The sequence below is a fragment of the Eucyclogobius newberryi genome, unplaced genomic scaffold (genome assembly GCF_026437365.1).
Source record: "Eucyclogobius newberryi isolate DKJ021-1_F unplaced genomic scaffold, fEucNew1.0.hap1 SCAF_4, whole genome shotgun sequence".
NCBI lineage: Eukaryota > Metazoa > Chordata > Actinopteri > Gobiiformes > Gobiidae > Eucyclogobius > Eucyclogobius newberryi.
The window spans coordinates 16,913,933-17,058,111 of NW_027316056.1; the positions used below are offsets into that span (position 1 = coordinate 16,913,933).

General features: G+C 40.2%; 7 protein-coding genes across 8 annotated transcripts in view; 4 read left to right on the forward strand and 3 right to left on the reverse strand.

Moving 5' to 3' along the window:
• Nucleotides 1-9,048: 9,048 nt before the first annotated feature.
• chrna6 (cholinergic receptor, nicotinic, alpha 6) lies at nucleotides 9,049-35,211 on the reverse strand. Of its 2 annotated transcripts, XM_072463190.1 has the most exons (9): nucleotides 34,892-35,211; nucleotides 19,109-19,248; nucleotides 17,873-17,917; nucleotides 15,098-15,207; nucleotides 14,157-14,364; nucleotides 12,744-13,376; nucleotides 10,349-10,399; nucleotides 10,130-10,306; nucleotides 9,049-9,330 (listed from the first exon to the last, which is right to left on the reverse strand). In XM_072463190.1, the coding sequence occupies exons 1-9, from the start codon at nucleotides 35,130-35,132 to the stop codon at nucleotides 9,205-9,207; spliced, it is 1,731 nt and encodes a 576-aa protein (XP_072319291.1). In that variant the 5' UTR covers nucleotides 35,133-35,211; the 3' UTR covers nucleotides 9,049-9,204. The 2 variants fall into 2 exon arrangements, with proteins under 2 accessions (XP_072319291.1, XP_072319289.1); XM_072463188.1 differs by having other exon boundaries at nucleotides 10,130-10,399; nucleotides 34,892-35,209.
• Nucleotides 35,212-47,628: 12,417 nt separating this feature from the next.
• On the reverse strand, nucleotides 47,629-65,920 carry LOC140377683 (neuronal acetylcholine receptor subunit beta-2-like). Its single transcript, XM_072463192.1, has 8 exons — nucleotides 65,711-65,920; nucleotides 53,883-54,028; nucleotides 52,132-52,176; nucleotides 51,928-52,037; nucleotides 50,734-51,260; nucleotides 49,624-50,072; nucleotides 48,076-48,221; nucleotides 47,629-47,966 (listed from the first exon to the last, which is right to left on the reverse strand). Exons 1-8 carry the CDS (start codon nucleotides 65,814-65,816, stop codon nucleotides 47,951-47,953), a joined length of 1,545 nt encoding a protein of 514 aa, XP_072319293.1. The 5' UTR covers nucleotides 65,817-65,920; the 3' UTR covers nucleotides 47,629-47,950.
• Nucleotides 65,921-74,092: 8,172 nt separating this feature from the next.
• LOC140377010 (E3 ubiquitin-protein ligase RNF38-like) lies at nucleotides 74,093-93,321 on the reverse strand. The gene is made up of 12 exons (XM_072462258.1): nucleotides 92,641-93,321; nucleotides 82,432-82,493; nucleotides 77,828-78,030; nucleotides 77,397-77,751; nucleotides 77,119-77,283; nucleotides 76,689-76,859; nucleotides 76,421-76,600; nucleotides 76,226-76,329; nucleotides 76,046-76,130; nucleotides 75,536-75,657; nucleotides 75,364-75,463; nucleotides 74,093-74,702 (listed from the first exon to the last, which is right to left on the reverse strand). Exons 1-12 carry the CDS (start codon nucleotides 93,230-93,232, stop codon nucleotides 74,640-74,642), a joined length of 2,202 nt encoding a protein of 733 aa, XP_072318359.1. The 5' UTR covers nucleotides 93,233-93,321; the 3' UTR covers nucleotides 74,093-74,639.
• A 10,774-nt stretch (nucleotides 93,322-104,095) lies between these two features.
• LOC140377703 (cysteine-rich protein 1) lies at nucleotides 104,096-106,289 on the forward strand. Its single transcript, XM_072463239.1, has 4 exons — nucleotides 104,096-104,283; nucleotides 105,824-105,918; nucleotides 105,981-106,035; nucleotides 106,102-106,289. Exons 1-4 carry the CDS (start codon nucleotides 104,241-104,243, stop codon nucleotides 106,110-106,112), a joined length of 204 nt encoding a protein of 67 aa, XP_072319340.1. The 5' UTR covers nucleotides 104,096-104,240; the 3' UTR covers nucleotides 106,113-106,289.
• A 2,557-nt stretch (nucleotides 106,290-108,846) lies between these two features.
• On the forward strand, nucleotides 108,847-124,763 carry pi4k2b (phosphatidylinositol 4-kinase type 2 beta). The gene is made up of 11 exons (XM_072462522.1): nucleotides 108,847-109,371; nucleotides 118,260-118,411; nucleotides 118,500-118,580; nucleotides 118,656-118,775; nucleotides 118,853-118,984; nucleotides 119,570-119,723; nucleotides 120,511-120,572; nucleotides 121,035-121,137; nucleotides 122,416-122,549; nucleotides 123,516-123,575; nucleotides 123,653-124,763. The coding sequence occupies exons 1-11, from the start codon at nucleotides 109,035-109,037 to the stop codon at nucleotides 123,824-123,826; spliced, it is 1,509 nt and encodes a 502-aa protein (XP_072318623.1). The 5' UTR covers nucleotides 108,847-109,034; the 3' UTR covers nucleotides 123,827-124,763.
• A 3,849-nt stretch (nucleotides 124,764-128,612) lies between these two features.
• Nucleotides 128,613-133,202, forward strand: htra3a (HtrA serine peptidase 3a). The gene is made up of 10 exons (XM_072462794.1): nucleotides 128,613-129,162; nucleotides 129,298-129,406; nucleotides 129,502-129,724; nucleotides 130,201-130,395; nucleotides 130,477-130,509; nucleotides 132,397-132,541; nucleotides 132,613-132,666; nucleotides 132,727-132,778; nucleotides 132,867-132,962; nucleotides 133,026-133,202. The coding sequence occupies exons 1-10, from the start codon at nucleotides 128,700-128,702 to the stop codon at nucleotides 133,183-133,185; spliced, it is 1,530 nt and encodes a 509-aa protein (XP_072318895.1). The 5' UTR covers nucleotides 128,613-128,699; the 3' UTR covers nucleotides 133,186-133,202.
• A 10,116-nt stretch (nucleotides 133,203-143,318) lies between these two features.
• Nucleotides 143,319-144,179, forward strand: part of gpr78a (G protein-coupled receptor 78a) — a 4,126-nt gene continuing 3,265 nt past the window's right edge. Inside the window, exon 1 of the mRNA XM_072462890.1 lies at nucleotides 143,319-144,179. This exon is cut by the window's right edge and continues 222 nt beyond it. Coding sequence (XP_072318991.1) covers nucleotides 143,728-144,179 — 452 coding nt within the window. The 5' untranslated portion in view covers nucleotides 143,319-143,727.

Sequence of the window (144,179 nt, forward strand, 5' to 3'; positions counted from 1 at the left end):
TGACCTAATGGCAGCATGTAGAGGTTGAACAGAAGGGGACCCAGGACTGACCCTTGGGGCACTCCACAGGTCAGGGTCATGTGGTCTGAGACACAGCTACCAATTTCAACAAAGTACTTCCTGTCTTCCAGATAGGACCTTGACCAGTTTAGGGCAGTGCCATTGAAGCCCACCCAGTCCTCTAGTCTCTGTAAGAGGATCCCATGATCGACAGTGTCAAAAGCAGCACTCAGATCTAACAGAATTAAGACTGAGGCTTTGCCCGTGTCAGTGTTCAGGCGGATGTCACCTTGACAAGAGCAGTCTCAGTGCTGTGATGAGGTCTAAAACCTGACTGAAAAACATCAAATGAGTTGTTTATTAAGAGGAAATCTGTGAGCTGTTGGTAAACAACCTTTTCAAGGACTTTGCCCCAAAATGGCAGATTAGAGATGGGCCGGTAATTACTCAGTACTGCGGCATGAAGATTGCTCTTCTTTAGGAGAGGCTTTATCACCGCAGTTTTCAAAGACATTGGAAATGTTCCAGATTGAAGCGACATGTTAACTATGTGAGTAAGCGGTGCTAACAAACTGTTCATCACAGACTTTAGAAATCTGGTGGGTAACACATCGAGGCAGCATGTAGATGAACTCAGACTGGTGATGATCTCATGGACAGTTTTGTCAGTTACTGGTGCAAAGTGAGTGTCTTGGTGGTTTTAGGGTATTTTTTTGCATTGTGGGATTTATAGCATTTATAATGCCCTGAACTTTGTCATTAAAGAATAATGCAAACTCATTACACTTGGATGTGGAAACGAGTTCTAACGGCAGCTGAGCTGGAGGGTTTGTTCATCTGTTTACTGTGGCAAAAAGGACACGCGAGTTGTTACTTGCTTCCAATAATTTCATAGAAATATCTTTCCCTAGTTCTACATAAGATTAGGTTGTACATGTTCAGCTTCTGTAAATCTCTTTTTGAACCTGGAGCTTTGACTTGCGCCATTTCCGTTCGGCCCTTTTCTGTGCCCTGACCGAATCATCATTTCTCCATGGCGCCTTCTGCTTATTTTTAACCATTTTAGCCTTCATAGGGGCGATGGTGTCCAGAACGTTCAAAACACTAGATGTAACAGAGTTCAACAAATCATTTACTTTAGAACATGAGACATTTTCAAAGTTTATCATTTCCATAAACAGTGTACCTGTGCCATCACTATGTGTCTCCTCTGAACAACTGCAGGACCAACCGGTGGTTTGGGAGAAACAGACAGGTCAAAGAAGACACAGAAATGATCAGACAGAGCAACATCGATCACATTAACATTTGAAATATTTACCACATGCTGAGTAAGACTGAAGGTTTCAAGGACGGCATCAAGCTCTTTAGCGTTTCTGTCACAAATAATATCAACATGCACATTGAAATCACCTGTAATGACCAAACAATCAAAGTCTGTGCATACGACTGAAAGCATCTCAGTAAAATCATCAATAAAACTTTGGCAGTGCTGGGGAGGCTTGTATAAAACAATGAAGAGAATGGATGGAGACCGTTTTAGCTCCATTTTAAAGGATACATACTCAAATGATGAAAACACCCCAAAAGACAACCTGCGGGTAATTATTTCATCTCTAAAGACAGCACAGACTCCACCCCCTTTTTTGTTTTCTCGTGTTTCAGATTCAAACTTAAAGTTGGGTGGAGCAGATTCTATCAGAACTACATTTCCTGTGTTTTTGTCAAGCCATGTTTCAGTTGAAAACATAAAATCAAGATTATAAGAAGAAATACAATTATTAATTAAGAGTGATTTGTTACATAATGACCTGACATTTAGCACAGCAAGTTTCAGACTAGTTTCAGTTTCAGTGTTTCCTGTCAATGTTTGGAAGAGGTCCACTTATGAATGTTTTAATTTCCATTTTATCAAGCACGTCGAATAACTTCAAGAAGTCTTTTTTCAAAACTTCAGTCTGTTCCCGCCGCATGTCCACTGCACCCACGTGCACAATCAGCTATTTAGCTCCTCCATGCTTAGCCATAATATTTGGAAGGAGTGACGTTATCTCAGAAACAGTGGCGCTTGGAAAAGAGTGTGTGTTTATCTTTTCATGCGTCACGTGACTTATCGCCCTGTCTCCAATCAAAACAATCCGTGTGACCTTGGCTTTTGGCACAGTTCCTCCTTGCTGTATTTTTGCCACGTCATCTTTCCTTTTTTCATTTAATTCCATCTCTGAAAGTGGTAAAAATCTGTTGGTGAGCTGTATTTTAGGTGACTTCACGTTATCTTTGTATCGTTTAGGCTTTGCTCCAAGTTTGTTCCAAGAAACAGCCTGGTCTTTCTGGTTTTTAGACAGTTTTGGAAACGACACAGAGTCACTGCGGTTTAGGTTGAAAGTAGCAGTTTTTCTTGTAAAAGTGTGCTCTTCTTACCATCGGTTGACACAGGAATGGTATCGTGAAGAACTTTTTCAGATTCCAAAACAAATATCCGTGTTTTCAGCTCATTAATTTCTTGTTGATATTTCCGACAGCGTTCACAGTCTTTCTCCCTTCTTCTCCCGGACATGTCGCTGGCGTCAGATATGTCGTTAAAACTGGAAAAATGTTCTTACAATCCTTGGTTTACTTGAAAAGGTCTAAAGCAAAAATGTTTGGAAGACAAAAACTGATTAAAAAGCAAAATAAATAAGGAAAGCAGCGATAGCAAGCGGCGCGAGCGAAAAAGCATGTGCACTCTTCGGAAGCAGGAAGTTAAGTTTTTCACCCAAGTCACTCGAGAAATAGAGGTCTCTATCTCAGTGGTTTTTTTACCTGCTTAAAAATATGTGGATAAAAAATATATGAATATTTTTCAAAATATGAGAAAATATGTACGTGCTCATATATTAGTAATGGATAAATCATCCTCATGAATCAAAGGCTTAATGACAGCTTGTGGCTTTTAGTATACATATTTTATCCTTCACAATGAACGAGCGCTCGTAATTCACTTTAAGAAATGGTTACTTGTTCAAACCAAATCCTTGGTTTACATCATAAATCTATGACATCCATGGTGGCGTAGAGAAGTAATTGTATATATAAATATTACATTGATGCATGGGGTTGCTCCACATCATCTATTTTTACAAGTTGCCTTTTCATAAAGTCATATGATTTAATATGCCAACTCGGAGCAAAAAGGCAATTTTCCAGAGAGTCTCGGATGTAAATTTGTATTACGTATGATAATGTTTCTTATTAGGACCAGGAGAGCGCCATTTCTCTTTCCTTTCAAATCCAATGGGAGCGCAGAACATGAATTACTTCTCATTCAAAGTCATTGCAATTTACTTGAAATACCACTTTGATTTGACCTCCATCACAGACTCTCTTGATGTGGAAGCACCATCTTGTGTCGGTTTACTCATATTTCTTTTCACCTTCTTTCCTTCAAGGTATCAACTGAAAAACTTCTCATTTCAATTTAAAAGTGATCTCTCACAAAACTGTTGCAAATGCAAGGAGGTTATTTCCTGATACATCAATAAATCAGCCAAATGTGTGAAGGTTATTTTTCTTCACTTAAATGAATGAAAATTAGTAGATTGTGTACATGAAATACGTATTATCTATTTTAATGATGTTGATTATGACGTAAATTCTTATTCCCCATAAAGGTTAAGTCAGGCTACGTCTCAACTTGCAGAACTCAGTACGCCATTCCCATGTGTGGTTGCCGCCTTATTATGAACTATTTTGATTACACAGGCCTATTATAATATCCATGCAATGAACTCCAAGTCTTACTGTTAAAAAATGGCTTAACAAATGCCTTGTCTGAGTGTGTATATGCTTTTCCTTTATTCTCCCAAATGAAGCCATAAATCTCCCTCCACGACTCACACAACACTGCCATGAAAATGTATATACAGTACATTATAAAGATGTTTTCCAAAACAACTATATTGCAGAGTTAGGATAATAATGGGCCTCATGTTGTTCTTTATGTTGCTACTGTTAGAGATACATTTGTGTGATTTTACAGCTTGTAGCTTACCGTATTTTCGGCTTCAGTATCATTCTTCTTTATGCTTTATTCTGCAATATGCTTGTCCAAATATCAATCGTGTTCACTAAACAGGCTATGCTTCCCTTTTTCAACTAAACATTTGTCTATTGTCCCTTTTGCATAATTTATTTAATATATCAAGCTAAAACATGTCTCATATTTGCCTCTGAGTAAAATATAAACATCTGTTACTTTTTCAATTTTGCAAAAGTTTTATGTTTTAACTTGTTGCGTCAGTTTATAGTTTTTGCATCAGCTGTTTTTGCATCAGCTGATGCAAAAACTCATCATTGAGTCCATCCTCACATCCTCCATCACCTTGTAGTACGCTGGAGCCACAGCCAGGGACAAACAGAGACTACAGCGCATTGTGCATTCTGCTGAGAAGGTGATCGGCCGCAGACTTCCATCTCTGCAGGACCTGTACGTCTCCAGGACTCTGGGACGAGCAGGTCAGATCACAGCCGACCCTTCTCACCCTGGACACGGACTATCTGAGCCACTCCCCTCAGGCAGGAGGCCACTCCCCTCAGTCAGGAGGCCACTCCCCTCAGGCAAGAGACTACGGTCCATCCAGACCAGAACCTCCCGCCACAAGAAGAGTTTCTTCCCCTCTGCCGTTGGACTCATGAACACTTCTAAACACCGTCACTTTAACTAATTTGATCAATCACTCACTGTACTGCTCACTTTCTGCACTACATTTGTACATTTAACTCTTCATTTAGTGTACATAGTAAGCCTATTTTCATTTTTATCCTATAGTAGATTGAAATTGTTTTTCTTTAATGCATGTCCTTTTTGATTTTATATAGGTTGGTTTATCATTGTTCACTGTTTTAAGTTGCACCGAATCACCAAAGAAAGTTCCCATGTTTGTGAATTATTTTCATTGGCAATGGCAATAAACCTTTTCTGATTATTGTTCTAAAATACACTGGTCTTTATGCATATTGTTGGCTTTTTCTGGCCTGCAGTTTTTGCTGTTAGCTCTTCAGGGCTCCAATCACACGTTTCATGGTCGACTGGCACTGTCACTAACATATGAGAGCTTATCCAGTGACTCAAAGTGCTCTCTGATATCTAAACACTGCAGTCTGAATCACTCACTGCAGTTAACACGCCTCTCCGCATTATCAGTGCTCAGTGTTCAGTCTGCAGGTCAGACAGGGCGATACATGGCCTAAAAAAATCACAATATACATTTTTACATAGTTACATAGTTGTTGTTTTTTTAAATGTAGTTAATTTCATTGTATTTCTGTTTCTGTAATTTCTTTGTGATTTTAATGAATTTTTCCTGCTGTGTGAAGCACTTTGAATTGCCTTGTGTATGTGCTCTACAAATAAACTTGCCTTACATATGAAGAATTAAGGTTATTGTAACATAGTTCTTTGGCAGATTTTATAATGCAAGTTGCCCTTTTTTGTCGCATCCAAACACAAAGACTACTATAGTAACTCACTTTAGTGTTAGCCTGAGAGTTGTAAGAAGAGGCATGAGGCTGGACTTCAAAGTAGTAGTTTATTTATCGTCAGTATGGACGGGACCTGGAGAAACCTCAAGACCTTGTGACAGTATTGTGCCTTCAAGTCTTTTGAAGCTTTTGAAGCCTTTTCAAGTTTCTGTTGTAGGCAGTAATGCACTCTGTAACATAGGACAAGATAACAAGAACTGAGCTGGCATTGACTGGCACAGGACAGATATGCAATTTCTCATGCATTTACCAAGACTTTATATGCACTGTGTTATTCTATTTACATTTTTAAAAATACCTTATTTTATGCCTCTTCCTTTGCTTTAATATATTCTTACTAATAATATTCCATGTTAGAACTCCAACAACATTAATTTTGTCTTATTTTTGGATTCACACAAGATCCATCATCTTCTGCTTATCCTGGGCCGGGTTGCGGGGGCAGCAGTCTAAGCAGGGACTCACATACTTCCCCCTCCTCAGACACTTCCTCGGGGATCCCGAGGCGTTCCCTGGCCAACTGAGAAACATAGTCACTCATGCCTGAAACAACTCCCCGTTGGAGGCGCCCAGGAGGCATCCGGAACAAACGCCTGAGCCACCTCAGCTGGAGGAGCAGCGGCTCTACCCTGAGCTCCTGTGTCACTGATCTCCTCACCCTATCTCTAAAGCCCCAGTAGAGGAAACACTTTTCGACCGCTTGTATCCGTGATCTTGTTCTTTCGGTCACTACCCAAAGCTCATGACCATAGGTGAGGGTAGGAACGTAGACCGACCGGTAAATCGAGAGCTTTGCCTTTCGGCTCAGCTCCCTCTTTACCACAACGGTCCGATGCAGCGACTGCATCACTGCAGCTGCTGCACCGATCCGCCTGTCGATCTCACGCTCCATCCTTCCCTCACTCGTGAACAAGACCCCGAGATACTTGAACTCCTCCACTTGGGGGAAAGAACTCCCCACCCACCTGGAGAGGGCAAGCCACCTTTTTCCGGTTGAGAACCATGGCCTCGGATTTGGAGGTGCTGATTTTCATCCCAGCTGCCTCTCACTCGGCTGCAAACCGTCCCAGTGCATGTTGCAGGGTTTGATGGTGCCATCAGGACAATATCGTCTGCAAACAGCAGAGATGAGAACCTGTTCTCAAAGAACATCCTCCGACCCCTGACTGCGCCTAGAAATTCTGTCCATATAAAGAATTAACAGAACCGGTGACAAAAGGTGTTCCTGCCGGAGTCCAGCATGCACTGGGAACAGGTTTGACTTACTGGCGGCAATGCAAACGTATCCCTGTCCCTGTATGACCGGACAGCCCAGAGCAACGGGCCCTAAAGCCCGTACTCCCGAAGGCATAGGCGAGCGACCCTCTCGTTCACTGGGGTGAATCCCAACACTATAAGCAGGCCCACACCAGCCTGCCACCTCGTCCCGCGGGCAACATCAGAGTGGAGCATCCAGCCCCTCTCGAGGAGATGGGTTCCAGAGCCCGAAGTGTGCGTGGAGGTTAGGCCAACTATATCTAGTCCGATTACAAGGTAATCACTTCTCCTAATATTGACTTTAAAAAGTTAAGCCCATGTTGGTGAATGCTGTTCAGTATGCTTTGATTAAGCTTTGCTGAGTCTATGCAATACAATGGGGCATGGTGCAAACCCGGAAGGAATTGGTGTTCATTCAGAATTTTTCTATTCAACGATAAATATTTCTGCAACTACAGATACTGACTCTCACAATAATATCTCAGTAAAGAAATTGGACTGAGTTTGAAGAGTAGAAGACAATTTGCCTCAATCCAAAATACTTCTCCAGTTGATAAAGGGACCAGTTTTAAAGATTTCTGATGAGAAAGGAAAGTGCCTTTATCAGTTATTGTAGTGCTTTCAGAATCTGATTAATTGCACTTTATTTGCTTGTGTGCGTCCAATAGGTTGCTATTGTAATTGTAACACGTATTACACATTTTAATTGAACCAAGTGCAGTTTAATTAAGTCCCTGATATATTTACCCATGTCTGTTCTTTTAATTATACATCATTGGCTTATTTTTTTATTTATTTATGGAACAACAATTACCAAAAATACCACTGTAATCCCCCTGAGTCTTTTACAGACACGGTGCATAACTTGTTTCCTGTCCTTCACAAACCGTGAACTTGTAAACAACACTTTTTTTAAAGAAATATTGCATTTATTTTGAGCTCAAAGAAAAGTCAAAGATCATTTCACAAACAAGTTCAGCTCTGATACTAGAACTACATAATGTGCTTAAAGCAATCAAAATGTTCCCATGCGTTCTTACTGCTATAAATAAAAACAAAAGTGTCGGATAAATTAATAATAGAAAAAATGAATCCTTTCATTCATGTAGTGTTATTTCAGGAACATCCAATCAAGAGAGATGTTAATCCAATATTCAACGGGCCCAAAATCCATTGGAGTGTGAAAATTGATAAACACATGGGTTTCTAATTACAAATGATCAACTGCCTGCCCTTCAAAGTTTTTTAAATATAGTTTTATGAGAAAGCCCAGCCCAGAATATCTCTTCTCTAATTGAGATTGCATGAGAAGCGCTGCGTGTGATTGGCTGTGACAATGAGCCGCTTGATGAATTGTAACAAAAGGAAACCATGTCTCTGGGACCAGGGACAGGTCCTGTTTTATGGACTTCATCTGGATTTAGAATTTCAGGGTTCAAGTTATCTCCGGGTTATCAAAATCCCTTTTAAAACCTTTTAAAATTTGTTTGACCTTCAGGATGACCAAACCAAATACTAACCTCACTGACCAAGAAAGGGATGGGATTATCATTGTTATGTGGGTCAACAGAAGAAAATAATTTTCCCCCTGAACTAGATTCTTAGACATTGTATCTGTTTGAATTGCTGTGACCAATAATATGGACATAAACAGATTCCACTGAATTTGGTGCGTAACTTTTCAGAACAGCATTAAAAAAGCCACATAGTATGGGATAACTAATTATTATTTCACTAAAAGTCTAGATTAAAGGGTCTGTTTATCCATGAGTAAAGGACATGTTTCAGAGTGAAGTATCCACAGCCCACTTAAGGTGCGTTCACACTTGTTCTCGTTTGGTCGTGGCTTAAACCCAGTTTAGTCCTGATCTAGACTTAGTTCGGTCTTGTTCTAGCCCGGCTTTTGTTCCAGGATTAGTCGCAGTTCAGTCCCAATATTTGTGCAGCGTTTTTCCTCATGTAAGTGCGAACGCAGCACTTCCACATGGTTCTCATTGATGTATCTGAATGGACAGAATTGTATTTCCCTGGCAGTTGCTTCTTTATGGTTCACTGGCTTTTCAAAAATGTCATCACAATTTTTATCTTATTTTTTTTGCCCAAACTAGAACGGATACAGACGCTTTAACTTTTAAAATGTATAATTCATCCTTCTCTGCTTGTTATGTGAGAGTTAAACAGAAATACAGTGTTTGTTATAAGACAATCAGTTGATGTAATGCTGTAAAAAATAAATTACCGTAACAGCTCAGCGTTGTTTTACAGTGCGAGTTATTCTAAAATGTTCCCCAAATCTTTAATATCGGACCCTTTTGCCACTGACACTTGAAATTACATTTACAATTTACATGTAAAGATGAAATCCTGGCACGTCCAAATGTGCTGTAAGGTTTGAAAAGTCTGTCGTCCATTCTGATTGGTCTAAAGTTAGGAGACAAAGCCCAAGAGGGGCTTCATGAAGAGGCCCAGGGTCCCGAGAACGCACACGGTAACAAAGACCCACAAGAAGATCCGATCAATCACCATAGCAACATACTTCCAGTCATCTTCAACCTGTGAGCAAAAGGAGAGAGCAAAGTGGAAAATAGTTCAAAACGTTGGTGTATAAAGTCTAAGATAAGATGTTTTTTCGGTTGTCTCCAAAGATGGAAAGTTGGTGAGGTGGAGTGAAGGTTTGTATTTTAAAAAAAAGCGCTTGAAAACTTAAAGATTTCTTGCAAGCCTATGAGAATTTGATACATAATTTATAATGGAGTAAATTACTATGATTATGGGATTCCAAGGCACGACAGGCGTTTCTGACAAAGCTGATAGAAGAGTGTGTTTTACATATCAAAGCCGGCGAAAGCCTGTGGGGACTTTCTCCGACTGTATTTAGGACTGACACAGAGTGAGAGGGCCCGGCTCAAATCAGGAATAATCCACTTCAAATCTGCCCCCTTGTAGACACCGGGAGCAGGTTAGCGAGTTCTTTTCATTATTACATGAATGGAATACATCTGATACAGGCTGATTTGTTCGTTGGATTATTAAAAAGCAAAAAATGTGTCAAAACTAGTAAGATCTGTTTCCTCAGTTCATGTAAGGTTCATCAATCATACAATTACAATAGTTTTGAAACATGTGTCATTTCATCAGTTAGTGGAAAAGGACTCATAGTTAAAATGTATTTGTATAGTTATTGGCCTTTAAACTGTTTTAGAGCAACTTATTGATTTCCTCATCAGGATTTCCTACGGTGTTTAATTTGAACTAAGCCTTCACCACCACAATGCTGTTGCTTGGTTGCATGTTGCGTAAAAAGGACTTGACATTGATGTTAGTGGAATGTGGCAAGGCCTGTGCTGCTGACCTCTTTGGCCTTGTTGCGACTCCTCATGTTTTCGGCGATGTACTTGACGCTCTCGATGGCCTGCTTGACTTCGGGCGACACGACGGAGAAGGCCACCACTGTGTTGATACTCTGCATACTCAGCTGATGGCTCATCTTCCCTCCGTCCCCGTGCTCCGGGGTCTCCTTCCCGTGAGGGCAGGGGAACGTGCTCCTCTTCCCCGTGCAGGACTCGCTGCCGCAGAACTTGTCGCTGAAGTCCAGAGAGTTGAGAGAACCGACTCCGACCTGCTGCAAGACACAAAGAAAACAGAATGCAGGTGTAAAGGCTTATCATTTACAACACATATAATAATACTGTAAATTTAATTTTTAAAAAACCAGCAACATAATCCAAATGGTCACAGAAAATGCACTATATTTTGTGAACTTTTTGGAATCAATGTATTGGATTGATTGATTGATTGATTAGATATTTATTTTGTTAATTGTTTTAAATGTTTTTAAATGGTGGTGTAGTTGACGATAGTATAATAGTATATCACCAATTGTCAAATTGTTTTAAAAATATTTTCTTATTTATGTTGATGTTTTTTTTACTGAAACTGAGACCTGAGTTGTTCTGTATATTTTTATCACAACAAATTCTGAATCTACTTGATTTATAGTTAAATTGTGTGTCTAGAATTTGTATAGTAGCTAGTGTTCCTTGAATTAGCCACCATTTCCACTTTTGTATTTACTTTGTTACATCAACATCACCACTACTTCTGCTACTGCTAGATACTGTTACAATGACTGATAACAACTTGTATTGATATATAGTATACTACTATATTCAGTATTTGTATCTTACCATCATAACACAATTTAAAGCTATAATGTATCTTATTCATGCTGTAGTTATTACTCTTCCGTTTTCTGCCACCCCTAATGCTAACACAATTACAATATTTTTACTACTACTGTTTCCTCTTTACCCAACTTCTATGACTATATACTTAATAATGACTGCATTGTTTTATTATTCATTCTGGGGGTTATTCCATTAGATCCCACAATAATGCATGCACAGTTATAGAGCTTTAGATTAAGATGGATGCGAGCCCTGCGGTTTGTTATATGTGGGGTTGTGTGAGGCTTCCTCCCACTCCCGGTTTGGGGCTCACACTTCACACAGAGTTACAGTAACACTTGATTCTCTTCCCTTTAGCTGCTGCTCATGCGCTTACTGGAACTGCTGCTGCCGCGAGAGCTTCCCCGCAGCCAAAACTCTCTGCTCTTATTACATTTAGACCGTGTTGAGCTTGTCTTTAACTTTCTGTATTATACTTTCTATAGAAGAAAGGGCATTTGTTGTCAGGGGAATATTGGCATACTTTGTACTTTCTCGTTGCATGAATAGTTTGGTGAGCTTTACAGTTGCTCAGCCAAGCTCTTTATATCACTATTTCTTAAGTTGTCTATTTACTATTTGACATTGACAGGTCCAAACAGGGAATGTGACTGAATTGTCAAAATCTGGCTCAAAAGCGTGTCTCCATTTTAGTTCAACCAGACAAGAATCTGTTTTAACTCTGTTGATCAAAATCACTTCTGAAAGGCAGTCATAATGCGACAGTGTTATGACTGCCTTTGAAACCTTTTCTACCAAAGACCAATCCTGGACGAATGAAGAATTACACCGACTCCAACCAGATAACTAAACAATGCTTTAGCCTGAAACTGTTCTTTGCTTTTTAGAGAAAGGTTTTCAGGTCCAAGTGTCTAAATTTGCACCAACAGAGAGGTATAAATTCAACTAAACACTCATTCTTATAATATATATATATATATATATATATATATATATATATATATATATATATATATATATATATATATATATATATATATATATATATATATATATATATATATATATAATATATATGTATATATATGTATATATATATATATATATATATATAATAAATAATATTATGTAAATTTACTCAAGTTACTACACATTAGACAACTAGAATAACTTGTAGTGTAACATGTCTTTACCAGTTTTCAGGTAGTGACTATTTTTGGGTTAAACATCACGATTTTACATTTCCTCACAACTAGTAACACCACAATCAAACAGTGAAACCTTCAATAATAATTCACATTGTCAAATAGATAATTCTTCCAGCGTGTGATCAACTTTATGAAACTACATTTTCTGAATGATAATGTAAAGATAATGTGACATAAAAAAGAAAGCATTTCATTTTTCTTTATTTTTATATTCTGGAGTATAGTTTAAATTGAAATTATGCATTTTTGCTGCTAATTCCTCAAATGTATTGAGCTCGTGGCCCTATTGTGATCTGTATAATCTCATTTAGCTGATTCATCTTGACATCTTTAAGTATTTGCAAGTTCTGGTTTGTAGGACATGTTCAAAATGATGGTGAGTGTGTGGTCACCTAAATACACAGACGGTGGTACCAAAAGCGCATCTGTGTGGTTGTTCATAGGTGCACATTTGTTATGTCCCAGCTCTCTGTGGTGGAGCAGGTGGTGCTGTTTAAACCATCATTATTTCACTGATGGATCATCCCTCTCCCAGTACACCCAGCACCTCCCTGCTCTGGGCCCCACTCACCTGTATTAGGCTGTTCTTCCTCTTATGGGCTCCTCTGGCACCTCCTCCGCCTCCCCCTCCCCCTCCCCCTCCGGCTCCTCCTGCCTCCCCACTGCAGTCCAACCCCCCCACCTTGGCACTGTCATCGCCAGCCACGTCCGTCGGCCTGCGCATCAGCATGATCCGGGGCAGCATGGTCAGGAAGACGGAGCGCACCCAAGCCGGCATGGTGTGGGTCATGGGCGTGCGGTAGTGGACGTTCAACACAAAAACGGTGATGACGATGCTGAGGGTGACGAAGATCATGGTGAAGAGCAGGTACTCGCCGATGAGTGGAATGACCAGCGACGTGGAGGGGATGGTTTCCGTGATAACAAGGAGGAAGACAGTGAGGGAGAGCAGGACGGAGATACAGAGCGTGACCTTCTCTCCACAGTCGGACGGGAGATAGAAAACCAGCACTGTGAGGAAGGAGATGAGGAGGCAGGGAATGATCAGGTTGACGGTGTAGAAGAGCGGCAGGCGGCGGATGTAGAAGGAGTACGTGATGTCGGGGTATATCTCCTCGCAGCAGTTGTACTTGATGTCATGTTTGTAGCCGGGAGCGTCAATAATCTCCCACTCCCCGCTTTCCCAGAAGTCTTTGAGGTTCACCTGGTAACAGATGAACAACTTTAGCCGGGGTCATTTCAATTCAAACTGTTATGAAAGGTCAACTTACCAACTTACTACTGTAAATGAGGGACTACAGCATGTACAGTGTAAGGGCTCATTGTTTTGGGTTTTAACAAATAAATACATTAACAATGTTATTTAACCGACCCATATAAGATATTACCCCTGCAGTGATCATTTTAATAGTAAATGTTCTCTTACGATGAGCAGAGAAACAAAGAAAGCAAGCAGGAGCTTCTCTCTAAGCAAGCAGAGAACAAGAAAAGATTAAACATGCAAAGTTTAGATCACAGCACCAAACTATTGTCAGACAGCATCAGTACACGTCACGCAAACACACAGATTTCAACTGAGAACTTATTTTTCTCATGTAATCAGAAGTGATTGGCGTATAGTATAGTATATATAGTTGTATATATAAGCATTTTATACTTGCAAATTGCTACAAATTGAATTATACACTAAAAACCTTTGTCCCCCAACCAAAACATAAAGGAAAAAACTTGCAATAATATCATAATCATATCTATTTTTGTATATGGTAACCATTTAAGTTTCAACTTTATAACAGATGTGTATTCGGGAAATACATTTTAAATAATACTGAATATGCATGAAAGTATTTATCCTTGTAGATTGTAAAACCAAAACAATGAGCGGAAATGTTTCTGAAAGCCATGCAGAACAATAATGCCATGTTGCTTTTAGAGCTTATGGAGATTCATAAATGAGTCTGTTTGTTGACACATTTGAACTGACCTTTGACCCGATGAGAACCAGGTCGATCTTTGCCTTGTCGTACGTCCAGGAGCCAAACTTCATGGAGCAGTTCTGATAGTCAAATGGGAAGTATGTGATGTCCATGGGGCAGGAGGATTTGAAAATGGCCGGAGGGACCCACGTGATGGTGCCGTCATACTTCAGCAGCGCTTTGGTCTTATCTTCAACCAGGAAGTCACCTACAGCGCTGTGTGTGACGTGTATGTGTGTGTTCATGTATGAGGACGAGAGCCAAAGCGGGAACAGAGGGAAAATGTGGCGTACGAAAGGATTTGAATAAGAGGCAAATGTTAGAGAAATGTCAAATGATGAAGGAAAAGAAAGAAGGAAAATGGAAGCGAGGAACACAAGAGGAGAGAAGATGAAAGGTGAGGTTATATACAAGAGCTTTGGAATTAAATACAGAAGAGAATGAAGCCTGGAAATGGGTTCGCGCTGCTGCAAATCCTCTTTGATTAACATTATGAGTCAATACAATGCTTTATAAGATTATTGTTGATGAACCATGCAAGTGATATCAATGAGAAACAATAACCAATTTGCAAGTTATGTTTTCAATGGTTTAAAATGAGGTTTAAAATGCAGGTCTCATGAACCTTTTGAATATTCTAAATTAATTTATTTTGGGGTGTTTCTGCTTCAACAAAACTGAAAGTTTTTTTTTAGTTTTATTCAGCTATTTTGGTACAAATATCCTAATATAAATATGTAAGCTGTAATGGTGAAAATGGTATCTTTGGGTTTCATTCTATGCAACAATTTACTAACTACAAGTAGTGAATGTGAACCAGCTTTTCCACTTCCACCAACCGACAAGTTATCATGATTATAGAATTTCAAGTTTATAATGACTTATCCCAGTTATCAATGAATATGTTGAATTAAAACATTATGTTTCTAATGACACTGAAGTTCCTCACTTGTTGTACAGCACAATATCAGGTCTCCAGATCTTGTTTGATGGTACTCGGATGTACTCGATCCCATCAAACTCAACCGGCATCCATTTTAGTTTATAGTCGTTCCAGATCTGAAAAATACAGAACTTACTGTTAACACTGAATTTGACTTTTCTACAGTTTGATGTATTGCAGATATGAGCCACAAGAGACAGACACTGGAGACTTAGTCAGAGTTAGATATTTATACTGCAGGCAAACATTCCTTTGATGTAGCACAAATATGAATATCACCAAAAACATCTCTGGTTTTCTAGGGTTTTGTGCACAGTACACGTGCCGTTGTGTCGTGACAATGTACTGGATGTCCTCCCCTGTCTCTCATCCCCATTTCACGCTAAAAGCTGTCCTATCTAATGAAGGGCCAAATAGTGTTTCAATAAAAGATGAGTGCCATTTTGTTATCATAGCCACAGGTAACTGCTCACAAGCCGCAATGCCATTAGTCCTGGTTATTTGCATGTCATTCAAGATGAATTAATTCATTAGTAAAGAGGATTAATACCCTGTTACACCTGGGAGCTGTTTAATTAACCACTTCATGCTGCACTGGCTTTTCTATTAATCTTTCCACAGAGCTTACCTGCTGATTGGTGGGCAAAGCAATCATCTGTGATAGAAGCCAAAGTATAAATTATTATTTACTGACCGTAATGGACAATTATAACAAAAGAGAAATCTCAGGTTACAAATTGTGATTTTAATTACCTTGTCATTTTACATAATATTTTTTTGTGCTGGATATGTATTGAAATATAGCTTTAACTCTTTATGTTGTCAGTGCAAGCTATATACGTCACACAGGCAAGTGATTTATTTTTTGCATTCTGTTTTGGTTTTGGTACTGTTTTTTGTTGAATGACATTTCTGATCAATCCCTTTATCCATTAATAATAAAAATTGCTGCAAGTACTGTTTCGAGTGAAAAACGACCCTAAATTTGTAATTAGTTTTTATTTTAAACAAATATAGATATTTATTTATTGACCTTTAATTAACCAAGAAAGTCCCACTAGGATTCAGCGCGAATTTATTGAAGACATTTTTTTTTGTCTGTTTGTCTTATTGCTAATCATTCACTTGCAATGACCCGTTTACATTAGGAGCAAGCAAAATGAAAGTGTTAAGAAAACTAGTCTGTCCCAATAGGACCATATGGCATGTTGTTTTGCTTTCTCTGTTTGTCTTTCTAATGCAAATCCTTTCTTATAAAAAAAACAATGTGCGCCCTATTAGAAGCTAATTATCCAGTTCTGCAATTAACCTATGAAAGGGAAAGCCCATTGAAAACGTGGCATCATTCTAGCTTCTCTTTGTGATATGGAAAACAAATGGCAAAACTGACAGTGAAATATGCAGTGATATTTAAGCGTTAAAAATACACAAAAAACTCAATTGTGATCACCTTACACAATTACTGTATGGTAATGATGCAATTATGTCCCTAACATTCAATGTCTCTTTTACAAAAAACATTGCGAAAGGCCGGTTAATTTTACATTTTTTAGAGCTCTTGGCTGTATGTGTAATAAATACAAAGGTAAAATATATAAAAGCAAATCCACAAAGCAATGTGATCAAAAAGATTGAAGCTGCATGAAAAAGGATCACTCTTTTGATCTCAAATGTGCATTAACTGTACAAGACATTCACAGCAGGAATCCCACATATAGTGCTTTTGGTGGAGCAGATGTAATGACAAACATGGCAGTGCATATGCGGCGGCCGCTCTAAACCCACTGGATGCAATCCAACGTTTTTATGACTGAGTCTGGTGTTGACACAGTCTTTCATTATGGATGCCTTGGTACTTTCAACAGCAGAGCCACTACAAACAACCCTTACCATATCAGCAGTCGCAGGCCTTTCAATATGGTTTAATTGGAGTGGGCAGCAATCAGAACAAGCATCACAATCTGACAGTTTGTAGCAAGAGAGCAATGATTAGAGATTTAAAACTGCAAGGGTTTAATAAAACAAAAGAAAATCTATGGTATTAAGAAAAAACATTTGCATTAGGAGTTCAAGTAACTGTGCTCTTGCTGTGATTTAAACTATATATATATATATATATATATATATATATATATATATATATATATATATATATATATATATATATATCTTTTTTTTCTGAATAAGGTTAAAATCAAAGTCAAACCCAGGCCTATATGCTCAATCTCTATGACAGCTCTGCCAGTCTCTCATAATAAACACATAAATACAAACTAGGATGGTTAAACGACATACTAACAAACAAAAAATCCAATTGACCTAAATACTATTATTTTGAGTTATTGCAAATGTAGATTTAAAAGATGCACATTGTCAAGAGCATTATAAATTCAACCCACTTCATCCTGTGCTAAATGAAATATAAACAAACATTTCCCATATGTGTAGCCAGGTGGTTAGTAGGCCTATAGTGCGATGATTCACCAGAGAGCGCCTGTGAATGAACCTAGTAAACAACACTAAATCTGTGCAGGTCTCAGTCTCAGTCCAAGGCAGTTGGTTGGTGTTTGACATGTTACGGGAGCGTGCAACAATGAAGACTCCATACGTTTAACCCAAGTCATATTTGAGCATTTGTCAAGGTAAATATTTTCAGCTTACAATGTTATATACTTTTTGTATATGTTACTTACACTTGAGGGGTCACACATGGTTTTAAATGGGGACCTTACCTGTTTCAGCAATTCATAATTTATGTGATGTATTTGCATAAATACTTACATGCCTGAGCCACAGATTTGTCTCCATGATCTGGTTTACCTCATCCTGTGGACAGAGGAAAATAAAACTCAGCTACAAATACACATTATAAAAAGCATGATATTTTGATGGAATGCACTTGTATGTAACTGAAAAGGTCGAAGGAAAACCTCTTAATAATAGAATTACAAGTGCAGCAATTTCTCTTTTGACTTTGTGTTCACTAAAATCATTCCCAGCCCAAACACATATGTCTCAACCGAACATCCCACACACTTTCACCTTTAGATCAATCTCACCTTGGCGAGTGCACATATCAGTCTAGTCTCCTGCAGGCAATTTTCTCTTAATCTGAAGATTTCCGTTCACAGCTGAAAACCCTCTTTTCACAGGAGGTATGTACGTGCCCCCCTTATTCCCACAACCACCACCGCCCCCAAATTAGCAAAGCCGCAGACAAGAACATCTAGTGACATTGTACTGTGAAATGGAAGGAACTAAATCAAGCCTGTTTTCCTCTTTTCCACCATTCAACGGATTATCTTGGCTGGTTTTGAGGGAGCTAAAGTGAGCTACTGTTTTAAGGATTATGTCTCCTGGATTTCTTATCAAACTTAAATCAGCTTCGCCGACACAATCACTACATTTTACTGTCCCAGTTTATAATCATTACACCTTAATTTGAACAAAGATTTCACAAAATTCATAATGAAAAAATATTGATTATGAATGTTTCAGGCTTGGGGTTGGGATATTATTCAACTAAACTTGAAAAATTCTTAATGAACATTTTTTTTTTATGTATTAGGTATTTGTATGTGCTTGTTTAGTGTAGTTATTATAAGTTTAATTACTACCAAATTAAATGTATAATATTCAACAGTAACAATATAAAGGTTTTTCAAACAGTTATGAGGAGTCTGCCACCTGCTTGTCTCCATGGCGATGTCATTGCTTTGATTGGAATGTTCTACAGTTTAGTATCTATCTTGCATTTATTCAATTGCATTTTTTTATTGCTTAAAAGTAACGTTTAAAAACATTTGTACTGTGACCAGGATCGCCTCTCCACAGACCAGACCCAGCTTGCCTTCATGTAAAAAAGTTGACTCCACATGGCGGAAAATTCCAGATAAAGCAGCAATATCTCCATGGAAACAAGCAGGTGGCGGAACCTCGACTATAAAAGTTACATAGCATCTGCCCGTGATGCCGGACTGAGTTATGATGACTTGAGTGATGCTGTGTCTGTCTCACCACTTTGACCAGCTGTGATATGGACACCTCAAACTCCACGGTGACGGGGTCGGACACGTTCTCCACTGGTCTGATGAACTGGTTATATCTTCTGAAGAGCTTCCTGAACAAACGGTCCTCTGCCTTGGAGGAGAAGCACACTGAGGAGACAAGAGAGAGAAGAGAATGTGAAAAAGACATGAAGAGAGCCTTACAACTTCTATTGTTGGTTGAATGACATATTAAAGTCAAGTTAACGCAGCAAAGAGCCTTTGAGCAGCATATTAATGTTATTCAAAAGCCTTGGCTGAAGTCAATAAGAATTCCACACAGTCTCATTTGATAAGTGACTGAAATTCTGCTTTATTCTCTTTAGAGAATCACAGCACATCAAATCCCGTTCATGGTAAAACGAATCGTGTTTATCCAGGCAGGGCACTAGTACTGGCTTGAGACTGACTTGAGACTGAAATTCCAAACCTGATAGGCAAGTGCATCTTTGGTTACCCAGAATCCCTTTGCTAGCCTTTTCCATAAGCATTTATAAATTGTATGATTTATTGAAGGACCCATCACTTTTAGTGGGTCACTGACCTTGGCACTTGACATGAATGCATTTGAAAGCAGCTTCTGAAAGTGGATAAAATCTGTCCCTCCTCAATTCCACTTTCACACTCGACTTATCGGATTATACCACACAATAAACTCAACTATAAAACAGATTTCCGGCCTCTTATTCGACATTCATTATTTCTATAGCTCATTAATTTTGTCAGTGGAATTGTAAAATGCTGTATGCTTGTACTGTGGTTACAGTACAACTTTTCTATGGAAAACTGCATGATACGTGATGCTCACAACACAACTGGAGTCAATTGTACTACAATTTTTAATTTGAAAGCTTTGATCAACTTGTATTGGTGTTTGTCAACACATTTTAAAGTAGAAGTCTGAGAAAAACTTTCAAATTGATTTTATCCTATTAATAAAACCTCTTCGGGTTTGGGACATTACCATATATACATATATACATATATACATATATACATATATATATATATATATATATATATATATATACATATATACATGAAAACACCCAATTGGTGACAGTCAAAACCGTAAGTAGGAGTAGACAGCCGTGGGCTTGTTTATATCTCTATTGGGTGCCCGCATACACAAACCAAAATATGGGTGCACTTGTTTCCTAATTACCTGGGGGAAAACCTGGAAGGTATGAGGCAAAAATATCTCAAATATGCACAGTTGTAGGTTCGAATATAGTGCCACAAGATAAAGTGATGTTTTTTCTGCCCAGCTAAGGTCTCCTGCTTCCTCGTGTTGTGTAAAGTAGTGTTAAAGTAGGTCATGAGTCCATCAAATTCAATAATCCAGGTTTGTATCTAACTAAAACTGAAGATACAACGTTGATGTTGTTGGTGGAACAGTGGGAAGTGTTCAAAAGGGCCAACAATAAAAATAAATAGAAAAAGCAGCAGTACTGAGTCACAAAGGTGCAGAGCGTTTGAACATATTCCTCTGCTGCTCTGTCATGGAGGTCATGCTTTAACCTGCTCCTTATGCACCTGACTATTAATAACTACAGTGCAGAAAGGAAGCAATGCACTCAAAGGCTCTGTCCACACAAGAATGTCATCTTTGTGATGAAGGAACCTGTTTACTATTTTCTCTTAAGACAGTGACTAAAGTAAAGTAAAGAGAAATAAAATAAAGTAAAGTACAAGTTGTTTACTTCCTCTGCTTTAAGACTGTTTCTAGTACTTTTTATCGGTACTTTTACACTGATAAAAAAAACTGAAAACAGCTATTGATCTAGACTTGATAATAATGAATTGACAATAAAGTACTGCGATGACGGATCACGCTGAGAAAACCAACTGTTAGATCCTTAGACTGTATGTAGGGCTCAACATCATATTGGAATACAAATCTTCAGTGAATTCTTTATAGTGTCTATTGGTTTCACTGACCATTTGAGCGTTCCCTTATCCTTTAATAAATATTTTTTGTATAAAACACTTCACTACATCCAGAGCAGTCATTCCCAACCTTGTCAACCCTGTAAAATATTTCTATTGCAGTTTAATTTGTATCCAATTACTATTCAATTTCATCTCATTCCAAGTACTTGTCAGGTGTTCGTGTACCTCCAGGTCCCGTCTTTTTTCATTTTGATATTTTTTTTGTTTTGTTAGAAAATGTAATGGATGAAAAAGAGCAGACCCCATTACTTCAAGATGGCTTACTCAAAGCAGAGCTAGGACAATAAACGTCTTGATTAAAAAAAACACAGACTGACTGGTGCTGAACTCCTGGTGAGAAGCCTCCAGAGACGAGCCGAAAGCAATAAGAAACACCTAGGTCTGAGGAGAGAGCAGGAAGGAAAGGAGACAAGGGTAGAGGAGATGAGAGCGTAGGAGACAGACAGGAGCCAAAGCCTGCTTAAGATGTCAGTCTGGAGATTATGCGAATCAGAGCTCTTGCTATTTAGCATGACTCACGATGATGTTATGCTCCAATAAAAAAAAAAAAACAGTGTAGAAGAACACATTTTCTCATAGAATATGTATTTTTTCTGTTTCAAGGTTACAATTTACAGGTCTCATTTATGAAGGGTGCGTACATAGAAAAAAGGGTGACGTACGTGATTTTCCACGTTAAGTTTTGGATTGATAAAAAGACAACTTGATATGGGATTGTGTGGTTGTGTCCGGACCTTGTGTACGGAGATTTCCGAGACGAGGCAGAAAGTGATTTGAGCTCATTATTGGCTCACGTTGAGGAAAATATCATGCATAAACTAGAAAATCTGCAATGGCTGAAGCCATTGCTGGAGTGTCTGCGTCTCTCCCTCCCACTCCCTCACTCCCTCACTCTCTCCCCCTCTCCCTCCCCCCCCCCCCCCCCCCCCCCCACCTCTCTCTCTCTCTCTCTCTCTCTCTCTCTCTCTCTCTCTCTCTCTCTCTCTCTCTCTCTCTCTCTCTCTCTCGCTCGACTGGCTCTGTCCCAAAATTCTAAAGAATAAAGCCTGAAGAATTCCGCAGACACTCATAATGCCCAAATTTAATTTAAAATGGGGAAAAAGTACTAATACTTTTGAAAATTCTGCAAAAAGTACAAGTTGTTCAAATGTCAAAAGTAATAGCACACGTACTACTGTGAAAGCGATCGTAATGAGTTATAACATGTTGAAATCGGTTAAAGCGTTTTAAGGAGTTGAAACTGGCTAAATGGAAAATCGTGGAAAATATAATAACAAAAAATACGTACAAGAACATATAGTGCCTGCGTGACATCACGCAGACACTCTTAATTACTGCATTGTCCTTACAGAGTGACGGAGACGAAATCATCTGTGCAAATTTGTGCTCCAGGTGTGATCCGTGAGGAAGAAAGGACCTGCTGGAGTGCCTTTTTATAAATCTGAATATGTTTCTATGTATGTGAAGTGTGGGTTTTATCCTCACGTACTCTTTTAGTCAGAGTTCCAGACACTTTTTTTTGCAATAAAACATCTGTAACTAATTAAAGGAACGATGGATACGTTTAATGCCATGCTCTGTAACACTCCAGGCAAAGCATCAACATCTCCATGAAAGCGTACCCCCCACCAGAAAAGGTTGCGTAGTATATATACCCTTAAGTAGTTGGGACTTTTGCTTTGTGCATTGATTGGGCTGGTGATTAAAGCAGCCGATGTAACCTGCAGCTGCATCTCAGGTTTGTTACTCTTTGTGCACGATGCAGTCCAGCTGGATTCACTCTTCCCCACTAAGATGCACAATAATCCTACGACCTTTTTCTAGCTTGTCTCAGGTGTGTCCAAACTATGGCCCCGAGGGCCAAATGCGGCCCTCAGGCCTCCAGCTGAATTGGGTCGAATGATAGGCAGGACTTTTATTGCAATTATACGTAAAAAACATCCAATACAATGTGTGTCAGTTTCTCTCCCTCTGGACTCATGAACACCACTTCACTTTAATCACATTAACTAATTGAATCAGTCACTCACTGCACTGCTCACTTTCTGCATTGCATTTGTAAATTTAACTGTAAAAGTTGTGTACATAGTAAGGCTATTTTTATCTTATAGTCAAATTAAATTGTTTTCTTTGATGCATGCCATGTTTCATTTATTTATTATTCATGTATTTAGTTATTATGTTTGTTCATTGTTTTTTGTTGCACCGAATCACCAAAGCAAGTTCATATTTTTGTTCATTGACAATGACAATAAACCTGTAATGACCAGCGTCAAATACTGTATGTTTTGATATTCGGCCGTGGCTGGAGAACCGCGGCTCGGTCAAATGGCTGCGCAGTTTCAGGGACCGCGGCATTTCCCTTATAGCCCGTTATAGCCTAACCCTAACCCTAACCCTAACCCTAACCCTAACCTTAACCCTAACCTTAATCCTAACCCTAACCTTAATCCGAACCCTAACCTTAATCCTAACCCTAACCTTAATTCTGACCCTAACCCTAACCCTAACCTTAACCCTAACCCTAACCTTAACCCTAACCCTAACCCTAACCCTAACCCTAACCTTAACTCTAACCTTTACCCTAACCCTAACCCTAACCCTAACCTTAACCCTAACCCTAACCCTAACCTTAACCTTAACCTTAACCTTAACCTTAACCTTAACCTTAACCCTAACCCTAACCCAAACCTTAACCTTAACCTTAACCTTAACCTTAACCTTAACCTTAACCTTAACCCTAACCCTAACCCTAACCCTAACCCTAACCCTAACATTAACCTTAACCCTAACCTTAAAGGTGGTATGGACGATTTTTTGGCGATTTGAGAACGCAGGCGGAAGTGCCCATGCGCACTCCCCCGTGTGGACTGATACAACACACGCGTGCGGTTGTTTAGTAGCGCAACGGAGCGCATCACATCGCTCGTCTCCTGTAGATTTCTGTCCACTTCTGCGTCAGCTCGAACTGTCTTTCTCCGTCTTCATTTTGCCCGTACACTGAGGGAACTATATTATGATAGATCCATGCGCTTAGGCACGCGGAAACGTGGGGACGAGCCTGACGCGGCTGCAGGTGAGCGGTAGGTGCGTTTTATGATTGATACTTGGCAGGACAAATGATTTATCCACGACACGAGGAAATATGATAAAAAAATTGCTGAAAAAAATCGTCCATACCACCTTTAACCTTAACCCTAACCCTAACCCTAACCCTAACCCTAACCCTAACCTTAACCTTAACCTTAACCTTAACCCTAACCCTAACCCTAACCTTAACCCTAACCCTAACCTTAACTCTAACCTTTACCCTAACCCTAACCTTAACCCTAACCTTAACCCTAACCCTAACCCTAACCCTAACCTTAACCTTAACCTTAACCTTAACCTTAACCTTAACCTTAACCTTAACCTTAACCCTAACCCAAACCTTAACCTTAACCCTAACCCTAACCCTAACCTTAACCCTAACCCTAACCCTAACCCTAACCTTAACCTTAACCTTAACCTTAACCTTAACCTTAACCCTAACCCTAACCGTAATGCGCGGTCTAAAACGCGATCAAATAGCGGTGCAGTTTCAGGTGCCGCGGCGCGCGGCCGGCACAAAAATAACATGGCTTTTTCGGCCGCGCGCCGCGGCACTCCCTTGATATTCAGCTGTGGAAAAACTTCTCTGTCCAGGTTAAGACATCATCATTATTGACCAAAGCCAGTCCCTTGAGGAGATGGTTTAAAGTGTTTGAGTGTGAGCGTGACATAATATTTATATGTTCTCTGTGGCTCCATCTGAGCTCTGTCCAGGTGAGCTGGAGTCCCATAAGAAGGAAACAATGCTTGGTTTGTAACTTGAAATATTTACACATAAATATTGTACACGGTAGTGATGCGCCGATTGTCTTTTGAATCATCGGTCCACTGCGCCGCGGGTCTAATTAGGCTAATGTATCAGTGAATACGAGTTGAATTGTAATAAAATTTACACACTTGCAAATCTTACACACTATTGATTGAGGGCTGGTTGCATATTCTACAACAGAAGAAAAGCTAATCATTTATTTATTATGGACACCTTAAATTCATAATTTTCTTCAATTAGTTGAAGCAAATGTTCTGATTTTGGATGGTCCTAAAATAGTTTTTACAGCATTCTTCAACCTGAAAGTTGTTAATGAGTACATTTCACAATTAAATATATATTGTACTAAAATCTTCTGTTGGACTATAAAGCCAGAGAACCAAAAATATTAGTTTATATATCTAATGTATATTTTGTAGGTGACATCTTTTTAGTCACAAGTTACAGAATGAAGTTACTCTAGTTAAGAATTGCAAACTCAGATTTTGTGACGCCTCCTCAAGCTTGACACATCTGAATTGAAATCTAGAGTGAAGCACCATTAAACGAGCAGAAGGTTTGAAATGACGGAGTAAAACTGCCCGTGACGGTGCTTCATCACACACAAGAGTAATTACAAAGGCATTTCTCAATAGAGCCACTCTCTATGTGTCCTCCTACTGCACGAGCCCTTTGATCAAACCCAAGCCTACAATCAGTGACGGGCTCTACGCTGACGCACATTTAACACGGTCAGATGAATTTGAAATTGCAAATCATAAAAGAAGCAATTATGTCAGAAAATGAGCCACAGGTTTGAACCACTCTCATCTCACTCTCAGTGGAGTAATAAGTCGACCAATCCGACAAGGGTTTGGGTGATCAAAGGTGAAATGGCAGTATAGAAAAGCGTGATGGAACAATAGTGACGTGTTTAGGTTTTGTGAATTGCTTTTGGCAACGAAAAGTGAGGCAAATTTCATGTTTAGTTCCACGAGGTTCATTCTGTGAGCACAAAGCACCTGCTACAAGAGGATTTGAGCAGATTATGGACTGCATAGAGTTAGGTGACATTTGGGTGGGTAAATCTCAAACCGAATGCTAAAAACAGAAACAGGAATATCTTTTAAATAGTGATCCTTTAAATATGGTTCAGTCTGGCTGTATGGTCAACAATAGTTTTGTCATACAGACTGAGATTGTACAATCCTTTTTGCTCTGATTTGTGCTTAGCAGTGCATTTTTATCAAAAATTAGGAAATTGTCTAATTACGACTTCAAAAATAGTAGATAGGCCGAACGCAGGCCCTCTGACTTTGTCTTAATTCATCAAGCTGCAAGGCATGTTAAACATAAAAAGAACAGGTAGAAAGATAATATTTAGTACTCTTATAACACTATGTAACACTCTTATTTCCCGTCAAATCAACCATCTGGAATGAATCAGGGTCAATTTGTTCTTCAAACACACAAATAAATCTTAAAATTAATAGGCCATTTATATGGATTTCTCTCAGACTTTTTTATGTCCTTGAATCACATTTTTGGTGAAAAGAGCTTCAGCTTTTAAAGAAGTGTCAAAACCCAACAGGCTCATTTTAGTCCGGAGTTTTGGTCAAAATAGGCCCGACACCTATTGAGCATTTTATTTATTATGATAGATCAATGCGCGGAAATGTGGGACAAGCCGCACGCGGCTGCAGGTGAGCGGTAGGTGCGTTTTATGATTGATACGTGGCAGGACTAATCGGCAGTCCACGCCACGAGGAAATAAGACTCTGGGCCAAAAAAATCGTCCATTAAACCTTTAAGTGCTCACGCTCGACCAGATCAAATGATGGGTCAAACCTCAGAATCAGACTGGAATATATTGACTCAGAAGAACTCATTTTCCCCCAAAATACAGATTCTTCTTAAAGGGGAAATTGAATGGAAAAATAAATGTGATCTTGTAGTAAATGCTTGGGGGAAAAATGGGCCTAGTAGTCGATCCACAGAGAGTTTAAAGATTCCTTCAGCAATATTTACAATACGTCAATCAAATAAAACTGCAAAAGCCCTACACATTTAATACCACTAGATTATGTTAAAATGAGGGGGAAATTGGTCAGCATTGCAGACTCCAGCCTTATACCCAATATCTATAATTTACCTCAGTGAGCAGAATATGTCATAACTCACTTAGAAAACCAGTGGAGGGTCCCAGGAGCCGTCCCAGATCTTTGAGGGTCATAGGTCAGGTTAGGAGAGCTACTTGAGGCTTAATGTGGGCCAGTTATGAAGAAAGAATGAGGAGTCAGACCGGGGAAGGCGGTCAAGGCTTTGAAGGACAGACGGGTGTAAGTGATGGAGGAGAAGAGACGAGTGTTTGAGCGAATACTGTAAGAGCTGCAATCTAGCCTCCACCGTCCTCCCCTGAGCATGCAAAGGCTTTTAGACCAGAGAGAGTGCGTAGAGCCGGAGCATACCCACTTCTTCATCTTGCACAATGTTGTAAATATTGGGATGGAGCCACTATGTGATGAAGCAATTCCCCCTCAAATCAACAAAACTATTGTTGTTTTGTAGCAATAACGCTGAGTTAAAGGGAGGTGATTATGTGGGAACAGAAGATAGTGTTGCAAACTCGTGATAGAAACACAACTGGAGGGTTTAGAGAGAATGCAGAGACGACAGCTGCTAAAGAGGATTTTATCCCGAAACAGTGCGGGAAGAGGTCAAAAAACATCAAATTATACCTGATCAGGAGTCATCAGTGACCCTCCAGCTTGGTCCTTGAGGATATTTCTTTGTGGATAGCTCTATTCACGGGTTCAGCTTAGTGTTTATCCATGAATGATGAGAAATTGGGAAAGTTGCCATAGTAACAGAAAATATGATACAGTTTGTGTTCCATACAACAGTAAGTTGAAATGCATAAATAGACAACATTTGGGGACATTGGACCATTCAAAAGATGGGTCCTTTTTAATTGTTAATTGGTATGGCTAATTGCTATGGTAACAGCCCTTGTTTTATCACTCTGAAACCCAAGTATTTATGACCTGAACCATCAAAGTTATAATAAACAGAATACATGTTAAAGAGGCCTTGTTCATGTCTCCAGGTCTTATATTGATACTGAATAAACTTCTTCATCATTAGAGATCTGCATTCTTCACAACTCTGGGTTACTTGAATTATGTCTTCACAGTGTTGGGACGTATCTAAATACATATACAGAAAATACGCGTTCAGAATACAAACTGCAACTGTATCTCAGTACTGTTACTCTTTCATTTGGTCATTTTTATTTTATTTGCTTTCCTGAAATTGAAATAAATTCACGACAGTATTCGATACCACAATAATGGCTTCAAACTGCATGGCAGAAAAACAGAAAACTCAGCTCCTGCAGCGGCTGCAGCGGCTGCAGCGGCTGTATGTGGTATGTCCTTCTCTAAGGGAAGCATAGCAGCAGTGTTATAGCTGTGCTATATTGATCGGCGTGACCAAATGCATTACAACCTTGTAAATGGCTTTGCCTCCATGAACGTACAGTATTATGCATGTACTGGGATTTTTATATTCTAATTTGCCACATTAGTTGTTCTGACACTGCTCGTCTTCCTCACTGTGTCCGGTTCCTTTTTTTAGTCGCATCTTTGATTCTCTCTTTCTTCGCTCAGATGATGGTACTATAAATGGTCCAAAATAGCTCTATTAAAAGCTGTTTGACTTCAACAGAAAATTTGAAAATGAGCAGATCAAATAGAATGTGCACGTTTTCCCCTCAAGGCAGACTCCCCCAAAACTGGGTTGCATCAATTTGAATATGTTTTATCTTGGAAAGTCATTCAAGCTACTTAGAGCCATAATCCAACAAAAATAATAGTGATTTAAAAACTGCACAATTTGTCCTCATTAAATACGCTCTGAGGTCCCTGGGATCCAACACAACTCATGAGTGGATTACAGGTTGATTTAAACAATTACAGAAGGAAGAAATATCACACTTTATTTATCTTTGTTTAATTTTTCAAGACACTATAAATACATGTAATTGTGATAAAGTCATAGTTGTGATCTGGCTCCAGGAAAATTGTGATATACATTTTTTTATGTAAAGTCTTCTGCTACCATTCCACATAATCCTTCTTCTGGTTGTATTAGTTACCATAGGGCTGCCGAGCTCGAGAGAAAATAAGTTCTACACACACGCAAAGGTCGTTTTTTCAGGCCACCCAGGAAAGATTGCTGACTTGTTGGTCATTGGTTATTGGATATTTTACACAAATCAATCATCTTTAAAGGATATTTTAGCGGCAAGCATTTCCCTCGTTCTCCATTTAAACCAACAGAGTTTCTGCTGGACCGGAAGTGCGATTACAACCCGGAAGTGCGATCACAAAAGTGACGATACGTGGGAATTGGCCAGCATTGGTCTCCTCAAAAACACTTTAACATGCTTTTTCTGTTTGGGTTGGAATTTTAAACATTTGTACACTGACTTCTATTGATAACGTTCATGTGTCAAACACAACAATCAGTGGTACAGTGCCACCTATAGGTAAACACAAACATTACAATGGGGAGAAAAAGGGAGAAAAAAACTTACTGACTTTAATTTGTGAAACTACTTCCTTGATTGGTCTTGATCATAGAAGCCAATGAAAGCCATGCTCTATTTGTTTCTCTGCTGTACTCAACATCTGCCATTCAAAGTTAATGGCTCTCTGACTCAATCTACACAATGGAGAGGTAACGAGGGACTGAACACTGACAAACACGGCCCAAAGCTGGCAAACTCAACTAGGTTAATGAACATGTCAATCTCATAACAGTATTTTACATGCTGCTTACATAATAGCTGTACAGCTCCACCTTTAGAGTCAGGTCTATAGAAATTCAGACACATTTACTTTTTTTGTAGGTAAATTAAATTTGGCAGACTGAAAGTACCCAAGAAGACATCAGCATCAATTATAATTGGCAGACTAGTCTATAGTAGAAAAAGTTTCAGTTGTAGTCATCTGGACTCAGTTAGAAAAAATAGACGTTTCGACTCTCATCCAAGAGTCATTGTCAATAAAAGAATTTAGGTCGGGAACTCCGATATTAATACTGTTCAGTGGTAAGACCCACCCATTGGGAGGAGCCTTCCTGAAGTAGAAAGAGTTGTTTGTTTCAACAGAAACTCCCCCCTTGTATCTACCGAGCTAGCCTATTCAGAATTTTAATGGGCTATTAGAATCCTCTTTGTCTTTGTGAGACCCTGGCTCAACCACCCTGAGTACCTGATTAGCATCTAAATGACCTGGTCCTGGTCCTCTACCTTTCCAAGGGTTCAGTATACCATTATAGATACCAGGAAGATTGAATCTTAGCCCTCCATTCCTGTTTAAAGAAGGTCTTTCTTTTTTTAACAAAAATAGCTTCCTTGACTCCTCTTTCAAACCATCTTTTCTCCCTGCTTAAAACCTTCACCTCACCGTCTTCAAACGAGTGATTAGAGGCTTCAAGATGGAGATGCACGGCGCTCTGTGGTCCTGAACTAGTATTTCTTCTGTGCTGATAAAGCATCTTGTGTAGAGGCTGTTTTGTCTCACCTATGTAACGTTCTTTACAGCTTTCTTCACTGCATTGGATCGAATAAACTACATTGCTCTGTTTTTGAGTCGGCAACTTGTCCTTAGGATGAACCAGTTTTTGTCTTAAAGTGTTTCCTGGTTTAAAATAAACAGGGACTTTGTGTTGTCTAAAATGAAAAACATGTCCGAAATGCCCTCTCAGCCTGTGGTTACCCCGCTTGGGCTCTCAACAGAGTGAAGAGAACCAAGAAGCAGGACAAAAGGGAAACTGAACAGAGAAGGAAGGGTGTTTCTATCCCTTATGTGTCTGGCCTGTCGGAAAAACTGCAGAGAATTTTTAGACAACACAAAGTCCCTGTTTATTTTAAACCAGGAAACACTTTAAGACAAAAACTGGTTCATCCTAAGGACAAGTTGCCGACTCAAAAACAGAGCAATGTAGTTTACTCGATCCAATGCAGTGAAGAAAGCTGTAAAGAACGTTACATAGGTGAGACAAAACAGCCTCTACACAAGAGGCTTTATCAGCACAGAAGAAATACTAGTTCAGGACCTCAGAGCGCCGTGCATCTCCATCTTGAAGCCTCTAATCACTCGTTTGAAGACGGTGAGGTGAAGGTTTTAAGCAGGGAGAAAAGATGGTTTGAAAGAGGAGTCAAGGAAGCTATTTTTGTTAAAAAAGAAAGACCTTCTTTAAACAGGAATGGAGGGCTAAGATTCAATCTTCCTGGTATCTATAATGGTATACTGAACCCCTGGAAAGGTAGAGGACCAGGACCAGGACATTTAGATGCTAATCAGGTACTCAGGGTGGTTGAGCCAGGGTCTCACAAAGACAAAGAGGATTCTAATAGCCCATTAAAATTCTGAATAGGCTAGCTCGGTAGATACAAGGGGGGAGTTTCTGTTGAAACAAACAACTCTTTCTACTTCAGGAAGGCTCCGCCCAATGGGCGGGTCTTACCACAGAAGAGTATAAATATCGGAGTTCCCGACCTAAATTCTTTTATTGACAATGACTCTTGGATGAGAGTCGAAACGTCTATTTTTTCTAACTGAGTCCAGATGACTACAACTGAAGCTTTTTCTACTATGGAACACGCCTGAACGAATGAGGGATTACACCTACAGACTAGTCTATGTTACACAGGAAGTCAGCCATATTGGATCAAAACCTCGTTCACTTTCACTTGTGTATTTTAGAACTGAATAGTCCTACGTTTTTGCTCCAAATAACATTACATGCCACATTTAGAGACATTAAAAATTAAAAGTTATCAATTTCAATAAGATATTCCTTATGGTTTTTGCATAGTGCACCATCAAAATTTACTTTTTTCCTCAACGTGCCACCAAGCTCGCAGAGAGCAAGATGACTGTCCATTGGTCAATATGCTGAGCTCGCAAGCGGATGTCGCCAGTTTAGCCTTTAGCGGCTAGCTACATCCGGTGGCTGTGCAGTAGGACTCAGCCAAACACAAACAGTTTGCGGTCTACTGTTTTAAATGCTTTCTTAGCTGTAGAGGATTTTTTAGCTAGTCCAACGGTTTTAAGATAGCAATACCCTATTCAGTTAATTTAATAGATCCAAAAGCCACACACATCAACAAACAAAGCTCAAATTATATCCACATTGAAACATACACAGAATAGAGTAAACAGAACATGGCCAGGAACGACTTTAGCAGCCGCTACAGTTCACATGAAAGTTCCAAAATGTTACAATTGGCACACAATCTGATGAAATTATAGTTTTCATCAAAAGAAGCAAAACGTAAATTGGATCTATGAACTATTTTGGAAGCATGTATGTCTCACATTTAAATCTTAGTCTACTTTTCAAACCTATATAGATAGACAAAACTGAAAATCTACACACTCATTATTTAGGTGTAATTGATCCAAAAAAGAAATCGTAGCTGTCATAAGTACAAGGTTTCAAGCAGAAAAAGACAAAGTGGTTCTGGAGGCAGTTCTTTCACTTTATGTAGACCAGAACTCCACCTTTTTGATTCTAACCAATCCTAACATTATGTTGGGATGGGTTGTGCCATTATTTTATGCCACAACTAATACTCCATTGTCTGCCTGGGGGATTTTTTGTGACATTGTACACTGTGTCCTAAATATATTTAGAATTGACTGAAAGGTGATCAAAAGTGCCTACGTTAGCAGTCCACACTTCTAATCTAAAATGTGCCCCTCGTAAAACGCTTCAAACCAAATGAGCAGTTTTAGAGCTCATAAAAGCGCACAGACGGTGACAGTCATTGAGTGAGGCCTGTAAAAGCTGGTGCTGACAACACTTTGAATGTGAGACACAGTTGCCACGCCCCCTAGAGTCCACTCTGTTTTTTCTGCTCTATAAATGCTGGTGTGACATAAGCAGTGACCGGATCAGCGCTCATGCATTCTCTCACATTAGAGGAGCAGCCTGTATTTGAATACTGAGGATCCGCATGAACGTGTAGAGGCTAAAGTAACACGTCTGCTCTGGCCCACTTTTAAGACCTGCAGCAGACACTATATACAGTCTACTATTTATGAAAAAATGTGTAAGGGCGTGACAATTCTAGGTCATACAGTACAATATTAGCCATAATTTAGCCATGGTTAGCATGGTCAAGCAAGACAGTGGACCCAAATCACCAATAAGTAGAAATGTATTGAAAGTTTTACAATATGCATTCTAGTATTTGACTAACTACTACTATTTTTACTGATCAAAGTACAGTTTACTGTAATATTGGAGAGAGGGATGCTTTGTTTTAAATAAACATAAGTATAGGGATGAAGTATGTTACAGTAAAACAGCAGGACTGACAAGTGTAGGATAACTAAATCCACCAATCATGATTTTTCATTCAATTGTATTTTGACATAGTAAAAACAAATACAAATTGGTTTCAATTTCCTAAAAGAGACAGATATTAAATAATTGCCATTTCAAAATAAAAACTGGCACATTTCTAATTCTGCTCCAAACCACAAGCTTTTACTGACAGAGGAACCTTGCAATTAAAAAGACAAACGCATATAATTGACAATTAGAGTAAATTGAATCTTGATTAAAAATAGATTAATTGTACACCCCTAACGCTAACAATGTCCTTTCGATAACATATATAGTATTATGTTTCTTCAATAAAAGGTTGGTAGAATCAATAGGTCATATTTCATGGCTGCTATTGGTAACTTTTAAAAGTCATAGAAAGTTGCCCAAACTTGAATAATAATTTACCAGAAGAAGAGGAGTGAAGTTAGCATACAGAGTGAGTGCTGAATCCAAGTTCACTTCCAAGGACGCTTCCTCTGGCGTTTTAGATTAGGGTTTTTTCCTCTTTTTTTTTTTTTTTTTTTTTGGAGCATGTCTTTTTTCCCCAAACCTGTGTGAAATAACTTCACAAATCCACTCAGAAAGTGCGAAACACCTCAAAGCCATGAGGGTCACGCATGGAGCAGAGAGTGTGTAGAGCCTGATAACGCACAACACACGCTCTGCCACTATGCATATATCAGATCTATTTATGCCCTGCGAGCAAGTGTTTATGTTGACGCTTTGAAATGCCACAGCATAATTACAGAACGCAGGCATCTATTTCACGAACCACCTTAAGGTCAAGATCCCGCCCCTCCGCCAGTGCTGTGGTCAGTGATTAGGGCGCCGCCGAGTGCACTGCAATAAAATCAGATGCTCCTTCATTTCTCACTCAATCTCCCTAGTGCCTTTTCCCTCTCAGCCAATCAGTGACAGCCAGTCCTGTTTTTTGTTTTGTTTTTTTCTCAGTCTTTACGCATACATTTATTAAGTCACAGCATTGCGTTGCTTCTAAAAAAAAATCCAAATAAAAACATAAGGGCGTTAATTCAACTGCAACTCTCGCCTTTATTCACCAAACACTCATGCCCTCTATTTGAATACAAGTCGGATAAAACAACATTTGCACAAACTCTAACTAGGAGCAAACTCCGACTTCCCTCGCGGTGTTTCAAAACCAGAGAAGTGAATGGGTCCTGAAAACAAATCCTTATCTCGTCTGTGTTTCCTGACCATCCCGATTGTCAAGAGCAGCATTAGCATTCATAATCTCAACCACGGTGGCCTATTTTGTCATGTGAGGAGAGGAGAGAGAAACGCACAACTTTGGGCTTTCAAAGAGACATTTCAGTTTTATCTTGCAACAGACAAATTAAGTTCTATTTTATTCCAAACGTACAATGATAATTACATACGTCGCTTGTCATATTGTTTAAGACACATTTACGGACAAGAGGAAATGCGTGATGAATGACACAAACTATGAGCAAAGCAAGCAGACAACAATGCAGAGAAAACGTGTGAGGAAAAAGTGTTCACATTAAAATAAATAACTGCTTCTCCATCGGTATTTACCTTGCGTTGTCAGCGCCACAAGCAGAAGCAGGGAAGTCCATCCGTGCGCCGGCTGCATGTCTCCCCTGTGACGCGCGGGGGCTCCTGCTCCTGTCCCTTGCACAACTCTTCCCGCCAACTGAGGAAACGTACAGAGGAATTTCAGGGCAAAATAGCAGGAAAACCTACGCGCGTTTTGCTTGTTGCTGTCTGCGTAGTGCCCTCTTGGCGTCGTTCTGCCGGTGCGCTCCTCGTTCCTCATCTGATCCCAACTTGACTTGGTTCGTCCCTCCCCTATGAGCGCGCCGCACGGCTCCCCTCCGGCGCATCCACAGCAGACTCACGCACACAGAGCAGCGAAACCACCCGAGAGCATGTGAAGTGAATTGATTTCGGCAGTGGTTACAATGAAATAGGTGGTGAACAGAAAATCACAGGTGTTAGACGCACTTTACGCAAGTGTATTGTCGTTTTCTCTGAGGTTCACGGGAGCCGCACGGACCAAGGAAGCTTCCTGAACACGATACACGTACAAGTCACAGAAGTGTTTACAACCAAAAACGATGGAAATGTAACCGTGGATGTTTCAGCACCTTGGACAGTGCTCCGTTGTCCCGTAAAATTGAAACCGTTTAAAATAGTGGTTCTTAACAACTTAAATGAAATGTTACGCATTTAAACGTGACATATAAATATACTTAACATTAAAACTGACCACTTACACGTTGTTTTAATGTCATCAGTTGTTTTAATGTGATTTATAAATGCTTGTATGATCATTCAAGTGGGCGTTCTATAAGAGAGTGGTCTCTCTTTATAAAGTTTAGTTCATTAGTTATGGTGCGTTCACAGTTGTACGTACCCCGGATAAAAAGGTTTAATCGCACGCACTCTCCGCACCATGTTGCTCCTTCACCAGTCCTTTGTTTCTTGCAGCAGCAGCGCGCTTTGCTAAGAGAAGTTGCATTGACGCTCTCTCGATGGATTGTTTCTGCCTCATTGGAAAGTCACTCTCTCGCATGACACTCCCCCGGTGCCTGTTTACTACCAGCAGGATGGCGCTGATCAAGTTTAATTTTAGCCCCCGATTTTCCATGCTCCGCTTGACGTCATCAAACAAAGCAATTAGGGAAGTCATGCTTAACAGAGCCCAGCTAAAAGAGACAAAGGCAAGAAAACTGAAGTGCAGCTTTGTCACACATGTGCAGTGTATGTTGTATACATAAATGACATAAATGGCAGAAGGAAAACAATCAAAAATGGATCCAGAGACAGGTGATTGGTGCTGTTTAGCCTCAGGGTCTGCAGAATAGACCTACACACATGACTGTAGGCCACACTGCACCCTTTGAATGTTTTTTCATCTGTGCAAATGGAATTGAAGTTTGAAATGACACTGTGTTTCTGGAGATGGAAAGTCACCTTGGAAATGGAGAGTTAAAACCATACTTAACATTCTTCATGGAGATAGATATTTTTTTCATTTGCCTGGTACCACACACATCTTCATATCTTCACAAAGAGCGAGTCTGGCGAGTCATGCAGAAATCTGAAATGTTTCAGTCAATGTGATATTTTTGTATATTTTATATAATATATATATATATATATATATATATATATATATATATATATATATATATATATATATATATATATATATATATATATATATATATATATATATATATATATATATTGGGTTTTTTTTTTTTGTATTTTTGTATTTATTTATTTTTTTTGGTAAATGCTATTTCATTTGGAATTTGAAATATTTTCAGTTGTGTCACATCAGCTATACTTCTATAATGTCAAGTTAAACCATAAAATATTCCTCTCTCACATTGTGCCACCTGGATTAGTTTACTCTCTAATCCTCGCAGACAGATGCCAAGTAAAATGCGTGGAGAGAGAGAACATAAACACAACAGGAATTATGCATTTCAACAACCTGAGAGCACAGCACCACTACACGCTTGTCCTGCCTCAGTCTTATTTGTGTAATGTTTAAAGAGGGGGAACCAGGTGAGTCATTATGTTTCTGACAAGACTGTTTAGGGTGACGCACTATGGCCTGTCCCATTCTCTGCCCTGGATCATGTTTAATTCATGTTTTTGGTAAAAGCTGGATGCAGTGACTGGAAAAGCCATTAAGGTGTTGTTCTCTTCAACATCGTCTTTTCTTTTCTTTTTTTTATTCCATCATGTAATAAAATAACAAACCATTCTTGAGCGTCACTTCACAATATTTTAATGTAATTTACGCTTGAAGAGTATGTTATCCACGTTGCTACGTACACTGGTGCCATCTTTCTGCCTCAAGTGAATTGCAACACATAAAAATATCTTTCTATCCCCCTCGCTAGAACTTTTAGACCATCCTGAATTATTCACGTGCACATATCTGCCGCACATCCCTGACCCACAGAGGAGAAGTGCTTTTATTTTCATCTCAGAGTAAAGAAATGTGGATGGCCCCCTTTATTCTCCCTGGCATGATCCCCTCACTAAGGTGGGTTTAATGGAGCGAAGGTGATCACCAGCCTCTGGAAGGGTCTGCATGAGGTTGGATCTGATGTCTTCAATGACTACAGTCTTTAACGTGATATCAAAACTCAACAGCCATTATGTTAAAACACTGGGTTGGAGATTTTCCTTTCTCAAAATTCAGTAGTTATGGTATGGTATCTTGACTCCACTAATGACAGAAAAACATATGGAATGCACAAGAGTCTGGCAGTTGTGAAATATTATGTCCTCAAGTTATACCACTGCAGCTGAAAATTCTAGGGCGATCAGAGAATCAGGCTTATACCTGAAAAGCTTGGAATTTCCTTTGAGTTGCTGATATAGTAGCCCTTGTGCCCTTGTATGCTTATAATTACTGCGTGCTGGAGCATTAAGTGCACAGTCAGGTGAAATGGAATTGGCTGACAGCTCCAGCCAGTGAGTAAAGTTATAATAGAGGGAGTGAGAGGTTCAATCCAGTGTCTCTTACAAACTCCATGAAGGCGATCAATTTTCCTCCCTTATGCTTAAGGCTGACAAACAACAAGTGAAACTGTCGTGGAATTAGACATACACCGATGCTATTCCTTAACACATAGAGAACACAATTCAACTTAGAATATGAAACGACAGAGAAACATCAGACATTTGTCGCTGGGCTGTGTCAGCCAGGTTGTTGTAAGGAGCCTGGCTGACCCTCCTGCGTCTCACCCTGTTTTTTCCCATGCTGGTTGGTTTTATTAAATATTCTGGAATAGGCGGGTCACATTTCTCATTGGTCAGCCTCACATCAAGGCACTTGGTATTTTTCCGTAGAGATCAAGCCTTGGGTAAACATTACCCAAACTCCTCTGGGCTGTCACCCCCCCTAGGGTAAACATCTTTTGGCCCATCTTTACGACCCCTTCACAAATGCAGTTTGTCACACACCCGTTCTTCTCTTAGACGAATGATGCAGATAAAATATCACTATTATGCAGATAAAATACATCACAGAAATATAATCATATATTCACATTTTATCACAGAAACCACATATGTTCATTTCAGAATCAGAATCAGAAAAGGTGTATTGCCATTGTCAATGAACAGAATTCAAAAACATAGGAACGTGCTTTGGTGATTCGGTGCAAAATAAAACACTGAACAAAGATAAAACAACCTTCACCTTCACATGTGTTGTGTTTTGTATAGCAGTCATGTCGTTTAGTTTTAGCACCTCCAATCAGATACATTAATAGCAAAATACACTTATTATTACTTATTATGTCTTCTATTGCTTCTTATGCAACAGACACTACGTATTCTGAATCATTTACCAGAAATATGATCCTGTTGTCCAGTGCCTCATTATGTTGGATCAGACACGCCATAACTTCACCTCCTCTGTCCACGGTTCACTATTCCTCTCTTCTTTTGACACTGACCATGTGAGGAGCAGATCTCCAAATCCACTGATCCTCTTCATATAAGATATTATATATATATATATATATATATATATATATATATATATATATATATATATATATATATATATATATATATATATTCATCATAATTTGGCTCTTGTGGAATTCACCTTCACATTTTTTGGTGCATGTAGTGACAGTTGCTACCTGATCAATCTTAATAACAGATACCACAATAAAATCAGATCAATATATCATAATAATCTAAATAACGCTGTAGGTATGGCATAAACAAGCTTCTCTGTTTGGATGTTTTGCTATAAAGGTTTTCTGTTCCCGGATGGATTTACAGCCAACCTGCCGGCAAATCTTTTCATTTGCTTGATTGCTAAATGCAATATTATGATTGAGCAACAAAGAGTGTAATCCAATGCCACACTATAAACCTAGATGCCGTCAGAATGAGCCAGTGTCTGAAGCAGGTTCCATATTTAACAAGGTAAAATACACAGAAATGCTTGTTTTTGCCAAACTAATTTCCCATGGCATGCAAATGTAAGGTGGGTGGGTTAAGCTTTTCCTTTGCTCAATATCAATGTTTCCCAAATGGTGTTCTGAACAATCTAGTGTAGTTCAGTTTGGTTTGGATCTGGTTACATCTTCTTTAGTCCTGTTTAGCCTGAGTTTTTAGTGTGAACAGGTAAAGAATGTTTCTGTCCTCAAATTATCTCCTTTTCGGTGTGATGCATCATGGTTAATGGAGGCCCCACAAGTCTTGGTGTTTGGAGAATGAAAGCCACAGATGGTAAAGTGATGATGACAAATCTAAAGACTACATTAGCTCCGCAGTGTGGCATTACTTTGACTTTTACAACTTGTGATCGCATTCCAACACTCTCATGTACTTAACCACCAGCCAGAGGAATTCTTAAACCAACTAGAATTCGTCTTTCATAAGTGCTGTCTAAGAGCATCCCAATCACGGCTTTCTGCAGAGCGAGGACTTTTTATTCAGTACCGAGGAAGCAGATGGGAAAATTAAAGACTCCTTGCAATGGCACTTTACACAAGGGAAGTTCTACAATCAACTCTGCATAATGTATATCCCTGTTGAGTCAAGTAAGTTTATCGTGTCAATTTAAGAGGGAATTTAAGCAATATTCCCAATTTTCCTTTCATATTTTTTACTTCTACTTGATATGCACAGATAAATACAACTGTAATTGATCATTTATATTACTTATTATATATATTATTATTATAGTACTTTTTTTTAATTTATTTTTTTACTGGACTGAAAATAAAAAAGTGGTATCATATTGTCTGAGGGTTTATATTTTAGCACATTCACGGTGACATTCTGCACAAAGGTTTTGAGCCTTAGCTTTGAGTTAATCAGAAAAAAATCGGACACGTAAGGTTTAGCAAATTGTAGTCTAAAGTTAGGATAACAATACACGTAAAAAGTATTTATACAAACACATTCATCAATTAATCTTCATGAATACATATAAGTAAGCAGATTTAGTTGATTACTTGTGTTTGGAACCGTACTTCTACCATTCTGGCTGTTCCTATGGTCAGCAGAACTCTCTGGATTCACACACAAACACACACACACAAACACACACACAAACACACACACACACAAACAGGAGCTGACACAGACTGGTCAGTGCCCTGCCTGAAGAGTGTGATCCCATGAGACAAGTTGACTCTGACATCATACTAATAGGTGCTGTCTACAGAAGAGAAGACGACAATTCATATCCGAGAGGCCAGCAACTGTACCTTACTATAGACATGCAGAAAACCCCTCTTCACACACAAAGAGAACAACAGACTGCACATTTTTGCCTAAGAAACATGCCCACTCTACAATGATTGCGCTACTACTACTTGCGCATAACATTGTTTATAATGCCATATTTTATTAATATTTTTATATATTACATTCATTCTATGTTGCTCTTATCCAATTGTTAACCAAACAGACTGACATGTGAATATGCATAGTGATTCTATGTTGTTCTTATGCAATTGTTAACCAAACAGACATGTGAATATGCATAGTGAAGAGTATTACCTTTTAAACACAGTTGGAAGTGAAATTGCAGTTACTACTATCCATCAAAACTGGAACTAAACATGTGAACTACACCATGATCAAACCAGGACTAGAACAGGACCAGAACACAAAGGGCTAGACTAGACTAGGACTAGAAGTGTGAACTCTTGTTTTTCAACTATGTACACTGCCTGTACATACTTTTTACTATTCCTATGTGTTCTGTTAAAAACATACAAACTACAAATGAAATGATATGGCTGACCAGGCAAATACTATAATGCTCAATCAACTCGTTATTTTATATTTTGTCTCATCCCCTCCCTTCTCTCCCATCCCCCATTTCACTCTCATCTGTCCTGTCCAATAAAGCCTATGGGCCAAATATCCTTTAAAAAAAAGAAGAAAGCTGCAGCATTTTCGGAAAAAAGGACTGGGAGTTTACAGGGTCAAGCCAGACGGATCTTGCCCGGAGATCTCAGCTGTGCAATGGTTCATGAGGGACAGTAGTTCTGCTTTGTGACCAGCGGCAGACCATGAACTGCAGAGAGATCCAGAGATGGGTTACTGGAGATTTGATCCGGGTCGGTGCAAATACACTGCTTCAATCTAATTTCAGGGGGTCAACAGCCAGAGTATGAGCGACTTGAACAGTATATCCCATTCAAGTTCAAGGAAGACGGGGCACCTGGGGTAAAGTATTTTCGCATGTGTCCACAGTTTTGGTGTGTGTGAGGGAGAGAGCAGTCAAAGATGAGCCACAAACTCTTAAAAAGACTGATTTCAAACACTATTTTAAGAGGGAAGAAAATCGCAACCGTACAAACTTTTTTGTGAGTGTGTGGTTTTCTGAGGTGATTTCATCTTAAGAGTTCTGAAGGTTTTCTATCTCTGAACCAAAGCGCATCATCCCTGACTTGTGTTTGAAAGCATATTCAACACGAACAATACGGCATCCTTGATTTCCAGAAGCTACGAGCCTCATTCTTGACATTTTGAGTCACATAACTTCCTCAAATGTTGATAACTACACAGCGATGGCTGAGTCTGAGTCATATTTTTAAGGATGTACTGTAGGCAACTCTTTATAGGATGAACTTTTTTTCTTTTTCTTTTACTTACTAGTCATTCTTAACACTAGTTCCTGCTTTATAACTGTGATTCAATGCCATGTATGCATTATTTTGTAAGTGAAGGTGAAGTAAGGAAGGATATGTCGGTTGAAGGCACACTGTTCAGTCATTCAGTCATCCCCACAAACTTTATGGACATGTAAAGTGACAGAATATTGGGTTTATTTCCAGGATTTTTAGAAACACAATTTACAAAAGTTTTTTTTAAAAGGGTGGCGGAAACGATGACTGCATGCAGTTGGAAAGATGAAAAGAGAGGGGGAAAAGAGGACTGAAGTGCAGTGAAGAGAAGGGTGATTTTGTTCAGATTTGGTGGAGCTTGATCCTGGGGCCTGACACAAGCAGAGCCAAGAGAAACCCTGCAATGACCCAAGAGATGGATTTTTTTTCTTTGTGGGTTTTATACCACAGGCAAAAACACAGAATGTAGATGCTGCGTGGCTGTTTTGAGCCTGGAGGCAGCACACTGTACATCATGGAACAACAATGAACATTGTTGTTATAGAACAGTAATAGAACAAGTGCAGACATATTGGAGTGCACACATTTCCTTCAGCCCTGTATAATCCCTTTCACTTGTGGAAAATCTAAATCTGAACTTGAGGTTCTGTGATTATTTTTACTATAACTGTGGGTCTTACTGTGTAACAATAAAAATAAGAAAAAAATACAAACACAACATTATGATCTGCTGCTTGCAGTGGTTAGGAAAATACAGGCCCAGCCGTGGATATATAGTGGTTTTAAATAGAAAGTCAATGAACAAAGTCATTCTTGATCAATATTGCAGTTTACAATAAAGAAAGTGTAAAATCATGATCACCTATATACCAGAAAAATAAGCATAAGCATAGTTATTTGTCTGGTATAGATATCTTCCCTGGGAGTTTCATTAAACTGAATTGAAACAGTGGATATTGGAAGTGTCGGGTAAAATCCCCACGTATAACGTCATACTGATCTTTTTGTTTAGCCTGTACACCTAGTACCACATAGTTTATTTTTAGTAAGTGATACCTTTATTCAAATACCATTTTAGGAATGCAAATCAATTTAATTTCACATAATTTTAGAGCCCTGACTGTTTATATGCAGTATGACACATTTCAAGGGTGCAGCACCATCATCTGCCTCAACTGGTCTGGCCCTTGGGTGGTTGAGGAGGTGGTTCAATCCATCTGAAAAAAAAGAAAACAAACCTTATATCTTAATGAAACAAGTGATTATTCACTTCCGAATGATCACAGCAGCATTCGGGTATTGAACCGATTTGCAATATATTCCAAGAAGTGAATCCATTTCATCTTTTGAAGTTAATTAAACCCTTGGAGCCAAAAAAGTTCATTGTGCATGACTTCCGCAATTGCATTAGGCCAGCACATTATGTTTATATCAATAGGATATTCACTTTACCTTGATTTTTTGGTGCCATTAACACATCGGGCTGAATATAATGGCTGTGACGCTCGTAAAACTACTGGAGACAACCCCAGGTCCTCTCACAAATAAATGGACAAATGGCTGTGAGAGTGGGTGAAAAGTGCTGAGGGGTTGGATTCGCTCAAATGAAGGCTCCAGAGGGTCAGCTGAGGGCGGCCCGGACACAAAGTGGCACGAGCCCAGGCAAAAACCAGTTTGGAGGTAGTGTGCCGGAAAACTGCTGCTCTGGTCAAATCGGTAAAACCATTGAGTAAAGTCCACGGCTGCAACTCAACTTCGTGCAGCTCAATCAGGGGCAGACAGCAGCAACAGACAGAGAAGAATTAAATGTCATTGTGTTATACTGTTAACAGATCTCAGCAGTGAGCAGGGGACTCATCCAGGGTCCCGTTGGGGTTCAATTTTGGGTTTTGGCTCGTTCAGTCATTGATTGATTTTGTTGTTTATGTTCTTTGTCTTCACAGTTGGCTGCTTCTCATCCTAGAATCCATGGGCATTCACACCCAGGACAATGATCGAGGGGCTTCAGGAAACACACGCATAGTCATACAGGCAATGTGGAGTCATGTGTAGAAACATTTAGTCTTAAAAGTCACACAAAAAGTGATGTTTTATGTATATATCCTGGCTAGCTCGCCAACTTTCAGACTGCATGTATTATTGTGGCTTCTCTCTGAATCACATTGGACACTTTATTTTCCTAATATAATATGTATGTGTGAATTGAATAATCTTTATTGCCACATTCGGCCCTATACATTCAGTCCGATGCAACGGAAATAGCATTTGTTTTGAAGCATGTGCGTCACAATGAAATGAATCCAAATGAGCAGCTGAATGAGTGAAAACATAATGCTATATAATGACTATACAAGATGTAATTGGCTATTACAGATTAAATATTACAGTAATTGTGGTTACAACATGTTTTCCATATACATTATTGAATATAAATTTGTGAGTATGTTTCTCATTATTTATTTATTCGCCAGAGACATACTGGCAGCACATATTTTGTTAACATGGTGGAGTAAAGAGCTCTGTTGTATTTCAACATTATACATTACACAATTTAATGGTACAAATAGGGACAGCTGGCAGGCTCGGTGCTCCTCTGTCTTTCCCCAGACACAACACCACCACATCTGTCATCTTTATGCTTCACATAGCCTTATATTGATAGGCCTGGGAGGCAGTGGCATCACACACACACAGACAAACAAGAGTACCACAGTAAATATGGTCTTTGTCAATAGCTGTCCACAAGCCCACGGCCCTCCACATTTCTGCTGACACGCACAGTTTGGGAATCAGTGTTTGACTTTTGCTGAGATAAAGGATTTGGGCCAGTTAAATCTTATCATCTTCCATTACTTGTGCAGGCTGCCATACACGCCAGAGTGCTTCACAAGTAATGGTAAGGAGAAAGGGCCTGGTCTCGCAGCAGTGGGGAGGATGTTATTCTCACCCAGTGTTACCTCTGTGTCTGCAGATGGACTTCACAGGCTGAGTGCACGCACTTGAGAAGAAAGAGGAGGAATCTGGGCCACTTCTCTGGGACGGACACAAATAGGACTAAAAGGATGTGAGCACGTACGGGGAAGTATTGCAGTTCTTCTGTTGCTCTACGTCAACACACTATTGATGCCAAAGAGGTTGACAAAATGTTTGTTTGGTTGAACAAAAATTACATGTAGGGTTGTCAAAAGTATCAAAACCCTGATTCTAATCGATGCTTAAGCTAGTATCAAAAGTTGATATTTATTTGAACAAGTATCGATACTAAAACAGATCACAAAAAGAGGACCAAATGTCTTTCCTGAACAGTTTGAGAATGATCTTGAGCTTGAACTATAAGACCGCACAGTATAGTAAAGAAAGTACTATCAAGTGTTGAAATTGTCAGTCTATTGTCTAAAAAAGCATTTTTAATTATCATTGTGGTATCGAAATTGGTATCACGTATAGAGTTTATGCTGTCAATATTGAGTTTGGAATGTTAGTATAGTATAGGTGCAGTACATGTAAGCTTCTTTCAAATGCCTGTAAAAAAATAAAATGTAAATAGATTTTTTTTATACATAATTTTCCAATCAAGCTTTTTATAAATAGGTATAAGCAATGTACAGGAAAATGATACAATTACATTATGAGACAATAAATTAGAAGGATCATAATTCAAATCCAAAATATAAATATATATATATATATATATATATATATATATATATATATTTGGTTCCCATGAGTTGAGTCCCCTGTTCCATGTTATATTTTTGTTGTTGTCATTGTAGCATTGCTTTTTTTTTAACTACCGCTTGCCAAGAGATGTAACTTACCAACTCTAAAGCCAAATGTAAGCCCATGAGCAAAATATTTTGTCCCATCCCTAATATTTTATCACTAAATCATGGTGTGGCTAGTCCCTATAACAGACTTGAATTGGCGAGAAAACAAAAGAAAAAACGCACCCCACATCTTGAATACTATTGTCTTTTTGATCATCACAATCAAGAGGGTTGTGAACCATTCAAAATGTATTTAGGTCAGTACAATCAAACGCATGCCACTAGTGACACATTAACGCTAACTTTCCAGGAAAATAAATAAAATAAATTATTACTTTGACAGCGCCTTGTCTGAGGGTCGACCAGAATCAAGACCTCTCTTTACTGTGTGTTGTCAGCAGTCTTTTCCAAATGTCACTTATCCCATCCACAAAAGCAATAAAATGTTTTCTGCCTCACTAACACTTTCTCTCGCTCATATTGTGCGAGCGCTTAACTAAATTTACCCTGCAGCACAGATCTCCTGCTGTCAAACAACACCGCTCAAACAACAACGCTCTGCTCCACTTTCTCATGAGGAAACCAAAAAGTCAAACAGCAAACTTTGAGTGAGGTGACAATGCTATTGCCTGAGATTATTTTATATGAATGTTTGTTGAAGCAGAAATAAGAAAAACATTAAATGGTTATTCATATGCAAGGACAAACCACAAATGTATCAGGTAAATAATATCTGATTCTTAAACGTTGTGTAAAACAGAAGGGAATCCAATGTTTTTTAAAGGTACAATTTGTAACTTTTCCATGAGATATTATCCGTTTGCCTGGAGTATTAAGCAAGTGACACCACCAGGCGAAGTTACAGGTCAGATCTATTGAGAATCCTTGTTTTTTAGGTATTTTGAGCAATGAAAAAAACTTGAATGAAATGAATGCAAGATAGGTACTGTGGAACAAGGCAATCAAAGTAATAACATCTCCATTAGACAAGCAGGGGGCGGACTCTTCAACAGAAAATTCACATAATGCACCTTTAAGGACTAAAACAATGCAGGTATCTGTGCTCTCCAAGTGGTTCTAATATGGATTTGTATCTAAAAGTTCACTATAATGCATCTCTAAGTACTGACAAGGCAGATGTGAAGTGTAGTGTCATTTTATTTGAGTTTTGTATCAATATTATGTATTTGGTGTTGGTGTAGTGTAGTTTATGAGCTTCTGTAAGTGATCTTTAGAGAGCATATTTAACAGTTGTCAGAAGTTCATGGGCAGGAAAATACTGAGCCACTTACTTTTTTATAAAAAAATTGCTATTTTTAATCCAATATTTAAGGCAATTTATGACTGGTGAGTTACATACACAGTGTATATGATAACAGCAAAGACAACAATTCAATGTATATTTTGTGCTTGTTCAGTACAATGTGACATTAAACAGATTAATATAAATAATTTACCCTTAATGCAATTAGACAGAGAAGTGTTGTACCAAGGACTGTGCCACATGTCTTAAAGGTGCATTATGTAACTCTTCTGGTGAAGGCTTTGCCAGTTGCTTATCTCTGTGGAACTGTGATTGCTTTGCCTGGAATGTTCCACCATGTGGCATTAAACCTATATTTTTCTTCTCTATGACGCATGTCAGTTCTGTGGCAACAGTAAGAATGGATGTCAATACTAATATGTAAATCGAAACTGGATACTCATATACTCAAGTATCACGTATCGATACTAAAAAAAAAAAAAAAAAATTGCATTGAATATTGTAAAAAAAAAGTAAGCAACATTATAGTAAATGCAATGCAATATGTGTTCAATGCTGTAATGGAATTTTACAGGCAAAGCAATAACATCTCCATGGAGATAAGCATGGCGGCGTGCCAGCCACCAGAAGTGCACCTTTAATTCATTATCATTCATATGAATAATAACTGTTTGTAACATGTTTAGAAAATAGAATCCAAAGCAGAGTAAATGAGCTACATATCATCAGAAAAAGGGTTTTGCTTGTTGTTTGTAATGATAATTACTATGCTGCAGCTCTTGCTACATTAGACATAAGTGTTATTTATCAAAACCACAAAAAAAAGAGAATTAAAAGTTATCCACAGCTTCATGTCCAACTTGCTGTGCCCGTTAAACTCATACTCCACAATTATAGGTGGTCAGAGCAGTCCATATTTGTTCCAGTATTAAGAGTAAATGTCCTTTAATTCCACCTTCTGTAACTCCTAGAAGTCTCCATACCTGTTGGAGAGGAACAAAAAGAGACAGTTTGAATCACTTGGTCAAAAAAGCCTGGTTTGTGTGTTGCTAAGAGACGGTAGGTGTGCTTTTAACCATGCGTCTGACTCACTCTGTGTCATCGGCTGTGGGCGTGTTCCAGCTTTGAAACAGCGGCTGCATGAAGAGACCCAGGGTTCCCACCACACACACCAAGATGAAGATCCACAAGAACATTCGGTCAATCACCATGGCGACATACTTCCAGTCCTGAATGATCTGAAACCAGACACAGTTGGTGGTATGTACGTTAGGTTATGTGGGTCATAATCAAGAATGAGATAATGATGGAGTGCTGCCCGGTGGTGGAGTGGTTAAGACACAGCACACGTCTAATAGCACACGCGATAATGACGGCCGGGAGGCAAAGGTGGTATGGAATCTCAGTTGGTGTATTGTTTCTTTATTTGATGGCTTTTTATTTAGATGTATGAAGTCAAAGAAGTTTCCCATGTGGATAAAAGTCAAAGTCAAATGAAGCCATGAGAGTTGACTAAGGCAGTAAAAATAACACATTTAAAAAATCCACACAATACAGAAAATATTACGATAATATTGAAACTAATCTACTTTAGCACAAAACCCTAAAATTGGATAGTTACAGCAAACAATTTTCAAGCTTAAACAAAAACCCTTATGATGAGTGAAAAATCGAGGCCTGTTACATTGCCCAGAATGACAGGGGCCCCACCCTGGAGCCAGGCCTGGTATTTGCCCATGGGACCTGGCCAGACCCAGACCAAAAAGGCAACGTTCCCCTGGACCCACCATCCACAGGAAGGACCATAAAGGACAGGTGTGTTTTGGGCAGTGGTCAGTGGCAGGTGCACTGGGGACACGTCACCTTCCTGTCGGGGAAAGAGCTTCAACACTCTCGTGGGTAACATGATGACAAAACCCTGTATTTCAAAATAACAAAGAGGGTTTTTATTCTAAAGCTATGTTTTATTAACTGCTGCTGTGTGGAAATCAAATACATATTGGATTATATTTATACTCACAGTAGAGACAGTGAAAATGAAAGTGACACTGGCAGCTTTGAGAATCTGCCACGAGCAATTACAGCAATGCTACTTGTTTGTAATATTTATTAAATCAGGGAGTTTTTTAGGAGCAGAGGAGCTAAGAGCTATGAATCTGGGGTTAGACTTTTACTTTTAATATGTTGCACTTTTGGAGAAAGTTAAGAGAGCACAGAAAGGCAAAAAGGCCCCTAGAACAATATGTTTACTGCACAAACAATGCTGGGAAGAGTATTTTAAAAATTAATTTTGTAACATATTCCGTTACTTGGTCTAATCAAAGTACTGCATTCTGAATGCTTAGAACACGTTCACATTAAATTGTAATATAGTCTAGTGTGAAAACACAATGTTGCATTTATTTATAAGATAACACACTCATTTAGTGCAGTCCAATGCCTAAATATCATGATCAACTATGACATATAATATATATATGGCAACTATATTCTGAATATACCATTATACCATAAAAAGCAAGAGTAACCGTACCGGAATACAGTTACTCAAAATTAGTATATGTATTTCTGTGCACATATTATGTCATAAGTTGAACAACATACATCATAAAATATCGTAAAAAAACAAAATATCCTTACCCTTTCATCGTCGTCTTCAGTCTTCATGTGCTCAGCGATATACTTGACTCCCTCCACGGCCTCCTCCAGAGCAGGGTCCAGCGGGTGACCCAGAGGCCGACCAAAGTCCGAGAAGCCACCCCCGCCTCCTTCTGGCAGTTCAGTTCCTTTCCAGCAGTACTTCTGTGCATAGTCCTCCTGTGCAAAGAAGTCCCCTCCGAGTCTTATACTGGAGAGCTGCGGGTTGAACGTGGTGGTACTCTGGATCGGGAACTTGGCCTTGAGTTTGTCCCGGTTGTTGGACCTTGGGCGGGTCATGAAGAGGAAGTAAGGAAGGCGGACTAAGAAGATGCGTTTGACCCAGTCGGGCATGTAGTGAGTGGAGGGGGAGCGATGGTGGACATTCAGGACACAGGCACATGACACGGTGGAGAATGTGACCAAGACCATTGTGAACATCAAGTATTTACCTGAGGAAATAACAAGAAAAGGTATTAAGGAACTAAACATCACAATTGCCTTCTTGAGTCTTCTCTCAAATGTAAATACTCCTGTAGTTTGTAGTCGCAAAAATCATCAATCTTTTTTCTTTTTCCTCAAAATGGTGCAGCCCTAATTATAAATCAATAATTACGAAGACACCATAATTACCATGTTGACTTATAAATCAACACATGAGAGATGGACCAATATTTTTGATGCTCATAATGGACGTTTTGTCATTTTTTAACAGTGCAAAAAGAATGTGGCTGCAGATGGTTGAAATTGTTACTTCTATGATTCATATTAGATACAAACTAAATGATGTTTTATTCTGCTATTTATGTAATTCAGTTCATGTCTTTATACAATATTATTTTATTTATTGAGGTTTGGGTTTACTCAGTTTTGTCCTGCTTTTAGAGTTAATGTGTTAACAAAGTATTCTAGTTCTTCTAACTTGACAATACTGATTGAGTGTAAGAACTAATTATTTACTACCTATTGTTATATCGAACAATAGAGCAGGTTTTTACATAAAAGTTGATGTTTTTTTCATGTCGCCTGCCAAACTTCTCTTTGAGTCAGATTTGTTTTGTCTATATATTATTTAGGTGTTTCCAAAATATTCTTTAAACCCAGATGACAAACCTATGAGGGGCACTGCCAGTGAGGTGGGTGGTACTATCTTTGATATTAGCAACAGGAACACAGTTAGCGCCAGCAGCACAGAGATGCACAGCGTCATCTTCTCTCTACAGTCTGACGGAAGGTAGAAAACCAAGATGGCCAGTGACGTGATCAGAATACAAGGGATGATCATGTTAATGGTGTAGAACAGTGGCTTTCTCTGAATGATAAAGTCGTAGGTGATATCCAGGTAGGTAACGTCATCTGGGTCTTCGTTTTTGCGCGCTGGCAGCGACACGATGTCCCACTCTCCGCTGGGCGTGAAGTCGTCCCTGCTGGCGTAGTCGCTCGTCAGGACCACGTCGATCTCCGTGTGGTCGTAGGTCCAGGAGCGAAACTTGAGGGTGCAGTTCTGTTGGTCGAAAGGGAAGTACTGCACCTCGATGGGGCAGGCCGACTTGTAGATGGCCGGAGGGAGCCAGAAGATGTCCCCAGTGCTGGAGACCACAGCGTTGCAATAAAAGGAGACTTCATAAACACCGTCAGCACTAAGAGAATGTAGAGATATTTAAAAAATAATCACACGTGATTTCAAAACAGGTCCAAACTTAATTTAAAGTACTGTATGTAACAGAAACATATTTAACATGACATCATTTCTGGTTTATTCTTTGCGCTACTCTTTTTCCTTTTGTTTCTGTTTGTTCTGTCAGTTGTTTTTATAATATGAATAAAAGTCTTATTGGGAGTAAAATCCCCTTTCCACAGATCAGGCCTATATCTTGGCCTGATGGAATCACCTGCCTGTCTCCATTGAGATAGATATATTTGATGCCTTACTCTGGAAAATTTGCTCTCTGCAAAACTCTGGAAAGCATAAACATCTAGATGAAGATAGGCGAACCCTTCAGCGAAAAAGTCTTTAGTAATCATGTTTGGTAGACGTACAATTTCTTCTTCTTTTTCCCATAAATATCTGTATTTGAGATGAGTGAGGACACAATCCAAGCAACAAATAAAATAGTTTACCAGTAAATTAAATGTATTCAAAGTTTACATTTCAAACGCAAGCAAAAAGCAGTACTGTGACTTTTTTTTTTCCTTCAAAATCTTGTTATTAAATGAAGACCGGTGCCTTCTCATTTGAACCGTTTATGGGGCTTTTTCCCCAGCTACTTCCAGGATCAGTAAAGTTCATTATTATTCATTACTCACTTGTTGTAGAGCACAATGTCCGGGAGCCAGATGAGTTTAGATGGTATTCGTAGCTTCTTAATTCCCCCATATTTCTCCGGGTCCCACCTGAGCCTGTAGTCGTTCCACTCCTGTATATGGGACATAGCATAAAAGGAAAATCCACGAGTAAGAGCTCGCACAGCTGAGAAAGGTCCTCGGTACACAATCAGCACAATACTGCACCTGGAAGAGCCACACGTTGGTCGTCATTATCTGTTCCCTTTCGTTCTGAAAATAGAGCAATACAGACTTTGAACGCAGAAAAGCCACACAAAAGCCTCTGTGTAGTTAAACTGTGCTTAAAAGATATTTGGAAACGCTGAGATGGATTGCTATGAAACGACCACCCATCCATTTCCCTAATTGTCTGGCCTGCTTACTGTGCACTGTATCCGCTCATACAATGAATGCAAAGAGCTGCCCTCGGCCGCCATAACCTGCATCATAAATCTAACTGCAACACATTTTTGGCTGCTGGACTGGGAGTCTTTGGTGGTGAAAATCTGTGGAAGTTAGATTTGTGCAAAGTTCATGTTTATTTCAAATATTTTGTGTTACAAATATATTTGGAGTAGTACTCTTGTGCCGTGTCCATTATATTTTGCAATTGGGGGTGGGCAATATAGACAAAGGGTGGAGGGGAGTATCCTGACAATGATAATCAGATTATATTATGCCAAAATAATCCACCAGATGTCAAACGTATTCATTTAGGTTTATTTATCAGACAAATTAATCACAAAAAAGCAGAAATATCCATTTACCCTTATTTTTCCCCAAAAATAATTACAATCAGAACAAGTAAATGATTGTACTTATAATGTATACAGTATACTATAATGTATCATTTCATTTTCAGTTACAAACATCTACATAATGCACAAGTTGTTTATGAACACATTTGGTGACATGTCGACTATAAAAAATGACCGCAATCATGTTTTGATCATTGTAATAGTGCTGGAATAATACAGACTCTAAAACTCATCCGAAAGTACATTTTATAGCAAAGACAGTGACATTATTAAAGGCAAATATCTCTTCACTAAAGTAGCTATAGCCAATGAATCTACCATATTTTATTTCACTGTCTTCATGGTTTGCTAGTTTTCCGATGCCCAGTGGCTCAGATGGAACAATTGTAGCTGGAAATATTAGATAAACTCTTGCCCTCGAGCAGAGTCAGCTTGAGGGCAACTTTTTTTAATATTGTTTATTCGCCAGGTCTAATCAAATCATTTACACGTTACTGTTCTTTGGAAACACCTGATCTCCTACAGCCACATTTTCCTACTGTTTCTACATTTGTAAAACTGTGTGCAAAGAAATGAGCTGCTACTTTTGTACCAGAAACACAGTTTAAATATCCAGTTCATCTTTGTACCTGTGATGTTTAAGCATCTGTACTATAATTTTTTTTTTTTTACCGTGGATACTTTTTGCTTTTACTTCAATACTTTTGAGAGCATCTGTACTTTCTACCCCACTAGGTGTTTTAACTAAACTGAAAAGTACAGTAGAAAGTACTTTTCATATGGTTTGAGGGTGGTTGTTTTTTTCAGCACATTCAATGTTAAATCCAGCCTTAAATTTGGAGTTTAGGCCCCAGTTTTGAGCAAACTTCAAATTGTTGAACTAATAAAAATGATTCAAATTGTTGACCTAAAATCAGCACAAAATCACCACATATACTTTTTCCTCTTTAAACTTATTTTTATACTTAGTTACTTCAAATGTTGAATTAAATAGATGTTTGTTTGTGCTACTTTTATGTTACATTACTTTTTTTTTTGCTTTTTATTTTAATGCATTTTCCTTTTTTGGGGGCATTTTCTGTATTATGGATAGAGCAATACAATTCGGTACTTCTTCCACCACTGGATGTAACTGTTTAAAGGGGTATACAGTTGCTACATGAACATAAACGCACTGACCACACTGATGAGCTGGGACAGAGACACCTGGATGGAGATGGTGACTTGTTGGCTCTTGTTCATGGCGGGTCGGATCAGTTTGTTGTAGCGCTCTGGACCCAGCAGATGGTTCACCAGCCGCTCCTCTGCGTTCTCGGCTCTGCTGCCTCCACACAGAAACAAATCACAGAGAATGGGTTATCGATGCCTTTTGTTGGTGGCTCAATAATGTTTTTTTAATAGCTGTCGTGTTGAATACAGTTTGGGATGAAGTGAAGGACAAAAGTAATGAACGAATGAGCAGCAGAAGCTTCAGTCCACAGTAAGTATCAGTCACAGTGAAACAGTGAGGCAGGAGCTAAGTGGTGTTCACACTTTGGGGTTCAATCCAAATGACCGTTGCTGCGGTCAGCTGTGGACATGCTCTGTAATGACATGATCACTGAAAACACTATGATCTGAACAAGTATCAGACCCGTACTGCACGGAAGTTGTGAAAGAAGAACTCAATTTTGTTTAATACAATTACAGCTACAGGAGTAAAACATGTACAAACGCATTGCATATCAAAATGTACTTAAATAAAAGTCTTTGAGAGTACAAAAAGTATTTCACACAGATTTTAAGGAGTAATAAAGCATCATCATGTCGTGATCTTGGTCAAGAAATTAGTAGAATTTAGAAAAGCAACTTCTCGATTTTCAAATGTTCTAGATATTTTTGTTTGTACATTTTTGTTTGCTCAAAGCCAAAACCTGACCTGAAAACAGGATGTCACAACAGAAGTGCAAAAACTAAAAGTTCAGGCAGTCCCAAACCCTAAAGAAAAGTACTTTGTCCTTTCAGTCCGGTTAAAAATTGTGGTAAAAAGTACAGATACTCTCATGTAGGGATGATCATGTTAATGGTGTAGAACAGATTCTAAATAATTTAAGCACAGTACTCAACTACCGCTGAACTAACTTACAAGATGTGACAACAATAGCATACAGAGAAGTACGAGTAAACACTGTATTCACATGTAAAAAGCTACATTAAGCCAATGATTAATTGATTAATTAAAACTTGCTGCTGTCATAATAAATGTTGGTCATTGTGAAAGAAAATCAAATGAAAATCTTTGATGTTTTAAAATAATCCTTTAACTTGGAGAGAGAGGACTTTTTAAAGATATAGTAAGGAGTAATTATAACTGAGAAATGAAACAAAGCAACCTTCTGAGTGAAATATTTATTAAGATTTATAAATCAGAACTTTCAAGTAGAATAATATCTAAATGATATACATGCATTAATAATCTGGACAACCATTCTACTAAATATATTAAAAACAAATGGGAAAGAGAAGGTAAGTTTGTTTGACAGACGATGAATAGGAAAATACACATATTTACATCACAATGGAGGTCCACGAGATCACGTGTTTGGAAAGAATTCTATTGGAAAAGTACATCACGTGCACATTATTCACAAGGAAATACTGGCTGTTGTAGAGGCTGTGGTTGCTAGGAGACCCACCATTTCCATGTTTTGACTGTCCTGTTGCTGCGAAATATAGATATGGACTATTTTTGACATTGCAATTCCATTTTATCTCAGAACTATGTATAGGGGCCTTAAAACTCTTGCCATGAACACAATAAATGGATATCTTTGGAGAATACTTTTGGCAGCAGGGGGAAAAGGCCATCAAGGACTGGACGGACATTATAATGGACATAATAAATAATAAATAAATAAAATATTGGTTGACTAAAACACCACGACATGCTGTTGCTGTGACCATGGGCAAGGCCTTGAGTCAACCCCAAGTAGCAAGTGCGATGAATAATAATTAAAGCAAAGTACTTTATTATCAACACAATTAAAAGAGACAAATTAGGTAATTCTGTGTCCTCTTTTAAGTTGTCAACCAAACATTGAAGTGCCCTTCTTGTGTCTGTGTGCACTTAAAAGGGGAAGGGTTGTGTTATTAATTGCCAGAGGTACTTAAAGATAAAAGACAGTTGCCCTGTGGTGGCACATGTTCTTTTCCCCGTTGTACTTTAGGGCCTCATAATGAATGTTTATGCTCCCAACTGAGGAGCAATAAAGAAGTTATCTGTAAGTAAACTATACTTTGGGGCATTTGAACAGTCTTGTTCAATGCTGAAGATCCTGCTTCCGAAGAGTGCACACGCTTTTTTGCTCGCTCCGCTTGCTATCGCTGCTTTCCTTATTTATTTTGCTTTTTAATCAGTTTTTGTCTTCCAAACATTTTTGCTTTAGACTTTTTCAAGTAAACCAAGGATTTTAAGAACATTTTTCCAGTTTTAACGACATATCTGACGCCAGCGACATGTCCGGGAGAAGAAGGGAGAAAGACTGTGAACGCTGTCGGAAATATCAACAAGAAATGAATGAGCTGAAAACACGGATATTTGTTTTGGAATCTGAAAAAGTTCTTCATGATACCATTCCTGTGTCAACCGACGGTAAGAAGAGCACACTTTTTACAAGAAAAACTGCTACTTTCAACCTAAACCGCAGTGACTCTGTGTCGTTTCCAAAACTGTCTAAAAACCAGAAAGACCAGGCTGTTTCTTGGAACAAACTTGGAGCAAAGCCTAAACGATACAAAGATAACGTGAAGTCACCTAAAATACAGCTCACCAACAGATTTTTACCACTTTCAGAGATGGAATTAAATGAAAAAAGGAAAGATGACATGGCCAAAATACAGCAAGGAGGAACTGTGCCACAAGCCAAGGTCATGCAGATTGTTTTAGTTGGGGACGGCGCGATAAGTCATGTGACGCATGAAAAGATAAACACACATTCTTTTCCAAGCGCCACTGTTTCTGAGATAACGTCACTCCTTCCAAATATTATGGCTAAGCATGGAGGAGCTAAACAGCTGATTGTGCACGTGGGTGCAGTGGACATGCGGCGGGAACAGACTGAAGTTTTGAAAAAAGACTTCTTGAAGTTATTCGACGTGCTTGATAAAATGGAAATCAAAACATTCATAAGTGGACCTCTTCCAAACATCGACAGGAGGATAAACAAGTTAAGATAAGATAAGATAATACTTTATTGTCCCACATGGGGAAATTCCATTGATGCAACGCAGGTAGATACAGAGATAGATACCGGCTTCTTCAGCTGAACACATGGCTGTCCAAAGAGTGTTCCCCGAGAGGACTACACTACATTGAGAACTTCTATCTATTCTGGAAACGAGAGGACCTGTTTAAGAGAAATGGCCCCCACCTATGCAGAGGTGGAGTGAGGGTGCTGACAGAGAACCTGCTCCACGCTCTGAGGCATTGGACTGGGCCTGGACAGGGTCCTGAGCAGATAGTTAGAGAAGAGAGGAATGAGAGAAGAATTCCTGCTCCATCAGCCAGAGACCGAGCCAATGTTTCAACATCAAAAGCACCACAACCTCAGCCTCCACCAAAGGATTCATCAGCAGCTGCTCCACCACCACCAGCAAAGGATTCAGCTCCAGCTGCTCCACATTCACCTCCACCGCCTCCAGCAAAGGAACAATCTTCAAAGGCCTTGGACCCATCTGTGACAAGCCCAACAACATCCCTGTCATCGCCCCTGCCTTCACACCAGCCCTGGGTTCCCCCTGCAACATCTACTCCCACTAAAGATTCATCATTCTCCTTCTCATCTCCACTCTCACCCATGGGCCTTCCCAGCCATTTTGAAAGTCTGATCAAATCAGGCATTAAGATGGCTCCACTCACGCCCAATATAGCAAGGGCTATGCCAATACTTATCAACTCTTCCCTGCACAAGCCGACTACACCAACAAAAGCCCCACCACCCATCCCCCCTCGCCTCTCACCTGGTCCCAAACTCTCCTTGGCTACAAAAGCCCCACCACCCATCCAACCTCGCCTTTCACCTGGTTTCTCCCATAGCTAGGATGCACTGGGTCTCAGAGTTGCCGGGACTTATTGTCACATTAAAAATCAAACCAACCCGGGGCCCTATGTAAAAAGAGCCCCCCCTAGTGCTATTTCTGTAGTCACATCATCACACAGGTGGAAAAACAAAATGCGAGTCAGGCCCAATCTGAGAAATGTGATTCATATTCCCTGTGAAAAGATAAAGCCCAGTCTCACTGAAACTAGTCTGAAACTTGCTGTGCTAAATGTCAGATCCTTATGTAACAAATCTCTCTTAATTAATAATTTTATTTCTTCTTATAATCTTGATTTTATGTTTTTAACTGAAACATGGCTTGACAAAAACACAGGAAATGTAGTTCTGATAGAATCTGCTCCACCCAACTTTAAGTTTGAATCTGATACACGAGAAAACAAAAAAGGGGGTGGAGTCTGTGCTGTCTTTAGAGATGAAATAATTACCCGCAGGTTGTCTTTTGGGGTGTTTTCATCATTTGAGTATGTATCCTTTAAAATGGAGCTAAAACGTTCTCCATCCATTCTCTTCATTGTTTTATACAAGCCTCCCCAGCACTGCCAAAGTTTTATTGATGATTTTACTGAGATGCTTTTAGTCATATGCACAGACTTTGATGGTTTGGTAATTACAGGTGATTTCAATGTGCATGTTGATAATATTTGTGACAGAAACGCTAAAGAGCTTGATGCTGTCCTTGAAACCTTCAGTCTTACTCAGCATGTGAGAGGCCCCACCCACAGCAAAGGACACACTCTAGATCTCATAATTGCAAAGGGGGTAAATATTTCAAATGTTAATGTGATCGATGTTTCTCTGTCTGATCATTTCTGTGTCTTCTTTGACCTGTCTATTTCTCCCAAACCTCTGGTTGGTCCTGCAGTTGGTTCAGAGGAGACACATAAGTGATGGCACAGGTGCACTGTTTATGGAAATGATAAACTTTGAAAATGTCTCATGTTCTAATGTAAATGATTTGTTGAACTCTGTTACATCTAGTGTTTTGAATGTTCTGGACACCATCGCCCCTATAAAGGCTAAAATGGTTAAAAATAAGCAGAAGGCGCCGTGGAGAAATGATGATTCGGTCAGGGCACAGAAAAGGGAGTGCCGCAGGGCCGAACGGAAATGGAAATGGCTCAAGTCAAAGCTCCGGGTTCAAAAAGAAATTTACAAAGAAAAGCTGAACATGTACAACCTAATCTTATGTAGAACTAGGGAAAGATATTTTTCTGAAATAATTGGAAGCTGCAGTAACAACTCGAGTGTCCTGTTTGCCACAGTAAACAGATTAACAAACCCTCCAGCTCAGCTGCCGTTAGAACTCATTTCCACATCCAAGTGTAATGAGTTTGCATTATTCTTTAATGACAAAGTTCAGGGCATTAAAAATGCTATAAATCCCACAATGCGAAAAATTACCCTAAAACCACCAAGACACTTAGAGCTAACTCACTTTGCACCAGTAACTGACAAAACTGTCCATGAGATCATCACCAGTCTGAGTTCATCTACATGCTGCCTTGATGTGTTACCCACCAAATTTCTAAAGTCTGTGCTGAACAGTTTGTTAGCACCACTCACTCACATAGTTAACATGTCGCTTCAATCTGGAACATTCCCAATGTCTTTGAAAACTGCGGTCATAAAGCCTCTCCTAAAGAAGAGCAGTCTTGATGCCGCAGTACTGAGTCATTACCGGCCCATCTCTAATCTGCCATTTTGGGGCAAAGTCCTTGAAAAGGTTGTTTACCAACAGCTCACAGATTTCCTCTTAATAAACAACTCATTTGATGTTTTTCAGTCAGGTTTTAGACCTCATCACAGCACTGAGACTGCTCTTGTCAAGGTGACAAATGACATCCGCCTGAACACTGACACGGGCAAAGCCTCAGTCTTAATTCTGTTAGATCTGAGTGCTGCTTTTGACACTGTCGATCATGGGATCCTCTTACAGAGACTAGAGGACTGGGTGGGCATCACTGGCACTGCCCTAAACTGGTTAAGGTCCTATCTGGAAGACAGGAAGTACTTTGTTGAAATTGGTAGCTGTGTCTCAGACCACATGACCCTGACCTGTGGAGTGCCCCAAGGGTCAGTCCTGGGTCCCCTTCTGTTCAACCTCTACATGCTGCCGTTGGGTCAGTTGATACGCAGTGAAAATGTGTCCTATCACAATTATGCAGACGACACTCAGATCTATGTTTCACTATCGGCAGGTGACTATGGACCAGTAGATTCACTCTGTCACTGCATCCAACAGATCAGTTTGTGGATGCAAAACAACTTTCTCCAGCTGAACTCAGACAAGACTGAAATAATCGTTTTTGGCCCACAGAAACAAAGAGAAAGTGTTAGCTGTCACCTCCAGAGTCTCGCTCTAAAACCTACAAACCAAATTAGAAATCTGGGGGTAATAATGGACTCAGACTTGAACTTTAACAGCCACGTCAAATCAATAACATCAGCAGCTTTTTACCATCTAAAAAACATTGCCAAAATCAAAAATATAGTGTCAAAACCAGATTTAGAGAGACTTATCCACGCGTTTGTCTCCAGTAGATTAGACTACTGTAACGGCCTGCTCACTGGTCTCTCCAAACGAGCTGTAAAACAGCTGCAGTACATCCAGAACGCTGCTGCTCGGGTCCTGACTAGAACCAGGAAGTATGATCACATTAGTCCTGTTCTCAGGTCTCTGCACTGGCTCCTGTGGCTCAGAGAATAGACTTTAAAGCAGCTCTGCTTGTGTACAAGTCTCTCCATGGCCTAGTACCAAAGTACATTTTGGATATGTTAGTGCCATATGAACCATCTCGGACTCTGAGGACCTCAGGGACCGGCCTCCTGCGGGTGCCCAGAGTCAGGACTAAACATGGGGAATCTGCGTTTCAGTTTTATGCAGCTAAAATCTGGAACAGTCTTCCTGAAGATGTGAGACAGGCTTCTACTCTGACAATGTTCAAATCTATGCTAAAAACAGTTTTGTTTAGCTGCGCATATGACTGAAAGGATTTTTTCTTTGCACTCTTCCCTTTTGTCTGTGATTTTATTAGTTTAGAAAATCAGTTGGATTGATAATTTTTAATTTAGTTAATTTTATTGTATTTCTGTATTTTTTGTGTGATTTGAATGCATTTTTCCTGCTGTGTGAAGCACTTTGAATTGCCTTGTGTATGAAATGTGCTCTACAAATAAACTTGCCTTGCCTTGCCTTGTAATGAGTGAGTGCTTTATGCTGCAAGGTTTTAGCACAAAAGAACAAACTCAAACCAGTCATGCGTCTATCCCAATGTGCAGATCTCTTCAACTTAATGTGTCTCCTCAACCCAAAACAATGTCTTATGTAAAACTGATTAAATACATGAATAATTTTAGTAGAGTAGCAGAATCGCCTCCAGCCCTGGCTTTCAGCTTTCATTATGTCCACAGTGTCAGAACAAGTGACAACAGCAACAGGGAGAAGATAATAGTTGGGGATGTGGAGATCCACTCTGTGCCACAAGAATCGTGTGTGTTTTGGTTTGAAAATGCAGCACAAAGACCAATGTTTTTTTAGAATCAACTTTGGAAACGTTTTGTTTACTTCGATGAGCGCTTTTTGAAGTAGAGACATGTCCCAGTCAGTCACAGAGTCAAACAGGAACAGAAGGATGAATGGTAGAGTTAATTTTATGACTGTAATCATGAGAAATCTGCACTCCTGGATAAAAAGCTCCAATTTAACAGCAATAATCTATCTACAGTCATTTGTATGGAATGAATTTGTTAACATGGTATAAATTAATGGGTGCTTCAATTGTTATGCTCTTGTATATTAAGTTATGAATGACAGACACATTTTTAAACAACAGGGCTCTCTCACAGTGGCTGTGGACCTAATGAAAAAGCTCAAATGGAAAAGTAGCTTTTACATCCAACGTCTGGAAATGTTATTGCTTTGCCTGGAATGTCCTCGCATATACGTAATGTCCTCGCATATACGTAATGTCCTCGCATATACGTAATGTCCTCGCATATATGTAATGTCCTCGCATATACGTAATGTCCTCGCATATACGTAATGTCCTCGCATATATGTAATGTCCTCCCATATATGTAATGTCCTCGTATATACGTAATGTCCTCGCATATACGTAATGTCCTCGCATATACGTAATGTCCTCGCATATACATAATGTCCTTGCATATATGTAATGTCCTCGTATATACGTAATGTCCTCGCATATATGTAATGTCCTCGCATATACGTAATGTCCTCGCATATATGTAATGTCCTCGCATATACGTAATGTCCTCGCATATACGTAATGTCCTCGCATATACGTAATATCCTCGCATATACGTAATGTCCTCGTATATACGTAATGTCCTCGCATATATGTAATGTCCTCGTATATACGTAATGTCCTCGTATATACGTAATGTCCTCGTATATATGTAATGTCCTCGCATATATGTAATGTCCTCGCATATACGTAACTTCAGAGCGACCAGCAGGACCAGCGCCTTTCTGTGTGAAGTTTGCATGTTCTTCACGTGTCCGGGTGGGTTTCCTCCGGGCCCTCCGGTTTCCCTCGTCAACCCAAAACATGCATCAGAGATAAAAATCCTCCATCTTCAGGCCTGACAAAGCCGAGCACCACGACCTGGAGATGGGTCCTGCTGCTGAGCACATGCTCCAGAAGCATTGAGGGACGGGTCAAGTGCGGAGGACACATTTCCCTTAATCTGTGGAGAGGCGATCCCGCGCTCAGAAAGTTACATAGTGCACCTTTAACATAGATTTTTTACTGTCATGTATGTGGATCTTCATTACTAAAGACTTGCCCTATGCATTGATTAGTCGATTAAATGGGCCGTGGAATTAGCATAAACTCTCAGAACTATCCTTACGATCAAACCGTGTACATGTGAGCCAAAGTGCAGTGCAAGGCAAGTACAGATAAACTGCATATTTGTTTGTAAAAAGGCAGAATACATTCACAACTCATTCCCAAATTTCCAGCTAACTCATTCCATTGCTTTTCCTCATATTGTTGTCCATGTAAAACTCTTAATATCCAAATAAGTAACTGACAGAATCATAGCTCATCATGTCCATGTGTCATTCACCTGTAATCCTGTGCAAATACGGTGACATAATGTGAACCCTCTCCAAACATCTAAAGTCTTACAGCCCAATTGTTGATACTGAAAAAATATAGCTCCTCTTTGGTGTTTAATGAATCCTGTAGGTTTAGATTAAAGAGTACAGTTATAGTCAGAGAAATAGCCATACTATGTTTGGCTTTGTATTTCACACCGTTTTAGATGTGAGATGTTCAAGGTAAAGGATGAGGCCAAACATTGTAGCAAACAACATGCTCTGGTCCAAGCATCAGGTCGTCAGGGAGACACTTACAAGGACAAAAGACAGAAGAGGAACATGCTTTCTCTGAACATTTCACCAGCTGACTTATTTAACCTCAACGTTTCACTGTTTCCTTCTCTTTGATGGAGGCCCCTGTGTCTTCTGCCCTATTTGTGATGAGGTTTCACTGAAAATCTTCACCAAAGCTGAGATTTTTATTTTACAGGAAAAGAAAAGTCAACTGAATAAAGGCGAATAGAATAAATATGTACAAAACTATTTCATTGACTTCAAATATACAAATCAACACACCCAGAGCCTATATTTAGAAAAAAATAATAAGAAAAAGAAAATCATAATATAATGCTTATATTAGGTTAGTGGGACCACCATGATGTATCGTGGGCAATATAGCTCTGTATCTACCTGCGTTGCATCAATGGAATTTCCCCATGTTATCTTATCTTATTGGCAACAAATCTTATCTTGATATTTCTCGAGCATCCCAATTACTATTCTGAGAAGACATTTGGCAATCAAACAGAGATATGTGAAAATCTTACTTTATACTTTTATTGAAATATTAAAACATAAGTTTGTGCTGCGATTTGACATTATTTATTATTAATAGGTTATAGGTTTGAAAATCTTCAAAACAACATTTACAATACAATTCATAATTTGATATGTTTTCCACTATAGGTGTGTTCAGAGCATCCACTTTTTTGTGTGTATATTCTACTAAATTATTTCGTGACAACGCTACAGTTTTGTTGCTTGTTTAGAAAGGAAATGTTTATGTAAAACATTTGTCATATCCATAGTTTATTTCCTATCATGTTTGGGCAGACTGTGTTTCACAATTTACTGTTTTAAAATGTATCTGGTTCTTTAAAATAGTGATATATCACAGAAAATCTTTAAAGGCAATTTATCAATTTTTACATATATCGCATAATTGTAATATTATTGTATCGTGTGTCGTGTATCGTATGGAATTGTGACGGAGCCTGTGATTACCTACTGTCCACCTCCAACTGATCGTGATCTATTCAGATTCAAACAAATGTGACATCAATACTTGAATGTTGTGCTAAATGTGTAACATTTTTTACAGTTCTTATTGTATTGTACAGCCCATGTCGAGAAAATATGTCAGACTAATAAAAGATCACACTTGTTTTAGGACAGAAGTGGATACTTTGCTCACAGAAAGACTGGGACGGTCAAGAAAAGAGGCCCTAAGTGAATTATTGAAACCCTTTTACAGAGTATATTCAGTATCCACTATTAGACACTCTAAAAACTAGTTCTCTGGGGCAAATGTTAGAAGAGGTTCACAGGTGACTTAATATCCAATTCAATAACTTATATTATTATGGAAATATATATATATATATATATATATATATATATATACATATTTCTTTTTCTTTTTTTTAAAGCTTATATATTTTTTTCAGTGTACATTGCATTAGACATACAATGACATAATACAAACCAGACCCTAAATATGTCATTTCAATTGTCCTGATATTGTTTGATGAATATAATATATGTTTTATGTCACCATCTACACTCAGGCTTTGTCTTGCTCAATTTAACTGCAAAACAATTCATCATCAGCCTTGAGCACCTCTCTTTAAATAGTGTAGTTTTTGTTTGCAAACCTCCTGTTGGTCTCACCTTTTCATATGCATATTTTTAGCAAACTAACTGAGTTTATCCAGGCTTGGGACCTGCACAAGTGGGGTTGTGGCAAAATACAAAGAATAAGTCATTTTTTCAGAAGTAAAAACTCAGAAACACCAACACTACACACAGAGATATAAAATGTACCCCCAAAATGTTGTACATTTTTGGTGAAAACTTGCCAATTGATACGTGAACAAAGAGTCTTTTTAGTTTAATTTCAAGCATTCGATCATCCATAAAAGGAGGCGTGAAGCAGTAGCTCAGAGGATGTGTCCAAGAGCAGAGGACTCACTGATAACGTATTGATTGACACTGGAGGCTCTTCATTCACTTGGATGAATGATGGACTCAATAAATGGATGGATCTGCCATAAGGAGCCCACCACAGGAGCCTATACGGTCACACGCACCTAAATCTGGCCATTATCTGATATCAGGAGCTATCACATTATAGAAATGATAAGGAAATAGTTGTATCCGATGTGAGCAATCGGATTTCTTTGTGATTGTTGTGCAAAAAAGGGAATGTGACAAAGGCAAAAATGCATTAGAAATCCACCGTACTTTGTCTTCAAACTACAAAAGTGAATCAATCTCAATCCATTTATCCATTTATTAACAGTCACGTGTCTCCAGGTGATGATCATTGTTATTTTGTGCTGCAAACAAACACCAAAGATCAGATCCAATTATTGACTTATCTGATTATCTTCGTTATCTGATTTCCCCTCGCCATTTAAAAACGCACCCACCTACGCAGTGTCGGGCTTTATCTTACCCAACCATGTAATTAGAAAAATGCAAAAATATCTAGGCTACAGTCATTCATTTTATCAACACAAACATTAATAACCAACACAATACAGCGGTGTCAAACTTACTTGCAAGATACAGAACGAGGAGCAGAAAGCACGAGCTGGTAGCCATCTCCTTCCGGTTTGTAAACTTTCTAAATTGTGCAAACATGAAGTTACATGTTGAGTCCATAATCCCCCCCGCGGTGATGAAGGTGCGCGTGTCGCGTCTTCAAGGGTCTTCTCCTCCCTCCGCGCCGCTCCCGCGCACCTGCTCCGGCATCTGTGCGCTTCCCATTCAGAGGTCTCCCCCGGACACTGTCAGTTCCCGGCGGCTGATCGAGTTTCATCCGCCGTGAAGTTCATTGTCTCGTCGTGGGTCCGGTGCCCAACGTGGATTCTCACGTCGATCTCACGCGTCAGTGGGAGAAAGACGCGCTGAAATTTGGGGGGAAAGCCGCGCGCGGGGATCCGAGGCAGAGGAAAAGTTTGCGGTGCGTAAATGGCTCTGTCTTTGAAAACGTGAAGGATGAACACGGAGGAGGAGGAGGTGGAGGAGGTGGAGGAGGAGGTGGAGGAGGAGGTGGAGGAGGAGGTGGAGGAGGAGGGGGTCCCGCACGAAGAAGGTGCGCGTCTCTTAGGACAAAGAGCAATTGTGCGTGCAGAGGATTAGAGAGAGTCGTATGCAGAAATAACCCATGAACTAATAAATCAACCTCAATTAAGATAGACTGAACTGAATTGAGCTGAGGGGGGTTTTCTCTCTCTTTCTCTCTCTCTCTCTGTCTTTTTGTTTTTACAATAGTTTAGGCTTAGGGCAATGTGTGAGTTTTTCTTCTTCTTCTTTTTTGAGTCGTTATCAAATTATGAGAGCAGTAAAGAAGTAGTAGCAGTATGGTCTATAATATTTGTTGGGGAGGAAAAAGCAGTATCAGAAGTAGTAGTAATTGGATTGGCTTGGATTAGTAACAGATACAAATACGCTGTATACTTGGTGGTAAGACTTAATAACTACATCTTAATCAGCCCGAATAAAGCATAAGCAAAGACTTAATTCATAAGGCACGAATAGAGTTTTGATTCAGGCAGGTAACTACTTACTTAGGGGTTAGGATATTAATTTAATAGGCCTTGTTGCTAAGCCTGAATCTGTCTCAATGAGTAATTTGTCAATCCAACAGAAATGTGTTTTAAAAAAATGTCATTTTCCTTCTTAATCACCTCTTTTTGAAGCCTTTTTTTTTTTTTACCAGAAACTACAAATCATCTTCAAAACACCTTTCACGACATGATCAAAAAGCATATATTTTCCACCTCTGGGTCCAATGTAAAAAAAGTTTTGAAAGATAGCAATCTGGACACTGCTTTTGTTAATACTTTTATATGTTAATGCATATCAGGTTAAGTGTATTAAAAGCGTTGTATTATAACAGGTTACGACTATTCACTTTAAATATACAATCGTTTGACAATTGTACTTCTCGTAGGTTTATAATCTGTAATCAGCCTCTCAGATGTGTCGGCTGAAAGTTCTATCTTCTTTTAAAGCAAGACACAAATGAGGAATGTGAAACCTCTTCATCTCTCGCAGCTTCACCCTCAGTGTTCAGCCCCTGTGATTACCCAGTCATGCATACAGGTACATTTCCCTGGTTCTGTGGCTCCACACGACCACAGTTTTCCATCACAGAGGAGGAGCAGAGAGCAGATACAAGGCGCGCTGCCGCTCCGGCCTCAAAGGGAGACATAAAGGCCGGGTGTGAGAGCAATGAACGGCACGGGACAAGAGCAGGATGCACTTCTTTTAGACTTTTCTACTCTGTCCGTCATGAATATTGCAAGGCACATTCACTGGATACTGGGTAGTAGCATATAGATCCCTGCTGGTCCCAGGGCTGGAGCGGCTCTTATGGGCTGATTTATTCATTACGGTGCACAATGGGTGCCAGGAAATAGGATTTTAATGAATGAATGAAGAATGCAATGGCTAATGTGTGGCCAATGATGGAAGCAAACAAAGTGTATTAGTATCAGTCTGAAGCATCTCAATGTCAATAATTGTTTCTTATTGTTAAATACTGTTACAGCTTCATACTGCTACTTAATCTCACAGTTTACTCGTACGCACAAACCTAAGAAGAATTGGGACATTAAAGGTGCAGTCATAAACCACATTAGAACGGAGACTAAACCGGGACAAAACCTAGAACTAAACCAGGACTAGAACATTTCCAAAGTCTACGTCAAGTTTAAACTGGGTTCAAATCATGGCAAGTGTGAACGCACTCTAAAACATGCCCAACTTGTCCTAAAGGAATTGAATTATTAAGTAAATTATAGGTTTGCTATAAAAGACAGATATAGATCATGTTGTGTCACATTTTTCACTCGATGTGAACTTTCTGCTTTTTATTAATTGCAAATCTGACCTTTTTTGGAAACTATCCAAGATCACATTACCGTCCCCCCCTCCCTCCAAATGGTCCATCAAATTGTAATATTCTTCTCCCCAAAAGAAGTTGTTCCTTTTCAGTTTCATTACCTCCAGCTCTGCCTCGTGTGTTTCACTCTGTCCCATTCACGACCGCCATGTCTAGGATAGTGTTGTCACGAAAAATTTAATATTGATTTCGATTCCATGATGATGAAACAAAAACATTCATTATCATTTGGTCAATTCTAAAACTACTCAAGAAAGGTCAAATTTTGTCCTATTTATGTGATTATTTTAAGTATCGGCCCTGGTTAAAAACAGTACTTCAATTCTGTTGTTATCAAATTTGGGGATCACAAAAGGTGCGTTGACACTTGCACATAACATCAAAATTGTGACTAAACCCAAAACTAACCCTGGATTAGATCAGGACTAAACGAGGACTAGAAAAGGACCAAACCGAGTCCACATCAGGACTAAAATGAGCTCAGTTTAGGGAGCGTGGACACACCCTCGGACCATGCAGCAGAGTCATGTACGCCAATTTCCTATATAGGTTTTGGAAAACTCTTTTGGCATACACTTTTTCAATCAATTAGAGTGAAATAGTTATGACAAAATGAATGCATAATTTACTGGTCAAGATGAATGTCTAATATTATGGCTGTGAGGAGTGAACATGCGCATGACGGGCGGATTTGGCTGCGCTGTAAATCCCTGACTGTGCGGCCCATATAACTAACACATTACTTTCACTGCACGGCCCAATGGACATTTCAATCAGCTGTAATGGAGGTGGATCTGCTCCTCACGCAACAGGAGCAAGGGCACCAGCACCGTCTGAAGAGCCTACTGTTGCCATCAGCCCCAGAGGACGTAGTATTCAAAAAAGTACTCTTGGATGAACGGATGAACCAGAAATAGCAGTTACAGCTTTTACTGTCAAAGCAGCTCATTGTACTTCACCATACTATAATATAATGATCAATAGTTCTTTCTGAAGCTTGTATCACCACAAATGCTTCCTGAGACTCATCTGCTCGAACATCTTCAAAACCGGCTTTCAATTAACTATTACTTGTCTATGTTTTCTTCATGTAAGGCGTCTTTGGGCATCTTGAAGGGTGCTATGAGTCCATCCATGCATTTTCTTCTGCTTTATCCCGGGTCGGGTCACAGAGGCAGCAGTCTGAGCAGGAAGGCCCAGACTGCCCTCTCCACACATTTCCTCCAGCTTTTCCAGGAGGATCCTATGGCGTTTCCAGGCCCCAGAGATGTCCAAATGTCCTGGATCTTCAATATAAGCAGGGCAAACTCATACTTGTATCCGCGATCTTGTCTTTTCGGTCATTATCCAAAGCTCCTGACCATAGGTGAGGGCAGGAGCGTAGATTGAGCAGTAAATCTTCACCACAACAGTCCGCATCACTGTCGATAATCGCTGCCATCTGCCTGTCAATCTCACGCTCCATCCTTCCCTCACTCATGAACAAGACCCCGAGAACAACCCTTTTCTCTTTGTTTGTATCAGGACAACCATATGCCATATTGCGGAACATACCAGGCAAAGTAATTACACCTTCATAAAGTCAAGCAGATAATGATGGACCAGGAAAGATCGACAGTGCACCTTTAAATGACAAAAAAGCAACTCTATTTGCATTGTACACTCAAAACGCTTGAATATTGGGAACTGTAACATGATATTGGAGGATACAAATATCATGGTGAGGGAGTGAGCCGTACTTAAGGTGTAATCCTTTTATCCAAATAGGGTTTGCTGAGTGAGCGTATATTACTGTGAGTGCTGAGACGGCAACAAACAAACAAACAACACTGATGACTCTACCAACACAACCAGCAGCTGCACATGAGGTTTTTAGGTCTTCAAGAAATATGGAGGAGATATATGCAATTGTACGACATATATACCTTACTCCACATATGTAGTTTTCCCAGGTGCAAAGATAGAAAAACGCCTACTACAGGAACATTAATAATGCACTGGCATTCTGGCTCAAAGGTGTACTGTTATCACATCAAGTTGTACACTGAAAGTATTTTGTATATGTGGTAAAACTGAGTGTCCTACGTATTATGGATTACGGTGATGTCATCTACAGGTCTGCTTCAAAACCCTCCTCCACAAACCCGACTCCACTTCATTTCCTTCTCGCAGGTCGTTGCATTGGTTGCATTTTATTCACAAAACTGTCACCTCATTATCTCAGTCCCCTTCTTAATATAACGACACTCACAATATGCGTCCCAGTGATTTTATCTCTACGGTTATCGTGCTAAGAGGCCGCACTTCTCTGAGTCACTCCTCATTCCATTTTGCTGCTCCCAAAAACTGGAATGAGTTGCAAAGAAGTTTAAAGCTCAGTACCTTGATCCCTTTAGCTGTCTTCAAGTCTTCCTTAAGTCATCTAGTTTTGGAAGAGAGTACCTGTTATAAATGGCTCTTTCATACTTTTATTGTGAATAGTGTGAATGATTTAATGTTTTATCTATATGTATTATTTTGTGTTGTATGCACTGTTGCTCTGTACTTTGTGCTACTGCCTCTTGACCAGGTCATTGTTGTACATGTGAATTGGTTCTCAATCAACCGATCAGGATAAATAAAGGTTAAATAATACATAAATAAAACAGTTAGATCCGTGGAGAGCCAAGTCTAATACCAAACAGTGGGCAATGCAAGATTAACAAAGGTTGATAAATAAAATAGAGATAATCTCCTTGGTAACAAGCATATTCAGTAATCCATAATGTTAAATAGTGCATCTTTAAAGGACAAAGTCATGGGTAAACATATTTGGTTTTAACTTTTTGTAGACAGTTTGTGGGTTTCAGCTCCCCACTTCTTACAACATTTTGAGGACGTTTTCCCATTCAAAAGACATGATAGTTTGTTAACGCTGTTGATTGTTAATTGCTATGGAAACAGTCCTAATTTCTCATTATTCTGAGACCCATTGATTGAGCTATTCATATTTTGTACACTCAGTGGGGCCCTCTTGTGGCCAGTGTACATTACTACACTAGTGTTATTGTTGACTGATCTTAACGTCATCTTATTTATTGATTCATATCCTATTAAATGAGTGAACAATAAACAAACAATAGTCCTTGGTTTTAAGTTAATAGTGTGTAGTGAAAAAGTGAAAATTAGATACTACTATACTATGATCATTTTGCATAAACCTTTAATCTCCAGCAGGGGGCAGCGTTGTGCGAGAACACAATTTACACTGAAATTAAATGGGAAAAAAACTATATTCACAAAGCCATTTATCAACTGTATCTCACTGGTCATAAACTATTAAAAATGTTGTAATCGATGTAAAATATCTCCAGCTAATATGTCCCACAAGCGATGGTCTTGTCTACACCTGCAGAATCGAGTCACCACGTGGAGTCCCTAAACATCTTAATCACACCATGTGCTGGAATTGCTACTTTTCATATTGTGCCGAAAACTCAAAATATCAACAAAAATTATAATAACAGCATTGCATTTGCAATGGCTCACAGAACATCAACATGGCTTAAAGATCTCATAAAGCTTGAAAAGAGTATAATTCACATTAACATTTGGAACTAATTAATAATATATCTGCAGAATTTAAATATAAAAAAGTACAAAAATTCTTCACTGTTCTTTGATGTACAAAAAAAATACATCAACGGGACACTAACTTAAATTAATGTATCAAATATCTTACTGATTAATGTTTAGTAAGACTTGTTGTGGGTATGTGTATATGTATGTATGTATGTATGTATGTATGTATGTATATTATGCGAAACAAAAAATATTGAGGTATAACGTAGCCTATAATCAGCAGCACAAAGCAGTGTGTGTTTGGGTACATTTGATACACACTTGCTTTTGTCTGCACTTCTGCAGACAGAAGCAAGTGTGTATCAAATGTATCAATGACAGAAGATTGAATCAGGAGTCTTAATGGACAGAGGTAATGTTGAACAAATTGTTTAAGTGCAAAGGCGTTCACTGGGTTTTGATAAGAGAAATCAATGCAAATCTACAGAGATAGTAGAAAAGTGATGTTCACAGGAGCAGAAGCAGTAACTGCTCCACTTTGAGACAGTTGGTGACATCAGGCAGATGCCCGCTGCTGCCCCAGGCCAGAGGCAGAGGTGCCATTTGAATGATAACAGTGTTGTGTCATGATGTGACCAAGCAATAGAGAAAGACACAAGAAATAGCTCTCCTCCATATAACACCTCCATTATGCTTTTGGGTATTATATTAAACTATACCATAGGTAGATCTAATTATTTTACTTGTCCATTATAAACCATATATTGATCAAAAATGGCCTATACTTGAAAGGGTCATTCTCAATCTGTGCTGAACAATTCACAAACATGCATGAATAAATGAATATAAGTTTGAGTAAGCAAATGAGAAAACACTATTATAACATGGTTAAAACTTCAGGAAAGTCAAATATGTGCTGTAAATATCAAACATCAGGAAGAGGAGTTGCTGGGGTTGTGTTATTGACAGCACTGTATTGTACAATTTCTTTATCGGTTGGCAGAGAATGCATGCAGTTTGATTGAAAGACAAGAGAGACCTGTCATAAATAATGCAGCTGTCAAAACTCTGTCATACTAACTCAAAGTATTGTGTTTGTTCATCCTTTTAACACAGTACAATTCTGTTCATTTTATATATTAAATTGTGTGTCTTGTTTCTCTCCAAATGCTGATAATATTCAATTTACCTCTGTGTGTTTACTTTTGAGGGCACATTTGAGTCTCAGTGTAAACAGCGCCCACGTTTATTCGGCTCATACATCCTGGACCTGGATCAGTTTCAAATAATCATTGTCATCATTTAAGTTATTGCATTATGGAATTTCCATACTCGTCTCATCTCAGGGCCTCACTGTGTTGAGAATTAGGGAATATTGACACGAGGTCAGATCATTTCAAATATGTACATTCTGTATTCTTTTATGCTTGTTTTGGTAATACATTTCATTGTACCTTTCATGACCCCGAATGTGCTTTACATGTGGTGGTAAGGTATTAAAGTAGCCACAGCTGCTCTTGCACAGACAAACGGAAGTTCAGCTGCCAGTCTGCGCCATCAGCCAAGACGCACACACCATTTATACTGTGGCGTGTAAGTAATGCTATGCTTTATTTTTGCCAGAAGGTGGCGCCATTGCTCTGCATAAGATCAAAGGTCCTGGACAAAGTGCTCAAAATGGGTCAGCCCGGTGTTAACAGATTACAAATGTTCTTATTATAAAGCCTAAATAAATAACTGACATTACAAGATCCACATATTCAGAAGGAAAGTATTTTAAAAGGCATTTCTTCTGCAAGACACAGCAGGTTTCAGGTTGAATGGTTAAAAAAAAAATCTTATTTATAGCATGTTTATAAGTACCATTCTGACACTAATACTATGGCGAACCTGTATTATTTATGTCTCGCACAGAAAATATATTTTATTGTGAAGGGGCAAAGGAAGTGGTGGAGGGGTTTTGGCGGGTGTGGTTGATGGAAGTGAATAAAGACTGAACCGTTCCTCTAATCTCCTTTGACTAACTTCCACAATACTTTTTAAACTGTGACAAACAGTGATAGTTACACAAGGAGCCTGCTTTGTGCTGGAGGTGACACAGACCTCAGAGAATCTTAGCTGTAATGTAGAGTTTTGACTTGAAAATATACTAAAATATTGATGTGGTGCAAAAACAGTTCTTTAATGTATTGAGATTCAGTTGTTAAAATAATTAAATCCTGAGTTTTTTGCTAAAGATGCAAACTATAAATGTATTAAAGGTTGTGTTTAGGCATATTCTAAAACGTTGTCGGTTAGAACTGTCCAGATAACAAATTCTCAACTCCACATACCATTTAGATCATTGAAAACATCTTTGTTTTGTCATTGCGAATGTAACCGATTGTGTGGAGTCAAACAGACAAAATGTTTTATTGCATCTTATACTAATGATTCTTGAAATTTGAACAGAAGAAATGATAAAAGATTGATTCAAAATTCAAATTTTAATGTTTAGTAAAAAGGACAGCTTCTGTTTGTTATGACAATTCTCACAGTATTAACAACCAGATTATTAACAATAAAGGTATCTTAGTTATGAAAATTCATAATCTTTGGACTGTCAATCCCCCCTCTGGGTTGTTAGTACAACTATACAATACGTTTTCAAAAAATCTTCTCCTGTCCATACGGGTAACAGACTGAGGAGGTTACATCATCTTAAAAGAGCTTTTAATTAGTTAAAAAATACAACTTTAAATATCCACCAACACATGACACTGCGGCGGCAGTGAAAGTGTTTCAAGGCCATTTGTAGCAGAAGGCAGAGTAACAGGGCGACAGTTCAAAGTCCTAAAACGAGCACAGTCAGTAGAAGATTCCCCAAAGCCAATCCCGGAATAACAGTTTGGAGTCTGGTGTGTGGGATTCAGAAGCACTGGTTCACTCCATAGAATAGCAACAAAAATACAGTGCACTGATTGGTTTGTGCATCCAGATTGGAGTTTGGGTTATAGAGACAGAGGGACACGAGGTCACTCGGAATCCCTCTGGACCTCAGAGGCGTCCGCTCGGCAAATGGGACACGTCCGATTAGCCTGAAATGACAGAAAATATGTGTTAAAACTCCTGGAACTGTTGCCAAAATTACGACTACTACTAACACTACTAACTACTAACACTACTAACTATCAACACTACTAACTACTAACACTACTAACTACTAACACTACTAACTACTAACACTACTAACTACTAACACTACTAACACCTAACACTACTAACTACTAACACTACTAACTACTAGCACTACTAACTACTAGCACTACTAACTACTAGCACTACTAACTATCAACACTACTAACTATCAACACTACTAACTATCAACACTACTAACTACTAATACTACTAACTATTAACACTACTAACTATTAACACTACTAACTATTAACACTACTAACTATTAACACTACTAACTACTAACACTACTAACTACTAACACTACTACCACTACTACTACCACCTACCACTACTATTACCTACCACTACTACTACTAACTACTACTACCACCACCAACTACCATGACCAACTACCACAACAACTACTAACTACCACTAACTACCACTACTAGCTACTACTACCACTACTACTAACTACTAACTACCACTAACTACCACTACTAGCTACTACTACCACTACTACTAACTACCACTAGTTTATACCGGGCCTGACTGAAGAGAGGTGACTTGATGACTCACCTTGAGCCACTTGTCCACACACTTGGCATGGAACTCGTGATTACAGGGCAGAACCCTGAGGAGCTGGCGAGACTCGAAGTCGCACATGCAGACCACACACCTGCAGCACAGAGCGCCATTGTCACTTCAGGTCAACATCCTTTGACTTGTTTGGAGGAAACAAAGAACTTACATGGTTTGTTCGGACTGGTGGTTGTTGGGGTTGAACCTGTACGACGGCAGCTGCTCGATATCCGCCTTCGTCAGACCTCGAGGTTTGGCCTCTCCAAGACGCTCGGCGAGATTCAGCAAGGCCTGAAATTGTTGAAACACAAACGTTTAAATGCAAGAATAGTTTGTTTTACCCAATTTATCCTCATTTTTAATCAAGAATATATCAAAATGTGTGGTTAGTGCTCCAATTAAATACCGTATTTTCCGGACAATAAGTTGCACCCTTTTTCATAGTTTTGCCCGGGGTGCGACTTATACTCCGGAGCGACTTATGTGATATTATTTGTTATTTTCACACTTGCAACCTTATTTCATACTCCTTTGCAACTTATGTTTTTTTCTTCTCTATTATGCATTTTTTGGCTGGTGCGACTTATACTCCGGTCCAACTTATAGTTCCGAAAATACGGTAATCAAATTTGTTTTATTAGAATTAAGTATAATGACTATGTATTTAAAAAAAAAGTACCTCATAGTTTTCCACCTCCCCATCCTCCACGTCCAGCTCCAAACTTATAGCGGGAGCAACATTTGGGGGCACAGGAAGCATAGACCTGAAAGCAATCCAAGTAACAAATTAGTCACGAACACAATTACAGATAAATGTGCAGGTATATAGGGTTTTATAAGATTTCAGAAAGTTACGTACAAGAAATAAGGCAGGAAGCTGGGGTGGTATGGTGATGGAGGCACAGTCTGTTGCGAGCGGTACCGACGATTTGTTATTCTTCGAGGCATGAAGTGGGGATAGGGCTGTGGAACATTGTACAATTAGCACACTTTGAGATTGCGAAGAACGCTCAAGTTGAAGAATAACGGTAATGTTAACAGCACTTAAGCTGACCATTGTGAAGAGTTCCTGTGACAGCGGGTCGTGGTGGGACAGGAACTGCAGTGTGGTGGAGGGGGGCAGGGCAGAGGGCGGCTGGTGGTGGTGATGGCGATGATGACTGAAGCTGAAGCCTCCACCAACAGACAACTGCTCTCCCAGAAGCTCCACCTCATTTTCAATTCTTTGTAAAGGCTGAAGAGAAAAGAACGTGTTAGAGAATGCACTGAAAATAAATCAGTATTAAGTGCAGAAAAAGCTAAAGACCAAACTAATGACGCACCGATCGTGGCTGCTGTGCCTGGAACGGCAGGAACTGTCCAGACGCGTGGATGTGTGGAGCGTGGTGGGCGAGGTGAGGGGGAGGAGGCAGCAGAAACTGAGGGTCACTGGACAACAGAGAGGGGAATGCATAGGGCATAGGGAGATGCTGCATGGAACATGTCTGAAGCATCTGGTGGGAGAAAGAAACAATAGGTTTAGTTATATTGTTTAATCAACGTTTAGTGTTATTGTAATTGAACTACACTTCCACAAGGGGGCATTAAAGAACGTAGAAAGAAGATCCTGTCTCATGTAAAGCAGTAAAATGTTCTACTTTGTTATTGTTCACTTTGGTTTTCCTTGTCAAATCGTAGGAGAAAATGTGCCGTACAATGTGTACTTTTACTCCACACACAAGAACAGAGAGCACACTGCAGTGTTCCTCTCACCGGGTGGTAATGCTGTCCAGTGCTGAAGACCACGCTGCAAGCAGGGACCTGCTGTTGAGAGGAACAGGCAGGGGGGAGGTGCTGCCCACTGCACAGAGGCGCCGCCAGTCCATGAGTAGGCACAGGGGTCACTGTGTACGAGACTGGGACGCTGCCCTGCTGGAGCTACACAACACATCAGGGTCATTCCTCTGCTGGCCGTGTCTCATTTAATTAATCAGATTACATCATCCAACATGATATTTACCGTTGTGATGTTTAAACAGAAGTGCACTCACTTGTTCGTGTAGGTCCATGAGCATGGCACCTTGCTGCTGCGTGGCATGATGCTGTTGCTGATTATGGTGATGGTGGTGATGGGCAGCCGGGTGTAACAGTCGCGGGGAGAGCGCAGGGGGGTGGAAGGCGCGGGGCTCCTCTGACCCTGGCGCTGCCCCAGCAGAAGGGGTCTGGCCGTAGGCACTGGGGGTGTGTGCTGGGTATGTCGGGTGTGTGGGGAGGTGCGGGATGTGGTAGTTCTCGTTCTGGAGGTCTGAAGACAGCCTGACGGGCGCTTGTGTGGTGGGGTGGTGATGGGGTGGCACATGACGAGAGGGTCTGGAGAGACGGCCACGCTGGCGCCTGGCTGGTGGGCTGCAGGGGAGAAACAGTAGCTAAATTACCATGGCTCAACACTTAAGGTTAGTTATAAATTAGGAGCGGCCCTTACCTGCGTCTGAGCCGCGCTGGGGTGAGGCATCGCTCTTGGTGGTAGTGTGCATGAGGATGAGGTGGTCGGCGGTTGGCAGGTCCCGACTCCCAGGGGCGGATGGGGGGCGATGGGGTGGATGGGGGAGGGGCCGTGGAGGTGAGCTGCTCCAGGACAGACTGGCTGGACAGCCTCTGGCGCTTTGGACTGGGGCTTTCCTCACTCTGCATGGAGGAAAGGAGGAGAAAAGGAGGGAAAAAGGAGGTGGTTAGTGACCCATAGTAGTAACATCATATAAATCAGTTTCATCTTGCTTTACACTCTCAGGCCAACAATTTATTCTACTCCATAGACACTAAGCTCCTTTGTGAGTCATGGCATTTCCTGTATGATCCAGAGTGTGAAAGAGGGCGTATTACACGAGCAGGGCCTCAGGGTCAAAGTCACTTCCTCTTGGAGAGAGGAAATGTAAACACTAGACAAGCTCTCACAGGCCGTTTGACTAACACACACCCCAAATGTTTGACTACACAATATAATGCAAACAGGAGTGAGCCTGGTCGGTCTTGCCTCTTTTTAGTGAAATCATAAACCAACAATCGACTGTGTGTGACTCACTCAACTTACTGTCAGAGGAGTGACTCTCACATTTGGCACTGGGCTAGGCATGAGGACACATGTTGTGTGTCAGCTCTTAGTCACCGTCTTAGGCCCAAATGTGCTCTGAAGAAACCGGGCCCTCTAAGGCTCACACAGATTTCCAAACAGTTCAACAGTTTTCCCCTTAGACTGACTCGATCCCGGCTCTCACCAGTTCTCTTCGTGGGAGAGACACGTTGTTAAAATGTGATAAAAAATGACTCAGCGGCTGTGACTTTTAACACACACATCCACACAGCTCAGCAACCTTGAGAGCAGCATGATAGCTAACAGGAAACAGCTGGAGAGCAGGCTGCCGAAACGCACACGTATTGGAAACGCCTGCAGACATGCGCACATTCACACATGGGCAGCTGCCACTGTTTGAGTCTACAGCCTATAAAGAACAATACCTCCCAAACTTTCAGAAGCTGCACAGTCGGGTGTGATGTGTCATGGACAACATGGGTCGCACTTCATTCTTTGAACTATGGACCAAGCTCGAATTTACCAAGTCTGTGTGCGCAAAACTTAGCCAGCTACATACATTCAGTATTCAATAGAAACAGTGAAAAGAGCAGATGACATCAACTACGGCAAATGGTATTAATAAGTATTTCATTATAATATATATACACCGGGACAAATCGAGAAGCATAACAAAAATCAATCTTTCAATACCTCATAAAAATGGTGATGCTCGACAATGATAAGATACAAAATAACAATAATAGTAATTGTCATCTACACTATACAGACTACACAAATACATCGGCATAATTGAATCAAAACTACTTCAGATTTTCGTAAACAATTCGAAGCCTTCAGTCAGCATGTCTTTTTAACCCTTATTTGGTTGATAATGTGTTTATAAATGTCTCTTTCTACAATAGAAATAATGGTTTGACTGGTTTGATTTAGTTAGTTGCTGCCCATATGATCATATGCTCCCAGAGGGTTTTATAGTTTTTCCTTGGCGAGAAGTAGGGTCTAAGAACAGGGGACATTATCAATAAGCAACATTTTTTAATGAACATTGTTAATTTGTTTTTCATTATAGCCCTTCAATGAAACTGCTGTCGTGATTTTGGGCATTACGAAAATAAATTGCATTGAAACACCATCTAAAATGTAAACTCTCTTTATTCTTAGGGCACCTGCATAGAAATCTCCCCCTCTTTCACCACTTTGCCCGGCTTTGACAACTCCACCGCACCACCAAACCCCAAAACCCTAGGGACATCTACTGTGCCCATTTTCATAACCAAGCCAGACTCTTCCACCCCCGCCGCTGCCACACCCCCACCCAAGCCAACATTCTCCTCCCCCACCCCCATCCCATCTAGTAGATAAGCGCAGATCAGCTCTTTGCGGGACCCTTCTCTTCCCCTGGGGTCCCGTCCTAGGTCGCTGGCTCAAATCTGAAGGGACAAGACAACGAGTTCCCGGGCAGGGCACATGCAGAATGTAAACACAGTTGGTCCCGGGATGCACAGACTATTGGCCATTAGTATGAAAGTTTGGGGAGGGAGCAGTGGCAGACAAAGAACTGTGTGTGTGCATGTTTCCCCGAGCAACACACTTTAATGTGGCCGCCGCATGTGCAACTCTTCCCCTAGTTATTTGGTCAATTTGTTTTCTCTATTTTTGACACTGATGTACTAGGGCACTGCGAGAACCACAGGTAGCGGCATGATTCTGCTTGAGAGCAGAAACTTTATTGTAATAGAGTCTTTGCGTGCATCCTCTGAAAAAAGAACTGCTCTAAACAAGATCATCAGATTTTCAGTCGAGCTAAATCCTACGCTTTTCTAATCTGCACCTTCCGGAAGCAACTTTCTATACTTGAATTAGCAAGGACGACATATTGGCTTGTGACCTTTTATGGCCTGTTTAAAATGTGAAAATAAATACATTATTTTATGTATGGCTAACAGAGATGGGCAACATAACTTATATTTGGTATATTGTATCTGAAAATGCTGCAAAAAGAGTATATTATAAAATTGGAACTAAATTATATTTCTGCATTTTGTGGGTTATTTTACAAGAGCACATTGTGTGATACTTAAAGCTCAACCAATACATTTACAGCCCTGTTTTAGCACATGTCTGTAGGATTGCCAAAATATCTCCTGATCATAGTTAATCGGGAAACATATCTGTCAATATCGGCCACGCCTGAGGGAAACATCTTGTGAAGCCATTTTGCTTTGCGCTGAGCTGCACTGCTACACGCACGTTCTACCAGTCAGCTTGTTGTAATACTCTGGTTGTTTCCTTTAAAGCCTAAATCCACAGTGAAAAGGCAGAGAGTGAGGACAAACAGATACAAAGAGTCACTCCCAGAAACACAAGCTGGATATTATAGTACATTCTGCAGAGCCCACATACTCGCCCGCCCTGTCCCCCTGCGCAGACAGTGGACTGGACAGATATCCCCGACACACCCTGCCAGTACCACGTCCCATTTCACAACATTTGGGATACAGTATGTGCATGCATCCACAGAGAAGAGTGTGGTCACCAGCTGCTGTTGCTTCCCAGAACTGGAATAAAGGCAGGCCAGAGCTCAGAGTATGTTCTCCTTCAAATAGAATTGTGACATTTGCAGTCAAATAATGTTAAAAAGGCCTTTTGTTTAGCCGTGTGATCAAAATGCCATCCAAGCACTAGAGACTAAAAAACCAGTACAGACTAGAGAAGTGGCAACCAAACTTTTCACACCAAGTATCACCTAAGATCTTACCAGATCTTAACCAGGTCTATAGTAGGACTATTCCAGGTCAAACTTAGAACTAAACCAGGTCTTCAACAGGACAACACCAGCAGCAGCTCTAACCAAAACTTGCCAAATACAAATAAAATGATTAAAATGTATATGTATATATACCCAAGTAATTTTATCATAATTGTATAAAATTTATACACTATAACAACAAATATGCAAAACCAAGATCAAGAGCGCCTTTACATTAGCATCTAATGTTTTAGAACTTAAAAACCAACAATACATAATGTATTTTTATACTGAAAACCGCACATAAATGCCTTCTATTCGTCAGGCGTTCCTTCATTAGGATTGGTGTTAGCAGGCCATCTAGTGGCAGTAGAGAGAATTGGGGGCAAAAAGCTGACCTGCCACACCATGCTAACACAAGCAGCACTTGTAATGAGTGTGATTTGACAGTAGAAATGTTCAGTCTGGAGATAATTTAAATGGACTTCCAGATCTCTATCCATGTTGTCACAAATCTGGGAAATGTGAAGGTTTTTGTGAGGCTCAGAGAAGGAGCAGAGAATTAAAGAAACAAGCATGAATGAAGTAAGTTTTTGATGACAGAACTTGATTAAAAAGCTCAAAAAAGTACATTTGTAATAATATGAGTTATGGATGTATACAAATAACATCTTTATGTATTTTATGACATGATATGTCTTAACTGTGCTTTGTCAAACTCTACAGTCTCAACTTTACAAGTCCAATACTTGTACTACCAAAAGGGGCCTGAACCAGCTCTCAGCATTGCACACGGTCGCATGTATGGCATTTTGCTTTTACAAATTCATTATTATTTGCAGACATGCTTCCACTCAAACACCCGCTCCCTCCCCCACAGATTTTTTTTCCATCAACAAATTTTCAAAGCCCATTTTGTTTCCTGTGCCACTGTTCCTCCCTTCCTTCCCTCCCTCCTCACCTCCTTTCCTTCTCTCAGTCCAACCAAGTCCCACAGCTGGAGGTGGAATCATTAGCAATACCCCCTCCCAGTTTAAGCCTCGCCTTCGTCGCTCCTACGCCTCGCTCTTCCTCCCAGCTTTCTCTAACACCTACCCCGAGCCTCCTGCCTCCCTGTCACTGCGAACAAATCATCCCTTTCTCATTTAAGGTGATAATAACTGTAATGTTTCATGTTGCAAAAGTAAGACCAGCACAAATTTGCTCCTCGTGCGACTTGCGATAATGGTATTCATGGGCGTGTTACCTTGTCACTTTCTTCTCCGTACGCATGGTCCGGGTGGCAGTGGTACGACCCGCCAGCAGCTCCTGAGAAAGAAACGGAAGCAAAAGTCAGTGTTATGACCATTTGTAAACCATTTTATTTAAAACCATTGAATTGTTAGAATTAGAATTTACTGATTTTCTTTTTCAACCAGACTAGTATGTTAAAGGGGACATATGCTTTTTCCTAGAACTTTTTAATAAACTATAACACAAGAAGTTGATCATTATTCTACGGCAAAATTGATCTAAAAACAGCTTAATAGAAATGGGACCATTGATGAGACGGGGATAATGGGTGGGTGAAAACGGAAATTTGATGAACCAATGATGAGGAAACACCATTTAACATAGGTAAAAGCGGTTGATTTTGTATAATGTTGCCTTTAAGTAATCCATTTTGAAAGACATTCTTGCTATAAGGACGATCGGCAGTGGGGTGAACACTATATAAACACAGTCAAAGAATAAGTAGAGTAAAGTTTTGTCTGTAGCCAATAGTGGGGAAAGATCTGACCGTTTAGAACGCTCCAGATCTCCAGAGCAGTGCCAATTATCCTACATCGAGTACCAGTAAGTTAGAAAAGCCTCATATGACAATATGGCAAGTCCTTGATGTAGATTAAACATAATAATTTTACAAAACATTCCAGGCAACTATTTGCTGAAAGTGATAGCAATCCATCTCATGAGTCCCTTGTTTATCTGTATACAGAACATTTAATCCTTTTGTTTTTTGGATTGTATGAAACAATGACGTGAAGGTCTGCTGACTGGAGAGCCTCAAACACATATGGTATGGCCTTGCGATAGATCAGAGACAGTAGTAGGACACACACACAAACACACACACAAAATCAACACAGTAATCCTGGATTAGAGGGGCTCTCGGATGATACCGCTGCTTGCATCGCGGTTAAGACTTTTACGCTTTTGTTTTCCCCACAATCCTTTCATCTTTTATTGTCTTCTCTATTTATTCTGGCTTTTGTTTTTGCCTTTGTCACGGGCCCGGTCTTTAGCAGGGGACGTTCTCGCCGCAGATGGTGGCAGTGGTGCGCGCGGCAAGGGTAAGCGCTCCCAAGGGCGCACCAGACACCTTTACCATTCAAGGGAGGTAGAAAGCAAAAGTCAAAGCAAGCAGACGTAGAAACGGTTTGGGAAAGTGTTTCTTCGCCTCATGCTTGTTTGCTGGTAGGATTTCTCCTGCTTACTGCCTACTGATTTTTCCTGCTTTGAAGACTAGCTGTGATTGACAACAAAGAAAGTCAGGTGAAAGAATAGGAGATAAGAGAGGTTTTTGCAACCGAATTTATCATTTTTCTTAAAAAGACACTTTCTTTCCAGGCCTCAGAACAGTCAAAAGAAGCCGACTGAAAGGATTTTGGGGTGAGTAAAGCTTATATTAGTGGAGGACAAACTAGCTAAGAGGCTATTTTTACCCAAAACGATGTGGGAAGAAATAGTGCTGAAGCATTCATGAGACTGGCCGGCTCCACTGCACTCCTCTGTGTGGCTTTCATTCACCGATCACAATGAGCAAAACCCGAGCCGCTGTCTGAATATGGGCTGCCGCTTGTACATTGTCAGGGTCCGGTAAATTGAGTCAGAGTGCAGTCATTCAGCGGCAGTGACTCTATGGAGCGCGACACAGAAGCTACAGAACAGGTTTGGGTGACATCATGTCCACTGTGGGCCTGACGCACACTGCACTCAGCCAGGCTTGGTTTCTGCGCTCAGGGCCTCTCAACGCTCGCTCAATAGGAGAGACTGCAGAAGGAATTTCAATGCATGTGAACACTGTCTTTTTTTTTTTTTTATTCCTCCCCATCTCCCCAAAGGTTAATTTTCCATGGGCTTATGCGGAGAGGGCTTAATGAATAGTTTGAAATTTGAAATATGTTAATGTATTTTTGTCTGCTTTTCCACACAGCAAGGAGTCTGCTTGTTTGTGATAGGTGCAAAGTACATCTCACACCTCCACCACTCAGGCGGTGTTCATAATTTTCCCGTTCTCAGTCGAAAGTGAGCCAAGCATTTCTATTGTTGTATAAAAAAGAATATTGTCAAAGCCGTGTCGTTTATTAAACCGTTTACAATTAGCCATCAGTCATACAGTATTTAGCGAATGTCCCCAAACCTACGCTATAAATGTCTTTTGCCACAAGAAAAATAGCCAAATGTTGTATAAATGTTCGCTAAATTATTACAGCTAGATCTAAACACTGATCTGGTCTAAAGTATTTAAAACTGATGCATCCTTTTGGCGTTTACCAATACTGACAATGCCATTTTTATAAAGTTCTACATGCATTTTTTACGCACTTCCATAATTGTCTGAGCATAACTTAAGCTTTGGCAAACAATCAACAAGCAGCCGATGAAAGTCACAACACAATCCTCAAAATAGACACTTTCTATGCTCTGAGGACACTGCACATCACTTTTATAGAGTGGGAGGAGACCTATCACCATAGCAAATGTACAAGAGGAAGAAAGAGGCACCGTTTTAAGATCAATAAATCAAGATTTTATTTTTCTAAAAAAAGGGACAAAATTACTATTAAAAAATGGTTGGCACAAACCCAATGGAGGGGGTGTAAGAAAAGTGTGAAGGGGCTGAGGCACTGAGCGGGTGGTGGTGACAAGGGTGAGCAGGTGAGTATTGATGTGAAGAAAAGATGAGATGGAATAAGGATGTACAGTGTTCCATCTAAATAGGTCTAATCTAGAAAGGTTTTCAGGGTAACAGTTAAGGTCTAGGCCAATCAGTTATTGTGCCACACTGAATGCTGCTGAATGTCTCAATCTTTGCACTGTAGCTCAATATAATGTCTCAAAGTCTCTGCCGTACATCAGTTGGAATCAGTTATCAATACCAATTTTAGATAAAGCGGGATCCATGTAGCTGAAATCATGCAAAATAGACTTTCAATTGCTTTTAAGCATTTTATATTAGTTTCCTTTCACCATTAAATCATTCACATTTATATTTTGAGCGGTTCCTACACGTTTTGATAAAAGATTATTGTCCTCCCCTCGAGGCACCACTGCTCTGAAAATGTCTGTTTTCACACATGCCACTGCCTTGTACTTACTGTACTTTGATATTTTTTTCCATTGCAAAATCTGTGATCACTATTGTGGTTTGAAATGCACAAAATGCTAAATTAAATCTACCGGCACATGTGTCATACTACCAGAAATAAGCATAATATTTCTCATCAAGAGTTTTAAAATCATATTGTGACCAAATGTATCTATTGATCATTCTTGATGTAGATCTTGTTTTGTAGAATTTACATGCATCCTCTCGATTTTTGTATGTGAAAACTTCTTATATTTGCGCAGGCCTCATGTATGGATCTGGAGAGCGAGGAGTGGAGGGGGGCAGAGGGGCAGAGTGGGAGCTGGGTGGGGGTAGTGGCTTCCCCTCCTGACTACTATCGATTTTCTGTACGCCTCAGAGTGCATCAGCTATTTCTATCCATTTCCTCCGCCCTCTTCCTCACACACCCTCCTCCCCCTCACACTCTCCATCACTTCATCACCAGCCCGCCCTTCTCTCCCTCTCTCTTCCTCCCTCCCTCTCCCTGTCGCCGATCTATTTCCCTATCTGCCGGCCCTGTCTGTTCGCCATATATTCTCCCCCCTTTATCTCGCCGCATCCACACTTCCTTCGGTCTCATCTCCAGATCTGCCTTATATGAACACTTCTCTTTTTAAAAGGCAACACTCAACACCAACCAACAGGGAAAATGCAAGTTAATACAAGTGGCATTAGGCATTGGAAACAAAGGTTTTCTAGCAAGGTTTATTTGAATGAATTGGGTTAAAACATCAGAATTTGCCTAGTCGTCTTCGGGTTGCAGCAGTACCTAGGATCCGCGTCGGCCTTAGAGACTTCTTGACATTAATTTGCCACTTTGGCAATTTTCTGAATGTCTCACATTCTTTACCAATTCACGCTTGACATGTTCTGTCCAATAAATGCTATGGGGCACTTAAGTTAAATTTGAGTTCATAATGGTTACCTGGGCTATACAGACTTAAAACGTCTTCTATGCATTTTAAAAGACTAGAGCTGGGTTTCAATTCAAATTTCAAGAATCGATTAAATTCAGATTTTTACGTTTCAAAAATCGTTTTTTTTTTTTCGATTTCTCAGATTCCATCCGATTCGATCTGATTTCGATCTGATTTCCGATTCGATCCAATTTCGAGTCGATCCGGGGGTTAATGTTATTAAAAAGGACAAATGTATCTGAACCGTTTCCTTCACTTCATGACTGTGTAGAGAAGCAACATATTAAAACTAGTATTATATCAATATTAAACAGCAAATCTTACAAGTATTGGTAGTTACTGATGGCTGGAAGACTGATGAAGGTAGATTGACCCTTAACCTTTTCAAGAAAGATAATCCAGGAGTCCTGAATTATCTCTCTTGAAGGTAGATTGAAGTTCACTGAGGGAAATGTAGAAAATAATTTTAATTTAAAAAAAAAAAAAAAAAAAAAAAAAAAAATCGATCTTTGGACGTACGAATCGATAATCGGTCATTAATATGTGAATCGATTAAAAAAAAGGAAAATCGATTATTTCAACCCAGCTCTATAAAAGACAGAGGCATTATTAAATAAGGTAAAGAATAAACTATTTCTGAGCTTCACCAATACACCTTCAATATTCTCCATCTAAAAGCCTTCAGTCACCAAAATGTTACCTTTTATTTGTTAAAAAAATATTTAAAAAGTCTACAATAGAAAGAATCGTTTAACAAGTCCACTAATCAAAAAAAGTAATCTGTGACTAGTCGACTAAAATAATCGTTAGTGACGGCACTAATAGAAGGCCATCTGGTTTTAGACGCAGTCATTATACAAATTACCCTTGTGTAGAGGACTGTGCTCTCAAACTAGCTTTATTTCTCCCATTATATGTATTAGTAGGAGTTATTGTAAAAAGAAAAAAACACAAGTTGTGCACAACACTGCTTATCTATGACTTTTTACCATCTCCTGTAGCAAGCATTTAAGACGATTGCAGCAGAGCATATGTGTGACATTAGCGTCACCCCGCCCCCTGAACACATGTCGGCGCACACTTCACACCTTAACGCAGAGCAGCGCAGGGTAACGAGCTGCTGTGCCAGCTTAAAATAGGCGCACAATGTGAAGCGCCTGCCCGGTGATTACCTGCTTCAAACAGGGGCAGAGGCCTCACACACGTGATACGGGGAGCTAACACCTCGGCGGCCTCCACCACCAATTTACTCTTTTCACCCCTCTCCTCACCGCTTTCTCATGTTTACCTCTACATACAGATCCTTAAAGTGGAATGTAGGGTCGGTGCACGCAGGTTATACCTTTAGTATGGTGGCTTGTTACAATAGCTCTTGATTGCTTTTAATTTGCAATGTACGGGTAATAAGCTTCCAGTCTTTTAAGGTTGTTATTTGCATCTTAAAATGTATCCAAGCCTGAACTGTCTCCACAGGTTACAGTTTTTGAAAAACAGAAAATTCTATTCAAAAACTGTTTGCAAAACGCATTTGTCACTTTCTTAACGCATTCTGAAGATCATAATTATTCACTATGAAAGGTTTATAAGTGCTTTTCACAACTCTGAGGCTAGAGCAAAGTTTTGCGGTCATGCACATGCTAACAACAGCTAGCATGCTACTAGCGCTACTTCAACATACAGCGGTCTCATTTTTACAGCCAGAGCTGCATCTGTACTTTATAAATGAAAACAGCCCATTTAAGTACATTGCTCTTGCTGTTTGAGAATTGTTAAGGTTCCAACTGAAGAGGAGCAAAGTTGGTTAATATTGTGCATTTATGTCCAAAATATTGAAGGCTTTACAGACTACACTAGTTAGAAATTAGTTAGAAAGTGCTTGTCAATCAAATTAAGGTAAGTAGGCTTTTTGAAGTGGGATATAAAATATGTGATTTTGCCAAAGAGGAATCAATCTTAGTTATTCATTTCAGGTTTTAAGGCTGCTTCTTGGAACGGGTTGTTGATGTGACACATTAAAAATCAACCCAGTGTGCTTGACAGTATGGCGCCAAATCAAAACCAAGAGACACCCAACAGACAAAGTTGTTGATGTTTCTTGCTGGAGAGACCGACTTAAATGCAATCCCTAATTATGCCTCATTTGAAATGCAAAAGTTATGATAATTTTAACACTTGACACGCTTTTAGCATCTACATTTAGGTTCAAGTGTAAATTTCAGTTAAAGTCAGTAAAATAAATAATAAAAATCAAAAAGTGTCCATGTGCCTCATAAGCAGACGAACAGGACAATATATAGAGTGCAAGACACTCAAAAAGAAAAAATCGCTGGAGCCTTTAGCAGTGTTAAAATGACAAGCAGAAGTTGCAGATGCTCACAGTGTTGAAATGGAACATCAACAGGAGCTTAAAATACCAGAGTGACAGTCTAACCATGCTGGTTCTCAGTCCGTGGTTAAACTAATACCATCCTTAGTAAGAAGGCCCTAAAACCAGTGAGGAGGACTACAGTACCAATGTAGGAGAATAGTAGTCAAGTCAGCTAGTTCCAGATTAATGGAAAACACAGCGGTATATTTTTAAGGAAAATCCGAGATATTTTGAACCAGATTGTCAATAAAAGACTCTCATGCATTTAGTTTTTTTTAGTTTGTGTATTTGTAAAATAAGACACACTGACAGGATATTTTTATGCCAAATGACAACCCTTTAAAATATGATTTCTATTCATATGCAATTAATTGTGCAGTCCTACCACAGACTGAACCACCTGGGTCGCCCGGTTCCAAGTCACTGACTAAACTGCGGAGCATCTGTTTAACATTCCTATATTAAGAATGAGAGACAGACATGTAAAGGCAAACACCAACCCTCCCTCTGTGCCTCAGCGTTCGGATGGGCCAAGCTTGTAGTTACTTCCTCGCACAGGAGGACACACCTCCTGGTTTAACTTCAATCTTCTCCTCACTCAATCAGCCGACAGCCAATCCCAGTGATCGTCCCATTCGGTCACCGTGGCTTCCTGCCTGAGACTGTAGCATACCTGCTTTGTGAGGCACGCCACCTCTGGCCTCCTATCATACTCCAGTGTCACTCAGTTTCAATACAACTTCTCTTACCCTTTCATTTTGCATGGATATCCTTGTGCGCTTTCCTTAAAAGCCACAACCTGGTCTTTCATAGCCACAACCTGGTCTTTCATAGACACCAAGTCTCCTCAAATAAAATATGAGGGCCAATAGGAAATAATGCTGAAATATTCATACACTACCAGATCTAAACGCTCAATAATTTAAAGGGTCAAAAAAATAGAAAATGTATCGAACCACAGTTTGTATCGTTCCATTGTATCCGTTACTGGGTTCAAATATACTACATCCGTAGATCTGTTACCGTTTTCCTTTGATCGGAAGTTAAGAAATTGGCTATGTAACGAAGAAGCTAATCTGTCTGTTAGTCATTGCTTCCCGTTTTGCCGATTCATTGGCCAGACATATATTTGAGCCCATGAGCCCCCAGCATCTTTGCTTCAGACCAAATGGACTGCTTTGTCATTCATTTGAAGTGACAGGAGGGGAACCCCTGCTACTTGGTCAGTCAAACTAAAAGGACCTTGCCTCCAAATCAGAGGGGGTTGCCTGGGTGACAAGACAAAGGAAAATTAAAAAACAGAGCATGTTTCCACTTGTGTCAGAGACAGAAGGATGGAGAGGATGGCTGTGGAGTGGAGGGTAAAGGTAAAGCGGCAGGAGTGGCCGGCCCTCTGCTGCTTTGGGCGATCCATTAAAACGATCCCTCCATTAGACAAATGGGAGGGAGGAGGCCACAGCAAATGGACAGGAGGGAGGGGACACATGGTTGACCCATCCTAAAGGGAGCTAGTGTTAGATGGGACGAGTGGGGTGGGTCATAACAGCGATAGGATAGCACTGACTACAGGGGATGATTTAGCAAGTTAGTTATTTGGCAGCAGTCATGAGCATTTGGTGGGCACGTTGCCCAAGCACTTCTACAGCTCGGTGCTTGTTTTCAAAACTTTTTTTCCCTTTTAAATTAGTGTTTTTTTTGTATCATCTCTTTAGCCTACATAACAGAGTAAGAGATGTATTAAACTCCACATTTGTAAAGAACAGAAGAAGTGAACCCAGAAAGGACAGAATAGAAGAGAGGGGGAAGATGAAAGAGTACTGTATAGCACAAGCTTTCATGCTCAACGCAGGTGACTAGTACAGAAGAAAAGACCTAGGAGGGCGCCTTCTCTTTCACTGTACCCAATGAGCACAGAGCATTCTGCAAAAAGAGCCTCTAATAAAAGCTGTGTGTTCGACTGGGTCCAGCCAGCCAGCTGCTTTCTCTTGTTCAGGAAGAATTAAGTCGAAATTAGTCCCAAGGCTTCACCTGACTAAGAACAAATTCTTCCTTAATTGTGAACCAAAGAGATGGTTGTTAGCATCACAACGATAAAGGGGAGTAAGTGGACACATCTTTTCACACACATACATGTACACATACTCCTATTTGACTAAAGGTGTTAACTTTTTCCCACTATATCAAAATACAACTTCCAGAATAAATGCTTTTGTACTTGTGCAATACAGGTTAAATTGACATTATTCTACACAAAGATTGAGCCTCTAATAAACATCCAGGCTGGGCCTCATTCCCTGGGTCGAAACCCATTTAGATAGACACACAATACAATTCTGCTCATTGATCTGTTGTATCCAACATAGTCAGGTCCACTGTGATGGAGCCGGGGTCATGGGTCATCAGTGTCCAATAATATCTTCCCTCATACAGTACAGTGCGGCCCAAAAGGCCTGCCTGTCACTGCATTATGTCACCTCAACATTAGTCTAAACCAGCTTTAGTCTGTGTGTGCAGCTGTTGGATCTTTGTTTCCCTCTCAGACCAGTAATACCTGTCTAAATGGTACACACACCTGCAACGCTATAGGGCGCTTCATTTCATTAGGATATGACGCTTTCTTCAACATAAAATAAAAAACAAAACGCGCTTTTACTTTCTTTTAATTTTGCTGTATTTTTAATCTTCACCAATAGGCCGGTCACAATAAGTGAAATGTACGGGTAATAATTATGATAACGATAATACTGAAACAAATTATTATTTGTAGTGTTTTTTGACCCACAACAAACAAAAAGCAGAATTTAAACAGCTAAGCAGTTAGTAAGTTATAATAAGCCATTTATTCAAACATTCACAACTCAAATATTATTGTACTAAAGAAAATTTACAAAAATGAAAGGGCACATACAAGAAATATTGAGCCCTTAAAGATGTAGTTCCACCTCTCATTTCTGAACGTTTGGTCGATACAGTAATTTTTTGTGACAGGCTTAACTAAGAACTTGAATTTAATCAAACTAAATGAGGCGAGACAGAAAAGCCTGCTGTACCTTCAGTGAAAGAAAAGCTTCCCCTTGGTCCTGAATGTGAAACCCTATCTGGGGTGTTTCTATGTGCATGGCTCCACAGCTCTGCATTGCCCTCACATGTACTCTACATGCACTGGACAAATAATAGAAATATATAGATAACATATAAAATATAATTATATTGTTTCATCCTAATTGTTAAACTCAGTTGTCTACTATGAATATACTTGTCACGGCAGTCTATTTAGAGTCCTGAACACAATCTTGAATTATTAAAAAAAAAGAAGAAAAAAAAAAAGAAGCCAAATACTTGATGTAACGAGTTTCACAGCAATTATTCAAAAGTTATGATACATACTAGGGTTGTCCAAAGTATTGAAAAGCAGATACTAAAGCTGGTATCGGAACTACAAGAAAGTACTGTTATTTTGTGTCTGAAATAACAATCTGTTGTCTTAAAAAAGGAGCATTTTTATGAACATTGTGGTAGCAAAATCGGCATCAGTCTATTCCTTAGTAACAAAAACGAGTTTGAAATTTGAGCATTGTGACAGCAATACAACATCAATAAACAGCACACATCTCAGATGGAGAACCTTAGTGCAACATATTTAGTTTGTTGCAATACCCATTACTTTAGCAATATACTGTGCAGCCCTAATAAATATATGGCATCACTGTGCTATCACTTATGATGTTTCAGTATTAGAAATAAAGTTGTATTCATTTCACAAAGGTCCAAAGCTTAAATGTCCAAAAGGGGTTTTACCTGGTGCTGAAATGCGGTGTGGGCCAGTTCCTGAGGGGAGTCTGTGGAGGCCGGCTGAGGAGTGACTTCCTGGGGTTCTGTGCTGCTCCGTGTGGCTCCCGTGGGCTCCGAGCGGTGCGCAGGCGGCCGGGTGCAGCTGCTGCGGATGAACTTGCTGATGCTGGTGGTGGTGGTGATGGTTGGATCCCATGACCGTGCTCCCGGTAATCCCACTGCCAGTCACACTGTACTGCTGGTAATATCCGGAGCGAGAGCGCGAGCGAGTCCTGGGGGGCTCCATGGCCATTTGGTGCGGGTGCAGGGGGAGGAAGAGGAGCGAGGAGGAGGAGGAGGAGGACGCGGTCGGGGACTGCGGCGGAGAGAAGCCGCCGCTGCCGCTGGTGGATCCGGGGTAGATGAAGCTCCTCGCGCCGCCGTGGCTGTAACTAAAGCCGCCCTCTGCTCCCCCGTAGTCTGTCCGCTCCGCAGACTCCGCCACCCCCGCCTCGTCGTATAAATCAGCCCCTTTAGGCACAGGCTCTGGGGTGGAGGGCAGCCGGGGGCACACGCGAGGCTCCTGAGTCGTGGGCTGTCCAGCGGCTGCGATTGGCATTTCCTTTAGGGGGATTTCCTCTTGTTTCTTTTTCTTTTTTGTTGCTGCTTTTTCCTCTCGTTTCCTCAGACAGAAGACGCTTTCAGTCACTGTCCAGAAATAAAGTGGAAGCGTGAGCACCGACACCAAGAGAAGCCCCGAAGGCGTGTTCTGCTCAACAGTTCAACACACCATGTAAAAAATAAATACAAATACTGACGCGATTACACTGTTGACACAAAAGCATGACTCTTAAACGCGGTGTTTATTTTGACAAGCGCGTGTGTGTGCTTTGGGGAGGGGGGGGTATTTCTTCATCGTCGTCATCATCATCATCATCATCCCCCTCTCTCAAACGTCTCCAACAGCGCACGATTTAACAAACTGGTCTGGCAACTTCTAAAAAAGAAACACACCGCGAGCTTTCGGGTGGACTAGAGTGAGCGGAGAGCCGTTTGAAGGCGTTTTAATTAAATCTGCTTTACGAGGCGAAACTGCTGCCGGGAACTACAGAAGTTCACAGCGGCAGCGGTGGTAGCTCCCTCCGCGGTGGCTAGCGCAGCGTCGGTGCTAACATTAGTGCGTAAAAAAGCGCAAACGCGGTCTTTCTCACCGGGTAAAAGCGTCGGACTCGCTCTCGGCCACCTCCCCCGGCAGCGGCGCTCGCGTTTGACAAAGTTTGCCGCTACTTTTGAGAACTTTCACCGCGATTTAGACCTTGATTCGTGCGTCTGCGTAACGTCGATCCGCTAGCATCGGAGAGCAGCACCAAACAACCCACCCCTCCTCCTCCGCCGCCTCCCGGGTGAGGGAGAAAGCCACCGAGCCTCCCACGCCTCGCTCCCTTTAAACTATCCGCGCAGGGGAAAAAAAAAACAAAAGAAGTCGTCCGTAAGTTTAAAGTCGCGTGAACACCGGGGAGTCGTCGCGTCGCGGGGAAGGGAAAGAGAAGCGCAAAACGCGGCCGCCGAAGATAAAAGTGGTCAACCTAGAAAAAAAAACCGAACCACGGCTAGAATTAAAACAATCTCGCCGACGAGGCTTTCCGCTTAAACCGGCCTCCTTTCCCCGACGTTTGCGAGTAGTTTGAGAGGAAAGCCTTACCTTCGGCGTGCTCTTCGGCTGTCTCGGATGCGCGCCCGGGACTTGGATGTGTGGATAATCTCGAGCTCGCCGCCTGTGTGAGTGGATGTGATGGTTGTGTGTGTGTGCGCCCTGTGCTCGCCCGTGTGTCAGCGTGAAATGTGACAGACCGTCAGCGCTCAAGTCGGATATGGCCAGACCGAAGCAATCGATGCGAGAGCGCGGTGCGAGTTCGCGGTCGTGGTCGTGTCCGCGTCGTTTCTTTTGGCGAGCGCGCGGGGCCAGCGATCGCCTTTCGTCAAAATAGTGCGGTTCTTTGACGATTTCAAGGCAAATAAACGCTTAAATTGAATGTTGAGCTCGCGTGACCGTGCGGAGCTCGATTATGAATCCTGTTAAATCAGACACTGGGGATAGGCGAGAGGCAGGCTGAAGGGATCTTTAAATTATTTATTTACAAATACCAAGCCTACCCATTGCAGCTGTTTCCTTTGGAGCTAGGTTTTAAAATAAACTTAGTTGCTATTAGCTGGCTTTGCAAAAGTAAAATGCCATTTCGCAGGAGCTACAAAATGGTCTGATGGTTCTTATTAGTATTGTAGAACTGATACATTTTGTGTCTATTGTGTCCTTAATATACTCAATTTTAAGTTCATAATTAATCCAAATTTAGCGATTTTTCTTTGTAATGAATGACTCTTTTTTTTCCATTTGCTGCTTACATAATTCAAAGTGTGACTCTTATACATCAGGAAACTTGAGGTAATGTGTATTTCTGCCTGTCTGTATCCGTGCCCTCTTCCCACCTAGAGTCCATCTCACCTTCTATTGCCATTGGTCCTCTTGTTTCACACACACTCGGCCCCAAATAAACACCACTCCTAATACGCACACACTCACATTCTCTCATTACACCTCCTTCCCCTACTTTGATGATATGCAAATAGGGCCTATCTCACCCCCTTCCTTCCCTCTCTTTCTCTCTCCCACATAGAGAGTCACATCACACACACACACACATACGCACACACACACACACACACACACACACACAGTACCACATGGGCTACTGAGGCAGGGTCCACAGACAGCCAGGGAGGATCAATTTTTCACCCAGTGTGCTACCGATATTCATAAGATAAGGCCACAGAGGAGAGTGGAAAGAGAGGGGAAGCAGGATTGGGGGAAGGAGATGGAGAGAAGGAAAATGGCGAATAGGTGTAATATACAGGAAGGCTGATTGAGTAGAGAGCAGAAGTGAGCTAATCAATGTGCAATGATTTATAAATGATGCAATGAAAGCTAGATCAAATGTGCTTTCTGTCTGTGACCTTTATGGGTGAAAACACGGCATTGATATTGTTTTAGAGTGCAGCTGAATAACAGTTTAGCGAAAGTGAATTTATGTGGAGAAATAACAGTGCAAGATTCCAACCATGGAGGTTAGAAAACAGAAGAATGTTTGTGCCAGTCCTAAAAGCAGATAGAGTCGGTTTTGCCAGAAAGCCGTAACGCTCAAGAGGGTAGATTGGCTTTGAGTGATGATAATAGAAATTTGAAGGGAAAGATGATAATTGTTAGAACAATTGCACAGGTTGACAAGCGTGTAAAATGTTAGCTTTAGTATTGTCACGATATTAACATTTAAAGGCTTGATACTCGATGCTGATTTCCATACCAGGGTTTTCTTTACAAAATAGACATAAAATAATACTTTTTTTTAAATGTTACCATGTCTAAAACTGTAACATATTGTCTTTTTAAGTATCAATATTTGTTAAATTGAGTTTTAGTATTGATAAGTTGATCTGATTTCTGATACTTTTGACAACCCTTAGCTTTACAAAAACTGTCCAATGTGAGCAGTTTTATTGTATTTGATCATGTACTTGTTTAAGCTTGCAGTTATGAGCTTTCTGATTTAATTGTTAAAAATAGGACTAAAGACAATGTTTTCTTCTGTGTTCACAGTGAATTTATTTGAGATCAGAGCCACAATGAGAACAACAACGTTTCACTTAACACAAGAGGGTGGGTGGTTTTGAATGATGACAACAGAAACTTGAATGGAAAGATATAGATGTGCGGCCGATTTAAGAATTAAGGCATGAACAATTGCCACTGATGTTGACAAGCATAGTACCATTTCAGCTTATAAAAGCATCTTATGTGATCAGGTTTTTTGTATTTGAACATGCACTTGTTAAAGATTGCAGTTATGAGCTTAACCTTCTGATTTAATTATTATAAACAGTACCAAAGACAACATATTATTTTGTGTTCATGGTGAAATTGCAATAAATCTGAATCTCAATGAGGACAACAGTGATCTGCTTTAAACACGTGTTCTATTTAAAACAAAAATCTGACCATTTTGAGGTGGAGTTTGATTTAAAAATGGTCAATTTGAAGCATTGCTGCATGGGGCTGAAAACTATGGATACCAATTGTGCGTCTGGCTGCCATGGGGAAGTGTCAGCAGCTCGGGTGAGAGAGAGAGAGAAAGAGGGAGTGGGAGGGGTGTGGAGACAGGAGGAGTAAGTGGGTTAGGGGGTGGGGTGCACAGAGGGGGAGAAAGGGGTACCTCTGGGGGATGGGGCTGGGAATGGATGGGCTGCTGCTGGTGGTGTAGGGTGAAAAGGGAGGGCTGGCGAGTGTGTGATGAGGAGGGGGCCATTTCGCTGACGTGCCTTTCTATTGGCTCGTTCAAACACTGGGGGAGGGGCAGTCCCAGAACACTCACCAGCTGTAGGGAAGAAGAGAGCAGTGAAACAAAGAGGGAAAAGGAGAGAGAGACGAGAGGGGGGCAGATATGTGTTTTAATGTTGATATTCTGGTCTAATTAGATTCTTGTCTAAGTGGCGGAATGAATGGGGCTGCGCAGATAGAGATGGGAGTCGGAGACAGAGGAGCGCCGGGCCTTTGTCTCAGATGGAGCATTTTGTCTTAGGGCTTCTTGATCTATAATTTAATTTCAGTGGCAAGACAGAGTGGAGCAAATTGCCAGCACTGTCTTTCAGATTCATTCAAAGTTGCATTTATTTTGATGTGCCAGAAAGACATTTATAATTCCTGCTTATCTCTTGTGTACAACTGTGCCATAGAGCAATTCATGCTCTTCTTAGTTTAATAACATGAATCAAACATGGTGAATTAAATGTTGGTTAGTTTGACCTAAGTATAAATCATTTATTTTACTGCTCATGTAAGGGTTGTTTCAAAGGTTTGTGTACCATTCTTCTTGGCCATAGTGTACATTTTGTGTGTATACTTAGTCAAAGTCATTTTTATTTTATTTTATATGCATGTCATATTTTATGGTTGTTTATATTTTATTATTATTCATTATTTTATAAAACTGATACCAATCAAGTGCACTAATCTCAAGTTGTGGTTTGTGAATTCTGTTCACTGACAATGGCAATAAAATATTGAAATCTGAGTATGTTTTTTTAAACTAATGTATTTGGATTGGTATCAGTTTTACAAATTTCTGCTTCCTGTTGCAACATTTTGAGGACTGTTTTACTTTTCAAAAGATAGGATGTTTTGAATTGTTAATTGTTAGGGCAACAGTCCTAATTTTTCATAATTCAGAATCAGAAAAGGTTTATTGCCATTGTCAAAGAACAGAATTCACAAACATAGGAACTTGATTTGGTGATTCGGTGCTACATAAAACAATGAACAATGATAAAAACAACGTATATAAGTCAAAAAGAGAAACAATTTAAATCTGCTATCGGATAAAAAAGAAAAATAGGCTTACTATGTATACAAAATTTAGTTGAACTTACATATGTAGTAATTATGAAAGCCATGGATTTTCAATCTTAACAATACAGAGGCAGGTCCAGAAATACAACCTATTCTTCTGTATTTTTTGAAGGTTTTGTTGTGAGAACACCTGTAGGGCAAAGTGTACCTTATTGTCTCAATGGGGCAATCTGCTTTTAACCCATCTTACAATGTCACTGGGGCAACGTGTCAGGAGCAGTGCAGTGTCTGAAGACCCATCTCCAGATCTTGTGCCATGGGTTCAGAGTCAGGAACTGGAGAGAAGGACATCATTTCAGACATATACTTCTATGACATACACACAACAGTACAAACACATTCCAGCACAATTACAATCCAAAGCAGATTGGCAGTCATGTGTTTATAGAGACCAGCTGAACCCTCAAAGCTTCATCAGTGCTCTTCTGTGACAGACAGACAGACAGACAGGCTGGGAATGGAGCGAATGCTGTGTGCGCTATGGTTAGAGCAGAGGAGAAATTAAGACAAAGCAATTACCAGACCTGTGTGGAAGGGAACAGAACTGTAGTATGGTCGACCACAGAGGGATCCAGTGGTTGGTGTAAACGTCTATCACCGTTAATCTACTTTTTACAGCCTTTTCTACAACAGTATGTTTTGTCTTTTAGGTGTAACTGCACCTGCACCTGCTAATTTAGATTTTCTAGTTTTTATTCAGCCAAATTAGAGTGCCAAGTGCCTTCCATTTACATTTGTAGGCTGTAAATAAAATAACAAATAGAACTAGCAATTAAGTGTCGCGGAACAATACAGTAAACCATATGTTACTGATTGACATGCAGCTATAATTTAATGCAATGATATCATAGAAAAGAGAAACACAAGATTGTATTTTTTCTGACTCCTCTGATGCTACAACAAGGTTACAAAGAGAGAGAAATATGGCTTGCAACAGCATAATCAAAAACTTTCATCCTCCCATTTTTTTTGTTTCTAATTAGCACGTAACATGATCAGTCTTGTAAAAATACTGTTTTCTAGATCTTCCAATCAGCATTTATTCAGCTGCCAGTTGGAGTGTACATTTTTGTCACATGCCAATGTCTTTAGCATGTAAATCTATCAATTTTTAAACAAAATTCTCCACGTGTTTGTAATGAAAGGGAAAGGCAAAAGCCATGGGTTACTAACATAGCTTGCTGACTGACTACATTTCATTGTTTCTTGTAGGATAAAAATAAAAATTAAAGGAAGGCAGAGTATAGCCATGCACTGGGAACGAGAAGGAAAAGCTGAGAGGAGGAGGAAGCCAGTGTTTCTGTGGCTGATCCAGGCTGAAGCGGTGGGACTTGGCTGGCACTGGACCCTTGGCTCCACCATTAAAGCGAGTGGAGAGAAAAAAAATCACAGTCAAAAAATGAAAAGGGCAAAGAGCTATGCCAAGAATGCACAGGCAAGAAGCAACACATTGGCTCGTCTCCTCTGCCTGCCTCTCTGTTTCCCCCGAGCTCGGCCAAACAATAGGTGGGACCGGCCTGAGAACGGATCACTAGAGTCAGAACCCCACTGAGAAACTTAAGGGCTTTTAAAGTGGCTAAAGTGCCGGCCTGAGGGGCCTTTTAAGTTTGCCCCGTGGATTGATGTGCGTTTTCACTGATGTTGTTTCATCTGCTATGACACTATGACCCTCTTGTTCCTGAGAGATTCAATGCACAGGCCAATTTGAAACTAGCTTGTTGTTTTTACCAATTCATTTGCATTTTTAAAACTGCACTATCTTTTCTGGTATAGCGGGTACATCATCTACTCATTTCCCTTAACCTGGAATGAATGGCGCAAAACATATTTATCTTGCTTTTATTTTATTACAATTTATATGAAAAGAAAAACTGAGCAGACTTACTTCTCCACAGCTCTGACCTCTAACTTGGCCAATATCACTTGCTTGTCTCCATGGAGATAGATGAGTTTAATGTCATACTGCAGAACATTCCATGAAAAGCAATAAGATCGCCATGATATTGCAGGTTATGGACCCTCCAAAAAGAAAAGACAGGTAATAACAGACAAAATAATAAACATAACCCAACAATAGCACATCTTAGAAACTGAAGATACATTTTAAAGTTTGATCAACAGAAGTAAAAGTGCGTGCCTGAATGATATGAAATACTGAATACCAATAATAATGTAACTATTCCTTTACTTGGTCCAATCTTGTTTTTTATTTGTATTTTGTCCTTGCCAAGAAGGTGGGTCAAAGAGCAGGGGATGCTTTGGGACAGATTTTTCAGATTAATTTATTGCAGCTTTAAGTCTAAATTTCATTATCAAATACCACTATGTATTCCTCTTATTGTAGAAAAGTAACTTTCTGAGTACCACCAAATAAAAGAATGTAGTGGAATACATTTACTTACAATTATTCTGAATACATATATTTAGTACATGCATTCAGTTACTTCCCAGCACTGGACATATTTACAAAGACACCATACTATTTTGGGGACTGTCTGCTCTTGTTGTGAATTATTTTTTTATTTTATATATTTTTTTGGTCCTTTGCTGCAGAACACGGTCCTGAGTACCAGTAAATAAAATAAACACCTGTTGCTAAGAAAACACTCCTCCCACATATTTTGCTAGTTGAAATAATGTAAAATGTGAATAATATTTCCATTTCAGTATATATCTTGAGCCCAATGTAACTATGAGAAACATGACCAGTGTCACTGAACATGTGGGAAGAGAGTGGGAGGAACAAGGGGGAGTAATTATGCTCTTCCTGCTGCAATCGATTAAAACAGATCAAATAACATTAGTGTCTCTAAACTATACTCTTATACTGAAAGCTTGTCATGCTATCGGGGAATTTGTGAGGCCCTAGTCATTATAAAAGACAGGTATAAATTTTTTTCTGGTGTCTGTGAGTCACAAAGACAGACACTAAGCACAGGATTATAAAATTGGATTGGAGAAAGGTTTTCACAGAGGGGGGTCAAAAACAAAACAAATCTCCAAAAAAACAAATCAAAACGGCTTGCAGAATAACGCCAAAATACCCGTGGAACTGGGCCAAATAAAAATCTGCCTTGTATTTTCCGAAATATAAAGAAATGATGAGTGTTACAAATATGATATTTAAGTACATTTTATGTTTGCGTTCCTAATATGGGCAACAACAAAAAAAACAAGCCACAACAATGTCTATACTGGTGCTTTGTTTACTCTATTTAATTCCATGTGAGTTTCTGTGTCTTCACTATGCCCCGCAAACTATTTGCTTTAAAATTGAAGTAATTCATTTGGTTTTGTATCTCCAGAATGTTATACACTACATGTTATTGTTTTTTGTGAATTAATAGCAAAAAGAAAATTAATTTGAAGACATTTTGCCACTCATCCAAGTAGTTCCTACAGTTCCTCTGTGAATTAATTCAAACAAAAAAAATATATATTAAAATGCAAATAATAGCACATCCTACTCCACTAAAATCGTGTAGTCTTATAGTTTTCCTCCACTGCTGTTTATCCAATCAATCTCTGTTTAAACACAGCTTTATTCCACTGGCCTCACGTCTTGCAACACAGGACTGATTGTGTGTACGCAACTGAGATGCAACCCTAAAACCATGTCATATTCTGAGCTCTGAGGCGAGCGAAGGATGCCAAGAAGTGAAACGTGATGACGAGTGGGCGTGTGAGAACCAGTGAGGCAAAGGGATCCTATCCAAGCCTGGGTTTTGAATGTGCGTCCTTGCAGCATACAGTATGTGTGACATGTGTGCGCGCATGTGATTGAGACTGTGGGAAGAGGAGCCCATCCCTGCAGCCGTCCCAAGTCTGTCTCTGAGGACCCCACCTCCCAACACACACAAGCACTTTGCACTAGCACACGAAGGGTTTGGCCTATACGAAAGTTTATCCACCATAAGGCACAGCTGAGGATCCGGCTTTTCCTCCGCTTCTTTTTTCCATGAGCTATGTGGGCTTAGCAAATGTTCCCACACAGAGGCACAACACAATCCCCTCACACACACATACACACACACACACACCTCATGTTGGTGGATCCATGACTTTGCAAAAGTGGACCAGGCGTATGGACTGTACATGCCAGAGAGTTTGAAAGCTTAGGCAGTTGTTGACGCACAGACTTACCAGATACCCACAGGGAAATGTGGACCTGATGCCCCCCCCCTGCTCCAATTTTATCAATTTAGAGGATTTGTTCAAACTTATTATTCTTTCTTAAAAAATATTCCAAAATGTTGATACGTTTCTGGATTTGAAAATAATATCACCTGCCACAACAATCTTCATTTATTGTAGAACTGAGACCTGCAGAGGTGGTAGCCAGCATGGTAGTCAAAGTACTTTGAAATAAAATTACTCAAGAAGAAGAGGCAAAATACAAAATATGCAATCTCAATTTTTGTGTGTGCAATTTTCTGATAAACAAAAAAAAATGGTTAAAAAAAAGAGAGATTACTACTATTACTACTACTACTAGAAACCCACTCTTTTACCTTTTCATATTTGACAACAAAAAATAAAAAAGACTTTTAAAAAAGTTTTTTTTTTTATGTGAGAGGCTTCTTGGATACAAGTAAAATGTCACTATACAGTACAAACTAAATGTAACTCATTACATCTTAAATCTGCGAGTGCAGTTGTTGTTGTAATCTAGAACACGTTCTTTATAACTTACCAGACACTGTTCCCCCACAAACCAACATGACCAGAGATATTCTTCGAGATGTCAGTGAAGAGACAAAGTGTGCGAAAGAGGATGGACAATGAGGCAGAGAGAAAGAAAGCGCTGATATCAAGTTTCCTTTCGCAATTCACAGATTCAACAGTTAGTTTTAATCTCAGAAAGAGGGTGAAAAGAGCAGGTAAGGAGAGAGGAGATGGGAATTTGAACCACAGATAACTGCTTTAGTTCTTTTCTACAGTGCTAAGGCTGGACTAGCATTTCATAAACGCAAAAACAACAACATTTAAAAGGTCATGAACAAAAACTTGTTTGGGAGCAGACCTCGATCAAGCCACAGGGAAGAGAGTCAGGAATCTGAAGGTTGAGAATGTGTTTGTGAAGGCGAATGCGGACAAGGATGGCCTTATTTACTAACCATATACGCAAAATGAAAAATAACACGTTATAGCTTGCAATGATAGATTCAAATTCATACATTAAAGTGTACGAGGATGAGGGGGCATACAGACTTTCTCATACTTGGGATATAGCGCTGAAGAAGTCAGACTGCAGAAGTTGCTGTCGTCCAATTGCCTCAAGTCGGAAGACAATATCCAAAACTCTAAAATATGTTTAAATCAGCTGACCAGAGTCCGACCAGTAACACCAGAGACACTTCTGAGGACACAAAAATACACGTCTGACTATAATAATAATAAATAAATAAAACATTTTTAAAGATTTTTTTAAATATACAGTGACAAATCATCTTAAAGCCACAAATCACTCAATTGAAGACGGTGAGGTAAAGATTCTAAGCAGGGAGAAAATATGCTTTGAAAGGAGGCAAACAGAATGTTTCTTAAAAACAAAATGTAGGTTCAAGATTCAACCTTCCGGTTGTATACAATAGTGTTTTGAGACCCTGGAGCGGTAGATGCCCAGGGAATTCTGATGCTAATCAGGTACTCAGTGAGGAGGGAGCGAATGTCAGTTTACAATAGGGTGTCGATAGGCCATTACAGGACTGATAGGAAACAAAGAAGAGCAGTCTTTACCAGGAGTTCCCAGACTCGATTTGCAGATTGAGGATGACTCTTGGATGAAAGTCAAAACATTTTGTTTTTCTAAAAACAGAGTCCAGACAACACAACTGAATTATTTCTCCAATTACAAATAATGATCCACGCAATATTATAATGTCCTTCCCTGAATCTTCATAACAAAAATAAAAAAGTAAGACATTTGAACAGTTTTAAAAACATATATTGGTGATAGTGCCATGTGCTCAAATCAAATTACGCCTCTCAACGTGACGTCTCTCTCACCACATCCTGGCCCGGACTTCAAAAGAGGATGACATGTCTGCATGTTAGCACTTTTCCTGTTAATATTCAGCTCACAGCCTCACACTTATGCCAACGTATAGAGAAGTGAACGTTTTCGCACCATCCCTCACAGACTGTGCTGTACTGATAAAATCATATCATGGTTAGCTACTGTCCAATCTGTGGGAAGCCTGTCTACTTTGGTGAGTTTGTTCTTTTCTTTTTGCGTCATTTGCCAGCCTGGTTTTGTGCAGTAGTATGTTACCATCGTGTTTAAAATCAAAATGTATTCCATAAATTGACATTGAAATGTAAATGCACTGCTTTGTCTACACTATTTTGTATATTTTATAATCTAAAAAAATATATACAAAAGATCTCTTTCTTTTTTTGCACAAACACGTTGAAGTTTGCATATTGTGAGAACAGGATGTGGGTAGATGAAGGTTTTTTTGAGGGTTCCTTCTAACAGTCACTCTAATTTCTAGCTTACTATGCATGAATAACACTTATATTGTTTTTAGTCCCACAACAACTGTGCATGTACAGCTTGTTACATTAAACACAATTTGAAAAATAAATAAAACTATTGTGATATGTTCTGATTTAATTTAGACAATCTGACTTTATACATTTATACAGAGGATTCATACATTACACATTTGACATTCAACACTTAGCTTATGAATGTCAAATGACAAATGCTAACATTTATGAATTCACCTAAAATCTTGCCTAGTTTTGCCTAGTTTGGCTCTTGGTTAAGTTTATAATTGTACTTATTCTAGTTCTGCCATGGACAGCTAAGTACAGGTATCTGCGACTGTTACCAAGCAACCATGTTGTAAACATGGGCCAAAGCTCATATCATTTACACAGTAGTTATAATTGAATACATCAATTTAAAACGCCAACTTTATTTTTTATTTAATTTATATAATTGAATGTCAAAACTCAAAAAAATCATGTTTCTTTTCCGTAAACTGTCCCTGCATTTTGGATGCATATTGATAACCAGGGACGCCTTTTTAGAACTTACCATTACTTTCTATAATTTTCATAGCCTATATGCATATTGTTGTAACTTTTCATCATAAAGAGCCATTTGGCTGGTGTAAAAGAAAAAATAGATGTTTAGGAACTATCACAATAAAAGAAGTACTAATTAGAAAAACAGGAGAATCTGTCATGTACATGCCTAATCCAGTTTTATTTGATAAAAGTTACCTGCGTGTGCAAAAGTACAGTATGTGGGTATGTTTCCATGGTTACTGCCCGCCTCTTAAATCACTCAAAGCACAACAGCACTCAGAAACGCAGTCGTAGTGCAGCTGGTTTTACTTGTGGATTCAAGTAGCAGCTAAGTTCAAACTCTGTGATGTGACCTGGCCTACTTACTCCCTTTCCTGCGCTAACACTGCACTCTCAGCCTCTTTGTACTGTGGCGGGAAAGAGCTGAAGATGGAAGCTAACAAGTCTCAGAGTGCTGCAAAACAAACATAACAGCACATAAACTTCTTTATTTAGAGAGAGAGAGAGAGAGAGAGAGAGAGAGACTGAGAGAGAGAGAGAGAGAGAGAGAGAGAGAGAGAGTTCTGTATTTTGTAAATGTAAATCTATAATGAAGGGATGCGGTCTGTCGTTTTTGCAGTTTTTAACAGGAAATCAAAGGGATCTGTTATATTTTCATACTAAATCACTATCACTACTATTTCACTTTTTTATTTATTTATTATGACACAGGAGAAAGGAAGAGGTCCTTAGGAAGAGACTACCACCAACTGTGTCTCAAATGTCATAAGTGTAACAGACAACTCAACGCTGGACAACACGCAGAGGTACAGCCGATGAAATACATGACAGATGTATGGATATAACAATATGACTGTTTTTCCTTTAGTATGATGAGAAGCCATATTGCTCCCACTGCTACTTGAAGATGTTTGGTCCTAGAGGTACAGATATAAACTGGTATATAAATAGTAATATTTGATGATCACTAAATGTCTTTCTTTTCACAGGTAATAGGTAACCATTGGTGCCATGGAATAATGACTATAGATCAAACTAATCCTGACCTACAAACTGACCATTAGAGAAAGAACTACCTCACCAAAAGATGTTTTTCCTCCTGTTCTAAAGTTGTAATGATCCCAGAAAAAAAAAGTACTAAAACACAAGCTATGTCATACTTAAAAATAAATGTGTTATTGTTAGGAATATATTGCATTTGGAAATATGTAAATTGAAAGGGAACATATTATGTACAATCAACTTTTACCCAATTTTATCCATGTTATAACATTACATGTTTGAGTAATCCTGTATTGTCTAACATTTGAGACTTAAGTCATCAGAAAAGTAGTGTTTTCACCTATCCCCTATCTCTGCCCACTGCTACAAAATTCATACTCAAGGTCAGATGGTCAACACTTGTCACACAGCCATTTTTCTACAATAAAAATAGGTAAATTAAAATGCTCTGCTTGTTACGGTGAAATGCCACAATGAGGAGGCGGGGACTATCAGTTTTGCACAGGAAGTCAAAACCGTTTTCTACTACTAAGCCATTTTAGATCAATATTGTGCTCTAATGTGAACACAATGTAAAGTAATGATCCAAGCATGTTATAGTTTAATGATGAAAATACAAAAAAGGATAATGCGCCTTTATAAGTAAAATTTTAAAAAAGAAAGAAAAACAACAACTTTTTGTATTGTTTGTGTTGTTATTAGGCCTTGCAGACTAGAATATGGCTTCCTCAGGCCTTAACCCCTCTCATATACTATAGTATTTATATACAGAAGGTAACTGACAAAGAATGAAAATTAGACAGACACCTAAGCTATTAGACTCAAGAAAAGAAGAACCACTATGATTTAGTTTGCATAAAGAGACAACCCTAGTGATTTGAGATATGTACAACTCCTTGTTAAGCAGAAATATGCTGCATGGTGTAGTATCATTGATGTCATATCTCTAAAATAATAACAAAGTCAATGTGATGTAAAGCATGTATTTGCATAACACCAAATGTGCCCGAATTCATGAATAATTTGCCATGTGTGCAATTGAGTATGGACCCCCAGGTACCTTTGGCACGAGGCCCCTACATTTCTACACTCAGGGGACTTGGGTAAAAGAAGACGAGGGATGGAGGAGATGGTTTCTGTTGGCAGAGCAGAACACTGATGGTGCCAGCAGAATCCACTGGAATGGATCGGGCATCGATGTATCTCTCGCACGTACACACACATGTTCATACATTGTGTTCAGGGAGCATTGAGGGCTGCAGGGGCCTGTCACACTGTGCTGAGTGAGGAACACAGCCTCGCACGCAAAAAGAGAAGGCAATGTGGGTGAGGAATCTCTGTATATCCACATAAATACATACCGCTTGTAAGAATTTGAAACATATTTTGAATTTGAAACATAATCTTAGGCCGGGGAGTGAATTTTAGATGCATCACTTCTGCAATAAAACAGTTTGGATTTAATTTTGTACCGGGTGCAATCCTAGAATCGTTTTCACTTGGCATTGTCAATTTAATCCGGGTTTTGGTCTGGCAGGTTTTACTCCTGTGGCCTAAGAGTGTATTTGGACAAAAGATAAGGCACACAATGCAAAAAAAGGCATCAATAAAAACACCTGTGTAACAATGTTGCCACCACGAAACCTTTGAATCGTCTCTGTTCCCCCACTCGCGTCCCCGCCCTCTCTCTATGCTGGCGTCACCCTGAACCCCCTACCTTGATAGATCACATGGCTGTTGTGATACCAGCTGGCTGACTGCTCATTTGCATGTTTCAGCTACATTGCCCATTAGAGGAATGGGTGGGAGCGGCTGTGGTAAAGGTGGAGGCAGTCTGAGGGTGAAGGAGAGAGCAATGGTAATACTCTGAGGGTTAGAAGACGCCATTTGTACTTTCATGACATTCAAATCAGTGCTCGTGCTTTTTTATGGGGCAGTAGAGTGCTGTAACTTAGTCTATGTGTGGCTCAGCAGATAGATATTATTTTAAATAGACCAGGGCCAGGAGAATATACATCTGATAAACAACTTGGAGGACAAAATTAACCTTTTTTGAAGACATATGTGGGCTTCTATCAACACAACAATTTCATGTTAATTTGAATGTTTGAATCAGCTGAGAGAAGCATTTGAAGCAAAGTCAAAGTTAAAGAAAGTGACGCAAAAGGTAAATGTATCAGGCCTAAAGCTCTCTATCGACATCTAGTGGCAAAAATGATAAAACTGCCGTTAAGTCGATTTTCACTCAATAAATACAGCAGTGCGTTTTATATCACTACTGTTTGAATATCTATGTTGCTAATCTCCAGGACATGATAAAATAGAGAACCCATTGTCATTGTGCGATAGCCCAATATTATTATGTTAAGCAATGTGGCCAACGAGTAAAAGTGGAAAAGTCCTTTAGGATCAAGGATGTAAATGAAATCTCTACTTTGACCTTGTTTACTTGCGTGTTTACAATATAATAGGGACTAGAATGGACTAGAGAGACACATTTTTATTTATCCTTTTAGTTTGTATCTGTATGTGGAACACGCTACATAGGCATTTGTTTTCATACAGCCTATGCATTACAAACTATGCACGCATTGGAACAACAATTATAAAAATGTAATGTCTCCTATTATCTTATTATTGGAACTAAACAGTTAACGCCGGAGTTAGATTTAGTCCTAATCTTACCTGAAGGCGTCTTCAGCCGGCGAGCGTCATTTTAGTGACGCGCATGCGCAGTGTGAAAAAAGGAAGCAGAAGAGCTCGACGGATTAAGAGGACGAGCAGCAGAAAAGCAGCTGTTTCACTCAAACTGGGCTGATCTAGCTACTTTTATCCGGCGGCACAATGGACGACTGACGGCCTGGATGGAAGTAAATGTCGGATTGTGAAGAGCAAAGCAGGTCCTAAAAGCGGAAGCACGATGATGTTAGAGTGCGACCCGACAGAGACAGAAGGCGAGCCCGGCTTGGACAGCGCGGGGACAGCGGCGGAGTGTAACTTTCACCCCGACGACACTCACACGGTGTTATACGACAAGAGCAGGACCGGGCTGGGGCTCGCGCTGAACCCCGGGGGCGCGGTGCGTATCTCGGACTCTCGGGAGAGCGTCCTGACGGAGTTGGAGACGGACGGTTCCGGGGAAGAGACGCTGCTGTTGCCGTGTCTCTCTGGAAGCCCCGTGTCCCCGCGGCCGGTGCGCGACAAGAGGCGGAAAAGACACAGCTCGTCGTCGGACAAGGACAACTTGGCCTCTCCGGGTAATTTAGAGCTGATTAAGACCTAATATAATAGATCCATGTTAAGAGCATGTGTCAGTGCCAGCTCTGTCCTGGCTGTGGACGCTGTGTGTCTTTACAAAGAAGTAATTGATCAACTCCCTCACAGGAAATGATCAGTGACAGGCCTATTGGCTGTATCTTTATTATTCTAATAAATGTATTTATTGATCATCACTCGGATGGATCAATGCCTATGATGACCCGATATAGAACACAATATATCTTACTTATGCGCAATTGAACGTGCAACAACAAATTTAATCATAAGGTTACTACTTAGGTAGGCCGTACTTTCCCTCTTCATGATCAAATACACTTTACCAGAAGAATATAAAAATATAGCCGCAAGCGGCAATGATCGGCCCTCGCCACGCCGCCGCCACGCAGCACGAGGAGGGGGCGCTAACGCGCCCCAATTGTCCTTTTATTACGCCTACTGCTGAATCTGTGACGCTGTCACATCTTCTCCCCTTTGTTTTACCATCAAAAAGCAATTTTATTTTGAATTCTTGGCAAAATGTGCGGCTTTGCCGCACAGACACCGTGACTCTTTGAATAAAAATGTGGATAACTTTTGATGGTCCACCCCTGAAGATGAGTCTCACCAAATTTCACGTTGATAGGGCTGACGCCCTGGGAGGAGTTGGTGAAAGTCTAAAGTGTAAACATGTTCTGGTGATTTCCCCATTGGAATAACATGGGAGGTTTCGGTCCTCGCTACAGCAACGCCATAACAATTATGACATGGGTCTCATTGACTTTTTTGATGGGGATGCCAAAATTGAGTTTTGTGTCAAATTTCAGATAATTTCGCAAAACTAAACATTTAACCTCCATATAAAATCTGTAGGGGGCGCTGTGGCGCCAAATTAATTAATTTCACTTCAAGTAGGTTTAGGGCAAAGAGTTTAACAACTGATTTCTAATTTGACGCAATTCGGACTTTATCTGCGCAAACGGCAGAAATGTTAAATCTGGGAGATTTCTGAAATTCTAGCTAAAGTTTGAGGCTTCGCCGCTCAGAGACCGTGAGAGGTATCAATGTAATTTGGATAACTTTTGATGTCCCACTCCTCAGTAGCATTTTCACCAAATTTCAGCTTTTTAGAGCAAACGCCCTGGGAGGAGTTTGTAAAAGTACGACGTTTGGAAAAACTCCCGAGTCATGCTTAGCCATTTTTGAAGCAATATGGCCGACATTTGGTTGGGCGGACGGCGTTGCCGTAATAATTTTTACTTCTCTTGTCACCATCTACCTCTGCGCCAAATTTCATGATTCTACGATCAGATTTTTTTTGGGTCATTTCCTATCTCTCAATGCATTTTTGGTACATTTGGGGGCGCTGACGCGCCAATTTTTTTTGTTTTAGAAAAGGGAAATAGCCAGAATGTAGAGAGGCACGATTTTTAGAGGTGTGCAAATTTTTGTGACTTTTCGTCAATGTTCACTGGGTGAAAAATAGGGGGGTTGGTCCCGAGAAGAAGAAGAAGAATAATATTCCGATGCAAAAACAATGTTTCCCATTTTTCAAATATCATAAACTATACATTTTCGGAAAGCGCTCGCGCTTTCCTACCTCATGGTGTGGGTCCCTGGTCACTGACGGGTAATTTCGTTAATTTTGAGTGGGCTCTGCCCACTTTGTGTTTTTGGCCCTCTATACAGTAATAATGTTCAATTTTTGCATTACATGCTTATATGCACGGAACATGCAAGATATGGGGAACGTATTTGTGAGCTACTTAGGGCAAATGAGTGCTTTATTCGCGGTCGTCATCCCAATGTAAAGTGCTCGTTTAGTGCGCACTTTTGCACGGGCTTCGCCCGTTTACAACGGTAATGTTCCATTTTCCTACTACTAATTAGTATGCACGGGGCGTGCGTGAGTGAAGGAGTGCGTTAGTGAGTGTTTGGAAGATAAGATAAGATATTCCTTTATTGTCCCACATGGGGAAATTTCATTGGTGCAACGCAGGTAGATACAGAGGTAGATACAGAAGAACAGATCACTTATAGGAAGTCTGAAAAACACTTTCAGTAGAAGATCTCCTATAAATAAATAAAAACTCCCATAGACAAATAAATACATAAATACCATTGCATGTGATCACGACAGTAATTGCACATGAATATGTGTCACGACAGCACATAGATTGCACATGAATTTCACAGTAATTGCACAGTAATTGCACATGAATTCCAACAGCAATTGCACATACGACAGAATTGCACATCAGTATTAGGTTAGGTCAGTATTGCGACGGGATAACGTGACGATCTCCGGGTAAGACGACTGTTCTCCGCAGTTTCATTAGTTCTTCCTTTGTGTAAGCGCGGTACGGCGCCGGCCCCGAGCCGGGGGGCGGGGCCGGAGCCGGGGGGCGGGGCCGGAGCCGGGGGACTCAGAGCCAAGACACATCGCAACGACACGACGAAAACACTCAATCCAGCCGAATAAAGTCAAAACAAGTTAATTTAAAGCGATTCCAGTGCGTGTCTCGATCGTTCGTGAAGTTCCTCTTTCATATAAACGTGTATATAAACGTGTACCGACGACACGCTGTACTTTAGCGCGGCCGGAGGGCGCGGGGGGGGGCTGGTGGGCTAGTTCGGAGCTAGCTCACGTCACAACAACACAACGAACGCAACGAAAAACGCTCAAATCCAGCCGAAAAAAGTCAAAAACAGTTGAATTAAAAAACTATTCCAGCGCGTGTCCCTATCGTACAGTAAAATAGAAAAAATATACTTACTATATTTACAAAATATAGGAGATAAAGCACAATAAGTGTGAGAAAGAAGAGAGAGCGTTTACACCGGGCTGCCAGCTGTACCAGCGCCTTATGACGTAACTAAGTGGGCGAGCGCTTCGCGCTCGATTTCGCACGGCCTTGCGAGATTAATAGGCCTCTCGCCAGCTTGTGGCGCTCGGGCCTAACTACATCTCTCGTAACAATAACCACATAGAGTGTAAAGAATCCTATGTTAAGTGTTGCAGTGTTGCAGAAGACAATGAGGTTAAAGTTGCATTCTATTGTGGCAGTGGACAATGGTGGTTTTTCTTCACCACATTATACACAAAGATAAGGTGACTATGGTTACGTGAATACTGAGTCTTACAGGAAATATTCAGGAGTTTTGTTGCAAGACATTTTAAATCTCAAACAGTCTTCCTCCCTTAGAGTAAACTTTGCTTGTTTGTTGGAGTACTGTACTGTACTTTGTGTTCCTACGTAACCGTGACATGAGATAGCGACGTGTTTCTGATCTGAGCTGGCAAATGTGAACTTTAGTCTTGCCACAAGTAAAGTCCAACTATCCATTCAAATTGAAATGATCATACAGGTGGTGCCAAAGCAGTGTTTCTCAGATGTTTTACAACAAAGGCCTTATCAGAGCCTTTCTAGAGAGTTGTTAATACCATGCCTGTGAATAGAACTATACATGCCTGTCCAAGCTAAAGTTGCCACTTGGATTCAACTAAGCAAATACAGTAGGTCCGAGCCTCCTACTGGATAACTGCTGCATGGGCGATGATCTTTCAGCTGCAACACAGTATTTAAACCCAACTGATGTATTTCGGATACAACCATGTGGAAATACAAATCCTGAGGTCATGGAAAAGATGTCGGTGTGTTTGAGAAGGATCAAATCATTGGCATCAAACAGAAAACATCTGAGGTGAAGCGTAAACTAATGCACTACAGATCTGAACTCCAGTGAGAGTGTTTGTGACGAGCTGCAGAAGGCTTTGAGCAGCGGTCACTCACTTCTATCATCAACACAAGATCCACTGGTGAAAAAGAATGCAACACTGGATGTTCATACATATTTAATATTGCAGAAGCTTATTGAAACTATATTAGTGTGCTGTAATCAAAGCTTTCCAACTTTTTTTTGGACAGGCAATGCAGCTCTGTGTGTGAGGGATCTCTTTAGGTTCTGAGCTGAACATTAGTCATGGCCTGTACTTGTGTGCTGAGAGGGAGGAGTACTTGTATGTGTCCTCTATTATGGGACTTGATACGTGTCCTGATACACGGATGTCCCTCAAAGCAGGCGTTAAAAAGTCTGCTTAAACTATGTTTTTATTATGTAGACAAACAAAATGCTTTGAAATTTCATGTTCACGTGCCTTTAATATCAGAATATTACCGTCCTATGAATAAGTCACCTTTTCAGCCCAGCACAATTCAACAATTATGTATGTGTAAAAGTATCAAGTTGATGTACAGTTGCCCGTAATTGCCGAGAAGTCCGTTGCAATATTTTACCGTATTGACATTTTGAGTACAGCCCCACTGGCAACCCACGTTCAGGTGTGATTGTAGTTCCTTTTTTAAACCAGTAAAAGCGCTGACTATATACGCTCCCTTTGAGTGTTAAAAGAAGAGCACCTGGAGGAAATATGTGCAGAAAAAGCTCCACACGGGAAGGCCCCACCCGTCCAAGGCTCAAACCCGGGACCCCCAATGAGATGCACCATCTCAACAGTGATTGGAAAACTGGAAAATAAAAGTGAAATGCAAAGGTTGTACTGGGGCACGGCGAGATGACAAGGTGATCCCGTAACCATAGCAGCAGCACATTCTGAGTCCTGTCAGCTAATTGGTTTAACACAACACCCCCGCCTCGTACTCAACCTCGATTCTCTGACGGATTCTTTTTAGATCATTGTTTGCTCGTGTCTATTTGGGTTATTTGGGTCTTTCTCTCGCCCCTGATACACACGGCGGTTCTGTTTGACGACGTTATCACACGCGGAAATCTAGAACCACAGAATCGCAGGCGTCCCATTTCCTGTGTGACAAAATAACAATTGTAGGAGCTAGAGTTACCGTGTGTTCAATGAGCGCATCAGGCGTGGAGCTTCTGTGCCTCAACTGTTGTAAATAAAGTTGCACTTGAATTGATCCGTGTATAAAAGAAGAATACATTTGCCAGAACAGTATGTAATATACCTAAGCTATAGGAGCATTGGTAAAAGCAGATGACCATATGTTTAGACTGCATGAAATCCACTTAGCACACACATACCTGTAATTTCATACTTATTCATGCTCTCACACTAAACGTATATGAATTGATTGGCCATAGGTCTGAAGATGGAAGATTCCAGATGAAGGGATGTTGTGTTCTGTCGGCCGGTGGCTCTGATCGCCTGCTGGGAGGAGTTCATGGCTCCATTAGTTGACCCACATCACAAAGAGCGACATTAAATATGCACAAGCCCATTCTATATGCAAAGGCTTCAGTGGCAGGCATCTTTGTTACTCTTGGTTTAATTTAAAAGCGCATTGTGCACACAAAGACCAAATGTTTTGTACAATTACATAATTTTCTTGTTTAATTATAGAAGAGCTTTTTAGAGCTCAAATTGACTTTCAGATACAAAGAAAACCTTCCTGCTCTTGTCAGGTCTCTAACTCCTCATCTTTCTGAGGAGGTTGGTGGTACTGTTCATTGTTCTAGTGCAGGGGTGTCCAAACTTTTTTCACCAAGGGCCGCAGTTTGAAACTTAAACGGGGCAGAGGGCCACAAACAACTTGACGATGTCGAATTTGTTGAATGACAAAGTGAATCATTCGAAATTTTGCATTTGACGTAATTGCGATGCGCCTCCACACCTTTAATTAGACCTGGAACATTAATATTAGGTTGGTATAACATCAATATGCCTGAATTTCCCCAATTTTACAATAAAAAGTACTACTTTTTGTTGTTTGGGCCGACATAGCAGGAAGCTGGAGGGCCAACAAAAATTGGTCTGAGGGCCGCATTTGGCCCTCTGGCCCTAGTTTAGACATGCCTGTTCTAGTGGCGTCTCATTGTTAATTTAACACTGATAATCATTTTCATTTAGACTAAGCTATGTGTTTGTTTTTATTTATTTAATTTGGGCTATTCAGATTCATGGCATATACAAAACTGGGGCTGCAGTCTACTAAAGAAATTCTTAGTTGCCTAGATACCTTGCTGACCAATTTAGTTGACTGAAAAGGGGGCGTGTCAAAGACGATTCACTCAATGATTGGACCATGGATCTGATCCAAACGACACTTGTAAGACTACGGCAACGATCTAAAAGTGTTCAGTTCTCAGCTCGTTCATGCCTTCTCTCTGGTGTTGTCCCATAGAAATCCTTATAATAATTAAACTATTTGTCAACTAATACAGATGTTGGTAGACTAAAACACCATCGACTGTTGATATTATTTAAATTTGTTTAGATTTAGTACATTTTAATTTTATTTTTTGTCTAGTTTTGTTAAACAGAAATGTCATGCTAACTTTGTCTCTACTAAATCAGTAATTTTATTTTAACTCGTATTTCATAGTTTCATTCTATGGACATGGAAATTGGCTCTTTTCACATTGATTCATGTGGAATGCATTAAAAATAGAACTTTGATCTAGCCTCCTTATTCTTGTCATTAATTCATGTTTTTTTGTTTTTTTTATTATTTACAAGGAAAAGATCACTTCTCTTAAGTCAACTGAAATATTTAGTTTTAGTTGAAGTTTTCCATTTTAATTTATTTTTAATCTGCAAAATTATGATTAAATGGTGACAGCAAATATTGTAGTTGTCAAAAGAATGTACACGTACAGGAGTCGCAGGGTTCTTCTGCCACACGCTGGGTGCTGCTAAACGGCCCATCAGAAGTCAGACATGAAAGCTTCTGAACGTAGTTCAGTGTGAGTGTGAGTGTGAGTGTGAGAACTCCATCCGGGTTCTTTTTGTTCAACATCAAGGCCCAAAATCCTGAGATTGATCCCATCCCCCATCCTGAATATTCATTTGCAGGATTAGAGACATTTCTGTGGCCTTCTAAAATAATTGTACCCTCTCGGTGTAGAAATAGTGTAATATGTTGTCATCGCAAGATCAAATGCAATTAAATTCAGTGCTTTAAATAATGTACACTATATCATTAATTCAGTTTTGTGGCAGTGAAAGTGTAATTATGTTAATGTCCTTGTTTATTCTGCGTATTTATCATGACATACACAAAATACAAAAAAAACGACTTAAAAGCTGCACTGTGGAAGGTTTGCCTCCTGTTTTTAGACTCCATGGAGACAGGCAGGCAATGCCATCAAGCAAAGTTACAGGTCAGATCTGTGGAGAGGCGACCTTGCTCACTGTAATAATGTTTTTCAAGGTTGTTTTTTTGAGAATAAAACACATATAAATGAATCATTGCAAGATAGTCTCTTTCCCTCCATGCTCAGTCTCTCTCTCTCCCCCTCCATGCTCACAGTCTCTCTCTCTTTCCCTCCATGCTCAGTCTCTCTCTCTCCCTCCATGCTCACAGTCTCTCTCTCTCTCCCTCCATGCTCACAGTCTCTCTCTCTCTCTCTCCATGCTCACAGTCTCTCTCTCTCTCTCTCCATGCTCACAGTCTCTCTCTCTCTCCCTCCTTGCTCACAGTCTCTCTCTCTCTCCCTCCTTGCTCACAGTCTCTCTCTCTCTCCCTCCTTGCTCACAGTCTCTCTCCCTCCATGCTCAGTCTCTCTCTCCCTCCATGCTCAGTCTCTCTCTCCCTCCATGCTCACAGTCTCTCTCTCTCCCTCCTTGCTCAGTCTCTCTCTCCCTCCTTGCTCAGTCTCTCTCTCTCCCTCCATGCTCAGTCTCTCTCTCTCCCTCCATGCTCACAGTCTCTCTCTCTCTCCCTCCATGCTCACAGTCTCTCTCTCTCTCCCTCCTTGCTCACAGTCTCTCTCTCCCTCCATGCTCAGTCTCTCTCTCCCTCCATGCTCAGTCTCTCTCTCCCTCCATGCTCACAGTCTCTCTCTCTCCCTCCATGCTCACAGTCTCTCTCTCTCCCTCCATGCTCACAGTCTCTCTCTCTCCCTCCTTGCTCAGTCTCTCTCTCCCTCCATGCTCACAGTCTCTCTCTCCCTCTCCATGCTCACAGTCTCTCTCTCTCCCTCCATGCTCACAGTCTCTCTCTCTCCCTCCTTGCTCAGTCTCTCTCTCCCTCCATGCTCACAGTCTCTCTCTCCCTCTCCATGCTCACAGTCTCTCTCTCTCCCTCCTTGCTCACAGTCTCTCTCTCTCCCTCCATGCTCACAGTCTCTCTCTCTCCCTCCTTGCTCAGTCTCTCTCTCCCTCCATGCTCACAGTCTCTCTCTCTCCCTCCATGCTCCCAGTCTCTCCTCCCTTCTCCGTCATGTCCCGCTGCGACTGATCTAGGGCATATGGAGCCACTGGCCTGTCTCTCCATGTGACAGCAAGATAAACTCTGTCAGCTCATGTGATTGGACATTAATGAAATTAATAATTAGCAGTTCAAATCCACAAGGGAACTGTCATGTCTTTTGAATTATACATCAATACTATTTTATGATTTACTGGTATGACTGAAGAGCCATTTTACAATATTTGTCTATTATTACAATTCATTTGTAGGGATGCAACTAGGGATGGCAAGATTAATAGATTATTGGTTTGTAATTATCACAATAAATGTGCATATTACCTGAAACCAAAATAAGTTAATTAAATGTGATGTATTTACAGGTTTACTGTTTAAGTCACATTTAAATTACATTTGAGTTCGAGACTTTAAGTTTGTCAAGCAATGATACTCTCTTAGACAATGTTTTTGGTGATTGTGAATAAACGTGATGTGTGTTACGTACCGTGCCCACTCACAATCAAGAGTCACCAAAGCCCCATAACATCTTTTCACAGCAATAAACCTTTCTTTCTTTCCCTTAAAACTCTTGCCTCATCATCTAGCTCCATTTTCTTTAAGCTATCATAATTACATAGTGTCACAACAGTCTCGTTGTAGCCCTTTCATTTTTGCTGTCACTTCTTTGAGACTTGCTCTGTAATGAACACTTGTCCCCATAGGTACCCACCACGGCGACATAAACCATTTCCCAGATGATCCAGAGTTCGCAGATATCATCCAAAGGGCAGAACAAGCGATTGAGAACGGTGTTAACCCGGAGAGGATTTCCCAAGGTTCCAGTGGGAGCTACTTTGTCAAAGATCCTAAAGGGGTATGTTATAAAAGTACTAACATGAATGGTTGTTGGGCCTTTTTTGGGTGTGATTCTTTGTAGTTTGTAACAATTATCTTTTGTGTAGAAAGTCTTTGGTGTTTTTAAACCAAAGTCTGAGGAGCCGTATGGCCACCTAAACCCCAAATGGACCAAATACTTTCATAAGGTACGTTGTCTTCTGTAACTCCCTAGCATTTTGCTCCAGAGCAGTCAACGAAACAAACGTCTTCTCTTTTCTCAGTTGTGTTGTCCGTGTTGTTTTGGTCGAGGCTGTTTGTTGCCAAATCAAGGTTACCTGTCAGAAGCTGCTGCCTCCTTGGTTGATTCGAAGCTCGGCCTTGGTGTTGTGCCCAAAACGAAGGTAAGAATTTTTAAGGTTAAGTTAAAATTGTGTGTGTTTTTTTTTTTTTAACAATCCCGTTCTTCTTCTGTGTTAAGGTGGTGTACCTGGCCAGCGAGACATTCCACTACAGCGCAATAGACCGAGCCAAATCCAGAGGAAAGAAGTACGCTTTAGAGAAGGTTCCTAAAGTAGGCCGTCGCTTCCATAGAGTGGGCCTGCCTCCTAAGGTAGCTGAAGCTTTGTTGTTTATTCAATTGCCGTTTTGTTCTCCTAAGTTACACATTTTATCAAATTTACTTCTAAGTGTAATGTCATAGCACCTGCAGACAGTTTTGCTTGAATGTTACGCTGCACCAAAACTGAACAGACGATCTAATGTGATGCATATTCTAATAGAAGCAATTATTGTTGTTACAGTTGTTTGGATTTACATCACTTTGCAATTTTGGCGTGTGTTTCCGTCTTCATCTTTGCTGTAGATAATGCTGCAGATAACTGTTCCACAGAGCAGATCAAAGAAGCTGTGTTTTTTTGTGTTTGTCGCGCTGCTGTTGTCGACATGTTGTGCAAGGGATGGGATAGGATCATGTGCCATAAGATATTGTAAGATAAAACTGCCAAATTAAGCTGTAGTTAAAAAAGTAGTTCTACAATGACGGAACAAATTAGAGTTATATGACAGTAATATGAAAATTGTGAGACTAAAATGGTCAACTGAACTGCACATGTTTTTATATATGCAAATCTTGTGGCAGTTCTGTCTCGCCCTTAATGTTTTGCACAAAGTATGCTATGTGTGCTTCTGTCTGCAGGTGGGCTCCTTTCAGCTGTTCGTGGAGGGTTACCGTGAAGCGGATTACTGGCTCAGGCGCTTTGAGGCCGAGCCGCTGCCGGAGAACATCAGGAAGCAGCTGCAGTCACAGTTTGAGCGTCTGGTTGTGCTGGATTATGTCATCAGAAACACAGGTAAGGGAGGGTGTCGGCATATTGACCGTAAGCATTAGCTCATCCTGACATATTGTAAACGAGCATCTTTATCATGGGTATTATTAGAGAGTTGGATGAATTTTGAAGAAGTTTAAAGTGCATTTCACTAAAACACTTAATAGTCATGAATAGGTTGCTAAAGGTCTTGCTTAATTTCCCTAGTTTGTTAATTTTGGTGAAGTTTACCAATTGACTTCCTGGTTGGACGTACGCCGCAGATGTGACAGACGGAGGTGATTCTGATAAACGGTTACCAAGCAACCATATGGTAAACAAGGGTCAAAGCTTTGTTTAAGTATTTGAGTCATTTAAATATATGGGAACGCCTTAATTTTGTTATGATTGTGAATTGTCCCGGCATTTTTGAGTAAATTATGTGCATTGACGACCTTTTTAAAATTCTGCCCTACTTCCTGTAATTTTAAACTTGTATATTTAAACCTTTCTTCAGTCTTGTCTGAGGTAAAACCATGATAAACATTTACCACCTGTGTTATCTCACCAAAAACGCCAAATAAAAACCTTAAAACCTGTGGAATGCATTTTAAGGTGCATTTGACAAGAAAACATTTGAGATCTCCAAACCTTGTGTTGTCTGTTCTGCAGTTGATGTTTTTACTATTCCGAATCAATGTCCTGCTCAGGTTGTTTTGTAAAGCAGATAGTCCTTCTACACCTTTTTCTAGTGAAAGCTATATTTAAATACTTCCAAGAATAATATTTGCTGACATTATTCCTCTAAACACACCTTTATTTTGTCTTTCAGACCGAGGAAATGACAACTGGTTGATCAAGTATGAGAAGCCAGGCAACGGCGAGGAAGAAAAGGTGCGTTCAGATTTACTGGATTTGACCCACTTATTGGCACAGGACACAATCTTTCAGTTATTTTTGTCTGTCTGAGGCTGGGTTTTGTTTATTTTTGGTTTGTTTGCTTTATTAATCATCGTTTGCTTTCATTGCTTACGTTGCCATTATCCCGTAGCCTTTATTTAAATATCACAGAGTCACAGTGAACAGTACCCAGCCTTATCCACGGACCCCGTAACATGCTCCAAAAACATGTACCTCCTCGTTCATGAAAGAGGCCCACACAGACAAACAAGGGGGCTGTGAGTAACTAGAATGGACCAAGGGCATTGTGGCCTGTTGGATGTCATTGTCCATTCGTCCTAGATGTCACTCAGTCATGTCTCCATCGTCCAATTAGTTATCCTTCATTGCGTGGTTTGGTCATGACTTGTATATGACCTTTTAGCTGATTTATACTGTGTTTTCTGTCCTCTGTAGGGCGCAGAGTGGCCGGACAGCATCATAGACTCCTGCATCAAGATCGCGGCAATTGACAATGGACTAGCCTTCCCCTTTAAGCACCCGGATGAGTGGAGAGCCTGTATGTTGCTTTCACTATCTCGTCTGTAAAAATCATGACATAATAATGACATAATAATGACATAATAATGACGTGTAGAGGTGAGCAGGGCTGAATGATGTGGGTAAAAATACCACATTGTTCACAAGTAAACCGGGAGAATTGACAAAAAGGCTGAATGAACTGACAAACTTCAAATATCACATGTATTTCAAATCATGCTTGCAAGCCTCGAAATAACGGGTCGGACACGGTCAATGACCGACGCAAAAATCTGTGGCAGATGAACACCACACTAGAGCAGTCCTTCTCAAATAGTGGGGCAACACGTCGGGAGCGTTTGAGCGTCGGACGCTTTGGACGCTCCACCAGAGCGGCCCAGAGGGAGAGGGAGGGAAAGAGAGAAGAGGTAACAGGTAGTTCCAGAGCGTAATCTTACCTGTAAATGCTTTTTTGTTCTTCATAAATCTTTTTGTTGTTGGCGTGAGCCAAAGAAAAGTTTCAAACCCCTCCCCCGAGCGTTACCATGGAGATCATCTCACTAAAAAATGATATAATGCTTAAATGAGCTACAATGAGGGGCCAGTAAGCATACTTTTATATTATTTAATCCATTTATGGCCATTTTATTTTTAAATGAATACGCTGTATTAAAGAGTAGGGAAGTCAACCAAAAGCTAATAAAACAAGGAACGTGTTTGTAGCACTTGGCTTCACTGTGACTGAGGTGGAGACGAGGAAAGACCGGTGTGTCCACTGTGTCTTTAATGTTGGCAGCGACAGCATGAAGCCAAATAAACACATCAATAAAACACTTGTGACCGATTCAGAATTAGCCATGACGGGTACCAAATGATTGGTACCTGTCAAGGCTTGTGCTTGTACAGATTTAAACTACATGTATGGTATTTTTATTAAGTCAGAGTAAGACTGGATATTTTCTCATCTGTGGAGGAAATTATGGTTTTGGTGCAAACAAATGCACCCTTTGGGACTGGCCAGTCACGTCTATTCATATCGCTATTTTGAGTCAATTAAGGTTAATCTTGCAGCCCTAGTGGGTAATGCATGGACAAAATTGAGATAATATCCTGAATGCTGTTAAATATATGCAAAATGTGAATATTTTTTCTCTTATGTGATTCATTTGACTGACATCACATTTTTCTGACGATTAAACCTCAAATAATACATTTAAATACATGTTTTAACACATTTCTAACCCTGTTGTGTCACTATTGTTATTGGGATACATTTGTCAATAGCACCCAATGGCACGTTGCTCTGCTCTTCCTGCAGACCCTTTCCACTGGGCTTGGCTCCCACAAGCTAAAGTGGCCTTCTCCCAGGAAACCAGAGACTTGGTGCTGTCGCGTCTCTCGGATATGAACTTTGTCCAGGACCTCTGTGAAGACCTCTACGAGATGTTCAAGGTAGAGTTTTCACAACCGACTTAAGTGATATTTTTGGTTGCATGTATTTGAGGACAGTGTAGAAGTGGATTTAACAGTTTGATTTCTTGGCTTGTTCCGTTGTTGTGACACGTTTACAAATCAGAATAATATATTCGTCATGCCGTTTCACCGTTTCCCGACTGCGTTCGCTGAGCGCCCGGTAAGACTATAGCTTATTTTCCCTGGATCACCACATAAAACACCCCCAGACATCACAGAAGATCGTACAATATTTAGTTTTTACTTGAATGAATAGACCTTTTTTTAACAAACATAGTATCCATGGATTTGTGTCTCTCCCTCATGTCCTGCTCCTTTCTCCATCTATCCTTCTCTCTCTATCTAACCATCTATTTATTCATCTATCCATCTATCTATCTTTCTATCTATCTTTCTATCGATGGGATACTTGAAATATGAGTTTGACAATGTTTTACTAAATCCTAGCCGTGTGTGCGGTCATTTAGCATTGCCTAGTGTTTGTAACTCTTTGCACTGCCACACATGAGCTCTGTGTTTTTCAATCACAAGATGTCGCTAAGCACGCACAAGCATAGAACTGCCAGCTAAGGCTGCTACTATGGTTAACACAAGCTGTGCTGATGTCACCTCAGTCTCCAAAGTCATTAAAACTGTAGGACTGTCACTGATTTAGATGATTTACTGCATCTGGTCAGAAAACAGAGCTTTGCAATTTGCTTTTAGTTCTGTGGTAAATTAAGTTCTTCACTGCCGCTCACTGCTCTGTTCATTTTGGCAATTACTTTCTGTCCCACGTGTGCCACCAAATCATTTTCTTCTGTCGCACTGACCTAAATTTGGGCGCAATTTCCATATTAGTTTAGTATTGATTTGTAACCGGGTATAAAAAAGTACACACCTACGTGCCAATAATAGTTAGGCTGTGCTAATGTCCGCTTGGTCTAACTATGTTTTTCCCTTTAGACGGATAAAGGCTTTGACAAGACCATGTTTGAGAGACAAATGTCTGTGATGAGGGGACAGGTAAGGTTTTCTCTGTAACCTTTGTCTCCTTTCACTATTCTGTCTTTATAATAGTGAATCCTGTATGTTTCCTGCAGGTGTTGAACCTTACCCAGGCTCTGAAGGACGGAAAGAGCCCCATCCAGCTGGTGCAGATGCCGCGCGTGGTGGTGGAGCGCAGCCGCTCCGGAGGCCAGGGCCGCGTGGTCACTCTTGGCAACGCTTTCACACAGACTTTCCACTGCAAGCGCCCGTTCTTCTCCTCTTGGTAGAGACTGGGCGCGATGCGACCCACATTTGCCGACGAAAACGCTGAATACTGTGAAAGACTGAATGTATGTGAAGCCAGGCTTAGCTCGCTCCTATTTTTGTAAAGCGGGAGTGATACCCGTGTCTCCAAAAGACCAGTGAGGATATTTGGGTTGCCATGGTGACTCAAAAGTATAATCGGCTTTTCTACTGAAGAGGGATTTGTTTATTGTGAGGCAGAACGTTTTTTTTTGTTTTTTTTTGCCTACCCACTTAAAGTTCCTGCTAAAATCTTGCGAGGTTTCCAAGAGGGACTAATGGCCAAAGAACAAGCACTTTCCACATACAGTGTTTTCGGATTACCATGGATTCGGAGGCAGAAATGCCACAGAATAGAAGTAAACAATGACATGCTTTGCCTTGTGCGATTACTTATTGAAGCAGGAGTAAGTAGTTGGTGTGCATTTTATCCACTGAGCTATTTTCCCAGTGTTCGATTTCAAGTTACACAAGTACTACAATTACAACAGTGTCTTTTAGTCTCACTACTGCCAAATATAATTGTGGTTGAAGGGAAACTCCAAAGCCTCAAGAATAGGAAAACGTTGAAACTTGAAACTTGGAGAAGAAGAGGAATGCGTATTGCTTGAATGTAAAGCTGTTTACGGTTTCTATACACTTTTACTCTGAAACATTTCAATACAAGGAATCAAACAATCTCGTGATGAATGTATTTGTCGTTGTATTTAATTGCTGGTGAGTTTGTTTCTTTTGCTCCTCGCAGCATGGGGCTGGCATCTGGCCTTTCGCCTTTACAGTGAGTTGTGTAAAGAGGAAATGTTAAATTCAAAATGGCATTTCTCACATGCTCATGTCTGCATCTTTACATTTTTATCAAACTCGATGATTGTATTTAAACAAGTTGTATATTTAACAAATAAAGAATAAACTGCTTCCTGTTGGCATTTGACTTAATATGTTGTCTTTTCTAACACATAAAACCAGTGTTTACAGAGCTCTGGTTACCTTCCAGCAGGATTGTGCTATTTTTGGTATTGGCATTCTGTCCCCCACTGAAAATTAAGTTAACCTTAGGTTTTGTGCCTGGGTACTTTGTGTGATGCCTTTATTTTCTGTTCTGCAGTGTTGCGCTTCTTTGTACCAAACTATTTAAAATTATATTGAAAGAGAAAATGGTTCTACAGGTGTTAGGAAAGCTTAAATATTTAATATGTCCAGAACATTTTGGCATGTTAGAAATGTCCCACATCTACAGTGTAATTATCATTGTAAAGGATACCTGGTATCTCCCATAGCTAGGATGCACTGGGTCTCAGCGTTGCCGGGACTTATTGTCACATTAAAAATCAAACCAACCCGGGGCCCTATGTAAAAAGAGCCCCCCCTAGTGCTATTTCTGTAGTCACATCATCACAGAGATGGAAAAACAAAATGCGAGTCAGGCCCAATCTGAGAAATGTGATTCATATTCCCTGTGAAAAGATAAAGCCCAGTCTCACTGAAACTAGTCTGAAACTTGCTGTGCTAAATGTCAGGTCATTATGTAACAAATCACTCTTAATTAATAATTTTATTTCTTCTTATAATCTTGATTTTATGTTTTTAACTGAAACATGGCTTGACAAAATCACAGGAAATGTAGTTCTGATAGAATCTGCTCCACCCAACTTTAAGTTTGAATCTGAAACACGAGAAAACAAAAAAGGGGGTGGAGTCTGTGCTGTCTTTAGAGATGAAATAATTACCCGCAGGTTGTCTTTTGGGGTGTTTTCATCATTTAAGTATGTATCCTTTAAAATGGAGCTAAAACGGTCTCCATCCATTCTCTTCATTGTTTTATACAAGCCTCCCCAGCACTGCCAAAGTTTTATTGATGATTTTACTGAGATGCTTTCAGTCATATGCACAGACTTTGATAGTTTGGTCATTACAGGTGCTTTCAATGTGCATGTTGATAATATTTGTGACAGAAACGCTAAAGAGCTTGATGCTGTCCTTGAAACCTTCAGTCTTACTCAGCATGTGAGAGGCCCCACCCACAGCAAAGGACACACTCTAGATCTCATAATTACAAAGGGGGTAAATATTTCAAATGTTAATGTGATCGATGTTGCTCTGTCTGATCATTTCTGTGTCTTCTTTGACCTGTCTATTTCTCCCAAACCTCTGGTTGGTCCTGCAGTTGGTTCAGAGGAGACACATAAGTGATGGCACAGGTGCACTGTTTATGGAAATGATAAACTTTGAAAATGTCTCATGTTCTAATGTAAATGATTTGTTGAACTCTGTTACATCTAGTGTTTTGAATGTTCTGGACACCATCGCCCCTATAAAGGCTAAAATGGTTAAAAATAAGCAGAAGGCGCCGTGGAGAAATGATGATTCGGTCAGGGCACAGAAAAGGGAGTGCCGCAGGGCCGAACGGAAATGGCGCAAGTCAAAAGCTCCAGGTTCAAAAAGAGATTTACAAAGAAAAGCTGAACATGTACAACCTAATCTTACGTAGAACTAGGGAAAGATATTTTTCTGAAATAATTGGAAGCTGCAGTAACAACTCGAGTGTCCTGTTTGCCACAGTAAACAGATTAACAAACCCTCCAGCTCAGCTGCCGTTAGAACTCATTTCCACATCCAAGTGTAATGAGTTTGCATTATTCTTTAATGACAAAGTTCAGGGCATTAAAAATGCTATAAATCCCACAATGCGAAAAATTACCCTAAAACCACCAAGACACTTAGAGCTAACTCACTTTGCACCAGTAACTGACAAAACTGTCCATGAGATCATCACCAGTCTGAGTTCATCTACATGCTGCCTTGATGTGTTACCCACCAAATTTCTAAAGTCTGTGCTGAACAGTTTGTTAGCACCACTCACTCACATAGTTAACATGTCGCTTCAATCTGGAACATTCCCAATGTCTTTGAAAACTGCGGTCATAAAGCCTCTCCTAAAGAAGAGCAGTCTTGATGCCGCAGTACTGAGTCATTACCGGCCCATCTCTAATCTGCCATTTTGGGGCAAAGTCCTTGAAAAGGTTGTTTACCAACAGCTCACAGATTTCCTCTTAATAAACAACTCATTTGATGTTTTTCAGTCAGGTTTTAGACCTCATCACAGCACTGAGACTGCTCTTGTCAAGGTGACAAATGACATCCGCCTGAACACTGACACGGGCAAAGCCTCAGTCTTAATTCTGTTAGATCTGAGTGCTGCTTTTGACACTGTCGATCATGGGATCCTCTTACAGAGACTAGAGGACTGGGTGGGCATCACTGGCACTGCCCTAAACTGGTTAAGGTCCTATCTGGAAGACAGGAAGTACTTTGTTGAAATTGGTAGCTGTGTCTCAGACCACATGACCCTGACCTGTGGAGTGCCCCAAGGGTCAGTCCTGGGTCCCCTTCTGTTCAACCTCTACATGCTGCCGTTAGGTCAGTTGATACGCAGTGAAAATGTGTCCTATCACAATTATGCAGACGACACTCAGATCTATGTTTCACTATCGGCAGGTGACTATGGACCAGTAGATTCACTCTGTCACTGCATCCAACAGATCAGTTTGTGGATGCAAAACAACTTTCTCCAGCTGAACTCAGACAAGACTGAAATAATCGTTTTTGGCCCACAGAAACAAAGAGAAAGTGTTAGCGGTCACCTCCAGAGTCTCGCTCTAAAACCTACAAACCAAGTTAGAAATCTGGGGGTAATGATGGACTCAGACTTGAACTTTAATAGCCACATCAAATCAATAACATCAGCAGCTTTTTACCATCTAAAAAACATTGCCAAAATCAAAAATATAGTGTCAAAACCAGATTTAGAGAGACTTATCCATGCGTTTGTCTCCAGTAGATTAGACTACTGTAACGGCCTGCTCACTGGTCTCTCCAAACGAGCTGTAAAACAGCTGCAGTTCATCCAGAACGCTGCTGCTCGGGTCCTGACTAGAACCAGGAAGTATGATCACATTAGTCCTGTTCTCAGGTCTCTGCACTGGCTCCTGTGGCTCAGAGAATAGACTTTAAAGCAGCTCTGCTTGTGTACAAGTCTCTCCATGGCCTAGCACCAAAGTACATCTTGGATATGTTAGTGCCATATGAACCATCTCGGACTCTGAGGACCTCAGGGACCGGCCTCCTGCTGGTGCCCAGAGTCAGGACTAAACATGGGGAATCTGCATTTCAGTTTTGTTCAGCTAAAATCTGGAACAGTCTTCCTGAAGATGTGAGACAGGCTTCTACTCTGACAATGTTCAAATCTAAGCTAAAAACAGTTTTGTTTAGCTGCGCATATGACTGAAAGGATTTTTTCTTTGCACTCTTCTCTTTTGTTTGTGATTTTATTAGTTTAGATTGATAATTTTTAATTTAGTTAATTTTATTGTATTTCTGTAATTTCTTTGTGATTTGAATGCATTTTTCCTGCTGTGTGAAGCACTTTGAATTGCCTTGTGTATGAAATGTGCTCTACAAATAAACTTGCCTTGCCTTGCCTTGCCTTTTAACAATTAGAATTGTATTTTTCTGGTGCACTTTCAAAAAATGACCTTGTGTCCTGGTGCATTAATAAGCTCTTTCTAAGTCTTCCTCTATCTACAGTAGGACCCACTTCTCTGGTGCCTGGAGACTTCCATCATAATGATAACCTTTCATGTCCACTAGATGTCGTCATGACTCGTGTAGTTCTTCCAGAAACCACAGACATGTCCAGTCACTGTCTAAATATTGAGACAGGGACGAGGTGCTTCACACACAGACACAGGTGCTTCACATCTCAGCTTTTCCAGTCCCTATAGACACGAGCCCATCTCAGGATTACTTTAATTTGTCAAACGTGGTATAAGTTACCGATACTTCCACTTTTTTGGGACAATGCAGTTCCTGTCGCTCGCAGTCTTTTTCCTTCTCATCCACGACGTGAGCGGAGCAGACAAGTGCGCGTCCCCGTGTGATGTGAGCGCGTGTCCGAGCCTCAGCTGCGCAGGCGGCTTTGTCCCGGACCAGTGTCACTGCTGCCTGCTGTGCGCCCCGGGACAGGGAGACCCCTGCGGCAGGAGGAACGACCTGCCCTGCGGCGACGGGTTAGAGTGCCGACTGCTGAGCGTGGGGAGACGGCGGGGCTCCTCTGGGGGCCTCCCTGTGGGCTCCAGGGGGACATGCAGATGCCGGAGCCAGCATAAAGTGTGCGCGAGTGACGGGAAGACCTACTCCAGTGTGTGCAAGATGCAAGCGGCAAACCGCAAAGCCCAGCACAGAGGCAGGCCGGGGGTCAAGGTCAAACACAAAGGAGTCTGTGCCAACTCAAGTGCAGGTGGGGAACTCCAGGGGTTTAGGGGCTTTTCTCTACCTTTACATAGCCCGAGCCTTCATAACTCAGAGTCAGATGTGTATGATGAGGCCTACTGTCCTTAAGATTTCAGCATTATGTGGGTATTGTAGGCTACATGTTTGTTTGTATGTCTGTTTTTAGATCACGACCCTCCAGAGCATCCCAGCAGTCCTCGCTTCAAATTCAATTTCATTGCTGATGTGGTGGAGCGGATTGCACCTGCAGTGGTTCACATTGAGCTTTTTGTAAGGTTTGTATGAGTTCATCAGAAAACTGTTTTGTTTTTGTCCCATAAAGCAACAGAGTTTATATTATAAACTCTGTAGCTTTTGTCTTTCTGTCCAGACACCCTTTGTTCGGCCGCCACATGCGCCTGTCCAGTGGCTCAGGGTTCATTGTGACTCACGCCGGTGTGATTGTCACCAATGCCCATGTTGTAACCACATCCACCTCAGTGACCAGCAGACCACAGCTGCATGTCCAGCTTCACGACGGAGACTCATATGAAGCTGTGCTCAGAGACGTGGACAAGAAGACAGACATCGCCACAATCAAGATCACTCCTCAAGTAAGAGAAACGCTGGATGCCGGAACGATGATGAAGCCAAGAACTTTCTGCTAGACTTTTGGAAGACTAACAGTGAGCCTTGATAATATAAACATCTGCCTTGTGACTCAGAGGCCTCGCTCTAGTGTGCTTTCTCACACTCGTATCTCAAATAGTTGGTCGGTATAGTCAGGTTGTTCTTTCCTATTTTCACCACATGACTGCTTTATACAGGGCCGTTACTTCATTATTCATCAGGAATCATATTTGTTTTTCCTTATCCTTGTTCTAGTCTTTAACTGATATGTTTGTACCTTGTATGTCAGTCATCAGAGTAGAAGTACTGTTGTTAGCTAGTGGTAATGATAACAGTAATAACGAGTCTTTGCTTGAATTTTCTGCTTAAAGATGTCTTTTTTTATAGTGTTTTTTCCCCCCTTTTCTTTATAATGTGTGCTCGTCATTGGTTTGTATTCTTCGTATGTTCTTTTGAGCAGAAGAAGCTCCCTGTCCTCTCTTTGGGCCCCTCGTCAGACCTCAGACCAGGGGAGTTTGTTGTTGCCATTGGCAGCCCCTTCGCTCTGCAGAACACTGTGACGACAGGCATCATCAGCACCACCCAGAGAGACGGGAAGGAGCTGGGCATCAAGGACTCCGACGTGGACTACATCCAGACAGACGCCATCATCAATGTGAGGCTGGACCTAAAGTCAAATACACTGTGGCTGTGTTCTGTGTATACCTGTCTTTATAAACATTTGCTTTTCTTTCAGTATGGAAATTCAGGAGGGCCCCTTGTGAATTTGGTGAGTCACGATCATGACATAACATCTATACATAACACTTTAGTCAAGAGTCTATATAATGTCTCTTCTCACTGAGGGCTGTAGTCTGCTAAAGACATTCATGGTTGACTAAAGACATGTTGAATGTTGAATAAAAGGGGGCGACGCGCTGTGCTGGCATCAGATTTCCAAACTATGAAGTCATAGACCAGACATCTCACCAAAATGCACTGACAAGATCACTGGAGATCAATTCAAAGTGCTTCACACAGCAGGAAAAATGCATTCAAATCACAAAGAAATTACAGAAACAGAAATACAATAAAATTAACTAAATAAAAAAATATCAGTCCAACTGATTGTCTAAACTAATAAAATCACAAACAAAAGAGAAGAGTGCAAAGAAAAAATCCTTTCAGTCATATGCACAGCTAAACAAAACTGTTTTTAGCTTAGATTTGAACATTGTCAGAGTAGAAGCCTGTCTCACATCTTCAGGAAGACTGTTCCAGATTTTAGCTGCATAAAACTGAAACGCAGATTCCTCATGTTTAGTCCTGACTCTGGGCACCAGCAGGAGGCCGGTCCATGTTTAGTCCTGACTCTGGGCACCAGCAGGAGGCCGGTCCATGTTTAGTCCTGACTCTGGCACCAGCAGGAGGCCGGTCCATGTTTAGTCCTGACTCTGGCACCAGCAGGAGGCCGGTCCATGTTTAGTCCTGACTCTGGCACCAGCAGGAGGCCGGTCCATGTTTAGTCCTGACTCTGGCACCAGCAGGAGGCCGGTCCATGTTTAGTCCTGACTCTGGCACCAGCAGGAGGCCAGTCCATGTTTAGTCCTGACTCTGGCACCAGCAGGAGGCCGGTCCATGTTTAGTCCTGACTCTGGCACCAGCAGGAGGCCGGTCCCTGAGGTCCTCAGAGTCCGAGATGGTTCATATGGCACTAACATGTCTGAGATGTACTTTGGTACTAGGCCGTGGAGAGACTTGTACACAAGCAGAGCTGCTTTAAAGTCTATTCTCTGAGCCACAGGAGCCAGTGCAGAGACCTGAGAACAGGACTAATGTGATCATACTTCCTGGTTCTAGTCAGGACCCGAGCAGCAGCGTTCTGGATGTACTGCAGCTGTTTTACAGCTCGTTTGGAGAGGCCAGTGAGCGGGACGTTACAGTAGTCTAATCTACTGGAGACAAACGCATGGATAAGTCTCTCTAAATCTGGTTTTGACACCATATTTTTGATTTTGGCAATATTATTATATATATATATATATTTTTGGGCAATATTAACAAATAATTAACAATTAACAAAACAAATAACAGAAATCTAGTCAATTGTGTATTGTATTTTTAAAAAGGAAGAATAAACTGGCAATTCACTCCCAAATCTCAAAGTAACTCACTCCAAACCGTCTCCTTTTCGCTTTATAAATTTGTATATATATATATGTATGTGTTTTTTTTTTTAATTTGTTTAATATGGACATAGCATTTACATTGGACGAACCAGATGCAATGTTTTAAGTGTTATAGCAAAATAAGCAAATTTTCAACACCTACAGGCTATTATTCGGGGCAACAGTGATCGAGCCCCCAACCAAGCTCCGGCCATGGCATACTGTCTGTCTGTCCTGAGGAGAGACACTTAATCCACCTTTTCTCTGTATGATTTGAGTTTGTGAATGGTGGTAGTAAAGGCCACAGATCTGTAAACATGTCTGCTAGTCAGCCTCAAGGCAGCTGTGGCTTCAGGAGTCATTGAAGGCCGTGAATAATGCCTTTTATTATTATTATTTTAGCATATTTATGTCGCACCGAATCACCAAGACAAGTTCCTATGTTTGTGAATTCTGTTCATTCTGATTTCTGATATTTCCCTCGTTTAACCTGCTGCGTGTGTCAACAGGACGGAGAGGTGATCGGCGTGAACACGATGAAGGTCACAGCCGGGATCTCCTTCGCGATACCTTCAGACCGCATCAGCCGCTTCCTCTCACAGTCTCGAATCAAGCTCAAGAAAAGTCGAGAGTCGAAGCTCAGCAAGAAGAAAGGTGACCGCCATGTTTTTCACGTTATGTATCACGCTTGCTCTCCAAACCTTTAGTAACCAATACGCTTACAGAAAAGTCCAGACTGCAAAGATTCACCAGCGAAGCACAGTCTGAAGACGGTGAGAGTGGTCTGTTGAAATCTGCTGTTCATGTTCTGATCACTTACCACTGTCTTGTCTTGGCAGATGACGTAAAAAGGAGGTTCCTAGGCATCAAAATGCTCACAATTACCGATGAGTAAGTTAAAAAACTAAGAAAATCAATATGTTAATGCGTTTGTTTGCTACTTTTGACATTTTCCCCTCACGTTTTCCCTTGTTTTTAGTCTTGTCGCAGAGTTACAACACGTGAACCCTTATTTTCCTCTGGTCAGTCACGGAGTTTTAGTGCAGCAGGTCATTCCTAACTCTCCAGCTGAAAGGTACGCTCCGCATATCTCTGCTATAAGCACCACTGACACATTTTAATGACACTCTTGTTCCAGTGGAGGGCTGAAGGAGGGCGATGTCATAGTCAAATTAAATGGACAACTGGTCTGGAGCATTGAGGACATCTGGCAGGCTTTACAGGGTCAACATCCGCTCCTGTTTGAGATCCTGCGAGCTCATGAGACGCTTCTCTTTCACATTGACCCACAAGAGTGACTCAGTGCAAGCTTTTCTTTTCACTGCAGTACTGAAAATAAATCGTTTTAAGAGGTAAGATTGAGATTCAAGATTGAGATAAAGAATATATTGGTGGAAAAAAATAAAAGAAAATGCATTTACCTCACAAGGACTTCACCAACAATAAAATAAACCTTCTACTTCTCAAGGAGGAACATGTGACCGTTCAGCACACATTTAGCATTCAGACTAAAGACTATTTTGGATAATAGATATAGTTTATAACGTGATGTGTATTTAAATATAAACAACCTTGGACTTATCTGAATAATGTAAATAAGTTGGCATTTATTGTGTTATATTATACATGGCTGTTGCAAAAGAAGCACATTTTCGACTGTTTTTTCCAGCCCATTGTTGAAATGTTTACAGAACAATTACAGATAATGAAGAATAAACAGTTTCATAATTCCCTTGAGTCTTGCGTGTCGGAGTGAAAGCATGTGAGCAGCAGATGCAGCGCAGACCGAAACCTCGGCTGTGTTTATGTCGTGTCCAGCCTCTTCCATCGTTCTACTCTGCTATGACAGATGTGCTCATAATTCAAACAAACCTCCCACTAAAAGACACGGCTCTTACTGGAAAATTATTTCTATCGACTTTGTTCACAGGAAGACTATAAACATTTATATTAATAGACTCATATACTATTCAGATATCTATTGATTTAGTTCACAAAATTTTCCCACAAAGATAGAGAAACTAAAATACTCTTCACCCAATCATGTTCTCAATGTTAAAACGAGTAAAATGGTTAGTTGCTACTTCATCACAGGTCATTTTAACCACTACTACACATATACTGCAAGTACTGTGTGTTGCAAAATATAATATTGAAATATAAGCATTTTCTACTAATACTACCAGTGTTATTATTGCTAGAAGGTAATATATATATATATATATATATATATATATATATATATATATATATATATGTATAAAAATGTTCTTTATTGCATCTATAACATACAGCTCACACTAGTCACTCCAAACAATAGTTTGTATTTACAGATGAATTAATAGATTTAATCGTGTGCGTGCAGTGAACTGGCTCCTGTTAGTTCTGCTTGTGTTTCTCTGTGATCCAGTTGTGTGTGTCTGTGGTGATGTTGATGTCTGGCCAAGAAGACGTTCATCAAACTGAGCACAGACCGTTTGAGCGAAGGCAGAAGCAGCTGTTTGCCCAAAGACAGTAAATACTTCACTCACTGCTTCTATTACTGCAAATTACATTAAATTACTGCGACTTAAAAAACAATAATGCAAATAAGCCGACACATTTGAGCTTGCATTCTATTTTATTGTTTTTCTGTGGTTTATTGGAGCTTACATTTTGAGTTGCTATGTTTTCTACATAAAAGTAAGTAAGTTTATGGTTTAAAAATGTCAATGTTTTATTATTCCTATCCTATACATTCATTTCAATCAATAAAAAAACAGTATGTCTTCATGTCGATCCTCATGGCACCAGGTCTTGTGCGTCTACAACACGACCAGTAGATGGCGTATGCTGTATGAGCATTGTCTGACGTGGCACCAGCGCAGCACGTGAGGTAAACTGAGCTCCATGTGAGAAGCAGAATGAGAAATGCTTAAATATTGAATACCAATAGCTGAAGCATTGGTAAATGGAAAAATAAATGATTAGGATATTACAGAATTTATGAGAGCACAGTGAGAACACAGTGAGCTGGCGAATAGGCACTTGATTATATAAATATGAAATAAATATGGGGGTGGGAACTGTTTTTTGGTGATATTTGAGGACTTTACACATTCAAAAGATATAATGTATGTTGAATTGTTCACTCTGAAACCCATTGATTCTTGTAATTCCATAAAACATAAAGATGATCCAATTTATATTGTAATGTGCGATGTAAAATGTGATATGACGTGAACTCAACACCCTCCATGGACAAATTTTGTGGTCTAATGTCAAACTGTGAGCCATGGCTGACCTCACCTCCCACTGACTTCCACTTTCGTCAGTGCCCCGTCATACATGTTACAGACTAAGAGTGCAGAGAACAGAAATGAACGGTACATGATCACTTTATACAGACAGTTACTTTACATTCACTAATCAACAAACACATTTACACAGTGACATCCATGAAACAGTAGTGGTATAGGCACAGTAGGTCCCCAAACTCAAATGCTGCCATTGCACAGACTGAAGCTCCCACAGAGGCTCTGGTCTGGCCTGAGGGAATTCTCATGTGATTGTAGAACAGTCGGCGCTGTCAGCACTGAGATTGTATTTGCATTTGGTATATTGGAATGTAGGCCTATATAGTCATTTCTAATGTCGTACTTCCGTCATTTTAAATGTTGAATAGTTTGATGTTTTCAGTAACATAGTGAGAGACTGCTTGGTTTTACGGAATTCATTTATTAATGTAATGTAATTTAATTGTGTTGCTAATGTGTCCGGGTCTGCAGAAACTAGCTTGAAACTAGCTTTGGCTGAAATTAGTATGAAGCTTCTTTTGTGAAATTATTGTATTTACAAAAGGTTCCTGTATTTAAAAAAAGAAAAGAAAATACACCTTAATTAGCCTTAATAAAGCATGAAGAAAGACTCAGATCATAATGAACAAACTGTGTGTAAGAATTGTTCAAGCTTAATAACTAAATAAAACCATTACCCTTTAATTAAATAGTTACTAAGCCTGAATCATTCTTAATAAACTATGTATTCATTATTAGTTAAGTCTTTGTTCATGGGTCTTGTTTCCCTTGGGTCTTTTTTGTCTTTTATTTCATGGCTTTTATAATGTAATTTAATCAACTTGCATTTTTGTAAATAAACAATTAAATAGGCAGAGATTCATAAAGAGAGGATGGAAAACAAGATGGAACAGCTGTACCCTAGTCCAACATCAAGGCATTGAGACTTTATGCACTGAACCAGATACTGCAATTTTTTAGACAGTAGCAGTGACGATATTGTTTTCTTCATAAATCTACAGTTCCTAATGATATTAGGGTGAAACATAGGAGTCACTGGTCATGGCACATGGCCTGTAGCAGCACAGATTGGGCGTATTAGAGAAGTGTGGAGTTACAGCAGTTAAGGCCTAACTGCTTCCATCTGTCTGACTCCCACCGCATGAGTCAGAGCTGACCAGGGCTACTGTGGCCTCACAATAAAACACAATCCAACATGTAAGCGCTCAGAGGGTCATGACATGTAGTTTCATTTAAGTTATTAAATATGAATTAATACAGGGACATTTAAAAATAGATGTAGTCTAATTAAATGTAGTTCAATAAGTAGAAATTAGAAAATGGTGTGCAACACGTATTACACCTACTGCCGAAACCGTGGCGCAATCACGCCTTCTCCCCCTTCCTTTCCAATTAGGAAAGGAAGGGGGAGCATCATTGTGTCCGGAAAGTTTCACTGAAAAATTTGAGGGAAAATTGCCAGCTGCGCTACTCAAAGAACACCGACATACTCAAAGAACGTTTGGATAACGTTTGATGGCCCACTCCTGAAGATGAGTCTCACCAAATTGTAGGCTAATTTGGCTAACGCCCTAGGAGGAGTTAGTAATAGTATAAAGTGTAAACATGTTCAAATTTCAGTTTGGACCAACGTCCCAGGAGGAGATTGTTAAAATATGACATTTGGAAAAACTTTTGGGGGTTCCAATTTTTTTAATTTTAGAAAAAGTAGAGAAGAATGTAGAGAGGTTATAGAGGTTTGCAAATTTTCGTGGCTTTTCGTCAATGTTCACCCGGTAAAAAATAGAGGGGTTGGTCCCGAGAAAAAAGAAGAAAAAGAATATTCTAATGCAAAAACAATGTTTCTCATTTTTGATTAAAAAACTACCGGTAGTCCACTATTATTTTAGTGTTTGACTTGTCAGGATTATTCCGGTTGATTGTGGTAGCTTTATTAGTTGTTTTGTGTACTGCGTAACATGGTATGCATAGAACCACCAAATATTAGGACAGAAAATCATCAATCATGTTCTTCCTTTGTGTTTTTTCATTTTCAAAACTTTTTGTTCAAAATGGCTTCAGAATGTCATTATTGTGAAAGCTGCTTAAATTGCTGGCACTCTCTGTTCTTCTGCCACGATGAAGGACTTTGCCAGTGTGTGTCCTTGTGAAAGTGGAAGAGACGTGTCAGATTTTCTCTCCTGTTCTAGTCCTTTCCAGTCTGTCCTCCTCTGTGCTCCCCAGTTATTACTTTCACCTTGTCTTCTCTCTTTCACACTTTTCGGGTGCACTCTTTTATTCTGTAACCAAAGACAAGTCTCCTGTGATGACTTCAGCATTTCCAACTATAAAAAAAGTGAAAATGAACTGACAAAATTGTAGAGGACACTGTGGCCTTCCTTATTTATTAGTCTTTCTGCATTTACAAGTCTAAGCAATAAGCTGTGTGTATAATCCTCACAAAAGCTATCTATTTTCTAATTATCTAATGGCTTTTCTCTTTACTTGTGTAGGTTTCTACTTGTGTATTTTCTGTCAAAGAAAATATGACTTTCAAAGACTCTGCACAATGGTGAGTTAGTCGCTTGGTTGACATTCAAATTACAGAAGCGATAGTGAGTGAACAAGTGCAATCGTTTCTCGCTGTGCATAACATTCTTCAGCCAGAAGAAGATGGATTTATGTCAGATCATAGTGCAGTGATCGCCACATCTGTGGTTATAAATTACATTTCAAACAGCCTTGATTGCTGACAGCATTGTGCTACACTTATGGTTGATTTTATCAAAGGCATTTGACATGGTGGACCACGGGGTATTGCTGCACAAACTGTCCACTATTGGTCTTGACAATCTTTCCGACCGCTTTTTTGCCAGGAAAGAATATACAGTTATTTCGAACAGTCTAAGATCTGAACTGCGTAATGTTACTAAAGGTGTTCCACAAGGGTCCGTTTTAGGACCTCTTCTTTTTTACTTTATACAGAAAATATGTTTGAACCTCTCTCATCTTGATTTTAGTCCACATTCATGTTGATGACACAATAATGTACAGAGTCAGATCAACCCCTGGAAAAGCCAATGGAAATCTTCAGGCAGTTTCTAACCCGTAAACCTGTTTAAAACATCATCCACTTAAAAAGTGGATGATGTTCTCAGGGTAAAAACGTTTGACAGTTCCGCTCATTATTTACACTCTTGAAGTAAATTACAGCAAACCAAACTCTTCTTTAATGTTCATGTGAAATACCTTACCAAGAAGCTGAGGTGTGAAATTGGCTTTTTATTTAGGAGTACATTTGGTTTGTCTTTTACAATCGTTAATTATGTCTATATTTGATTATTGTGGCATTATTTACATGCATGCTTCCTCCTCTCCTCTGAACCCTCTTGATTCAGTTTACCACAGTGCCTTGTGCGTATAACTGGTGACATGTATCTCATTCACATGTCTTTATATCAAAGGTTGGTTGGCCATCTCTTGCGGTTCGCAGAGAGCAACATTGCCTTTTATTCATTGAAAAGTCGCTATGTGGAAAATGTCCCTATTACTTTTCCCCGCTCTTAAATGTCAATTGTTTCAACTATTGGACACGCTCACAATGATCTTTCTGGGGTTGGAAAGATGGCCTTCCGTTTTGTTTTGTTTTTCCCCCAGAAAGGTGGAACAATCACCCTCACACTGGAGAGAATGGCTGCACACACAGCTTCATGGTTTTAATGGAATAAGAATTGAAGTTAAATTGTACAGCTTTTGTTTAATTGTTGTCCATTGTGTTTTTTATGTTTTGTGTATAGTGTTAACAGGTTACAGTTATTATAAAACAGGCCCTGTATAAGTAAATGTAAGTAATACAAAAATGTAAGTGAATCATTCAAACATGTTAAATCATGTTAATTCACTGTAGGTAAATGTAGTTGCCAAGTTGACATGCATGTTACTGGTTTCTTGAAAACTTAATCTACAACTTCCCTGCAGAAACATCAGAATACTAACGTACACCAATATTTTCACAGTCATCCTCTCTTGAAACTAAGTAAACAGTTTGAGTAGATTATATTCCTGTTCCACAAACCCTCCTCTCACTGCAGTACAAATGATCTCAGCAAAAAGCGGCTGCACATCTATGAAATGTTTGGTTGTCTTTGAGATTTGAGCTGCTTCGTCTTCATGCTCTGAGTAGAACTCGCTGAAAGTGGATGTTCCCTTTGCACACAGCCGCACTTCTGCAGAAAAGCAAGTCAAAGGAGGATTTTGCCAGTGTTGATCTGTTTGTCATTTTTCTCGTTTCTAAGCCGTTGCCTTCTCCCTCTGCTCCCCTGTGTTGTTAGAGAGGCATTTCACTGCAGTTTGAATAATTCAGCACATTTTTTCATCTCATGACCCTTGTGTGGGTGTCCATAAGCAGCGTTTCACTATATTATATTGTATGTGTTTGGAAAGAAGTGAAGTAATTGCGGCCTACTGCTGGCTGTATACCTGGTTTAATGAGCCTACTGGAAACCACACGGAGAGCTGGCAGTATTTTGATGACTACAGGCGTTTCACCGGGATAAAGAATATTCCATGTTTGTTGGTTACAAATTCTTTTACACTGGCAGTGAAAAGCCAAGGCTGCTGCTTTTGCTCGTAAACATTTTTTTGATTGGAGAAGGTGGATTACATCGCTCCAAAGATTCCAACACTTTGAAAAGGAGACAGGACACATCTGTAGGGAGCTTGTGTGGAAGTAAACAAGGAACTAGCCAAGTGTAACAAGGCAGTGGTGTCTTACAGAAAATCACTGCCTTCATTCACTGTTTATGCTCTAAGTGCAATTTGAAGAATGAAGTGATCGTTTTTGTTCTATTATGGTAACAGTGCACAGCCTAATAAGCAGAGTTAGAAGAATGACTAGGGGTCCTTGCCAGGTTTGCCACAGCATTACTCTAATTGGTTGCAGATAGAAATAATACTTGGAACTGAAGCCTTTGTTCTTGTTCAGAGCTTAAACTTCTATCATCCATCCAAGAAGCCATTGTTTCCCTTAGACCTAACTTGTGCTTTGTATACAAATAATGTCATATAACATGGTGTTGAAGTATTATGGTAATTATCTTTATAACATCTTGTGAAATTACACTATTGTAACATGTATCTTTATGTTGACATTTACATCCTGAGGTAGTAAGGATGGGATAAGATCTCGTGCTACAAGATGTGCACACATAAAGCAAATAAAGAGATTTTTGGACAATAAAGGGGTTAAATGTGGGTAAATTCTTGACAGGACAGATGTGGGTAAAGTAGCCAACAAATGTTAACTAAAGGAAAAGTATGAAGTGGTCCAAGAAATGGATCAAGGAAGAATGTTGGAGGAACTCTCATCAAAGAGCAAGAGTAACTGTAAGAGCTACAGTCTGGACTTTCTGGATCATTTTGAAGTTGATTTAATTGAAAGTACAAATTATAAGACCCCAAATCTGCTATTTTCAAAGTATAGATCACAGAAATGAGAAAGCAGAGCGGTGCAAGAAACACAAATGTTCAAATAATTTATATTGTATCTTGTAGACTTACTCACAGTGGGAAGTAAGTACGACTACTGGTACTAGTATAGGAAAGATATTAAGTAGATATTGAGTAAAAGTATGCTGTCTGAAAACAACAAAAGTGACTGAACTAAATGTGACTGCCCACCTCTGGTTCCTGAAAAGTTTCAATTACAGCAAAAATGAAATTTGTGGACCAATCTTGTGTTTTGTCTTGTCTTGTTGGAATTGTGTCTCATCCCACTCCTATGAGGCAAATGTATGTCAACGCTTTAAATGAGTACACACATTTTTTTAAATAACCGTATTAGTTCACCATTTTCAAAACTAAGCATGCCCATTTTCACATGGTACAGTATGTCTAAACCAACACCTCTGTGTATTTTAACCTACAATTACCCTGTTTTCCCCCTGTAACTCTTATATCTAGTTGATTCCCGGTATACATCATGCAAATCTAGCCTGTCTCTGCCTGTTATGCTCACACGCCGCTGCTGGCTGCTCCGTCAGCCTGCCTCTCTGCTGGCACGTGAGGGCGAGTGAGCTGAACAGGCAGTGAGAGGAGGATCTGTGTGGCTGAACATGTGAGCGTCTACAAGCGTTAGCGTTCAGGAGCCATGCATCTCTGCCCTGTAGATTTGGGGCTCAAGACCTCTTTATACACCACTCCCACGCTCTGCTGTGACATTTGTACTTTGTATCTGTTCCCTTCATCCTTTCGTTATGGTCTTTCATCTCATCTTTTATCTTCCTATAGAATGTGTGGTTTGTGGATGTGGGGGCTGCCTCACCTCATACCATCCTATCTCTGGGTCTTGTGCGAGGAAGATTTTGGCTGAAGAGAGTGAACAGATTAAAACTGATTTATAATATCTTGACCGACTAGGTATTACATAATTTTTTGTCACATATTAAGAAGAGCTGGTGTTAAATGTGCACATATATATAGAACATATTTCATCATTAGTTCACACATTCCTCACATACTCCACTTCCACTCTATTGGATTGGAGAACCTTACACTCAATTTCATGCATCGTTATAGCATTAATGTGTGTAGGTGTTTTTTATGTGTACTACTTAAATACAAGCTAATATCATTTTTCTATATTTTATAATCCATTTAATGGGTCACACAGGAAAGATTTTGTGTGAAGAATGTTCAGGGTTTTTTCACACATTCCGCCACACTCGACTCATTATCTCATTATTGCTGAGGTCCACATTGTCATTACATCACACTCTTTATGGAATTTTATAAATTAATTGAGTAATCACATGACATCACTGACTGATTTCAGCTCTAAAGATATTTCATTAAAACGGATGTTAATTTTAAGGAGGAAATGCAGATGGTGCAAACTTTCAACTGAATCTTAAAAATCCATGCCGTTTATTCACACATTTGAATCAATATAAAATGTAACAAGACAACCACACCTTAAATACACACGAGTGGTAGAGATGTGGTGCACATGCAGACCAACCTATGTTTTGAAGTCAATAAATATTTTTCAAATAATAATTAGAAAACAAGATTTTCCACTTATGTGCTACACTGATGTTTAGAAAGGTTAACTTGAGTGCAATGAAAGTAGCAGACAGGTTATGAAGCCAGTCTTATGATAATAAGTAGCTCCATATTGTGCTGGCGAGGACTATGGGAATTATGGCGACTATGGGTAATTGGCGTAAACAGAGTTGCAGAGTCGAGGTGGCTGTGGCTGAGAGCGATGTGGGACCTACCCCGTCTACTACCTTGCTGCAAACGGGGCTCTATACTCCTAAGTGTTTATCCCTTTAGCACTCTGCCTGTCTCTTGCATAACAGTTTCTCTGGCCCCACCAACCCAAAGGAAACATGTGACCATTAGAAGTGTTCCTTCTGGCTTTTCTCCACGGTCATTCCTCCCCCCTCTCTCCTTCTCATCACAAAAGGATTTCCCATCCACCAACTGCAAAAAGCCAGCACACGCACACGCACACGCACACACGCACGCACGCACGCACACACACACACACACACACACACACACACACACACACACACACACACACACACACACACACACACACACACACACACACACACACACACACACATCCTCTAAGGATTGACAACCAGCTTATTGGGCATGAACTCTAATCTTCTAAGTACCTGTTAATGATTGAATAGAAATGGCTGCTTATGGGGACAGGTTTAGAAACAACATCTGAAACTGTAGATCCACCTCCATGCCCTTACACAAACATGCATATGATGTGCACATGATAATTCAAAACTAACCCACGCATTCACACACTCGCGCAGCAAGGCCAACAATACACATACCCGGTTTAGTACCGTTTTAGTACTGGTTACCCCCTTTGTCTCTATGTGCTGGTTTAAATGGGTTAATCAATGCCTTGATTAGGTTCAACTGGTTTGAACCTGACATAGTCAGGTTTGAACCTGACTTAACCCAGTTAATGCCTCTGCTCTATATTCTGAATTACTTCAATTTAAGTAATGTGGTTAAGGATCATATATAGTACTTCACATGCCAGCAGTACTGTGACAGAATACTACATTCAACCCGCTTAAGGCATCACTGTTGTTGTTTTGTAGCATAACTTGATTCTTATAATATGACACCTCAGATATTAACTCGTGCTTGCATGAATATTGTTCTTGCCGCGTCACATGAGCCAGCAATTGACTGCACGTGCAGGGCGCACGGCACTATAGTGAGAGAGGAGGAGCAGCCAGTGCGCATGATCAAATGTAAACACAGAGCACTTGGGCATCCAAGACATCAATTGTACTTCTTTCAACAAACGGAACAGGCTATTAGAAAGTACAGGAAAGGAAGAATCACGTCTGTAGACAGACATGTTGGACCTTTCAGCACGGACCTTTCAGCACTCTGGACAGCGCTCCGCACTGGTGCGCGTGTGGCATGTGCGCTGAAAGTGCCCACCGGTAGTGGCAGCAGCTGCTGGGAGAGCATGGCGGATTCTCCAGCGCATCTTTCCGTCTAACAGCTTGCACAAGGATGAGCATCCCGGAGTTTCTACTTCAAGTGTCCATCGTGGTCATAGCGGTCGTTTCTCTCTTGACCAATTTCTCGGTCGTGCTATGTTTTATGCAAAGCACCGAGCTCAGGTCCCACGTCCCCGGCATCTTTATCCTAAACCTATCCTTCTCCAACATCCTTCTAACTGTCATTAACATGCCCACCACTTTCCTTGGTGTGGCTGAAGGCCATAAGCCATTTGGGGACTTGCTCTGTCAGGGGGTGGCGTTTGCAGAGACGTTCCTCACCACTAATGCCATGTTGAGCATGGCTGCGCTGAGCATGGACAGGTGGATAGCTGTGGTGTTCCCTCTGAGTTACTCCAGTAAGATGCGCTACAAAGACGCGCTCCTCATTCTGGCGTACTCCTGGCTGCACTCGGGGACTTTCTCCCTGACACAACTTCTCATGGACTGCGGCGGATTCAGCCA

Coding starts and splice junctions, on each gene's coding strand:
- LOC140377683 (XM_072463192.1), bottom strand. CDS start 65,816: ATGGACTCAACATGTAACTTCATGTTTGCACAATTTAGAAAGTTTACA. Junction 52,177..53,882: donor TGTCCCAGCTCATCAGTGTG/GTCAGTGCGTTT, acceptor CTCTATTTTCAG/AACGAAAGGGAACAGATAAT. Junction 50,073..50,733: donor ACTGGCAGTGCCCCTCATAG/GTTTGTCATCTG, acceptor TTATTTCCTCAG/GTAAATACTTGATGTTCACA.
- chrna6 (XM_072463188.1), bottom strand. CDS start 35,132: ATGAGGAACGAGGAGCGCACCGGCAGAACGACGCCAAGAGGGCACTAC. Junction 15,208..17,872: donor CAAATCTGTGGCTCAGGCAT/GTAAGTATTTAT, acceptor TGTATTTTTCAG/ATCTGGAACGACTATAAACT. Junction 10,400..12,743: donor GGAAGAACAGCCTAATACAG/GTGAGTGGGGCC, acceptor TGTGTCTTGCAG/CAGGTCGGAGTCGGTTCTCT.
- LOC140377703 (XM_072463239.1), top strand. CDS start 104,241: ATGGTTAGCTACTGTCCAATCTGTGGGAAGCCTGTCTACTTTG. Junction 104,284..105,823: donor TGGGAAGCCTGTCTACTTTG/GTGAGTTTGTTC, acceptor ATTATGACACAG/GAGAAAGGAAGAGGTCCTTA. Junction 105,919..105,980: donor ACGCTGGACAACACGCAGAG/GTACAGCCGATG, acceptor TTTTTCCTTTAG/TATGATGAGAAGCCATATTG.
- LOC140377010 (XM_072462258.1), bottom strand. CDS start 93,232: ATGCCAATCGCAGCCGCTGGACAGCCCACGACTCAGGAGCCTCGCGTG. Junction 75,658..76,045: donor GGGAGGTGGAAAACTATGAG/GTACTTTTTTTT, acceptor CAACAATTTCAG/GCCTTGCTGAATCTCGCCGA. Junction 75,464..75,535: donor CACCAGTCCGAACAAACCAT/GTAAGTTCTTTG, acceptor TCTGTGCTGCAG/GTGTGTGGTCTGCATGTGCG.
- htra3a (XM_072462794.1), top strand. CDS start 128,700: ATGCAGTTCCTGTCGCTCGCAGTCTTTTTCCTTCTCATCCACGACGTG. Junction 132,542..132,612: donor GAAGCTCAGCAAGAAGAAAG/GTGACCGCCATG, acceptor ATACGCTTACAG/AAAAGTCCAGACTGCAAAGA. Junction 132,779..132,866: donor ATGCTCACAATTACCGATGA/GTAAGTTAAAAA, acceptor CCTTGTTTTTAG/TCTTGTCGCAGAGTTACAAC.
- pi4k2b (XM_072462522.1), top strand. CDS start 109,035: ATGATGTTAGAGTGCGACCCGACAGAGACAGAAGGCGAGCCCGGCTTG. Junction 121,138..122,415: donor CCCGGATGAGTGGAGAGCCT/GTATGTTGCTTT, acceptor CTCTTCCTGCAG/ACCCTTTCCACTGGGCTTGG. Junction 122,550..123,515: donor ACCTCTACGAGATGTTCAAG/GTAGAGTTTTCA, acceptor TTTTCCCTTTAG/ACGGATAAAGGCTTTGACAA.